The following is a 119069-nucleotide window of genomic DNA, read 5'->3' as shown; positions in this document are numbered from 1 at the left end:
TTAAACAGGTCACCCCAATAAATTCAATAAAAAATATTTTTAAAAAGAAAGAGAAAAAAACTTATTTAAGTTTTGTCTAGAGTTAAGGTTAAGGTTAGTCTTTTTAAGGGTCCCTCCACCACCTCCCCACTTCAGACAACGCAGCCTGTATTGACTATACCAGATATAGAAATGGAATGCTTTTTCCACCCTCTTGAAAGGCAAATTCTTTCAGCTGACTTTTTCCGTTTGGGTCATTTCCTATCATTGGCTTGTCACCTTAGAGCTGACACAATGGTAATATAACCCAGAACAGGTCGGATATACTTCTTCCTTTGCATTTCACATTCAGAATATCTAATATTTTTTCCAGTTACACAACTATCAGAGTCCCAACGTTTGCAAAAGCCCTTTCAGAGACTTGGGGAACACAAATTAGCTAGTCATAAGGGCACTCAAAGATGGACTAAAAATATAATAAAAAATAAAGTATCATCAATACTCAAGTTGAAAGCACATGCTTTCATTTTAGATGGACCTGAATTTGACTCCTAACTATACTTATCATGAGACTTGGGGCAAGTTCATTAACTCTCTGTGCTTCAATGTCTTCACTTACAATGCAAGGATACAAATAGTATCTACCTTATAGGTTCGCTTTGAGGACTAAATGAGGTCATGCATATAGAGTATTTAGCACAGCACTCGACACATAGAAAGCCCTTCAAAAATGCTAGCTAATATTTTCGTTATGACCCTCATGATTGCCACCATTCTGTCACATAAATTACCTGAAGTATGTAGTCATTGAGACAGATTCCATGATTGGCCCACACAATATCCTTTCCAGCATTTTTTAAGGTATACAGTTTCTGGACTCTTTTGTAGCTAGGGTTCTGCACATGACTCAGATTCTGCCAAGCAGATGCACCTGTGCCCCAGAAAGGTAAAAGAGAATCAAATAAAGTGGTAGCTGCATGTGGGTGAGCCTGTCTTTTTGCAAGCATAATGGTGGGGAAGCTTTGATAGAGGTTCCAGTGTCCAGCTGCTAGCATCACAGGTATTTATTGGTGAGCAGCAGCAATGGGGTTTCCATGAGAACAGTCCTGTTTATGGTCAGACATTTCTCCTGGGGTTGTTCTCGCTGTGTGGTATCCCAGCCTGTTCCCCTGGCACTGCTGGAAAACCTCTAAGCTACTGAATACCCTGCTCTAATCCTGCTCTGTTAAAAGTAGCCACAGTGGATCCTGTTACCTGCAACTAAGAACACAGTAATTATCAAAATGATCAATACAGGAACTACCAGAGTAATCTTAATTATTTATATCAAAAGATCTCTTTATTAAGTATATTTAGGCTACTAAGGGATAAAGAACAGTATGTATAAAAATCTAGTCCTTGCCTTCAAAATGCGCTTATCCTAAAAGATACCACATGAAGGGAAACTTTTTTAAGGCTTAATTTTCTTTGGCAGTAGAAAGACTTTTGTAAGAAACTAGCAGGATGAACTAATTAAACACCTTGAAGCTTTACAGAAGAGAATTCTTACTTGCGTCTTTATGGAGGATGACAGGTAAGCCTATCTGGCAGAGAGTTCTCTATAAATTATAATAGGAGAGTTGAAATGAGTGCTGGAAAGCTAGTTAAGGTCTGTAAGTACTTGGCTCAGTACGTTATATATGGTCATTAACGCACTCACTTCTAGGATGGCACCCAGGAGTGCGCTCAATTACAATGATGAGACTGCCTTGAAAGAAGTAATTAACAAGAGCATTGAGATCTATCTCCAGACAGATTTTGAATTAATGAAAAATGATGGTGTGATGGATAGAGGCCTGGGTGCAGTGTGGTTTCTGTTTTACCAGGGTTCTCGCTTGTCTTTGTCCGTGTTGTTCTTTAAATTATAATGTCAGATTCTTTCTCCCTACAAATACTGCTCTATGGCATGTTCTCTGAGCGACTATGGCCCCACTGACAATGTTCTTGTCATTTTAACTTAATACCTGATTTCCCATTTTCTCCCCTAATATCTCCCTGGTAAATGAAAGCATCTCCTCAGAGAATATCAGGGAATTTGCCATACTACTAAACTAATACTCAAAACTGTTAAGTGCTTAAGTTACTTGATTTCTATCTTCCTCAAGAAAAGAACACTATATTATATCTTAGAGTTCTTGAGATCAGAAGTCTGACACCAGTTTCACTAGGATTTAGGCCATTGTCTGCAGGACTGGTCCTTCTGGAGGCTTTGGAGTGGAATCCATTTCCTTGCCTTTTTCAGTTTTCCAGGCCACCTGCACCCCTGGGCTCCTGGCCCCTTCCTCACATCAGCTTCTTGTTCCCATGGTCACAGCTCCTGCTACCGACTCGGACACTCCGCTTCCTTTAATGAGGACCTTTGGGAGTACATTGGCCCACTTGCATAACACAGTATAGTATCTCTACCTCAAAATCTTTAATTTAATCACATCTTCAAAATCCTTTTTGCCTTATAAAGTAACATTCACAGATTCTGGGCATTAGAATATGGACATATGGAGGGGAAGGACTGATTCAGTCTACCACAGGTGGCAAGAAACAGAGTTCTAGTCATGTTTCCTCAGTCAGTGGGGCTTACTATATGGTTACAAGGAGAAGTAAGTAAGAAAATAAGGAATCGGGAAAACCAACTGCTATTTGGGATATAACACAGGTGTCTGCTTATGTTGCTGGCTTCTACGCAGTAGGGGCCTTTTGCTTGAGACTCTGGACGCCACCCTGCATCATAACTGTCTCTCCTTCCTCTTTTTCCTGGCTGGTTACCTCAATATCTATAGCTGTCCCACTGAGTCAGCCAGACACCATCCTGCAGAAGGCACGCCTTTCCTGCCAAGCTCTTGTATCAGAACATCTCACCAGCTGCTCTCTAGCCCACAGAGGACAGCTTTTGAATCAGGTGCCAATCCTTGGTCCAAACCACTTTGGCCTGGGAAGCATGGCCATACGACCCAAAACGTGGCCCTTGAAACACAGGGACCACAGATATTTTTCTCTGAAAGGAGATGAGAGGTGGCAAGAGATTTCAGAAATTGTTAGACTTCTTTGCAAAAAAAAACAATGTCAGTGACCTTGGAGGTTTGGGCAATACATTTTTTGCTTCCTGATTTTAAAGACTGGTATGTTCAAATGAGTTTTGGTTACCATTTACAAAGTATTTGTAAGAAAAAAGTTATAAGTGTCTAAAAATAAATAAAGAATGTTTTGGAAAGTTACAGACTTGTCATGATGGCCTGTAGTCTAATCGTGGATATTAAGGCCAGGAAAGGATATGCAAATCACTAAAGGGAAGTCTTCAAGGTCAAAGGTCTTTATGGTACTTGAAATTACATAAAGCAAAACACTGGAATTCTCAAACCTTGAGCCACTTATGAAAAATAGCCTGTATAGCTTCCGGGACATGGAGTTTAATTCAGCAATTATTTGATAAATGTTTCCCCCCTTCCATAGAGAGATGAGATCTAGAAAAGGAGTCACCTGTAGCACAGCACAGACACAAGCTGACTTCTCTTCAGTGGAAGGCAACAGGCCTGTTACACTATGTATTCCTGGATTATGTCAGATAATCATAGGTTCAGCGACTGGATTAGTCATACCATGAATTTCATTATTACTGGGTAATTGACACAGACCTTTAAAGAGTCCTTTCTTCCTGGAAGGCAGTTTATTGTTGGAATTAAATGGACTGTCACTCTCTGGGGAAAACTGAACCAACGTTTCACTTGGCTCCCCTTGGCCATGAGCAGGAGCTTCCCCGGAGTTAACACCCATCCTCATCAAGCTGTCCAGCTGGAAACCAGCAGGCTGTCCCTAAGGACACTGAGGTTCTCTCTCCAAGTGGGAGCCCAGCAAAAGTAAAGGAGAGAGTATTTAAAACCCAGACTAAGAGAAGTACTTAACTGATTGTGCTGTGTGTTTCCGCATTGAATTCAGCCTTCCTGCAGCTCAGGCATATCTACTCTAGCTTGGACTCTGGAGTCAGAAGGGACCAATCCCAGTGTGGCCACTTGCCAGCAGTGCGACCTTTGGCAGATGGGACAAACAGGGGGTGCCGGTTCCATGGGAATCTTGCGATGATTAAAAGCAGGTGAAACGCATATTGCAGCCTGTGTAGAAGCTCTCAATAAGCCTGTCTACTTCTGTCACTCACTGTCCACTCTCAGCGGGCCAAATCTCCAAGCGCTGTCCAGAGTTGTCACTCCTCAAACCACTAAGCGATCTCTCTCCCTGCTTTGAAACGCAGTTCTAGAATCTGTTGGTGCGTACATGGGCTCTCCAACCTCCTGTAACACTTTCTAACACCTGATCATAAGTCTGGGCTCTTCCTGCAAACATTCTATTTGGCTTCTGACGACTTCTCCTCCCCTAGGTTCTAAGCAACTTTCTATTATTTAAGAGCCTCCTCACTTTCCCTCTATTTTGTCTTCCTTCTATAATCTTGTCCCTCCAAAGACCAAAGCCTAGATGAAGAGGGAATTTCCACCAAGTTTAGAAAATATGAAAAGTAGTGAGGTTGAGGGAAGAAGGAAAGGAAGGAATTGTGCCCCTTCCTTTATTTTTCCCCGACAAACATCCAGCACCTTGTAAATTACTCCCGATTTTATGCAGTTTCGCAAACTTTTTTAAAAACATTGTTTTTCTACTACAGTTGTCCCATTTTTTCCAACCTTTTTTTAACTTCCTTTGAACAACATATCTCCTTCCACACCCCACCCCAATTTTATTTAAAATTTCAAAATAAGTGGAACATGATTAAAAATGTATAAAAACAATGGTCATCTTAGAATATTTTTATTCAAACTACACAATCACTTTCAGACACTTGAAATCTGTACTCTGGCCCTCTCCACTCCCAAGTGATTGATGATATCTACCTGTGTTTAAAGGTCCTCTGCAGAGTGTGCTGTGTTTGTGAGACTCTTGGCCAGAGCTGGCTCTTTGAGCATAAACCCCTAAATCTGGTGTCCATCTCTATCTGATTCTGTTAGTGCTTCACCCAGAATAGTACCTTGTATAAACAAGCACTTCAGTCTGCTTATTAATAAAGATTTACTGGCAAATACTGGGTATGGTAGAGAACAGATTTTTGTGGTCACACTGCACACAGGATAGTTACATGTCCTGGGTCTATGGCAGTCAGGGTGGGACCGTGTGACAGGGTGCTGGCCAGCTGAATGAAGGCAGATGTGATGATGTATGCCACTTAGAAACCTGGCCCCAAAATGACTCACACAATCTTCCATACTCTCTTTTTCCACCAGTTGGGTAGTAGAGTAGAACGATCTAAGGAAGATTTTTTAGGAGGCCCTGGGGTTTATGGAGCTGCAAGATAGAAGGATCCCGGATCCCTGAGTCACCAAGTGGAAGGAATTATCCAGGAGAGCTCCCCAACCCTCTGTGAGGTGAGGGAGAAATGGATCTTTGTTGTGTTAAGCTATGCTAGAGCAGCTAGTGTTAATCAACCTTATAAATGTATTTTAAAAGTTCCTAGAACATAATAAGGGCTTAATAATGGTTAGTTTTTATAATATTACTATTTGTTCAATCAGCTAATATTTATTGAAAATTATACACCCGAGGAGCCTCTGGTCCCTCTCACTGTAGGGCCTTTATTTATGCTCTTTTTCCTGCCTAACCTGCTCCTTCCTCCCTTCTTCATATAGTCAACCACTACTTACCCTTGAGATTATAGTTCAAGTGGGATCTTACTCATGAAAACCTTTCCAAGTACCTTAGATTTGGTCAGTGCCCCCTATTACATGACCTCATTGATCCCTACATTTTTCCTACAGAATACATATTACAATTTGTCATTGCATGACTATTTATGTAATTTTTTTGGTGAATGTCTCTCTTCCCCACTATGGACTAAGTACCAGGAGAGCAGGTATTGTTTGATTCACTGTGGCATTCCCCGTGCCTGGCCTTCCTAGGGCCTTACCCTCCTAGTGCTTGACCCGCAGGATGAGCACAGGGTAAGTCTCACAGGCTGTCTGCTTCTTAGTGGGCTCAAGGATCAGTACTGGATCTGTTTTCATCTTTGCAAGCTTAGAAATGTAAGTTTTCATGGAAGCCCAGCAATTGGGAAATGATTCATAATAACCACATTTGCAGGATATCTTCTTTTCTGGCCTTAAAGTCCCTGGGAAAGTAAACTAGTTAATATTCAGAAGAGAAGCACATTTGAAAGAAAGAAAGAGGGTGGGGCAGGACAGGGGACTCACTGGCTGCTGCAGGCCTCCGCACATGAATCTGGAAGTAGAAGTAGGAGCCCACTGGCAGACTCGTTTGATGAAAAAGGACACCATCTCATCCCTGAAGTCTACCCCCAACATCCTCATTGGACTCTTCACTTCTTTTCTTTTTTTTAAATAAAATGTTTTGAGGTCTTAGAGAAACTTGAAAATGGCCATAATAAGACACCCACATTACAGTTATCCCAGCTCTCAGGGACTCTCGAGGTTAGAAGATACCAGACTTGGCAACACCACCTTGGATTAACCTGCCCTCACAGTGGGTCGCCAAAGTGACAGGGACACTTTGCTGAGATGCTTGCCTGCAGTTTCTAAACGCACTGTCACGGAACCTCTTTCTCAGAATTATGCGTGTCTAACAGTCATGTCTAAATTCAGCCTCTCCACCTGAGAGGGATTCCTGAGTTTTGAGATTGATGACCCCAGTTCTAGAAAAATCTGTGAAAAAAACATAGGGAGAGACCCCATCAAATAAATGCCCTTGGGTGCTTTAGGAACCACCCGAAGTGTTTCCTGCCCTCTGCTCAATGCTTTTTGAAGCCTGACATTAAGACAGACACATATAGATTGTGGCATCAGAGAGTTTTTGTGAGAATCATGACTACTTATTACATATATAACCACAGGTTAATTACTCAACATTTCTGAACCTCAGTTTCCTCATCAGCAAGGTGAGAGGTGATAATAATTCCTGCCTCAGAAAGCTGTGAGCATTGGAGGAATTGTATTTTCAGAGTGCCTAGCATACTGCAGGTATTCACCCAGGAGGTGCCCAATTCCTTGGACTGCTGATTGCTACTGGAATTACTTCCACAAAAGAGGTTCAGTGGCCTGGCCATCAGACTGATTTGTTTGTCAGGTGCTATCTGGTGCCCAAGCATAAGAAGCTGGTTGACCATTTGTAGGACACCGAACAGTTTGGAGACCTGGGACCACTTGCATCCTATGTACTTGAACGCTTGTGTGGCCAACAGCTCAGAAGGGAACTGCACAAATGCACATCACATCCTGCTGAGAACACCACAGCTCTGTGAGAAGGAAGGATTGGGTCTCTACAGCAAGTACCAAAAAGCTCCAGGACCTGTCCCAAGATACTGCAGCCATTCCGTAAGCAGTCACAGGAGTTGCAAAGGATCTGCCCATCTTCGAGGAGTTCCTTGGCCCCTGATACAGCTGCATTGCAGAGCCAGTTCTCCAAATATAGGTTGTTTTCTCATATTTCTGCAAAGTAGGCTTCTTCTGCCTGGATATCCTTCCCATGCAGGCTGCATCATTAAGGGCGGGGACATCTCTGGAGCTGTGCAGAATACAACATGCACAGCCATACACAGCAGCCCTGGGCAGAAGAATGGACTCTAGAGTCTGAGAAATCTGAGTCTAAGTCTCACTTCTGCCATTTATTCCCAGTAGAACTGTGAGCAGATTGACCTTTCTAAATACCACTTTCCTCATTTGTAAAGTTGAAATAATTACAGCAGCTATCTCTTAGTGATGTTGCTAAGAGTCAGATAAAATCATATGTATGTAAAGATTTTAACACAGTGCCTGGCACATAAAAGATGCTTCACAAAACCTATAATAATATTTAATAATAATAATAATTATTATTATTCTCCATGACTAATTTTTACTCTACTTTTAAGATCAGCCCATATGTCTCCTCTCCTGGGAAACTTTTCTTTTCTTATTTTTTTCCATTTTTTTTATTGTTGTTATATTACAGTTGTCCCTTTTCCCCCATTGCTCTCCCCTGCCCCGCCCACCTCCCCCCTCTCCCACAGTCAATCCCCACCCTGTTGTCCACGTCCACAGGTTGGAAAACTTTTCTAATTCCTCCCCAAGCTGGGTCAAATGCTTCTTCTATGTGTTTCCATCTGCCCTTGTGCTGCTGCCTCTAATACTGCTGAGCTTCTTCCCAGAACGGTGGCCTCCTGATGGTGGGGAGTGTGTCTTTCACATTAGGATCACCAGCACCTAGAAGAATGCCTGGCACATGGCAGGTAATCCATGAGTGACTAAATGAATGAATGAATGACTAAATGCTGCCATTGATGGAACCAAGGGAGAACTTGGCTCTTCTGATTTTCTGTTAGAAGCCAGAGAGAGAGGAAACAGGCAGACAAGTGGAGAAGGAAAGCATGGACTGGACACCTGCCAAAGGCAGGTCAGCTCCTTCCTGTGGTCACTTTTTTGGGTAGAAGAAAAACTAAGTGAAACCTTGTACCAAGCTGGGCCTAAGAAGAAAACAAGCCAAGCATTCCACCTAGACAATGGCCCAATTCTCCCTGGCCGGGGAAGGTGGGAGCGTGGGGAACCAGACAAACATCCCTCTCCAACTTCCTTCCGTCTGTGCTCAGCTCCTGCAAAGCACCACAGCCCACACCCCTGTCGTGGCCTTTCCTTCACAGAGGCATCTTCTGATCCGAGACAGCCTCTTAGATCTTTGAAGGCTGACTGGAGCTGCAGGGAGTCTGAATCACTCCTCACCACAATGGTCTTAGAATGACAGAGGGTTCCTGTGTCCAGGCCGTGTTCTAAAGTATGTGTGCTTTCTTTTTTTTTTACGGCACAGTTGGCTTCCACGAAGCCTCTGCCAACCGGGAGCTGAGATTAGCAGTTTGTGTAGATCACATTATTGAACTTCAGAACACCCATGGAAATGTGTAAAAACAAAACACCAGCAGAAGCACAAAACTGAAGGAGGTGCGGCTTCACAGGAGCACGTGTGACAAATCACTTAGCCGTCCAGACGCCTGTAGGCCCAGTGTGAGTCAGCCAAAGGATGTGGGTGCCCAGAAAACCACAGGCAGGCCTGGACCCAGCAGAGCTTCTAGAAAAAGAAAGGTGCCGGCTGACTGTACTCCACGCCAGTCAGACCACCCTGGAAGAGGTTTGGCTCTGTCTGCACGTCCCATCGTCCCATAGTATGAGAGGAAAGGGTGTGTCCTGAGCGAGTTACCAAGATTCAGGTGGAGGTGGGGCAGTAGAGAGGCTCAAAATTGAGTTAAGCTGGACAGGAGGAAGAAATAGTCATCCTCCTGGAGAATAAAAGGTGGAGGTGGAGGTAGGAGGGGTGGGGGGTCTGCTCCTTGTAACTTCTGCTTGGAAGGCCTTCCCCTCCTGTCTGCCTAGTGAACTCCTATTCATCTCTCAGGCCTCAGCTCCTGCCACCTCTTCCAAGAAGTCTTCTCTCATCTCTGTAAGCAGAGCCAGCCATGCCTCCATTGGGACCTCTTCCTCTTGCACGTGGAAGTCAGGTCCCTTTATTACAGCATCTCTCACATGGAGTGGCATTGGCTGAGCGGAGTCTCCATCCTACTTACCTTTGTGACCCTATTGCCTGGCACAGTGATTGTTCCTCAGCTAAAATCTGATTAAGTACTTGGCATGAAAAATGTCGCCAAGCATTCTGACCACGAGGAAGAGAGATTATATTTTTTCTCTGTGGCTCAAAAAGACGGAACTGGAACAGAGGGTGGAAGTTATGAGAAGGTGGATTTCAGCTCAGAATTAGGAAGTGCTTTAAAATAATAATGATAATAGCTTTGTTGAGCCTTTTGGTCATTTGTTGCTGCATAACAAGTTACTCTAAAACTTAGCAGCCAAAAACAGAAATAAGCATGCCTTATCGCAGAGTCTCTGTGGGTGCCGAATTCAGGAGCAGCTTAGAACATTGGTTCTGGCTCGGGATCTCTCATGAGGTTGGAGGCAAGATACCAGCTGGGGCTGCCGTCACCTCAAGCCATACAAGGCGGCTCACTCACATGGCTGCAGGCGGGAGGCCTCTCCAGAGGGAATTTCAGTAACCTCACCAGAGCAAGTGATCCAAGGGGGAGAACAAGGAGGAGGCTGCGGGGTTGTCCATGACCTAGCCTCAGAAGTCACAGCCTGGTACTCCCATAATACTCAGTGTGGGAAGAGAGGACATGTAGACAGGAGTACTAGGTGGTGAGAGCCACTGTGGTCGCCTTGCAAGCTGGCTACCACAGGCAGTGTGGGCAACGTACCGGGAATTGTGAGAAGTGTTTAACACTGGTTCTTTCTTGTAACCCTCACCATCACCTTTAAAGAATGGTGGTATTTTTTAAGACAACTAACCAATGGCAACAATTAAATTAGTCTTTAAGTAATTTTTAAAAAAGAAAAGAATGGTGTTTTTTCATCTCCACTTTATTTTATTTATTTTAAAAACATTTTTGGCTTTCAAATTATTTTGTGTATTTTTTTTTCTAAATCAGCTTACGGTCTCTTGTAATATATTTAAGAAGAGAGACTACAGTGATTATTTTTTTCAATTTTATTTATTTATTTTTAGAGTGAGGGGAAGGGAAGGAGAAAGAGAGGAAGAGAAACCTTTATGTGCACGAGAAATATCAGTTGGTTGCCTGTCGCACACTCCTAACCGGGGACCTGGCCCACAACCCAGGCATGTGCCCTGACTGGGAATCAAACCAGTGACCTTTCAGTTCACAGGCTGGCACTCAATCCACTGAACCACACCAGCCAGGGCCAATTATTTTAACCTTCATCACAAAGACAATACACGCATTAGTATACAGAATATAAATTGTGAAAGCAATTTCCTATGCATTTAAAAATGTACTTAATGGCAGCTGAGAAGTCCACATAAACTCTACAGTTAGATCTGGTGTATTTTCAAATTTCCATTTTATAGAAAAAGAAACTGAAGCACAGAGATGTTAATGAACTTGTCCATAATCACACACCCGGCAAGTCTCTGAGCTTTGGTTTGAACCTAAAAACTCCAACTCATCACACTTCATGCAGACTGCACTGCACTGTGCTGCCTCTTGGGTACACATTAGGCAGGGGTCCTTGGAGGAGTGGTGCTCAGTCCACACTGCCCATAAACACCAGCTGGGCAGCTTTTACAAATTCCTGATGCCTGAGCCTGACCACCAGGGATTCTGACCTAATTGGTCCGGAGTTTGGTTCTATTATGCAGAATCATAGAGAAACGGCCAGCACTGCTTGGAGGTCAGATTGTGCCTTCCCTGAGGTCCTTTCCAAATATGACACATTATCACCTGGGTGAAATGGAACCTATTTTATTACCAAGCATGTTGGGGCTCAGATATAACATGTAGATGAGTTCTCAATTCTTACCTTAGGCCCCATGGAGGTAATGTCTGAGCTCAATCTTGAAAGGCAAGTAGATGTTGAACAGGCTGAGAAGGAAGTGCATTACAGCTAGAAAGAAATAGTCAGGAGACACCTAATGCCAGGGTAAAATTTCAAGAATATAAATTATTAAGGAGGGTCTGCTGCATGGGCAACAGCAGACCCTCCATATCACCCTGCCCAGGCTCTGTAGCTTCATCGCAAGGTGTCGATTCAACGCGGGAGGAGACAGATACCGTGTCACTCCCGAGTCGGACTGCACAGCCATTCTCGGCGGTGCAGATAGACTCTTAAGAAGCTACACCATCGTCTCTCGAGATGGACGGCTGCCGACGACGAAATTATTAAGGAGAGAGTTTTTACAGAAGTCCTTCCTCAGATTCTCTAACTGCCTGCCTAATTTCTCCCTCCCTCATCCATGTCTCAGATTCTAGTCCACTTTGGCCAGAGCACCGTTCCTGATGCAGGTACAGAGAATAAGCAGGAAAAAAAAACCAACAAAACCCTAGGTCACAGAGTTGCTGGCATGATAAGTCCCTGTGGAAGAGGGAGGGAGAGAATTCTTATTAAATTAATTATTGGCTATTGTCCTCTGCTTCTTGATCATGACATTGTCCTGAACTTGAACCATGGGGCCATGCTGTAAATTAGGCATTATAAGCATAGAAGGACTAGTTGGGGCTTCTGTGCAATGTTCCTGTCAATCACACCATGTCTGCCAACCCTGCTTATCAGTCTGAGCTCACAACTGCCAATAGCATTAATCCTGGAGGCAGAATTGTATAATGTTCATTCATCCAGCAAATGCTGACTGGGAGACTGGGCCCAGCACTGATCTAAGCATGAAAGATGCTGTGAACCAAGCAAAGAGCTTGTTTTCGTGGCGCTCTCCAGAGAGAAAAGCAGATAATCTCTAATGGGACAAGAATAAGGTTGATGTCAGAATCCTTAATAGGAAGCAAGAAGACACTAGAGATGTTTTCCCAAGTGTTGAAAGGAAGAAAATTGGGACCCTAGAATTCTTCATCCAGCCAAGCTGTCTGTTAAGTAAGAGAGTTAATTGAAGTTAGTGTCACGTACTCAAGGAGGAGGCCCCAAGGAGGCTTCTCACACCAAAACCTGCTTTGGAGAACATTGTTGGAGGAAGCTCTCCAGCGAGGAGAAAAACAAAGCCAGGGAATGTTTTGAGATATATGGCATGGAAATAAGTTAGTTAAGTTCTTTGCTGTCTAAATAAATAATGACCAAAACCAAAAAATATATATAATAAGCCATAACCCAAACTCCAGACAATAGCAATAACAGAAGGAAAAAGACCAGAACTAGTGAAACACACCTGGTACATGTCTCTTTGGGAGAAAACAAATAGATATTGATAAGCTTAAGAAGTTAAATGGAAGTAAGAATACATCTTAATGTGTGAGGAGTAAACCCCACAAGAATAAAAATAGAATGTACAACTTTTCAAAACAGTGGAAGAACACTATTCCATCCAATGGAAGGTGGAAAAGAGTTAAAAAGAAACAAGATGAAAGTATGAAATAGAAGACATGAAATTATATAGTAGAAATAGTTCTAATATGCTGGTGCTGAGAATTTGTGTAAATAGGTTAAAGCCACCAATAAAAAGATTCTCAAATTGGATTTTTAAAATAATCTAATATTATATTTTCTACAAAGGAGGCATAAAAAGCACACAGATTTGAAAGGTTGAAAGAAACAGAGATGAGCAGGAACACGACCGGTTCCCTCAACCCTGGTAACTAAAAAATACCGTTGCCTGTTTTGAACTTTAAATAAAAGGAAAGAATATAATTGAACTAGAGAAGAGCAGTTCTTGATGATGATGATGATGTCCCATGAATAAGGGTTATGATTAACTCAACTTTCTCCACCTAAGGTCTCCAAAAACTACAAAACAAACTAAAAGAAAACAGACCGCTGGTGAAACTAGCTTACCAACGCTACACATGTCTGAATTCCAGTGGTAGACACAATTTAGGGTCCAACTGCTTCCACCCCTCTGTCCCCACTATCTCCATATAGAACTAAGTCCCTTTGGGGGCTAAAAGTACCCTGAACTGATCATAGACCCCCAGGTTTTATAGTTGGGCTCTTCTTATCTTTGTTTCTTCATCTGCTAAATGGGTTTACTTGTCCTGTCTAACTCACAAGGATTTGAGAAGGAAGGTCAAAATAGTGTAAGGTATGTGAAAACAACTTGCAAAGTATTATTAAAATAAAAGCCGTCATAATTATGAGTTTAAAGGAAAAATATCCAGATGATGCCAGCCTACAATGTTTTTAAAATCTTTAAATTATTTTACTTTTAATGTGTAATATTTAATAAGACATAAGATGTGTTTTGATTTGTGGGAAAAGATGAGCCCCCGAATTGTACTCTTAAGTCCCCTGGTTTGTGTATATTATTTATTTATGTGTTAAACTTCAAATTATGTGTAATAAACTGTCTGTGGTGCAATGCTATTGATTTTTATGCATTAAAAGCTGAATTAAATGTGCATTACTCTGGGGTTGGTCAGCATGAGGGGAGCTTACAAAGTTTTGAGGGAAAATAAGTGAAGACCATTATGGCTCTGTAGACCTCCTCTCCCGCTGAACGCTGTCACCCTGGGGAAGTTTCACTGCATTTCAGTTGCACGTACATCCTTGCCTTAATGCTTCCCGGAATGGTACCTAATGGCAATGTGGCTACATCACTTGCTTTATAAAGCAACAGCTGCCTTCTGCAACCACATCTCGGACATATTCTAGAAAAGTGTGGTTTTTTAAGTATGTTCTGTATGAAATACAAAATTCCTTGGTAAGTCTTGTTTGTTTCATGTTTTTATTAGCTCATTCATTCATTCAACTAATATTTATTGAATATTTACACTGTTCTAGGCATTTTGCCAAGTTGTATTTTTCATCACCAAATTATAATACTTATCTTTGTGACCAGTAACTGGAAGTGAATCACTATCCACATGTTGTCCTTGGGAGAATAAAGAAGCAGAGCTCTGGATTAAATTCCCACCATTAGTACCTTCCACCTGGAAGACCTTGGTTCAGGTTATTTTTCAAATATGATTGAGCTTTTCTTTATGGCTTAGGATATGATCGATATTATAAAGGTAGTATGTGTATCTAAAGAAAATGGTATTTACTGTGTGTAGGATAAGAAGTTTGGTGTGGAGACATTAAATCAATGCAATAAATTATTAGAATTTTTTATATTCTTATAGATTTTCCCTTTACCTTGCAATTAAAAATGTGACCAGACTGCATTTAGGTCTTGTTGAAATTATTTTTACTTGATACTCTGTTTTATTATCAAAGTTTTACTATCTTCAGCTCTTGAATGTTTTCCCTACTGGATTCTTTACTATCCCTATTCCATCAGTTCTGTGCTCTGCATCTGGGATTCCTATTACAGGGCCCTTTCGTCACAATTCCAAAATTCTAAAATCTTTCAAAACCAAAAATTTCCTTATAAGCTGGCAACATTTATTTGGCAGTAAACCCTGACCTGACATGATGTGAGATTATGTATCATGGCTATTATTTCCTTCAATGCTTTACTGCAGAAATGTAATTTTTTTGATCACACAGTGCCAACCTCCACCTTGCTGGGATGTGTGTGTAATATCAGTGTACACACCACATCCTCTCTCTAAAGTCCCCAGATGCTGAATCCTGAGGCACATCTGTCTCTGAGGAATTTCAGTGAGGATGGCTGCCTGGCCTACATGTCTACCCTGGGTCTCCCAAGTGGGTCCTCCACATCACTCTTAGTTTTGTTATTTTCATGCTTATCCTTCAAGTTCTAGATGAATTTCTTAAGCTTTTCTTTTTCACCAAATTAATTTTTAGTAGTTCTGCCTCCACTGTGGTTTTTCTTTTGGCATTTGTAGTTTCCTTCGCCATTAAAATACTTCCTGATCTCAGAGGAATTCTCCCTTATGAATTCTTGCTCTGTATCGGCCAATATTCCCTTCAATTTGGCTGGATAAGAATGGGAAGCAGAAGCTCTGTTTGCCAGAGCCTTTCACATGCAAAAAACAGAAACCCAGCTAGAAATGGCTTGAGGGGAAAAGGACTTTATTGGAAAGGCATTGGGGAGGCTGACTGACTTAAGGGAGTCCTAGGAGCTAAGACATCTCCAGGGGCCTCAGAGAGATGAAGCAGGAGCTTCATGCTGCCAGGCCATATTCTCTCTCTCGCTTTCTCTCTCTCGCTTCCTCTCTCTCTCTCTCTCTCTCTCTCTCTCTCTCTCTCTCTCTCTCTCTCTCTCTCCTCTCCCTTCCTTGGCCTCACTGGCTTCATTTTCTCCTATTGCAGTAAAAATTTTGTCTTCTGGTTAGAAACATGAACACCTTCACACCAAATTCACACCCTTTTAGCTCTGTAACCCAAGAGGTGCTAGAATTTCTCTCTCTGGCTTGAGGGAAACATTTCAAGAATAAACTTTTTGGTCTAGCCTGGGTCTTATTCCCAGACCTATGCCCATATGATGAGGCCAGTTATCAGAAGAAACGAGGGCAAGATGCAGAGCAGATTAAGAAATAACATCCATGAATAACATCATAAATTTTATAAAATGTTCTACAAATTTACTTCAAGTGGAAAATGCTTCCTGATTCTCCAGGGAGTTTCTCTTCTTTGATTTGTGGCATCTTTTCATAGATACAGTGATGGCTCCATGTTTGCTCATTTGGGAGAGAGCCCCACCCTGTGGGTGTCGGGGTGGACTGGGTGGATGTCCGGGTGGATGCCTGGTGCAGCTGTCTGCTCAGAGAGGAAGCCCCGCTGTGCTGGCTTCCTGCCTGCCCTGTCTGCCCTCCTCAGCCTCCACAGCAGGAGAGGAGAAGCATTCTGTCAGAGTTTGCCTAGCACCAATTCCAGGAGCATGTCAATGGGACCCTTCACAGAGTGTCTGTTAGGTTTCTGTTCGCTACACGTAACCAAAATCCCACTCAAACTGGTTTAAAAACAAAGGTTTATTGGATGCCATAACTGGAGAAGTCCGTCACTAGGGCGTGGTTGTACATCATGCAACCAGGGCTCCGGCTTTGGTTCTGGGGATTCCCTGGGCCCGTCCTTCCACAGTTGGACTCATCTTAAGCTAGTGGCAAGATGGCCACCACCGTTCTAGTCACCGCCTGACAACATCAGAGTAAGATAGATGGTCACTTCTGGCAAAAAGATGGAACTTTTTCAGAAGCTACCAGCAAACTTCTCTTTACATCTTAATGGCTCCAGTTGGTTAACAACCCTTTTGTGAACCCATCCCTTGCCCAGGGAATGCTGTGTTTTCATTGACTGGGTTCACAAACCAATCAGCGTTAGGGGGCTAAAAATTCCCTTAAGCCGCGCAAGCCAGTGCCTGGTGCTGGGCATAAGGTCAGTTCTTCTTAATGCACTTGGGCTTGTAAGGGAATATGAAAACCAGGAAAAAATCTGAGCTGTCGCTAGGAAGGAGGAAATAGGTACTGACTGGTTGGAGACCCACAAAAAACACTCATCTGGTTTCCACATCTCATGCAAGTACTTACCATTTTAAACACTTTTGGAAATTTCCCAAGAGAATTGGGGAAGGGATAAATTTAATGCTTATACTCCCTTTGCTATTTTACCCCCAAACCCTTAGAAGCCACCCAATCCCAATTCTTCATCTTACAGATAAGGAGACTGAAGCTCAGAGAGACTACCCAAGGTCACACTGTGACTACAGCTGGCTGTAAAATTATTTAAATCTTCCCAGCAATTTTTCTGAAACCCATCTATGGTGGTTAATTTCATGAGTCAACTTGGCTAGATCAAGTTAGCCAAATATTTGGTCCAGTGTGATTCTAGACCCTTCTTCATAGGTAAATTATAGGTGAAATTAATGTTTAAATCAGTAGAGTAAAGCAGATTACCCTCCATGATATGGTTGGGCCTCATCCAATCAGCTGATGACCTAGAAAAAAGACTGACATCCCCCGAAGAAGAAGGATTTCTTCCAGCAGACGACATCGGGCTCTGCCGCAACTCTTCCCTGAGTCTCCCGCCTGCCGCCTACCCTACAGATTTTGGACTTGCCAGCCTCCACAATCACTCGAGCCAATTCCTTAAAACAAGTCCCCCTCTCTATGTCAACATACAGCCTACTGGTTCTGTTCCTCTGGAGAACCCTGACTGATACAACTGACCTGAACTGCTCTTTAGCCTGACTGTGGACCCAGCCCTCTGAGAGAGTTGTTGTTGGGGCATGTTGTCTTCTCCATCTAGCCCTGCTGCTGCTGGTTCAGACTGCATGTCCGGGGCCTGGGCCATTTTCTGGCTCAATGAACCCTTTCTCTGGGGGTGGGTTGGGGAGGGGCTGTCTAACAATGAGTATGGAATTAGTTTATAGTGTTATAAACTGGAGCGGTGATTCTCAACCTTTGTCATCTCACTGCACACGCAAACTAATTACTAAAATTCTGCAGCACACCAAAAAATATACATTTTTGCTGATCTGACAAAAATACAGGTGTAATTTTGATTCATTCACACCATATGGCTATTGTTGTGTTGACTGTTGTCATTTTTTTATTTGACAGTCTCAGGGAAAAGGGTTCAGTGCCCGTGACTAAGTATCAGGTATTGCACATTTTAAAAATTGTTGCAGCACACGAGTTGAAAATCACTATACTATAGTATTATTTAAAGAATTAGCAAAGTAACTAGTTTTTAGCTGGTGAGAAGTTGATGTTAAGAATAGTGTAGGAAAGAGAGAAGCCAAAGAACTTATATGCATGACCCATGGCCATGAACTAAGGAAGGGATTGCTGCAGGGAAGGGGGGTACTGGGTGGAGGGGAGCAAAGGGGGAAATATCGGGACAACTGTAACAGCATAATAAATAAAATATACTTAAAAAAACAACTTTGTGCAGACAAAATCTTCCTATGGGAGAAGGTAGATCATAAAACTGGTCAATGCAGCACTGCTTTGGCTAAAGGGTTTCAAAGCTCCGGAATCCTATCCTCTTAGCTCTTTCTCAATAAAGCACCCACTGTGACTTCTGCTCTATATCATACAGGAAAGGATTACACTTCCGCTCTCTCGAACAATGAAAGAGAGCCTGGGTGGACTTAATTAACTCAGGGAGGCATCACATGCGCAGTTTCTCATTGACACAGATTCTTTCCTTCGTAAAGAAATGTGCTAAGCCAAAGCCTGTGAAGTATTTACTCATAGCATAGTGATTACCAGAGGGAGGGGATAAATAGCAATGGAAGGGACCTGACTTGGCATGGGGAACACACAACACAATACACAGATGATGTGTTATAGAACGGTACACCCGAGACCTATATAAGGTCATTAACCAATGTCACCCCAATAAATTCAATTTTTTAAAATGCGCTAAGCAAAAAGCCTGTGAAGTGTTTGTACACATACACAAACAATCAATCAGTCAATTTAGCTGCCAAGTTTTAAGAAGACTTTTTATTGTGGAGAAGGCACAACAGAACCACAAAAAGCAAACAAAAAAATTTTAGAGTGGGGAATCTTTTGCTACTCTCTACAAAGGATTTATGAATATCTATCTTAACCATTTTTGATTATTTCATTTGGTCTTTAAGGGCTAGAATTGAGACCTCCGTCATGAAAAATAGATGTTAATATTTTTTGTGGGTAAAACTAGTGTAACTTCCAGCAGAAAGGTCTGGTATATTTAACATAATGTGAGAAACTAAACACTACCTCTCTCCTTGGCCTGTTGTACCAGGTACTGTGCTATGAATTTGTACACACAACCTCATTTATTCTCAAGCAATTCTCTGGGAAGGGATCATTTATTATTCCTGTTTTATAGCTGAGGACACTGAGGCTCAGAGATGTTAAGTAACTTACCTAAGCTCACACAGCTAGTAAGTAGACACTGATTGTATGGTTCCAAAGTTTATGCTCTTACAAATAGGATATCCTACTAACCTAGATAATACTATGCATTTGGACCTTTTAAATGTGGAATAAACTGACTCAATATTTCAGTGATCATTCAGCTTTCCAATCTAGACATGCCTCAAAGGGGAGACCTGGATCTCCTAGCTGAAGAAGCACCAGAGACCCCGGAGACCTCCCTTGGGTCCCAGGTACCTTTGCAGGGATACTAGCAGAGTTAGTTCTTACAAGGAGCAGTCATCTTTCTCCCTTATAGTCAGCTAAAATTTCCTCTGGGATTGCAAACTAATTTTAACAAGCCATAGTCAGGAAGAGGAATTTGCAACTAAAAATAACTTTTGTGAAAATAAATTCTCTGAATCTCTTCTCTGTTACTCTACATATATCATCAGTGACTGAAGATAATTATGGGGTCACGGGATATGAGAGATGAAAATAATTATAACCTTACTCAAATAATCTTAATTTTTATTCTTGGTTATCAAACATTTTAGCTGTGTTATCTGTCCCATTTTTAATAGTGATGATTCTCTGTAGATAATCCAAAGAGCATTCATCCCAATGGAGTTCATTGATGTTTGCATGTCTGTGCTTTATTGGAAGATAATACGTTTTTAGGTGCTGATCCTAAATATGCCACTATGTAACCGAGTGAACTTGGGTAAGTCACATAAACCCATTGGGCCTTACCTTCTTCATCTCTGAAATGAGGGATTTAGATGACACACTTTGCAAACTTCAACTCTAAAATTCTAATTTTGCTAGTTGCTTTGAAGAACCTGGGGGCATGCAATCTCAAGTTCCCCCAGTAGAGGTCAGCAGAAGTCACCAAAAACTCTGAGGTCTCATTAATCCCAGTTATGGTGTAAACAGTTTTAGGGCAGTCCCTATTCTCCATGTTACTTACCCGATTTTTAAGATTGGGCCAGGCATAAAGGCAAGTATTTTCCTTGAAAAATTAAAGCAGAGATACATTGTCTGCATTGGGCCTCTTTGTGAATTGCCTGGTGTACAATAACCAATCGGGAAATGGTTTAATTTGCCTGACAGAAGGCGATACAAAGGGTTAGGTAAGGTTTTATACCTAGAGTCAGTGTAAATGATAAACTTGCTACAGAAAATTCCATTTTATCAAAACTTTCTCTTTATAACAAAGGATTCCTAAACCCTACTTATTAACCTATTTATTTTGAAAAATATCTCAGCAAAACTTTTCTTTTTCTGTTTTTTTCATCTTTATTGAGACATAATTGACATGTAACTGTGTAAATTTAAGATGTAAAACTTAACGATATACCTACATATTGTGAAATTATAACCACAATAAGGTTAATTAATATATCTGTCACCTCACATAGTTAAAATTTGAAAAATTCTTGTCACAAGGGGGTTTGACCAATATTTTTTCTCTCTCTTTTGGTTTTATCAGAAAAAAATTATTTGGGAAACACACCACTACAGAGATAGAAATGTCTAATAAATAGTCAAATGGGATAAGCACTTTTCAGAAACTGGAGGTCGTGCTGTGCTTCTATGATAAGGCGTATATACAGGCAGCAAGGCAACTGCAGGCAGGCGGGGGGCGGGGCGGGGGGCTACAGCAAAGGTCAGAGGGCATGATTGAACAGAACACTCCAGATCAGATAAAGCAAGCACAGCCTGCCAGGGATGAGGATCAAGTAGGGACCAAGCAGAGACGAGCAGAAACAGAATCTGCTACAATCCACCCACATTCCAGAGACCATGGCCAGTCCCCAAGGGACCTCCCAATGACACATGCAGAAAACTATAAAGATTCAAAGCCAGACAGCTGTTTCCTTAGGCTGACCATAGCTCAGAGCTCCCTGGAAAAGGTTTGTTTGCTCAGATGACAAGAAAGTGGAAGGAAGTGTTGATTCTAAGAGAAACTTTCTGCTTCTGTCTGAAGACAACTAATTCTAACTCTGGCAACTGTCTTGCCTAGATCCAACCCGGCTCTTTGCTCCTCTGGCTGTGCTTTTGGTAGCTGTATCAAAGCTCTGGAGTAAGGATGGCAAGCCACTGCCTTGAGGGATGGGGGAAGAAATGACTGTAGTTTGTGATTGCTGGAATATGACATCCACATACCCCAACACTGTACAGAAGATGTGGTTGTCACATGATTTAAGGGGTTTTTATGAAACCAAAAAAAAGACACCTCACACCTAGTAGGATGTGATTATTAAAAAAAAAAAAGAAAATAACAAATGTTGGTGAGGATGTAGAGAAATTGGAAACCTTGTACTCCGTTGGTGGAAATATAAAATGGTATAGCCATTGTGGAAAACAGTATGGAAGCTTACCAAAAAATTAAAATTAGAATTACCATATGATCCAGCAATTTCACTTGTGGGTATTTGCCTAAAAGAATTGAAAGCAAGGTCTTGAGGGGATATTTGCACACCCATGTGCATAGCAGCAGCATCACAAAAGCCAAAAGGTGGAAGCAACCCAAGTCCATCAACAGATGAATGGATAACAAAATATGATACATACTGTACATACCATGGAATGTTATTCAGCCCTAAGAAGGAGGGATATTCCGACACCTGCTACAATGTGGACAAACTTCGAGGACATTATTCTAAGTGAAATAAGCCAGCCACAGAAAGACAACTACTATATGATTCTACTTATACGTGGTACTTAAAAACAGTCAGATTCCTAGAGATAGAAAGTAGAATGGTGATAGCCAGGGGCTGGGAGAAAGGGGAATGTGGAGTTGGTGCTTCATAGGTGCAGATTTCAGTTTTACAAGATGAGTGGGATTGTGGTGATGGGTAGTGGTCATGGTAGCCCAACAGTGTGACTGTGCTTAATGTCGTTGAACTGCACGCTTAACAATGGTTAAGATGGTAAATTTTATGTTTTATATTTTTCTACAATAAAAATACTAGAAAAATAAAATAATCTAGCGTATATTTCATCGGAAAATATCACTTTTTTGGAAAGGTAATAATATTAAATACTGAACACATACACACTGTACTTATAATAACCCTAGTAATAGCTGCCTCTTAGTTAGGGGAAGTGTGTAGGGCACCAAAAGCGCAATAACACTGTACTTCCCATTTTAGACAAGGAGACCGCCTGACTGCAAAGCTGTGCTCCTAAATGCCTCTGGGCCTCTTCTCTTACAACAGTTCCTGCTTTGCTCACCCTATTCCAGGGGCACTGGCAGCCTGGAAGTTCCTCCTGCAGCCTCAGGACCTTTGCAGGCATTTCCCTCCCCACCAGGAATGTGATTCCCCCAGATACCTACATGCCGCCCCTCCCCCTCACTTCCTCAGGTCTCTGACCACCTGTCACTTTATACACACAGGAACTACTGCACCCCCCTCTTTGTTGTTCCTCTTTATGCTTACTGGTTTGCCTGTCTCCCCAGCTAGGACAGAAGTCCCATGAGGTCAGAAGTTTGTTTTTCCCATGGCTGTATCTTCTGCATTAATGAATGAGCGAATGAATGAATGGTTATTGGGAGTAGTGTGACTGGTGGGCAGAGCAGCAATGGTCTAGATGCCAAGATTTCAGGGAAGGCCACTTCCAAGCCCTCGTTCTTCGTACTAGTGACTGAACTGTACAGCAGAGCCCGGTTCTAGAAGCACCTCCCTCCCTCTTCCCCATTCCTCTCTATCAGAAGGTTGACTTACCTCTCCTCCCACCCCAAGCAAGTACCTCCCATTTGGGCCTTTTCTGCTCAGTATCTGGATCAGGAGATACTCAAGGTTAGTCTAACTAGGAATGGCAGTGAGATCCAGGAAAGGGAGCCAGCAATTGGGAGCCAGAAACTGCTAAGATCCTCTGGGGATAGCGGGGAGGTCTGTTTTACCCCTGAAATCTCACAGTGATTTCTTCCCTCTGGCTAGTTTATGGCTGATTCACTTAAGCTGACTTTTCAAGACTGGCTCAGGCCTACACCCCATGCCTTGCTGCCATTCAATTCCAGGTTGGTGTCCCTCTTCGATGGCCCCAGGGTAGTCACAGTCCCCCGCACACTCACCACGGCTTCCCTGTCTGTGCTTACTCCAGACTGGAGGTCTTGCTTTCCTTCCTGGGGCCCCAGGGCTCGTAGAGCCTTGGGCAGATGGCAGGCCCTCAAATAAATGTTTGTTGAAGAAATAAAAGGGGAAACGGGGAGGTGACCAGAGACAAATGCAACTGATTCACATTTTGAGGGCCAGCACTACATAGCATAAATTAGTGCCGTGCTTTTTCTTAATGTCTGTAGCTACAAACACCAGTGCCAGTCCGAGTCCCAGAAGCCACCACGTTTTCTTTTTTTTTTTTAAGATTTTATTTATTTATTCTTAGAAGGGAAGGAAGGGAGACAGGGAGAGAAACACCGATGTGCGAAAGATACATGATCGGCTGCCTCTCACACGCTCCCAACTGGGGACCTGGCCCGCAGCCCAGGCGTGTGCCCTGACTAGGAATCAAACCGGCGACCTTTGGGTTCGCAGGCCAGCGCTCACTCCAGAGCCAGACCAGCCAGGGCACCAGGTTTTATTTAAGATAGTGTCTGACTCAAACAAAGATGCTTTGCCCTGCAAAACCAGTGTTATTACATTAGTAACACTGGTTACTGCCTGCATTAGTCCCTAACCAGCCCGGAGGGTACAGACAGCAGCACCATGGGGTCCTATTTCCTTCCTTCCCTCCAACTTGGCACCTTCTTCTTCCAGCTACCTCCTCCTGGGGGAGGCAGGAAGATAGTTTATAGAGGGAGGGGCGGGGGAAGGATGAACAGTAGGGGAAGAAGCCCTGAGGGTGGGAGAGCACCCCACCTTTCTTCCAGTTCCCTCTGGCCCCCTGGGAAGGACAGGACCCTTGCTGGGATGCTTCGGGAATGGCCAAAAGGCTGAGAAGGTTCAGCTCCCACCACACCCAGAATTTTGATAACGCTGTTGCTGTTTTCCAGATTTTGTGTTCACCTCACCTGTGGAACTGGTCCATTTCATTTCCACTCCACCAAACTGACACGTCTGCAGTGACAGAGTGACCCAGTGACTGTACATACCTTCATGAAGCAGCTCCCTCACTTGTTGGCTTCCACCTGGTTCTGTGGTCTGGTGCCCCTCCTGTACCATAGGCGGCTTTAGCCAGCGCATACACTTTGAGAACCCCTGCCCCAGACTAGAGCCAACTTCCCCAAATTTGCAGGTGTCACCTGAAGGTCCTGATTAGATAGATCTGGGGATGCTCTGAAATCTATTACAGAAGCTCCCCAGGTGATTTATCAAATAGCTAATGAAAACCGAACTCAAGAGCAGCTGACCCCTTCCTATCTGTTCGGCCTAATTTCCTGAGCATGCCTCCTGCGCTTCCTATGGTTAGCTCTGCCCAGAACAACCCTTCCCTCTTCCCCCCTTCCCCATGCTCGGCTGTCTGGGGAACTCTCCATCTGTCATGTTAACCTAAAAATAAAAGGCCAAAGTAAGAGGCAACAGACATTTATTTGAGACCCAAAAGAGTATTCAGGCACAAACGCAAATAGTGTTCTGATTAGAAGGTGAAGGGAAGGTGAATCTGAGAAAGAGAAGGGGAATAATTACACAACAGAAGGAAGGAATTCCTATGGGTGGAACATCTACAAGTACAGATAAACTACCATAGTGATGCTAATTCTAAAGAATGTCTTTAATTTTCAGTCTGGTAGTCATAATCTTTCCCACTATCTGTGCAAACAGTTCTTTAGGACATAGTGTTGCTAGGCGCAGTCCAGAAGTTATTCACTGTGCCCTGTCTTAACATTCTACAGGCTTGAGGGGTAAGATGGACAAGGTAGTTCCTATGGGATGGCAGCTCCAACTCTGTTTTTAAGTGGCTCCATTTATATTATTTTTTTACAATCAAGTCAGCTGAGATTGGGTTTCTAGTCTGGGAAGCCCCTGTCCATCACTCGTACCACTCTGATGGAGTCAGGCGTGTCTTCTGCTCCCACAGTTCTGCCTGTTTCCCTCTTGGAGCCTGTGGCTGAGGCTCTGTCCGTTGAACCCAATTCCCTTCCGAGCCTCTCTTCCTGTGTTGTCTTCCTCCACTGAAAATGCCCACTCACCTCCCTTGCAGCCAGGGGTTACAGGGAGTACTTCTGGATAATGTTGAATAAGCACAAACCCACTGAGGGTTCCTGGAAAGCCTTAGCTTGCTCAATGCTGGGGCTGCCCCTTTTCTCCTTCCTGCCTGGTTAAAAATGGCTGGATCTGCCATCTTGGCACTCAGAGGGACAGGCCAAAGTATAATAGGCACGAGCAGGGCAAGGACAGTGGGCCAGGTGCAGAAGCTCACCAGGGCAGAACACCCCGGGTGCCTAGCAGTGGACAATTGTGGGGTGGGACCTCCCCCCCAGAGTGACCTTTTCTCCCCTAGCATAGAGCTAATCATGTGACTTAGATCCCCCTGACCTTTCATATTGCTGGTCATGAAGTTTGGACTCTCCCCTGACCTTTCCTCCCCTAGTATGTTGCTAGTCATATGGTACAGCCCCTTAGAGGGGGAACCAGGGGGCCGGAGAATAGCCTGATAATGAAACCGGAAATGTCAGCGTTCCTGCTGCCTGTCACTGCCGGAACCAAAAAATAAAGGCAAGGACTGAATGTTTATGAGTGCTTTATTCAGGTGGCCAGTGATCTGAGAAGACAGTGAGTTATGTCCCCTCAAAAACCATCTGAACATCTCATTTCAAGCTGACATTTTTATAGGGAGAAGAAAGGGTAGGTAAGGCGTTTTGAAAAAGCTTAATTAGATAAGAGTTGCTGCAATTTTCCTAATACTTCTTTATTTGTTAATCAATTCTTTATCTGCATCACTGCTATCCCTCCCTGGAACACAATGGCTCAGATACCATCTCTATCACTTGCTGAACCCCTGGGGCACAAAGGCTTAATTGCTTGTCAACCTCCTGGAGTCATGCATTCCAGTCCCTGGAATAACAGCTTTCCACATGCATTAATCACCTAAGCCTATGAACTAAGGTTAAAATCGTTAACTCTTGAGTTCTCCTATAAATAAGACTCCCATACAAGCCCTTCGTGACCACTTCCTCAAGCGTTAAGTCCCCAGGAAAATGAGATTCTGACCCACATCAGATAATCTTAGAAAGAAAACCTTGCGTTTGTTGACCATGACCATGGAGACAGAGTTTGGTCAAATTTAGAGACAGCATCTAGGCCTCAGTTGTGTTTCAGCTCCAGGCCCAGAAAAGCAACAAGGCCAGGCAGGGTGGCATGGCCTCTGCTAACATCAGGACCCCTACCTTAGTGCTGACCAATCAGTGGAGACCACGACCCTGAAAGGACACACCTGGAAAGCTGACGAATATTCTATTGAAATTGTCCCCGGAACCTCCCCTAAAATCCTGCTTTTAAAAGCCAGAGTGCTCATTCTCTCTCTTGAGCACACCTGGAGACTTTCCCCACCACTACCCCCCCACCCCCTTAATTGCTAGGGCCTGCTTTTTCTCTCTGGAGCATGTCCTTGCCTTTCCCCCGTCTTCTTCCCCTAGGTACATTTTCTTTGCCCTTCATACTCCTAAGCTCCAAGGGCCCTTCTTTTGCTGCTGTAACTTGTTTTCTGAGCCCACACAGCCCAGCTGGCTCACTTACTCCACAACCCATTTCTTCTACCTCTGTGACTTTCTAAAGAAACTTTTGCTTGTATTTGAGCCTTGGCTCTGAGTTTTTTCTCAGCCAGAACTCAAGTTCTGAGGTTGCTGAACTGAGGCCTAATCATCAAAAACATTCTGGTGCTGTTTTGTTGCTAAAAAGGACATTGGAGCCCCCATCAAGGCATCCTGGACCAGCAGGGCCACTGACCCACTTTCAGACTGCTTACAGGTGTGGGGTTGGCAGTAAGAACCAACTCTTATTTATGAATAAACTGGTAAAAAAGAAATTCAACTGAGTAAATTTGAACATCTAATTGGCTTTATTAAAGGATTCACGAATCAGGCAGCATCTCATCTAGCAACTAGAAGGGATCTCTGAGGATTTACTACAAAACAGAAGTTTTTTATAGAAAGAAAAGTGGGGCAAGGGACCTATTAACAAACGAAAGGAAGAAATTATTTTTAGACCAGGACATCTTTGAGGGGAAAGGAATGGCAAGGGTCTTTACCATGCAGATTACCTCTCCTTTATTTTATTCTTATTTTTATTTTTATTTTATCCTCACCCCAGGACATGCTTATTGAGTTTAGAGACAAAGGAAGGGGAGAGGGAGAGAAACATCAATAGTTGCCTCTCATATGCACCCCAACCTAGGACTGAACCTAGGCATGTGCTCTGACCTGGAATCAAACCCATGAACTTTTGGCTTACAGGATTACACTCCAACCAACTGAGTCACACTGGTCAGGTACAGATTACCTCTTCTTTCAATAGGAGTTGGAGATGGCCCAGGTGACATTGCATTGGTGTTGACCAGGAAATTCCAGACTAATTGATTAAAATTATATTTCTGGGTTAAACAGCAATTAAGTCAAGTATTAAGTCTAGATTTGGTATTATGGGTTTTAGCACAGGTGATGCCATTTGGGGGCTATTGGTTTTCTCTTTAACAAAACTAATAGTTGGGTTTTTTAAAATTTAATCTTTATTGTATTTTTTCCACTACCATTTAGTCCCCTTACACCCCACTCCCCCCAGCAATCACCACACTGTTGTCCATGTCCGTGAGTTCTTTTTCCTTTTTGCTCAATCCCCCCACCCCCTCACCTCCACCCCACCCCCCACTAGCCGTCATCCTGCTCTCCATCTATGAGTCTGTCCCTATTTTTCTTGTTAGTTCAGTTTGTTCGTTAGATTCCACATATGAGTGAAATCATATGGTATTTGTCTTTCTCTGACTGGCTTACTTCACTTTGCATAATGTTCTTCAGGTCCATTCATACTGTCACAAATGGTAAAATTTTCTTTTTTATGGCCAAATAGAATTCCATTGTGTAAATGTTTCATAGTTGTCTTATCCACCCATCTATCGATGGACACTTGGGCTGCTTCCATATTTTGGTGATTGTAAATAACGCTGCAATGAACATAGGGGTGCTTATGTTCTTTCGAATTAGAGAGAGAGAGAGAGATGTCTTCCACCTACTGGGTCCTACCACTGGCTAGGGAGAGGAGAGCCCCCCGCAGGGATAGGGGGCACAGAAGTCTAGTTAATACATGCAGTTTTACTTTGTGGTGCAGGTATGTGGTGTGTGGGGCGTAACTCCACTGTCCTCACAGCCGCAGAGCAAAAGTTGCCAAATGCAAATCACATGCTAGGTAACATTGCAAACACAGGAAGGGAAATTGAGCAATCTCAAGGAGAAATGAAGTCTAAATATGTTCCAGAAGGAAAGCTCATTTCTCCCTATGTTGGTAGAGAGATAATTTGAGTAGGGAGGAGGAGGAAAAGAGGCCAACTCATATTTAGCATTTACTATCTTTGAATGCCAGGCAGGCACCAGGCTGGCTGACATCATCTTCTTTAGTGTGGGGAGAGGAGCCACCTGGAGCAAAGGGAAGGTACAGTCTTAGTAAGCTGAGAGGTCAAGGAAAGACTCCTTTCCACTTGTCACACTCTCTTGGCCTCTCTTCTCTCAAAAGCTGTTCCTGGGAGGTAGAGGTGGGCAAGTAGGGGCAGGGCTTGCCTGGTTGGATTTTTGGGCCTTTGCTGGAGACTGGAATCACTAGATGATATGGAAATAAGTTCAATATTCATATAGTATGCCTTGTGAATGCTGTAATATTCCTGGGCATTCCCATCTACCTGTGCGTAATATAAGGGAAACTGCTTACCTACACATAAATCATACCAGATATTTTCCCAGTCAAGGATTATTTTTATTGCCTTGGCTGGATAGTTCAGTTGATTAAAGCATTGTCCCAATATTCCAATGTTGGGGGTTCGATCTCTGGTCAGGGCACATGTAAGAATCAACCAATGGCCCTGGCTGGTGTGGCTCAGTGGATTGAGTGCCGACCTGTGAACAAAAGGGTCGCCAGTTTGATTCTGTCAGAGCACATGCCTGGGTTGTTGGCTGGGTCCCCAGTAGGGGATGCACAAGAGGCAACCACACAATGATGTTTCTCTCCCTGTCTTTCTCCCTCCTTTCCCCTCTCTCTCTCTAAAAAAAAAAAAAAAATCAACCAATGCACAAATTAGTGGAGCAACAAATTGATGTTTCTCTCTTTTCTCCCTTCCTCTCTCACTCTACAAACAATAAAATAAATTTTAAAAAAGAATTCTTAATGATTAAAAGATATCTACATGCCAGGTTAAATATTTGTCTAATTAGACAAGAAGCTTAAAAAAACAGGCAGTCCAGATCAGTATTAGATACCAGATAATCCTAATTGGATTACAGCTGCCACATAAATTTATTTGAAGTTAATATTCAAGTGTTAATCCTTCACCTCTGGTTTCCCTAAATCTCCAGGCTCTGCATCGCACCTCCAGGCAGGCTTTTTGTCTGGTGGGCAGCTAGCTTTGACCCCCTTACTGGAGCCCACCCTGGCAGTATCTTGGTTAAAACTGGTGACTGATGGCCTGAATCCTGCCCACAGGTGTGTTTGGTTGAGGCTGATTTATTACAAGAGATGATCTGAACTTACAGAGAGATGACTAAAATGTTAGTAAAGGGATGTTTTTTACTTAAAGGAATTTTTTAAAAAACAAAACAAAAAAAAACACTTTAGGACAAAGAGAACAGGAAAGACGACAATCAGAAGAGAAATTTCAAAATGTTTTTGGGAAGGTAGAGGAGTAAAAACTGGTCTAGCAGGGCAGAAGGGGATATTGGTGAGAATTAGGTGATTTTCCCCTCTGAATCCCTGAGGGGACAAGGCTACAAAGGGAGAGTACAGGGCCGGTATGACTAAGAATGAAAACAGGAGAACTAATGGAAAGTCTGTAAGACCACCCCACCCCCAGAATTTAGACTAAATTAATTATAAGGGCTTCAAAAACAGTAGAGGGCAACGACAGAAGCATAGAACCAAAAACAGGGATTGAATGCTTGACAAATGGTTGGACCCTTGGCTTTCTCTTTCTCCCCAATCTTGTCTGCTTCCAGAAACCCCAGAGCCAGGTGGTTACACATCTCAGGTAGTATATTCGGGATTTTCTGAAAAGAGGGTGTTGAGGAGAGGAAACCCTTAGTGCGTGACATTAGGGAGCTTGGCAAGAAAAGATCAGCTCCTCCTCAGCCAGGCTAAGGAGACACTTTAGGGAACAAGGCTGACCCCACACACAGTCTCCAGGGAGCCCTTTAACACCTCATTCTTGAATATAAGCAGGGGACCGGTGCACACCAGACATTTGTGAGACACCTGCAGCAGAAAGAAGGAAAAAGGCAAACCAAGTGAAAAAGAAAAGGAACTCAGAACACAGAGACAACATGGAAAAGAGGGAAACCATTTTTTAAATTAACTAATAATTCAACTAGATAAAGAAAGATCTTGCATTCATAAAATAAAATTAGGATGCTCAAAAAAGGGTCGCGGGTTCAATTCCCAGTCAGGGCCCATGCCTGGGTTGCGGGCCAGGTCCCCAGTTGGGGGCGTGTGAGAGGCAGCCACACATTGATGTTTCCCTCCTTCTCTTTCTCCCTGTCTTCTCCTCTTTCTAAAATTAAATTTAAAAAATCTTTTTTTTTTTAAGGAGCAATCAGAGAACAAGTTCTTAAAGATTACACCTGTGGTGGAAGAAATAAAACAGTTCAAAGATAATTAGAAATAAAATCCAGAAAACCTTCCAGAAAGCAGAACAAAAAGAAAAAGAGATGAGAAAAAGGAAAGACATTTAAGGGACGAATCCAAGTATCCCAAAGCTCCCTCTGGTCCCTGAAGTGTACCAGGAGAACCCTGGCCATAGCCTTTAGGGAGCAAGGACACATGGACCTTTCTCGTCCTCCTGAAAATGAAACCATTCAAAGCATTGGGAGTGGTGGTCTGTGTACTACAGTGGTAGGGAGAGGAGCTGCAGTGATAGTAGTGGGGGTGGGGGCGGGGGGACTGAGCAAAAAGGAAAAAGGACTCATGGACATGGACAGCAGTGTGGTGATTGCTGGGGCAGGGGGGTACAAGGGGACCAAATGGTAGTGGAAAAAATACAATAAAAATTAAATTAAAAAAAACAAACAAACAACTATTAGTTTTGTTAAAGAGAAAACCATAGGCTCCAAATGGCATCACCTGTGCTAAAACCCATAATACCAAATCCAGATTAAATACTTGACCTAATTGCTGTTGAACTCAGAAATATTTTACTCAGCCAGTCTGGAATTACAGAAATCACACTCTCCGCCTCATTTAAAAAATTATTATTTAAATATTCTCAACTTATCCTTTCATATGGGTATTACATGGAATATTCAAAAGGTTCAAAGTCTCCTTCCCACCCCCACCTCCTAGCCCCTCAGGCCCCTAACTAGATCCTTTTTCCTCAGTTTCCTGTAACATTTCCCTAATTCTCTCTAAATGCCATCAGGCTTGTCTTCAGAATGTGTTCAGGCACCTCGAGTTTTCACAAACATGCCCCTCAAAGTCCTTCCAGCTTTTGCCCACTGACCTGCTCCAAAGCCACCTCCACATTTTTAGATATTTGTTCTAGCAGCAACCCCCACACCCAATATCTGTATTTATCTATTGCTGCCTAACAAATTAACTGAAAAGTTAGCAGCTTAAGGAAATGATCAATATTTATCAGTTCATCCGCTCTCAGTCGGTCAGAAATTTGGGCACATCTTAGCTGGGTGGTTTTTCTCTGGGTCTCTCATGAAGCTGCAGTCAAACGTCACAGGCACCTCAGGAAGCTAGAATCTTGGGGGTCTCGGAGCTTGACAAATATGCCTTCCCCAGAAGTCTCTGTGTGCTTTCTGGAGATATTTTATTCAGAAACAAGCAATTACAAATATATGTATTCTTTGCTACCCTCTTTTAGACAAATGGTAGCCTACTTTACATGGCGTTCTGCACCTTGTTTTTTTCATCTTAATGATCATTCCATCAGTATTTAATGCATGCCTAATTCTTCTTACCATCTTCATAGCATGCCACTGTATGAATGAAGCATAATTAATTTAACCAGTCCACTATTGTAGGGTGTATAAGGTTCTTTGAATCTTTTTAAAGAGTGGAATCAGGTTCACACAATTCTAGCCATGCAACTTTAGGCAAGTTACTTAACCTCTTTGAACTTGAGCTTCATCCCTTGTAAAATAGCAATATAAAAAGTCCTTCTCTCATACCTCACAGTCATTGGGAGGATTAAATGAGGTTAGTATGTAAAGCAACAGCACAAAGTCTTCACCAAACCCCTTGCTCAGTGTCTGTCCCTCTGTCATGACTCCAAGAGCCAGTCCCTTCCCTGAGGAAGCACTTTGCTACTTCCAGACCCGCACACTGTTATCCGGCTTCACCTCCTGGTTCAGCGATGAGAGGCTTCAACCAGGATTCCAGTGTCCTATCCAAGGGAGCCTGTGGAGGGGCTCTCTCTGACTGCTGCTCACACGCTCCCATTGTCACACTCTGCATTAGCCACAGAGCCAGCTGGGCTATTTGCCTTGCCTGACGCCGACCTAATTGGTGAGGACTGCAGAGAAATGCCAGGCCCCAGGGCCTGGTGTATCCCTGGGATGTTCGCATTGAGCATACCCGAGTTTGCTGGCTGGGTGGATTTTTTCAACAGGAAGACAAATGTTGAAAAAAACAGGAGAGAAATCCCTGCCATGGAAACAGGAAGAAGGCTGGCGCTGGCTCTGTTTGGGGGATTTATTTATTTATTTATTTAATACAGCAACAGCTTTATCGACATATTCATATGTCATGAAATTCACCCATTTAAAGTGTACATGTCAATAGTTTTTACTATATGCAAGAATTGTACAACCATCAACATCATCCATTTTGGAACTTTTTTGACACCCCAAAACGAAACACTCTGCCCATTTCCACCCCCTCCCCTTCAGTTCTAGGCAACCACTAATCCACTTTCTGTCTCTATGGATTTGCCTATTCTGAATATTTCATATAAATGGAATGCTATAATATGCAGTTTCATGTGACTGGCTTCTTTTACTTAAGCGTAATATTTTCAAGGTTTATCCACTATAGTATGAATCAGTATTTCATATCTCGTTATTGCCAAATAATGTTCCATTGTATGGTTATGCCACATTTAGTCTATTCATTCAGCAGTCGATGGACATTTGAGCTGTTTTTGCTTTTTGGCTATTATGAGTAATGCTGCTATGAACATTCATGTACAAGTATCTGTGCAGACAGGTGTTGTCCTTTCTGTTAATTCATATGGTAACTCTATGTTTAACCTTTGGAGGAATGCCAGACTGTTTTCCAGAGGGACTACACTATTTTACATTCCCCCCAGCAGTATGTGAGGGCTCCGATTTCTTCACATCCTCACCAACACTTGTTAGCATCCATCTTTTCTACTGCAGCCATTGTAGTGCGTGTGAAGGGGTATCTCATGGGTTTGATTTGCAGCTCCCTGACAACTAATGATACTGAGTATCTTTTCATGTGCTTTTTGGCCATTTGCATATCTCCTTTGGAGATATGTCTATTCAGATCCAACTAGCAACTTTAAAAGAATCAGTTCAATCTCAGGAAAGATATGGCTTATTTCTGTGGTTTCCTTAGATGGAGGAAACAGCTGTTCTACTATCTCAAATCCACAACTCCAGAAAAAGTGAATCTTCAGGCAACAGCAGAGTAGAGGTCAAGGCACATCCTATGGTGTGGTGGACACCATGGCCCCAGATGGTGGTTCATTATTTTATTTCTTCTTATTTTGCTTTAATAAACACTTAATGAGGGTTTCTTTATGTCACACTCATTAAATGTAGAGACACAAAGGTAAGTTGTGGGGGGAGAAACAGACACACAAACAAAAGATCTTCAATACCACGTGAACAGAGATGTGTCCAAAGCATGCTAGGAGTGTGGAGGAAAAAAATCAATCTCTTCTGTCAAGAAGGTGTAATGGTGAGAAAAGAGATTGGAATTATGGGAGTTTCATGAAGGAGATCATATTTAAGCCAGTCTTAAAGAGTGGGTATGAGCTTGTCAGGTAAACAAGGAGAGTAAACGGCACAGGGGTTTAAACAGCATGGCGAGGCCCTCTTGTGCCTTTGTAATGAATGGCTTTGAGTGAATCAGTTGATTCCTGTAGAGCAGTCTGATTCCAACTCACTTCTGGGTTCAGAGCGGGTGTGTTGGGCAGAAGGACAGAGTAGGAAATAGAGTTCACTCCAAAGCAATTGAAGCTGTCTGAAAGTTCAGTCTGATTCCTTAGTTGTCAAGGTTCACACAGCCTGATCCAGCCTATACACCAACTGGCAGAAGATGTATAATTCTATGTCCTGTGGAGGAGTCAGTGAGAGGGACTGGAACTGTGGAGAGGGCTGGGTATGGCACCAAAAAGGGGATTGGTGAGAGTGAGAGGGAGGGGGACCCAGAAGACGCACTGTTTTTGTTCTATGCCTCTGTTTGTCCGTACATCTTACCTAGTGTCTACAAACTTGTAATGAGTAACTCAATGAATGACGTCAAAAACTGAGCTCTTGGTGTAAAACAGGTACTCTTCTTCAGTCCCTAGGTTTCAAAACACATCCTATTGCCCCTTGGACCCTTGCCCTCTGGAAGCTGGTAGGAGACAAGTCACAGTTTTCCTAGAAGTTACAGGAGAGCTGCCAGTTGGTTGTGAATTTAGCCCCAGTTGCCCTGTCTGGGTTTGACCAGGTCCCTCAATTTGTGTTGCAGTGGACAGCATGGTGTGTCACTCAAGAAGCTTCCTGATGCAAGTCATTCTACTCAAATGGCTTAAAACAGTAATAAGAGGTTTATCTCACATAGCAAGAATTCTGGAGGTCAGGCAATTTCAGAGTCGGTCAATGTACTAGCAAAACTGGGTCATCAAGGACTCAGGTTCTTGTCATCTCATCTTCAGTGTGCCAGCATGTCCTCTTAGGCCAGCTCCACTCATGGTCCTAAAATGGCTGCTGCAGCTCCGTGCTTCTCATTGCTCTCATTGCAGTCAGCAATGACCAGAATTAGAAAAGGGCTGTTTCTTGCCATTCACCATTTTTTCAGGAGCAAGAAAGACTTTCCCAAAAGCCCCCAGCAGACTTTTCCCCACATCTAGAATGGCTTCACATCCCCTCGCCTGTCAACCACAGGCAGAGGGACCAGATAATCATGATTGGCTTAGAGTTTAACCAATTAGGATTCAGCCTCCGGTCTGGAGAGGAGGCCAGGATCCCTTGAAGCTATGATCACCTGATGCCCAACTAAAGCCGGGGTCTGTTAGGCAGGCCGATAATTGCTACACACATGGGCATTGCGCATGCTTCACAGGCTGTTGGAGGACAAACTCTCCCACTGGCATTTATATGTGCATAAAGTAAACCTCTTTACTTCTATGAGTTCTACTGAGTTCTTCAACAATCCTTGCTCTTTGCTCAGAATTTTAAGTGCCTTTTCTATTTCTCAAAATGTTTTAGCTCTGATAATCTCACTACTAGGTGCCTGCATGTCTGATTCTGCATGTGTGTTCTGTGGGCTCCCACTGGTGATGTCTAATTTCTTTGTGTTTTATTTCTCAATTTTCTTTTAATTTATCTGTAGACATTCTTTGAGTCCCAGGATAAAAGTGGACTCTTTTGGAAAGAATTTGTGCTGGTTCTGTCAGGCAATGGAGAACGCTCTCTGCCAGGAACCACTGGACATCCTCAGCTCGAGGCTTTGAAATTTAGGCTGCAACCCTGTGTAAGAACCAGCTTGGGTTTAAGATTTCTTGGGGGTGAGCTTAGGGAAAAAAGTCTACACTGTTCTCAGTGGTAAGGTTTATTATACGTCATCTTCCTCGTAGACTGCTGGGAGTGGGGGTGGCATTTTTAATTCAGCTGTACCCTGACGGTGGGGACCTTTGGGACCCCATATTTGTGAGGGGATCTCCAACGAAAATCCTCAGACTCTGCAGGCCCCAGAACTTTGCCACATCATGAAATCAGTCAAGTTCACCACGTCTGGCAGAACCCTCAGGGCAAAAGCTGCCCTCAGTGCCTTTCTCTGCAATTATCTGAAGTCTTTACTTTCTCACCAGCTCATAGATATATTCGAGAAGAAAAATTTTATATTTCATCTGTCATAATTAGCAGTTTTCAGTGGGACAGTTGGTAGGATTACTTAGTCTGTGATGTTACTAGACACAAATGCTGTTTTTCTAATTACATATTCATATTCATTGGTTAACAAAAACTGAAAAAAGGACTTAAAGTGAGGGAGTCCTTTTGAAATCTGTTTTTTCTTTTCTGTTAATACATTTTTTAACAGAAAATTGGTCCACATGATACAACATCCCAATAATACCATAGGACATTTAGTTAGTCTAATGGTACATTCAGTTAAGACATTTAAAGTCTCCTTCCCACACCTCACCCCCAGCAGCTCGCCCCATTTCCCTCCTCTTCCAGAAATGTTCTCTCCACATATAAACATTACATGTTTTCCCCTATTCCATCCACTTTTTAAATTCTAACAATATATCTTGGAAATTGTTCCAAACTAGTAAACAAAAAACTTTATCATCCTTTTGTATGTGCCCTGACTGGGATTCGAACCTGCAGCTTTTTGATGTACAGGACAATACTCCAGCCAACCAAGCCAGCTGGCCAGTGTTCTAATTCTTATTATCATAGAGTTTGTTTGTTTTCAAATTAGGAATGACTGTCAGAACGGGTTTAAATACTGGCATCTTTCTATTGATTTTGCTTGGAATGCCCTGTAGATATATATATAGAGAGAGAGCCCCCTGACCAATTCAGGAGTTTAATTATATCCTTGATTATTAGGTCTGTTTTAATGTTATTGTGTTGTCCTCAGCAACATCTTTCACTCTTAATTTTTATCTTCCCTCTCTGTTTTCTACATTTACCATACCTTCTCTCATTACTTTGAACTTTTATCCTTTTTCTCTACATTTTAGGAAGACTTTTGGCCTCTGTTTTATGGATTCAGTTTTCTATGTTGTTGAAGTCTAGAGACTTTACTGCTTCTCTGTATTTTCAAATTCTATTGTTTTAGTATACAGGATGGGACAAAAGTAGGTTTACAGTTGTTTGTATGGAAAATAATATAATGATTAATTATAATAAAACAAGAATAAAATGTGTTTTGTGTACTCACAACTGTAAACCTACTTTTGCCCCACCCTGTGTTTATATTATTTTATTTTCCAGTTCCTGTTTTGAAAAATATTGTACCAGCCTCGACCTCTCACTTAGTCATCTTTTCATGTCAGTCTACTGTTGGAGAACATTTTTCAGCTACTGTTTTACAGAGTCCATGTTTTCATTTTGTTAGGGTCACAGTGAAATTTATCATCTAAACTTTACTCCCAGTTCCTGCTGTAATTCTGATGTCAGCTGGAATCAACCCTGAGATCCAGATGACCTGGGGCCACCTACCACTGTAGATCCTGGGGGTGGGCAGTCCAATTACTCACACAAGATTTCTACAGATTCCTTGTGGTCACTATTTGCTCCAGTTTCCTGTTCCTGTGTCAGGCTTGTTCTCTTCTCTACTCAGAGCCTACGTTTTCCTCGAGGCTGTTGAACTTCTAGCTCTTCTTCTCCACATACTCTCCCCACATCGTGGCCCCTTTGATCTGCTCCAACCCCTCCCAATTCTGGCTTCTTTATTTTTTAATCTCTTGATCTTTTTGCTTACCAGAGCATCTTGGCTATGCCTAGAAGGCTTTATCTTCAAAGCAAGTCATGCCCTGCAAGATATGTTCTTTAAATTTTATTTATTTATTTTTTAGAGAGAGAGAGAGGAAGGGAGAGAGCTTTGTTGTTCCACTTATTTATGCATTCACTGGTTGATTCTTGTATGTGCCTTGACTGAATCAAACTGGCAACCATGTATCGGGATGACACTAACCAACTGAGCTACCCACCAGAGCAAGATATGTTCTTAAACAAAGACATCTTAATCAATTATGTATTCAGCTCATAAATAATACTTTTTTCTGCCCAGTACATTATATTTCACCTTATTTAACAGTGTGGTTTTTTTCTTGAGTCCTATATTCTCTTCCCTTTATTATACATAATCTTTTCATGGTTCCCGTATTGGCTGGTTTCCTGCCTTTCCACCTTTGAAAATTGAGCAATTTATCTAAATGCCCTATAAGACCCTGAAACAGGGTAAATGATTCTCTTGGGATCCCATTAAGGTTCCTCCTCCACCACCCCTCCCACATGATGCTCTTCTTTAATTTTAACTCTATGATCCTCAACTAAGCAAAGAAGGAAGGCCTCCAGGGCTAGAAGCTGATGGCAGAGACTGAGTCTAGGTATATGATGATGCACCTCGTCAACCTTCTCCGCGGGCCATATGATTAGTCTGGGGGCCCCAGGTCCCAGGTGTAGCCTAGCCTATTGTGCCCACCAACTCAGGAAGCAGCTTCCTCTTCTCAAACTGGTAGACACTTGTAACTCTGGGTCTCCCGCACAACTGCTTTTTAAAGGAGTGATTGACTCAGGGCCTATTTTTATTTTTCATTCCTGTTCTTCCTCATTAGGAGATATTACTGGCATCCAGATTCCTGTGATTATTCTAGGATTCTGCCTCCTGGGGGAAAGGAGGGTCAGGTCAGGATGCCCTAAATTCTTCCTTCAATACAAGATTATCTACTATAGTCCAGTAGAAATTCCTCACATTTCTAAAATGTAGATGATATCCTTTTCTACTTGTAGCATTAATGCTCTTTCACTGTTTTATTCCTTTCAGGAACTGGGGGTGCCAAGTAGAATGGAATTAGGTTTTAGCACTCAAAGTCACCATCTTATCCAAAAGTACTAATAAACTCTTACTTTTTTTCTTTTCTAATTTATGGCAAGTTTTTTAGGTTTAAATCAGATATTCCTAAGATTTTTTCAGTTTTGAATATGTCAGGAGAAAAAGGCTTATTAAAAAACATATATGTATATAATCATAATTTAACTGCACACAGAGAGACAGAGTAGCATTGCGTCTATTTTTGTTAAGATAATCTTTGGATTTCTTTACTCCGGTTAGAAATAAATCAACTTAGAGAAATTTGAACACTTCCCAAACATAACATTCAGCTGAAAATTCCTTTTACGATAATTTTCTCAGGAAGCCTTTCCATTTCCTAGCACATCTCTTAAAGGTCAAAAGAACAGGGAATGTTTTTAAAGGTATCTAGTTTGCTTTTGTTCTCACCAGCCCTCAGATCCCCTGGGAATGTCAGACTCTAATAAGCAAAATAATCTAAGGAGTGGAAGAAACAGCAGGCATCTCTTAGATAGGATGCACCACAGTCAGAACATTGACCTTGGGTCAGCTCTGCACCTAGTTGCTGTTTTCAAATTGGAAAAGTTCCATCTGTTTGGGACTCAAAAATCAAGGGAGAAAAAAACCTCCTGGTGAACCCAAATTAAGTGGCACTGGTAGAAAGATATAGATGAGAAGAGGGTCTGTTCGGTAAGCAAGGTACCACAAATAAGGCAAAGTCCACAATGGAGTGGCCCATGTAATGAAGTCTCAAGAGGAGTTTCAGAATTCTGCACTGCCACAGACATCAGAGTGTTGGGAGTTCACTGAAAGAAGCTTTCTTAGTATTTCCCTGGAAGGTCCTTGCCAAGAGTGTCACCTGACTTTACATGCCTCAATTCCTTGATTGGTCCCACCTGTCTGACAATATTATCTACAGCACACTTTTTCTTACTTTCTTACATGAGTTTGCTAAGCTAAACTTACTTAGAATTTTGAGCTGTGGTCATTTCTGCTCAATTTGGACAATTGAGGGTACAAGAGGTGTGGAGGTGTGTATGTGTGGGTCAGACAACAAAAGGTCCAAGCTACCTCCAGCAAGAAGGGAAGTGTGTCACTCTGTGGTTAATGGCATGCTGGCCTAAATAGGTCCAATAAAAAGTCCCTGGAGGTCTTTGTGCTTCCCCCAACCCGTTGAATAAACAATAATACTTTGTTTTGCCAGTTTAGAACATTATTAATAATTAAATAGCATCATCTTTGGAACTTACCAATTTGGCCATATAAAACTATAGCTTTACATGTATTTTTAAATATTGTCACCTTGAAGATATTTTTGTCAAGGTAGGAGGATGGAACAGCCTGTGGACCTCCACCTGGTCTTTCGTCCCAGGGCCAGCAAATGTTAGGGATGGTCTTAATAGGAGCTTCCCAGAGTGTGGTCCAGTCAGCCTTGCTCTTGGGAAGAAGCTCTTCTGGAATTCTAAAAAATAAAATCTCCATTGCCTTGCACATAAAGGACAGTTTATTTCAAGTCTCTTGCCATCAGGTTCTAGCTTTTGCACAATCTGTGTGTACAGCTTGACATTCTCCTACTGTGCCAGGGCTAGGGCCTGAAAAACAACAAATTACTTAAGAACAAAACTCAGGCACAACTTCCAGCCAAGATGGAGGCCTAGACTGACACGCTTTGTCTCCCTCCACAACTAAGAAGGAATACAACTACCACAAAACCAGAAATAACCAGAAGTACCAGAAAATAAAGCTACATGGAAGTTCAACATATGACGTTATAAAGAAGCGGTGCTCATCCAGATGGGTAGGAGGGTTGAAGCGGGGGCGGAGAGGTTAAGCTGTGCTGGCAGCAGCGGCTGCGGTGACGGCGGCGGGATGGTGGTAAGCAGACACCCGTATTTAAGGGGATGCAAGAAGCACCTGCAGAGAACCCCTGGCTTCAGACCAAACCCATCAGCTTGCAATTCCAACGCCAGGGAAGACAGATCCCCATTGCCTCTGACTGTGAGGGCCAGAGGGCGTGGGGACAGAGGAGGAGGCTCCCAGTCTCTCAGCGGAGAGTGAACGGCAGGAATCCATCTTGGACCCCCGCCCCCACACAAAGCACCACAGCATGGTGAGAAGGGTTGCCCAGTTGTGATGGGTGCACAGGGCACCCCCACCCCCATAGCATAAGAGGTGTGACAGTCCCGCCCAGGAAGCAAAGGTAAACACAAAACTGTCAGAATGGCACAGATCATGATAGAGATCCCAATCATACAGCTGACCAGAGAGCAAATATCTAATCTAACGGCTCAGCAGATAGGAAATCTTTCTGAGGCTCAGTTCAGAGCTTTGGTTATATGAATGCTTACAGACCTAACAACAGATCTTAAACAAGACAGGGAAGGAATGAAGGCTAGCCCTGCTGAAATGAATGAAAACACATACAAAACTAGTGGTGAGGAAAAGAAAACCATGGATCAAATCAACAAATCAGAACATAGGGAAGGAACAAACAGTCAACCAGTGCAGAACAAGGAAATGAAAAGTGAGGAAAATGAGGAGAGGCTCAGAAACCTATGGGAGAGCTATAAGCGGGCCAACATCCAAATCATAAAGCTGCCAGAAGGTGAAGAAAAAGAACCAGAAATTGAAAAATTATATGAAAAAATAACGAAGCAGAACTTCTCTTACTTGGGGAAGGAAACAGATTTATAGGTCCAGGAAGCACAGAGAGTTCCAAAAATACTGGACTCAGGGAGAACCACACCAAGACACATTATAATCAAAATGTCAAAAATTAAGGATAAAGAGAGAATCTTAAAAGTAGCAAGAGAGAAGAAGAGAATTACATACAAAAGGGTCCCAATAAGACTACCAGCTGATTTCTCAAAAGAAACTCTGCAGGCAAGAGGGACTGGCAAGAAATATTCAAAATAATGAAAAGCAAAAACCTACAACCACGATTACTCTAGCCAGTGAAGCTGTCATTCAGAATAGAAGGGCAGAGAAAGTGCTTCCAGGACAAAGTAAAATTGAAGGAGTTCATCATATCCAAACCACTGTTATAGGAAATGTTAAAGGGACTTGTTTAGGAGAAAGAGGATCAAAACTGTGAACATTAAAATGAAAACTGTATCACAACAACCAACAACAGAAGCTAGGGAATTGAAACAAAGGCAAACTAAGTAGGCAACAAGAGTGGGAAAAGAATTATAGGTATGGGGAACATATTGGGGGGAAGTCAGGAGGGAGGGGGAAGGATAAAAGGGAGGGAGGTGGGAGATGGTACAGGAATTAAGAAGCATAATAGGAGGGAGTGGAGTAGATAGGAAGATGTTGAGAAGAACTATATGCACAACCAATGGGCATGGACTAAGAGGGCAGGGGACAACTGGAGGGAAGGGGGTCACTGGATGGAGGGGAACAAAGGGAAAAGAAATTGGGACAACTGTGACAGCATAATCAATAAAGCATATTAAAAAAATAAAAATAAATTACCAAAATTGGCAAATTTTTATGCAGCCATTTTAATATTGAAGATGGAAGAAATACACAAGATTTTCATATTATTTCCAGAAAGGTGAAAGTGAACTTAAACACAAAAAAGTATTTGTGCAGTATATGGAGAAGGTGCTGTGACTGATTGAATGTGTCAAAAGTGGCTTGTGAAGTTTCTTGGTATTATGGACATTCTGGCCAAATAATTATTTGCTGTGAGGCTGTCTTATGCATTAGAAGATGTTTAGCAGCACCTCTGGCCTCTACGCACTAGAAACCAATAGCAGGAGATAGACGGCATACTCCAAATATCCAAATCAATAAAGTTATTTGTGAAAATGAAAAAAAAAAAAAAAACCCTCAGAACTAAAGAGCTAGAAACAGACTGAGTCCAAGTGAGGTCTTTGATGCAGAAGCATTGGCACAACCTGGAAGCTTGTTAGAAATGCAAAGTATAAGGTCTCACTGCAGCCAGATGGAATAAGTATATGCATTTTAAGAAAAGTGCAAAGATGTCTATAACTCTGGACTGAAGCGATTAAAGGGATAAAGGTGAGAATGAGAGGGAGAATGGCAACTCAGGGTTAGCTAGATGCCTTGGGAGGGACACCCACAAAAGTGCCGAGTCCTGGGTTTTATTGCTAGCAAGGAGACTTAGGAAGCAACATAGGAACCCAACAGTTAAGACTAGGCCACTGGGTCCTGGAATGGAAAAGATGTACTAAAAGATATTTTAGGGTGTCTGTCTATCTACTCCCTCTTCTAGGGAACTCCTGTGCCTAGAGCCAGCCACCCCTGAATGATCACGTCAAGTACTATGTGACCCTGAGCCCCTGGCCACAACCCAGATAATCAAAGACAGACCTCAGGCCCAAAGGCACCTAATTCTTGGCCTAATCAGTGACCTCTGATCTGGCTGGAAAATATGAGCTGGGTCATTAGATTCCTCTTTGGGTCTTTTAGAATGGTGGGTGGAGGTGGTAGAGGTTGAGGTCCTGGGAAGTTATAAAGAGTTAAGATTGGTTAGACCTAATGGGTCAAGTACATGCCTAAGATATGAGGCAATGGAGACAAAGAGTAAGCAGAGGAAGGCACCCAGAAGAGAGTGAGAGAGGAATGGAGTAGATAACACACACAAGGGGGTGGGGCTGAGAAAGAGACTAGAGAGGGCCTCAGTCTCTACTATTCTTCGAACCCACGTTTAATGTTTTCTGGGTATGAGCCTTTGATTCTAGCAACCAACAGACCCTTGACTAGAAGAGTAAGTAAATTAATTCCCAATAATCTAATCCTGAATAATCAAAGAATACTAATTTATAATCCTTCTATTAATATTGACTCAAATTGGGAAGGGTGGGAAGAGTGAATTTTAGTGGGGAGAATTGAGGACTGACATCTTGCTGTTTGGGCACTCAGTTTAGTATTATAATAGCATGTCTTATTTCGTATTATTTGATTTGTCTGTTTTCTCAAATTGAACAAAAATGTTCAAAAGTCCAACAGAAAGCTAAGATTAGGAGTATTACTGGTTAAGTATTTATTTCAAGTTTAGATTATCCAAATTAAGTTTGCTAATAGGTTTTTTGTTTTTTCTCTAGATGTTTTTATTTGAAACAAATAGGTGCACCAAGCAAGCGCTTATTCTTTCCCACTCCAGATTAAAAGAGCACAATAGGGGCAAACATCGTTTGGCAGGGCAGCTCCAATATGTGAACATCCTTCCACTTACTGTGGTTTGGGTAACTTTACCCATAAGCAGTCATTCTTACACGAAGTATTACCCCCAGAGTGCTAACATCAAACAAAAAGAAGTGGTCTTAATTTCATGTGTGGGGCAGTATGTTCTATAAATGCCAAAAAGTAGGAGAAGCACAAACACAACCCACTCTTAAAAAAACTAAAAAGTTCAAAGTAGAATTTTCCATCCCTCCCCCTTCTCCTGTAATAAAAAGTAGTGCTGGGGTATGATACCAAGATTTGGTTTTTATCTGGGCCATTTACAAAGCGTTCCCCCATATGACTAGATCATTAGGGTTTTGGATAACAGTCCATTCACTGTGAAGAGGTGCACCTACTTCTTCCTCCTCTTCTTGCCTTCATGCTCATGTTCCTTGGGGCGGCTGCTATCTGAGGGTCTTTTAGAGCCACCATGCTGCTTGGCTTCTTTCAAGAACTTGTCCAAACCAAAAGGATCCTCCTCAAACTGAACTGGTCCTTCTCGACCTCTTTGCCTACTACAGTCTGAACCAGAAAACTCCTTATCGGGAACAAATCTGTTGGCCTTTATTCTGGCTTCTAGATCATCACCATACATGTCCTTATCCAGATTTTTACTGGGCCTGTAAATATTCTGGGCCATATCTTTACCACCTCTCCAAGCTTGATCATAAACATTGTAAATTTCATCTTCTCCACCTGCAAAACCACTGTCCATACCCTTGGATTGGTTGAACAGCCTTTGGTCATACTGAACTTCATTGGAAGTCGGAGAATTGGGCACACCAAGCGCTATGACCTCACTGATATCTCGGTTTTCATTTCTCTGCAGTTTAGACATCTTGTCAGGAGCTGCCCTGGAAAGATTCTGGTTATGCTGTCTCTCTTTCCGCTGTCATGTCTAATTTCATTCCTCTCACGTGCCTCCCCATCCTCTTTTTCCACATGGGTTTTGATTCCAGCCTCTTCTCTCTCTGGCTTTCTGGGCCATTTCTCTAAGTTTCTCTTCATGCTTCTCTTTTTCTTTTTGAGCCATCTTTCTCTCTACTTGAGCACGCATTTCCACAGCTTCACGAGCCTTCCGATCAGCAATGTAGAGGGCTACAGCCAGTTTGGCAAAATTTTCATTGATGTGCACTGTCTGCAGTCCTCTTCCATCAGCGGCCAGACATTTGTCTAATGGAATTGTATAACCCTTTGCATTCTTCCAGTTTGAAATACACGGAGGAATCTTCCACTCTTGTTGTTCCTTCACAGTCATCTTGCGGCTAGGAGAATGCATGACAGGTGCAGGAGGAGAATGTGGTCCTCAGGGAATTTTCTTATTAATCTTGAACCTTGGAGGCTCCATTGGATCTTTCTGCATTTCCACCATTCGAATAACCCTGTGTTTTGCTCCAGAGTTAAAAGCCACTCCTTGCTGAGATGGTGTGTATGTGATATACTGAGCAGGAGCCAGTTTATCAGCTGCTTGAACTGGCATGGCCATAGCAACCTTCTGTGACACGGATTTTTCTAAGGCTACCCTTGTCTTTTCTGTGATCTCTTTAATAGATTCTTCATCAGGTCTTTGCAGGTCTGGATCATCTGCATTCATGACTTCCTTGGGAACCAGGTCAGTGCACTTGCTATAAATGACCTTGTCTTTTGACTGTCCCTGTTGAGCAATTGCATCATATTTAATTTTTCCTTCAGCATCCACCTGAATGGCCAGTGCATTTTACATTTTTTTCTTTCGTCCCATATCCAGTGGATACTGGGCCACATGGATCTCTGGAAAAGCACCTCCATCTCCAAAATCCTCTAATAACTGAGGTATCCAGACTTTTCGGTACCCATATGGGGAAGGTTCTCTTCGGGAGGAGACCAGTGAGGTCCGTCATGATCTCTGAAATCTTGCCTTTTCTTCAGCCTCAAGCTGGTCTTGAGATAGCTGAGTAGGTGCAGGTAAAAAGCTGGTGAGCGCCATCTTCTCCCACTTGCTTTCAGCGTGGGTGGGTCTTTCTGGGACAAGTCAGGAAAAGGAAGGAGCGCGCCATACGCAGTTGCGTCAGGGCCTGTTGGGATTTGTAGTTCTTTGAATACGACCACAGTTCAGTTCCCTCTAACCAGAATAAGCTTGGATGAGCAATTCCGATCAGAAAAGCAAATGCATCCCTCCTCCACTGTAAAATGACAGGGCGTTAACCAAGCAGAGCGGCCTTTTAAGCTGCTTTATTCTATTTCCTACTCAGTCTTACTTCCCTTTTAGGGGTCCCAAATATAAGAGCCTTCCTGAGACAGCAACATTGAACAAAAGGTTGAAGAGTTTTAAAACAACAGAAAATTGTGTGACTAGTGGAGAGTTCCTAGATACTGAAAACATTCACATTCAAATTTTTCTTTAAATTTACCACCAGACTCCACCCCCCAAACATTCTCCTGGGGAGGTATTGTGTGATCCTTAGTAAGTTACCTTCAGAACTATGAACCTGAGAAAACATACCAGCTAAAAAGAGCCTCCAGTGGCTAACTGCTCAAATTGAACAAACAGCCGTTCCTACACTGGGTCCTCTAAGAAAACTGAACTTCAGTGAGATACCTGCTCTGAATTGCCTGCCTGCACTGTTTCTGCTGACTTGCTAATAGGGTCTTAATATTTTAAATTTGGATGCTTAATTAGGGAGACTTAAAATAATACAGCAAAAGCTGTCTTGGTTTGAACCTAACTGTGTCCATCACAGGGCTATGTAGACATGTCTTGCGGCCATGAGGGCTTTTGTGGTACAGTAGGGACTCCAAAGGAGTCAGACCTTGAAATTGTTTATGTGATTTGTTGAAGCAGGAGCATGATCATACAAGAGAACAGGGTCTTGGGAGAGGAGTGTTTATCTGAGCGCTAGGGAGAAAGGGGCTTCCAAAGTTGCTAAAAGAGTGTTATCCCTAAAAAATCTAAAACATCAGGGCACAGAGACATGGTTTTGATGCCCAGGTGACATCAAAATGTGACAAGAATGGAGGATGGCTTCCCCTCTTCAGCAGTGGACTTCTGGGCACTGAGCGCATCAGCATGACTCAGCATCCAAAGCCTCGTGGGCTGTCTACATTTTGTGTCAACCTGGCTTTCTAGCCTCTTGTGTTGTGTGACCTTGCTTTGTTCATAGCCTACACATGTAAACTCTGACAACACCTGTTTTTAATTTTTTCAGCTCCTGATATCATGCAGAGCCCAATCTTGGCTTGTCGTCTGATCTCCCACAGGACTTTACTACTGTGATCTCTTATCAAGTCTCCTGGCTTCCACTGTTGCCCTACACTCTGTTTTCAGCATAAGAGCTTGTGGGAACTTTAAAAATGGAAACCTCCTCTTTATATTCCAACGTCTTCCCATCATCCAAAGCACAAACCAAACCCCGCATCCCTCGTCTACAAACCCCATGTGTTCTGGCCCTTGCTGATCTCTCTCCCGTCTGGTTTCGCTCTACTTTCTGTTCTCACTTCATTCACATGGATTCTCTATCTTTCTCAATCAACTCAAGCTCCTTCCCAGCTTTGAGCCTTTGTGAAAACTGGTCTGACTGCCTGGGCTCCTTCTTATGTCAACTCAAATGCTACCTGTATTGCTAAGCCTTTCCTGATCTCTCTGTTTAAAGTGTTCTGCTCTTTGCTGAAGCCACTATCATATGACTGTGTTTTATTTTTTCATCGAATGTATTTCTATATAGAATTTCCATGTTTCCGTTTCTTGTTTGTTTAGTTATTGGCTATCTCCCTCCAATACAATGGAAGTTTCACTGCGCCAAAGACCTCATCTGCCTACTTCACTGCTGTATTGCTAGCACCTCGAACAGTTTTGGAGACACAGTAGGTGCTCAATAAATACGCATCAAAAGCAGGAAAAAGTGAACTGCCTCCCATGTCTGATCTCCCACTGGCTGCTTAGACGGCATGCCTGCATTTGCTTCCCTGGCTATGGAGGCTCTGCTCTTCACTTACACCTGTTTCTGGCAAGTCTGATAAACTACTCAGAACAAGCCTCATCCTCAGAATTTCCTCTAGCTCTGAAAGAGGAAAGCTAGTGGATGGCTGACTTTATGCATTTAGACTTCAGTGATTGAAACTATCGATTCCCATTCCACGTCCACTTGACTCTGCAGAGCACTTCCTGTGAGCACTTTGCTCTGCCTACTGCTCTCTGCACATTGGCTTTATTCTCCAACAGCACAGACCTGCTTACTGGAAGCACCTGGACCTCACATCCAGGGGGCCATCACCAGAAAGATGCTGATTCTCCTTCCTAAGGCCCCATTTGAAAACTCCTGGGGAAAGACTCACCTGGCTTGTGTCAGGCGTTCACCCGGCACCAGCCAGCTGTGGCAGGTGGACTGAGTCCCACAACTCAGGCATGCACACTGGGGCCCCTCCCGAGTCCCAGGGCTATTCCTGCAGAAGGGAGGGTTATTGTGAGCTGGGAATCTTCCCCAATCTGTCTTCTACAGTAGCTTCCAGCCTTAGGTGATGGGACTCAGGGTGGATATCTGACTCAGACTGAACCAGTAAGAATTCTTCTCTCAAAATTTTAAATAGTGAATGAATGCAGAGCAAATCAACTCTGTTGAAGCATAATTTACATACAATAAAGCACACCCATCTTAGGTTCAATGAATTTTGACAAACATATGCACCCATGAAATTACCACCATAATTAAGGTATAGAATATTTTAATTACCCCCAAAGGTTCCCTTTGCAGTACTAAACTCCTTCCCCACATACCCAGGCAATCATGCATCTAGTTCCTGCCACCATAGATGAATTGGGCCTTTCCTAGAATTTTGTTTACATGGAATCAGACAACATGTATTCCTGTGTCTGGCTTCTATCAGTTGGCACAATGTCTGTGAAATTTATGCATGTTGTTGCATCTACCAATAATTTGTAGAACATCTAGTTTGGGTCATGAAGTAACAGCCAATCAATAGAGGAGAATGAGCCAATAAGCCAAGGGAAGTAGAGATGGAAGGCCACAGAGTCTAGGAGGGATAGAGTGACCTCAGAGCCTGGTTCTAAAACAAAAGCTTTAAAAACAATCACCACTATCCAGACTTGTACAGTACCATCCCATTTATCAAAACAAAGGGAGAAAAACAAGCCCTTGTATGAATATATTAGTCTAGACAAAGGCTGGAAAGATACACACCAACAGGTTAATGGTGGTTATCTCTGGGTGGTGGGATAATGGATGTTTAAAAATATTATTTTTGCTTATCTAAATTTTTAATTTTCTATCATCCACAAGGGTTATTTTTACTTTAAGAAGAAAAGTATTTTTATTTTCAAATGTGCCGCTTTTAAAATCAGACTGGGAAACTTCTCAAATGCTGGACATTTTTAAATGATGTGAAATGCTCCTAGTTATATTTCAAGGCTCTTATGTGGCAGTTACTGTTCTGCTGCAGTTGTTAAAAATGCAAACTTGTGAAATGGGCTCATTTCTGAGTGATGACTCACCAAGCCCAGTTATGTTGAAGGCTGTCTTAAGTTCTCACAAATTCTAACTGTTCTATTCGTGGGCTGAAACCTTGATTCAACTGTCCTCCTCATACTTGAGCCTGCAATCAAGTGAAAAAGATTGTACTTCCCATCATCCTCAAAATGTAAGTGAGAAGAATGTGGGAATGAGATTGGTGAGGTTGTAAAAAAAACAGATTCCTGAGCTGCACCCCAGATAAACTGGCCCAGAGTCTCTGGGGGGTGGAGTTCAGAATATGACCTTTAAACAACCCAGCGAGGTGATTCTGGTACACACTAATCTTTGAGAGTCAGTGTGTTTGTTTGTGACCAAATAAGGCCCAGTTCCTGCCCTGAATAGGCCTCGTAGGACCCCCACCTCTAATCAGCTCATCTCCACCTCTGCTCTCAGGACGTCACAATGGTAGGAAGAGAACATACTGATATTTAATCAGTATTAGTCCTGTTTTGTTTCAGATAACGGTGTATCCTTTGCTTTTGCATGTTTAGCTTTGTCTCTCTGGGAATCTGAGCACTGCCCTTGAATCTTGGGCCTTCATGGTGTCCTTGATGTCTGGGGACTCCTTAATGTCTATTCTGTTTTGTCTTGCTCAGGGGTGCTATTGTTTTTGCATTGCGTGTCTCCTGGCTGACTCTGCTAATTTGATGACTGCTCTCCAGACTGAACCTTCTGTGTTTATAATCCCCCTCTCACCCACCCATCTGCCCCTACTCAGTCTTTGTTCTGTGCTGGTGACTGGGTTTATTTCTAGATGCAAGTCCCACTCTGCTGACTGGGTCCTAAAAAATGAGAGGAATGAGACTGGCTGTAATGACTTAGGTTTCACATGGACTTACTTCTCCAAGTGGAGGAATCATTCCTTCAACAGTGAAGGTTAAACCCACTGAGTGATTAAGTCTCAATGAAGTTGTCTCGAGTTAGTCTTACAAAAGGATTTTCTGGGTGCTGCTTTATCTGGACTTACCTTGTCCTCATTTCTTTTTGAAGTTTTGACTATTACATTCATTGACTTTATCCTTTAGAATAGAAATAATTAGCAGAAAATCAATGGTTTATTACTATAACATCTATATCACATTTAACATCCAAACTGTATTTGGTATTTTTTACCAAAGAATAAATTTTTTTTAAAAAGTCAATTCAATCAAAACTTACTATTTCAGAATTAATAACTTCTTTGACATGACAGTAACACTTAATATGGTTAAAATTCAAATGCAGAAATTTGGTTGGTCAGAAAGCTTAATTACATTTTCAGCTTCCTCAAATAGAATTTCCAAGGGCAAAATTTAGTTTGTTTTTTTATTCCCATAGAAATATAGGACACTAGAATTACCAATACTAGAGAGTTGTTAGAAAATTCAAAGCCAAAAGGAACAGCAGATTGTATTTTTCAAAGATGGCTACACGGGAGGACAGAGGTATAAAGGGACTAAATGGTAATCGAAAAAAAATACAATAAAGATTTTTTTTAAGTTAAAAAAAAAAGATGGCTACATGATATCTGCCAAACTCACATGCTCTTCTGTAATGTGACTATGCCCCTGCCTGTGCAGGAGGTACTGTCAAAATCCCCTCCCCTTAAATCTGGGCTGCCTTCATGACGTCTTGAACAATAGAATTTGCAGAAGTGAAGTTCTGGGACTTTCAAGGACAGGTCATAGGAAGCTTTGCACTTTTACCTGGGCTTCTTAAAATGCTCGCTCTGGGGGAAGTCAGCCACCAAGTAAGAAATGTGACTGCCCTGAGACAGCCATGTTGTGAGGAAGCACAAGCTAGGCATGGAGAGAAATGTTGATGTTGCCCAGCCCCTAGCTGTTTCAGCCATCCCAGCCCAGGTACTAGACCTGTGAGTCAAGTAACCATCTTGACCATGAGCTAACAAGGAATCTAGACATCTTTTAGACAGTTTCTTCCTAGTTAGAGATTTGTGTCAAAGTGTTACAGAGTGGGGGGTGTCCAAAAATCCCCAGAGCCTGCAGGTTGGGGGATGGGGAAAAGGAAACAGCTTTTTTTTTTTTTCTTTGTAATAATGTTTATTCAGATCTTCTGTCAATTCTTTAATTGTCTTGTTTATTTATTTATTTTTTGGTATTGAGTAGTATAAGTTCTTTTTTTTTTTAATTTTTTTTATTTTGGTTTTTCAATTACAGTTGTCCCCTTTTCCCCTAATTTCTCTCCCCCACCCAGGAAACAGCTTTTAAGATGCCTTCACATGCCTGTGGCTAGTGGCTAGTGTCTTTGTTACATAAATGGCTTTGATACTTCCAAGGCCCCAGGAAGATGGGAGGGGTTTTGGACAATGGAATGGTACAGAAAGCACACAGAGCCTGTATGAGGTTCTGTGAATGGTCAGAACTGGTTACCGCGCCCACTGTGTCAGAGGATCAGAGGATGCAGTCAGGGGTTTAAAAATAGGCGGCAGACATTTTAGCAAGGTTCTCCATGAAGTTTGCAAGGAGGGCAGAGGAGTTCTCCCTGCAGTTTTGAGAGGAAGAAAGGAGATAACACGATTTGCAAGAAGGGCAGAGGAGAACTCCATGCGGCTTTAAAAGGGCAAAGGGAGAACCATGCGTGATCCAGTGCAACATGGCACGTGTTTTCCTGGACTATTATACAGAGGCCGATAACATCGTACCCCAGATCCTGAAGGAGACAGCTGACAGATAAGGGATGGGGAACTTCTGGGCATGGTTTTGGCTTCTAGCTTTCTGGGGAGCAAGGGAAGTGCTGGGTCCTGTGGGAGAACAGGGCTCTGAGCTGAAGTGCTCACTGCCCTCCCCAGGTAGGAATATTGTAAATAAAGATCTGTCTTCCTCAACACTAGTTGTTGGGTTTTACACCAAGGCGCCACGTGAAAGAACCCCCTTTCACTCTGTAGCAAAAGGACACCATCATTGACAATTACAGCCTCTGAGAGAACCCCGAGTCTCAGTTCATGGCAAATTTTTTTCACTTTAAGTGTTTTGGTATGTGTTTCCTGCCCTTCAAGGGCCTCTATGCTGAGGGACTCCTGGATGGCTTGACAGCAGGTGTTCCTATACATCTACTGCTGGTTGTCATGGAGTTCCAGATGTGGATGAACATAATGGACTGGAAACTGCCAGCCAGCTTTCTATAACAAGGATCCACCTTTGTCTTGACCTTTCTAGAGTTCTTTCCTGCCTTACCATCAGCCATTTGAATTCTGCTAAAGCTCAAACCACAAAGTAGAGAAGAAGCTAAACAAACACCCAGAAGAGAGCCTGCTGGACAGAAAGATTCTTGATAGTCTAGTTAAGATTATGGGGAAGATGTCCCACAAAATGCAGCTGAGCTGGGGCAACCTCCTGTGGGACAGTTTTTAGAAGTATTTCTTTTAGCCCTATCTGCCTTTAACTCTTAGGCTATACCTTGCGAATTCACTAGGGCCATGAATGAATAAAAGGATAATTATTTCCTCATTCAGAAATAACTAAGAGGGATCTGATATTTCTATTCCCACTTGTCTAACAGACAACTTTGCAAAGTAATAGCCTCTTCCTGGTTAAACTGCTGTTGGTTCAGGGAGAGGTGATGTGTGACTCCTGTTAGTAGCTTCGTTCTTTTTTATTTCTTTAATTACATCCTTTAGTAACTTTTTAAGGCGGTAGGCGGGAGTAAGAAATGAGCCCAGGGTTACTTTTTGTCTCTATGTGGAATGTTGTTGAAAAGACCATACACACCATTTTAAGGCCATGCCAGGACAGCAGAGAACGTACAAGATTTTCCTAAGCTTCGTTCTTAGCTCCTAACAGTGTCTTCTGGGAAGATGGTGTCAACAGAGGCCATCTCTAGCCAGCAGTTTCTTGGCTTGGCAACTCAGCTGCTTGGAAAATTATGCAATAATGAAGAGAGAAAGGGTTTTTCTATTACAATTACCTAAAACCAAATAATTTACTTAAAATTGACATCCAAGTGTGCTCACCTATGGGTCTACTCCTCTGAAACTTTTGTTCATCACAACAGGAGGACACTAGTGAGTGAGAACAATTGTGTTGCTACCTTGGTTTTCCAAGTCTCCACCAACAAAGCACCAGTGTAAATATTTAAACATAATCACAGGCTCTCCTTCAGAAGCACAGCTTGCACTTGAAAAGAAAAGCCAGCTTAGTAAATCTAAAGCTTCAGAGCAAAGAAAGATGTTGTTTATGTCATGGTGAAACATAGCAGTCATAATGTCCTGCTTATGTTACAGAAACAGGGGAGTCCAAAAATCCCCAGAGTTTGCTGCTGGGGGATGGGGAGAAGTAAGCAGCTTTTCAAATGCTTCCACATGCCTGAGGCTGGTGGCTACTGTCTTTCTTATGCAAATGGCTTTAATGCATCCAAAGCCTCAGGCAGATGGGAGGAGTCTTGAACCAGGGGACGGTACGGAAAGCACACAGAGCCTACGTAAGGTTCTGTGAATGGTCAGAACTGTTTGCAACGCCCACTGCGTCAGATGACGCAGTCAGGGATATATAAGCAGCTGCGGACATTTTAGCTCAGACTCTCTCTCTGGCAGTCTCGGGCTCTCACTCAGAGACCCTCTGAGACTCTCTCAAGCTCTCGTTCGGGCTCTGGCTCTCACTGGCGCTCGGACACTCTGGCTCTCTGACTCGGGTTCTCACTCGCGCTCTGGCTCTGACTTGGACTCTCTCTGGCTCTCGCTCGTGCTCTCACTCTGACACTCTGGCTCTCGCTCTGGCGCTCTGACTCAGACTCTCTCTGGCTCTCACTCTGGGACTCTCGCTCTCTGGCTCGCACTCTCGCTCTGGCGCTCTGACTCGGGCTCTCACTCGCGCTCGCGCTCTCAGGCTCTCGCTCTCTCGCTCTCCCGTGTGCTCCCTCCACGTGGCTTGGTGAAGGGGCCTTCTCCATGTGGCTTGGAGAAGGGGTCTCCGGGCTGCTTTAAGAGGCTCTCGCCATGCGGTTTTGAGGAGGAGAGGAGATCTGCGCGGTTTGCAGGAAGAAGGCAGTTTGCAAGGAGGCTGAGAATCCAGGCGATCCTGCATTGAGAGCTGGAGGGCACCACAGCACAGAAAGGACCTCCCCAATCAGGATTGAATGATTGGCAGCTGCTGGTAAAGCTGAAGTGTGTTTGGAAAGTAGGGAAACAGTTTCTCTGACTTTCCGAAAACTAGCCTGGTTTGGAAGGGGGGGAGGCAAGGATATGTGTTTGTGGGTGTTTTAAAGAGCATAAGACTTAACAACGGAAATCCGCAAATAACTAAATCTATATAACTGTTAAATAAACAATTCGTTTTCTTTTCACCAAACTCTGGTATTGAGAGTTATAATTTTGGCGGCGGGCAATCGGGCCCCTAACTAAAGAGCCCGTGGGTTTGTTTTCAATTGGAGCAGCCCAGGGGTTCTGTAACACTTATGCAGAAGCAACCACAAATTAGCAAGAAAGCAATCTGCTGATTCATCATATCTTGGGTAAGAATTTTAAAGAGAACTGGTTTTAGTGAACACAAAAAACAATTGGAGAAACATAATGGAGAAAGTGTTTGCTATTGTGGCCATGGAAGAATTTGTAGGTTTTCTCTGAGTGATTGCCTGTTCTTCCTCTGCTCACCCCCGATGAAATGAGACTATCATTTGGCTCTTCTTGTCTAAAGAAAGCAGGGCAGGCCAGCTAGCCTAGGAGATCAGCTCTGGGTGTTAATACCAAAGGTGATCTTGATATCTTCCTACTGAAATCGTTCCTGAACTTTTCTGACCTTTGAGAGCTTAGCTGTCATTGAGACATGCTAAACTTCTGTAGAATATTTTAAAGATTATATATCAACATTTGGGGATACTCAGAAATTTCATTGGTAATGTTTTCTAGTTCACAGTGAAATTACAGCTATCTTTGCTATTTCATCATAAAACAAACCTGCCTATTAAATTTGGCCCTTTTATTCATATGCATTCTTATAGGCACTGCAAATTGAAAAATATCATTAAAACACTTCTCATTTCCAACTGCTTTTGACATAAATAAGGGTAAATGTAATGCCTTTGGAAGGTAAGCTTGTTAAATCTCAAAGTCTAGTAAAAGTCTTTGCAGTTAATACTCCTCATACTCCAAAGTGTACAGTATATGGATAAATGAAGACATTGGTTCTTATGGAAGATCTTGCTGAATCTAGAAAACCTGTACAGTAAAGAAATGGGGGAGGGAATCCCCACCACCAGTCCCTAACCAAACACCGGCGAATCCCTTATGGTATTCACTGTAAAAAGTAGAGACAATCTCAAAGATGTGGGGTCTGCAGATACAGGAGGTCTCACAGAATAAATGAAGCAATATCTATAAGATGGGAAGATGAACTCACTGGGAGCCCGAGCCACGCAGCAGAGCGCTGCCAGAACACCGCCCCCCCCAAACAGCCAGAAGGCAAGAAAAATGGGGCATATCTTAGAATCCAGAGAAAAGGGTCTGTGAAAGGAGTTTGATACTTCCTCTTTTTCAATAGCAGAAATATTTTAAACTATTTTTAAAACTTCTTGTCATCTAAACATCCTATCTCCATCTTCATGACACAATTATTGTAATTCTTTATTATCCAATTTTTATACTAAGTAGTGACCTGGGAGAGTACCACTTTATAAGTTAGATTGATTGCCTTTATACAGTTTATGGCTTTGGTTGCTTTTTGTGTTTGATATGAACCACTTTTGCTAAGTTCATTTTTTTAAGACAGTTTATTTCTGAAGGGTTTTCCTTCAGTGGAGATTTTAATGACTGTCACATGGAGAAGGCTGGGGAGAAACAGATGCAATGCTTTAAAAAAATAATTCAGGTCTATTGCTTACATAACATGTCATACAGTGAAAAAAATGAATAAATTTCACTTATGAATAGCTTAGGAGTAAAAAAGGAGACCTACACTTAATTTTTAATAAAAATTAAGGTATAGCATTTTTTTATATAGTACCTTTCTCTGAAAAAAAAAAAGTTACACTAAGTGGAAACAGTCTGCTCATCTAAAACATTAAATTATTTAGCTCCATCAAGCACTGTTTTTAATAGTCAAATTTTAATATGTGTCCAGCTTCACCTACTGTCTACTGAACAGTATGCATTGTTTTTGCTTATTAAATAATATAAACAGCAATTTTTAGATTTCACTGTGAGAGAGAAATAATGAGAGAGAAACTTAAGCATATCTACTTAAAAATTTTTTTTACTTAAATGCCAAGAGGTAAAATAAATGCAGACTGCTACATAGACGATTTATTTGGAAGCTTTTGGTTTGTTCACTTTTAAATAAGATGCTGACGGAAATAAAAGGGCTCTGAATTAGAAGCCTATCCCTGCTACATTTTACTGGTAATACAATTTCAGAAACGTTAGCTTATTCAGCACCTACCTTTCTTTATAAAGAAAAAGGAGCTGGGCAAACATCCCTGATGATGAACTTTTCGGTAGTTTCTGGAGATTAGATACAACTATTGTTATTTTTTTCTCTTACAAACAATTTTTCCCACATGGTCCCAGGAATGTGAGATGACTTTCCTATCTCTCTCTTTCTTTCTCTCTCTCTCTTCCCCTCCCTCTCTCATAAGATTTTACTTGAGCCAAACTGATGACATGTCAAGAAGCAAGATCTCAAATGCTCCCCTTTTCCATTATTCTCTTGGTAAAAAGCCATGCTGGACATTTGAATCCTGAACTCGTCGGCAGCCGTCCGTCTCGAGAGACGATGGTGTAGCTTCTTAAGAGTCTATCTGCACCGCCGAGAATGGCTGTGCAGTCCAACTCGGAAGTGACACGGTATCTGTCTCCTCCCGTGTTGAATCGACATCTTATGATGACGCTGGAGTGTCCTCTCCAGTGAAGCTGAAGCTACAGAGCCTGGGCAGGGTGATATGGAGGGTCTGCTGTTGCCCATGCAGCAGATCCCCCCCTCTCTTCGCAGCTGAAGGGTCCAAGGGAAAGACGGAGTCAATACAGCTTGGCTTCAGGTGCGCCGCAGGAGTTGCCGGTGTTGACTACAACGTCAAACCGCCTTAGGGACTCCGGCTCCGGATTTTCTGTCGGGGTTTACTCCCTTAGCCTTTCCCCTGAAGAGGTATGCCACAAGGCAGCGGAGGTTTTTTGGAGTCAGAGTTTTCCTTCTCTGATGTGCCCTGACTGGAAGATCGAACCAGCGACACTTAGCTCGCAGGCCGACGCTCAATCCACTGAGCCAAACCAGCCAGGGCGAATCCTGAACTATTTATTTATAATAATAATAAATACATATGGGTGCCAAACTGAAAAGGGGTGTACTGGGGTGGCTTTGTGACACACCAGCTTGGCCAGGCTTAACTACATTTTCCAGTATTCCCTCTCCGTATGTTTCTGGCTAGGCTGGACTACCAGAGACATTCTTACAGGTTGGATCTTGGAAGTCAAAAAGCAGTTGTTCTGTGGTTCACATTATTGCTTACCCTGCTGCCATGGGACAGCGGCTGGGCCTACAAGTGCACCACTTTCCCCTGAATCCTCCTCCAGCTCTTGCAACTCCTGGGCTAGAAAAATGATAAAAGGGGACAACTTCTCGGGCAGGGTACCTTACACCATCAAGTCAGAGGCAGTGAGAACTGACATGGTTTCACTCTGTGCACGTGGGTTCTAACTCATGCTTGGAGTTTCCAGCTGATGCTTGCTTCTCCCTACTTTACATCTATCTTCCCTTCTAGGATGCTTTCTCTGAAGTCTTCAAGCTCCAGGATTAGGTGTGAAGACAACAGCTTTACAGTGACTTCTTAAACAGTTCCCACAGTTGTGTAAGGCTAGGTATGGTATACAGTATATATGATACACATACACATACACACAGTTCCTAGTGGGTTCTGCTTCTGTAATTGAATCCTGACTGACTATATTGATTTTATAGTTGGGTAAATATAGTATCTTCTTTGGGCTTGCATTTATAAAACTATCATTCAGAATGATACATTGTAGGTTGGTTGTGTTAATTCTGTACTTTGAAGACTAAGTCAAACTCAATATCTGAATTTGGAAGAACAGTAATCTTGACCAGATCAATAGCTTGTCCACATCTTTAAGCTTTTCACAATTGCCTAACTTATGAAATTGCTATGTGACAAAGTAAAAAAAGATAATACATGCATCCTTCTTAGAAATATGGAGGTAAGTGTCAGGAGAGATCAATTTAACCAGTTGAGTAGTTGCCTCTCAGTGGCAGGAAATAAAGATGAAATGGGGGTTGAGGGCATCAGGAGACTTTGCTTTTGGTGTAAGTCTTTTTTTAAAGCGTTACTTGAATTCCTAAATTGGTTGCATGGAATATTTTAATAAAAATAAACATTGGTTACAAGAAAGTTTTAATAAAAAGCAAGCCCATGCCACCTATTTGTAATAGGGCAGGTGATAAGCAAGAAATTGGAAAAATTATCCTTTGAGTTAGACAATAGAATTTCGTTCTGGAGATTACACTACAGGTTGACAGGAAGGTCAAGTTTGGGGAAGAATATGAAACAGTAAGATTTAAAGGGATAAGAGAATGAGCTCTTCCTTCTTTAAGAGTCATTTGCTACAAAAAGAAAACCTTGGCAACATATTCTCAGGCTTCTCTTTCCTCCCCACCTCTCTGGCTTCTTTTATCTATAGCTAGTGTACTAAATGAATCCAAACCTAAGAAGTTATTGAAACAAGGTAACACAGTGAAGCAGCTCCTTTCAGAGCTAAGTTTCACAGACTTGAGGAGTCTTGAATTCTCTTCTGGTATTGTAAAGGCCTTAAACAATAATTTTCACTGAAGAAAAAACCGACTCATCACATGGCTTGATCACATTTTAGCCTCTTTCGTTTCCTTTTCATGACTCAAGCGTTTGGATTTCAATTCCTTGCCAATGCGTCTACATCCCCAATTTGACCTTCCTCTCAGCATTAATATTTTTCACCCAAGTTCATATACAGAAAATGTTTGAGAATATCAAGACTACTTTAATTCAAGGCAATGGTGAGAAAAGCTAGGTAGTTAATTCTTCAGCAGCACCCCTCACACCCAAAGTAGATGGATGGAAAGTTTTTAAAAAGAGAAAAACGATAAGGTGGGGAGGAAAACAACAAAAAAGACGTAAGGGTGAGTTCTGGGGAAGTGGTTCTACACTGGCAGAAGAAAAACAAATTGTATTTCAGCAGCTTTACTAATCCTATATTTACTATCAATAAAACAGGTACTATCTTACTAATTCACTGATATTCATTTTAGAACTGCCTGCTTTTCCATAATATGCAGCTTATTCTTCAAATCATTTGGTAATTCCAGCCACATTAACTTCTAAGGAGTCCAGTGCAGCCCGAAATCTAAATGAAAAGTATTCTAATGCCTTCATACCTATTTTTTCCTTCTAGAGATATAAAGCCTGTCATACTTCCTCTTTTACTCACCAAGCATTTCTATGACTGCAGTGGAAGGCTGTGTACCCTGAGTCATCTGAATTGTCAGGAAGAGAGACCAAGTTCCAGACTTCAAGTTCTGGACTTTTTCCGCTGAACTCTACCACCTCTTCTCTCTAGACCCAGTGATGTACTTTCCAGATTGTGGTGCCTCCTGACTGATGATTGTTCTTCCTGTTTCCTAATTCACCAAGGAATCTCTCTTGGAGGGCTTTCCCTAGGTTGGGTTCGATAGGTTCATCAATCCCTTTGGGTACAATTCCTCAACAAATTCCTCAACGAGTTACAAATTCATTTAACACTTTCTTCCTGGCTTCTCATCAAAGGGTTGCTACCTTGGCTTCATGATCATGTTTGCAGGTTCTTCTAGAATAGCAGTTCTCCACCTGTGGGTCGCGACCCCTTTGGGGGTGGAACAAACCTTTCACAGGGTCGCCTAAGACCATCGGAAAACACTTATATAATTACATATTGTTTTTGCAATTAATCACTATTCTTTAGTTATGGTTGGGGGTGTGAGAAATGCTCACTATAAAAACCGGGACACAGGACTAGGGCAGCAAAGTGAGGCGTTTATTCACGCGTCTGCAGAGTCGGGCGCACCCTCAGCCAGGAGAATGTGCGCGCCAAGTAGACAAAGGAAACTGGTTTTATACTAATGCTATTAGCTCCCCTCCCTAACGCAGTTAGCTCCCCCTTCCTTCTCCTTCTCCCCTGTTTCTCCATTACTGGTTAATCCGGGTTCACAATCTAACATGATTAACTACTTAACTCAGGATGTGATTCGTCGTCGGCAGCCATCCGTCTCGAGAGACGATGGTGTAGCTTCTTAAGAGTCTATCTGCACCGCCGAGAATGGCTGTGCAGTCCGACTCGGGAGTGACACGGTATCTGTCTCCTCCCGTGTTGAATCGACATCTTGCGATGACGCTGGAGTGTCCTCTCCAGAGAAGCTGAAGCTACAGAGCCTGGACAGGGTGATATGGAGGGTCTGCTGTTGCCCATGCAGCAGACCCCCCTCTCTTCGCAGCTGAAGGATCCAAGGGAAAGACGGAGTCAATACAGCTTGGCTTCAGGTGCGCCGCAGGAGTTGCCGGTGTTGACTGCAACGTCAAACCGCCTTAGGGACTCCGGCTCCGGATTTTCTGTTGGGGTTTACTCCCTTAGCCTTTCCCCTGAAGAGGTATGCCGCAAGGCAGCGGAGGTTTTTTGGAGTCAGAGTTTTCCTTCTCTGATGTGCCCTGACTGGAAGATCGAACCAGCGACACTTAGCTTGCAGGCCGACGCTCAATCCACTGAGCCAAACCAGCCAGGGTTCAGGATGTGATTAACTAAGAGTAATCTAGTTATAGGTCTATCTCCAACTTATTTGCAAAGTTATCTAGCTACATCTTCCCATTTCTCTGTTTGGTAACAATATTCCTCCTTTTGATCCCAGAGATATGTGTGAGGAGCTGCAGAATGTCATTTCCTCCCCCCTTTTCCATGATTCATCTGTTAATTATCTCCTACTGGTTTGAGAGTCACTGGCTTGCTTCTTTATCCCTAACAGGAGTCACCACAACATGAGGAACTGTATTAAAGGGTTGTGGCATTAGGAAGGTTGAGAACCACTGTTCTAGAACCTTGGACCTGAAGACAAGCTCATTTATGGGACTGTGTATTCTCTTAATGCCTTCTCACCTACCTTGCAGTTTAATTCCCTCCTAGAGGTATTTGTTTAAAATCCCCTTGGTTTGAAATCACTTTTTCCAAGACAGCAAGTCAAGAGGTTGGCACACAATGAAAGGTTTCGACGGTTGTCTTTGTTGCTGACTCAAGGATACCACCTCGCCTTGCCCTGTGAATATGAAACCGGAAGAGCAGGTGCTCGTGCTGCCTCTCATCTCCCAGACCCAATAAGCAGACAGGGATTGAATCTTTATGGGCGCTTCATTCAGATGGTTGGCGATCTGAGACGACAGTGGGTTTGTACCCTAATAGAGTGTCTTAAATTCCAGTATAAAATGGGCCCTTTTATAAGGAGAAGAGTAGGTAAGGGGGTTGGAATTTAGGGGAAAAGGACAATTGGATAAAAGCTGCAGTGTCCTTTCATCTGAGTCCTGGGTGGTGATCCCTGGGCTGTGGTCTTGGTGTCCTGGGCAGCGCTCACCCTGGAGTACCCCATCAACTCTGAAATAATTTCTTTGTACTTTCAAATTACATGTCAATAAAGCTGGGATCTCTCCAATGGCAGAATAACTACTGGTTTTAAAATATTACAAGACATTGATATGAGAACAAGTCCTGATGGGAGACTCAAACATGAATATTTTAGTTTCAGGTAACAGCTAATGTGTTCAGCAATCGATGTGTGTAAAAAGCTATTGTTTCAGGAATGAAGGTCTGACCCACCTTGACCCCAGGAGACCATCAGCAGGTCCACCTTTGTGCCTCAGGAGGACTGCAGACAATCAGGACGGTATCTGAGCCATTGGACTCCAGGGTGACCACCGCCCAGGACACAGATAAAGAATGCTGCAGCTTTTATCTAATGATCCCATTAACCTTTTATCTGAATTCCAACCCCCTTACCTACTCTTCTCCTTATAAAAGGGCCCATTTATACTGGAATTTAAGATGGTCTGTGAGGGTACAAACCCACTGTCTTCTCAGATCTCCGACCATCTGAATAAAGTGCCCAGAAATATTCAATCACTGTCTCTGTTTATTGGGTCTGGTAGGTGACAGGCAGCACTGACACCAGCCTTACCGGTTTCAGTCCTAGCTTTTTGAAAGTGTGTGTGTGTGTGTGTGTGTGTGTGTGTTTGGACTAGGGTATGTTGAAGGTGAAATGAGTGCTGGACAGATTATCCAAAATCAATGATTGCATCAGACAAGCCATTAAGAAATAAGAGGATATGTTACTTGCTGGCTCCTCATGTGATGTGGGTCCATTAACCCTTTGAGTGCCAACATCGCTGTGAGCGATGCTGACAAATTTTCCCAAAAGTGCCAGGGTCACTCACAGTTACACTTTTTTTGGTGGCTATAAATGTAAATAACCAGGGAACAATTCATATTTTGTTTTGTTCTCTTTTTTGTACCTCAGGTTATATATTGATATAATTTTTTCTCATGTTGATCCAAATATCGAATTATGCATGATATTCAAAGGGTTAATTTTGCACTATAGTTCAGTAAACTAAATGAAAGACAGAAGCCTTGTTTCCACATTCGGAAGTATTCCCCAGATGTTCTACAAAACTTTTGCATTAAAATATACGATTCAGTGGGTCACGCAGACAGCAGTGTCATGGCATTAGCAACATGAGAACAGTGGGCAGGGGCATCTATGGAGGTTGCATAAGGCCATGGCCATGAACAACATACTGAAATGTGAGAAGATGACCATGTTCTCCAGAGCATCAGGCTGCCAGAGGGGCTATTGTTCAACACGAGCAAAATGGAGCAATGAGGCTCGGTTTTCTACCTGGTTAAAGGGCACTGTGCTCAGCTCAAGGGATGTGAAAAGGCCCTGTGCTATACGCAAGGTCTGCTGCTGGCAGAGCAGCCAGGCTAGGGAGCTGAAGGGAGGAGAAAAGTGTCTCTGTTCTTCCTTTGTCATCTCCTGTCCCCTCACTCCTCACCCTCCCTTTCTCTATCCCCACCCCCATCCCAAGTCCCCCTGAATTCGTGGTTATTAAGATCCCTCCCCTCCTCTTGTGTTTTGACTCTTTCAGGCTCTTTTTAATGAGCTTCCTTCAAGCAGTTCGCCCTCAGAATCCCCTGCCCTGACCACCAAAAGCCTTACTAATAAGATTTAGGAGATAGCCAAGTCAAATGAATTATCAATTATCTCTCAGCATGGATTATTTCTATATATGAAAAAAAATTAGTCTAGTTCATATTGATTCTTAACAGCATTAATTTTGTAACTTCAATTTTTAAAACCAATTACTTAAATGTTGTCACTGCTCTAATAATGTCACAGTATGATGCAATATAAAGTAAGGACCAGATGATACTTATGCAGGTACTTGTACCAGGGATGAATCCACTGGGGCCCTGTGTGAGGCGGTAAGAAACTTAAGGAGACCTCTGAATGGGCAAAAAGGGGCAAAGATTATGACACAAGATCCTTTGATCTTTAGATCAGTACTACATTTCAATTTGGTGGGAAAATCACCCTCACACCCAGGTCTTCAAATTAATAATTTCATGGTGTCAATGATACACTTAAGCTTAAGAAATCAGGGAGAGAAGTTTGAATCCTGGTTCTCCTTCTTCTTACCGTGTGTGATTTTGCAAAAGTGGGGCTACATTTGCTGGGAGAATTAAATGAGCTAACCTGACAAGGGCCAGACAGAGTTTAATGAAGGTTAGCCTTCTCCCCCACCCTCTTTAGCCCTTTGCTTGACAGTTGGAGCAAACCTGGATTGCACAATTCCCTAATTCCCAGATCACATCAAGGAAGGGAGAAAAGTAGTCAAATATATCAGGAATTTAAACTCCTAGTTTATTTCCCTCTGGGCTCAGTCATCTTATCACTGCTGGTATAATTCTTAAAACCTCTCTGGAACTCAGTTCATTCCTCAGTGGCATAAGGCAATAAGAATCTATGCTCTTAAGAAATAGATAAGAGACAATTTACATTTATAAAATACAATGTTACCCAAGGATAAAAATGTGGAGTCAAAACACATTTTCAGTAAATGCCATTATTGGATAGGGCAGTGTTTTCCAAAACGTGGGGTGTGCATTGCTGCAGCATAAAATGGCTTAAAATACACAAAAAGTTATCCCCTTTTCAAGTCTTTGACTACACGAAGACGTAATTCTCATTTTGGGTCTCTGACACATGCTTATTTCTCTCTTTAAAGACAGTAAGCTTCAGGCTCCATGCCTTCAGAAGAGAAATAATTAAGTGGAATTTAGAAATATTTCCCAAGTTTTAATTTTGATGTTTATCTTCTTATGATATCAAACAATATTGATTTTCCATTTATGAAATTGGCAAAAATTTTTCTTCTTAGAATGAATTAAAGTTTTAAATACATTACATATTAAAATTTTTAATTAAAAAATGAGTTAAATAAAAATATTAAGTACGTACTAATACAATGTGGATTCAGGCAAATTGAAAAGACAGTTTGCAAATAACTGAAGTTCAGGAAATAGTGGCCTTGCGGGTGGGGAGTCGGAATACCTGGCTTCTAGTCATGTCTCTGGTAGTAACTTACTGTGTGACTTTGCTGAAGTTACTTGAACCTCTCTAGGTTTCAGCATCTTCATCTGGAAACTAGCAGGGTTTGCTTAGGTGGTCTCCAGGGATCCTTCTGGTTCTAATAGCCTATAATTTGAAGCAGATGATTAGGGCCTTTTCTGTTCCTTTGGCTAAGAATCAATGGCTCTGTCTTTCTACCCTATATTCTCTCCATACCCACCCCCTTCGGGCATTTTGATATTTAATCCGGAAGAAATATGGATCTCCTTTCTATTAATATTTATAAATTTGACTAGCACATACGTTATTCCCAAAATGCAAAATGAGGGAAGGAATCTTTGTAATAGAAAGAATACTGGATTTTGAGGGAAATGACATTCATTTTGGCCCGAGCTTTGCCATTTACTGACAATGTGATCTTAGGTAACCTTAAATTCCCTTTAGTACTAAAATTCTATGAAATGCAAATGAGCCAATAAAAAGGAAATAAATCAGCTGAGAGTTCACCTCTTTTCCTTTCTAATTGAGGTAGTTACCATCACACAGTAATATCAGCTCCAAATTGAAAGGAGCTCTTCATTTAAACCCTCATTTTGATAGCAGCATGGCATTTGGGAAATGGTACGTAATTAATAGATATTTAATGAATAAATGAAGAGTGGCTTCTCATGAACAAGAGGCTGAGAAGAATCACATTTTGTTGGGTAAGAAATTAGTTCACAGGGAGTTAATTGAGCACCTAGTATTTGGCCACTATCTTTGCCAGGCATACTTTTTTATTTTCCGTAAAGAACAACATAAAACCTTTTGCAACAGCATGGATGGGCCTGGAGAGCATTATGCTAAGTGAAATACTCCAGTCAGTGAAAGACAACTACCATATGATGTCACTTATATATGGAATCTAATGAACAAAAACTAATGCACAACACAGAGACAGAGGCATAGATACATGGAACAGACTGATAGCTGTAGGAGTGGGGAGGTGGGGACTGGAAGAAAGAAGATGAAGGGATTAGCCAAAGAACATATATGCAAGACCCATGGACAGGGGCCTGGAGGTGGGAAGAAGCTGGTGGAGGTGGGAAAAGTGGGGACAAGTTGAATAGTGTAAACAATAGAAGTAAAGAAAAAAAGACATGACCTCTGTCTTCCATTAGCTTATGGCCCTTCGGGGGAGATGACACATAAACAAATAACTACATTATACTAAAAGAACCCTGGCTGGTTTGGCTCAGTGGATTGAGCGTCGGCCTGCGAGCTAAGTGTCGCTGGTTCGATCTTCCAGTCAGGGCACATCAGAGAAGGAAAACTCTGATTCCAAAAAACCTCCGCTGCCTTGCGGCATACCTCTTCAGGGGAAAGGCTAAGGGAGTAAACCCCAACAGAAAATCCGGAGCCGGAGTCCCTAAGGCGGTTTGACGTTGCAGTCAACACCGGCAACTCCTGCGGCGCACCTGAAGCCAAGCTGTATTGACTCCGTCTTTCCCTTGGATCCTTCAGCTGTGAAGAGAGGGGGGGTCTGCTGCATGGGCAACAGCAGACCCTCCATATCACCCTGCCCAGGCTCTGTAGCTTCAGCTTCTCTGGAGAGGACACTCCAGCGTCATCGCAAGATGTCGATTCAACACGGGAGGAGACAGATACCGTGTCACTCCCGAGTCGGACTGCACAGCCATTCTCGGCGGTGCAGATAGACTCTTAAGAAGCTACACCATCGTCTCTCAAGACAGACGGCTGCCGACATGTACGACTAAAAGAACCAGAGTGCAATAGGAACAATGCTGAGCTTCCGATGAGCAGAACTGTGCCTCCTTCTAATTCTTCCACTACCTAGCTGTATGAATGTGACAAAGTCACTTGTACAATTGAAGATCAGTTTCATCACCTGTGAAGTAAGTTTACACTGGATGTTCTCCAAGGTTCCTTTCAGCTATGAGTCTGAAAATGATTCTACACCTCTGAGAAATTAGTTTAAATACTTAGTCTTATATATATTGAAGGTAATCTTTTCAGTACACATATTTTTCCATGTAAAGCTAATAATGAAAGTCACTAATAAGTTTTTTATTGGCTTCAATCTACAATTGCCTCAATGTTTGAATTCTCCTCCTATTAGTAAACTTTCTAATTTGATTTCTCTTTATTTTTGTATAGGTAGTTATGTTACAGAGCAAAAGGGGGTTCTTTCACGTGGCGCCTTGGTGTAAAACCCAACAACTATTGTTGAAGAAAACAGGTCTTTATTTACAATATTCCAACCTGGGGAGGACAGTGAGCACTTCAGCTCAGAGCCCTGTTCTCCCATGGTGTTACAGAACCCCTGGGCTGCTCCAGTTGAAAACAAACCCACGGGTTCTTTAGTTAGGGGCCCGATTGCCCGCCGCCAAAATTATAACTCTCAATACCAGAGTTTAGCGAAAAGAAAAAGAATTGTTTATTTAAGTTATATAGATTTAGTTATTTGCGGATTTCTGTTAAGTCTTACGCTCTTTAAAATACCCACAAACACATATCCTTGCCTCCCCCCTACCAAACCGAGCCAGTTTTTAGGAAGGTCAGAAACACAGTTTCCCTACTTTCCAAACACAGTTCAGCTTTACCAGCAGCTGCCAATCATTCAATCCTGATTGGGGAGGTCCTTTCTGTGCTGTGGCGCCCTCCAGCTCTCAATGCAGGACCGCCTGGATTCTCAGCCTCCTTGTAAACTGCCTTCTTCCTGCAAACCGCGTGGATCTCTTCTCCTTCTCAAAACCGCATGGCGAGAGCCTCTTAAAGCAGCCTGGAGACCCCTTCTCCAAGCCACATGGAGAAGGCCCCTTCACCAAGCCATGTGGAGGGAGCACACGAGAGAGCGAGAGCGAGCGCGCGAGTGTGCCAGAGAGAGTCAGAGCGCCAGAGCCAGAGCCAGAGCACGAGCCAGAGAGCGAGAGTCCCAGAGTGAGAGCACAAGCGAGAGCCAGAGAGAGTCTGAGAGGGAGAGTCTGAGCTAAATTGTCTGCAGCTGCTTATATATCCCTGACTGCGTCTGACGCAGTGGGTGTTGCAAACAGTTCTGACCATTCACAGACCCTTACGTAGGCTCTGTGTGCTTTTCATACCGTCCCCTGGTTCAAGACTCCTCCCATCTGCCTGAGGCTTTGGATGCATTAAATCCATTTGCATATAAGAAAGACACTAGCCACCAGCCTCAGTCATGTGGAGGCATTCTAAAAGCTGCTTCCTTCTCCCCATCCCCCAGCTGCAAGCTCTGGGGATTTTTGGACTCCCTTGTTTCTGTAACAATGGGACCCAGCATTTTCCTTGCTCCCCAAGAGGGTAGAAGCCAAAACCACGCCCAGAAGTTCCCCATCCCTTATCTGTCAGCTGTCTCCTTCAGGGTCTGGGGTACGATGTCATCAGCCTCCATATAACAGTCCAGGAAAACATGTGCTTTGCCCTTTCAAAGCTGCACGGAGTTCCTTTCTCCCTTTCAAAGCAGCATTGAGTTCCTTCTCTGCCCTCCTTGCAAACTGCGTGGATCTCCTCTTCTCAAAACCACATGAAGATCTTCCTGCAAGCCACGTGGATGTCCTCTCCTCTTCTCAAAACCGCATGGAGATCTTCTCCTTCCTGCAAACCCTGTGGATCTCTTCTCTCCTTTCAAAAATGGTTGCCGCCTATTTTACATCCCTGACTGCGTCCTCTGATGCAGTGGGCATGGTAACCAGTTCTGACCATTCACAGAACCTTGCACAGGCTCTGTGTGCTTTCTGTACCATTCCATGGTCAAAACCCCTCCCACCTTCCTGGGGCCTTGGAAGAACCAAAGCCATTTGCATGACTGAGACACTAGCTACTAGCCATAGTCATGCAAAGGCATCTTAAAAGCTGTTCCCTTTTCTCCATCCCCCAACTGAAGGCTCTGGGGATTTTTGGACATCCCCACTCTGTAACAATTATAGAAACAGTTGCTTTCTAAATTAACCTCAAATACCCTATTAGTAAGTTAAATGAAAGATACAATTCAATTCCACTCAACACACATCTATTGAACATCAGTTATGCGCAAAGCCCTAAAAATGATTCCAAGATAAAGTAAGGTCATGGCCCTTAGGAACCTACAACTAAATAGAGAAAAGGAAACATTTCCATTATATTGAGGGTATTTACTTCATAGAAAGGAAAAATACAAATTCAGAAAGCAAAACAATAAGCAAGATATAAAAGAAATAATGTGGAGGAGTGTTGGAAATCAGTCAGAAATTCCTCAGCCTAAAAAAACTGACCTATAAACTAGCAAGTAAAGGCATCAACAGGAAGATCTCACATTCAAGCCCATTCTGTACAGAAGGACAAGATGGGCTTAGTGGGAGCCAGAAGTTCGAGAGGGGTGGAGTTAGCCTGTGACCTGTACCCTGGAGTCTCTGGGCCCCCTGGAAAAAGATTCAAATTCCAGCTAATGTGGTTGCCCCTCCCCGTCCCGCTCCCCCTCCCCCACCCCCAAGAAGGTAGAAAGAGCTGATCAAAAAGCCAAGCAGCAGGAAGCAGTTCACAAACAAGAAACAAAATAATAGAGGGGGAGGCCAAGTAAGAGAAATCTCTGCATTTTGTGTAGCACCTGAAGAATAATTTTCTTTCCCCTCATCATCTATATAATGGTCACAGATAAAAAAAAAAATTCAGAAAAATGAAAATTCAAAGCTGTAAAAAATGATTGATAGGAGGAAAATCCCCATTATAGTGTGGAATATTCCATTTTGTACAGATTTCTCCAGAAGGTCAAGGACTGAGCTAAAGGAAACAGCCAGCACGTGACTGCCCTGAGTTTAGGGGTAAGGAGAGGAAGGGGATGGAGCTGGGTTAGCACAACAATAAGCACAGGGAAGCAATCCTACTGTTACAGAGTGAAAGGGGGTTCTTTCACATGGCGCCTTGGTGTAAAACCCAACAACTAGTGTTGAGGAAAACAGGTCTTTATTTACAATATTCCTACCTGGGGAGGGCAGTGAGCACTTCAGCTCAGAGCCCTTTTCTCCCACGGGACCAAGCACTTCCCTTGCTCCCCAAAAGGCTAGAAGCCAAAACCATGCCCAGAAGTTCCCCATCCCTTATCTGTAAGCTGTCTCTTTCAGGATCTGGGGTGCGATATCATCAGCATCCGTATAATAGTCCAGGGAAACATGTGCATGTTGCACTGGATCACCCATTGGTTCTCTCTCTAAAACCACATGGTGCTCTCTTTCTACCTCCTTGCAAACTGCATGGAATTCCCTCTCCAAAAGTGGCTGCCGCCTTATTTTTAAATCCCTGACCCTGGCCTGTGATGCAGTGGGCGTGGTAACCCATTCTGACCATTCACAGAACCTTGCGTAGGCCCTATACGCTCTTTCCTCACCATTCCATGGTCAAAACCCCTCCCATTTCCTTGGGGACTTAGGAGAATCAAACCATTTGCATAACTAAGACACTAGCTACCAGTCATAGATATGCAAAGGCATCTTGAAAGCTGCCCCCTTCCCCCCATCCCTCAACCCACAAGCTCTGGGGGTTTCAGGGGCACCCTGCTCTGTAACACTACAGAGCAATCCTGCAGTGGTCTCCTGCTTACTCTTTGAGATATAATAAATTCCTACGAGCTGTCAGGGGCATTCTGACTCAGACATAGATGCAGAAACATCTAGACTGGCTGCACCATTTTCCATACTTTTGAGCAATTTCAGGTATAGTTGTAAACTAGGATCAAATTATACATCTTTGAAAACCCAGTGCTAACATTCTGCTCATACCACACTCTTAAAACACCCCATAAAATACGTGAAATCAGGAAGAGAAGTGAAAAATAAGAGCATGATATAAGTAGACGTTTCATCCCCAGCGAGACTACCACAGACAAAAGAGGTGGGTACCGGAATTTTTCTCTGGGACCTATTATTTTTCAGCATGTTCCAGAATTATAAAGGTATCTATTACTGTTTATTTTTAATTATTTTCAATATTTTTAAAGAGTATGTATTTATTTGCTTTATAAGAGGAAGGGGAAGGGACGGAGAAAGAGGGAGAGAAATATCGATGTGAGAGAAACATCAATCAGTGTACCTCTCATATGCACCCCAACTGGGGCCAAACCCACTACCCTGGCATGTGCCCTGACTGGGAATTGAACCAGCGATCTTTCGTTTTGCAGGAGAGCACCCAACCAACTGAGCCACACCAGCTGGGGCTCTATTACTGTTTACTTATGAACATGTTTATGTGTCTAAATGATGCCTGTCCTGCTAAATCCTGAGCAAATTCCATACTATTCAATCTAGAATCCCAGACTTAACTCCACAAATCCATGATTAGAAACTCCAGCCTTTGTACCTAAGCCCTGAATAATTTCTGATGAAGTTTTAGGCTTCGCCTAAGACTTAGCCTGGGGGGAAGATGTAGTAACAATAACAATAGCAGAGAGGTCCAAAAAGTAAAAACAAATATCAAACAAGCCACTCTCCTTCCTATTGCTTAAGCCATGCAGGCTTTCCAGGCTGTTCCTAACTTTTGTGTCTGGTCTTGGTGGATACAGAGTGAAAAAAACTATGGCAATCTTTTTCATCTTTGAAATTTAACCACATTAGGGAACAATAAAATATTTGGCATTCTGGAATGTTGTGGCTTTTTTTTTTTTTTTCTTTTCCTGATGGTGGTGCTGGCTTCAAACCCCTGTTGCAAAATTTATTAGTTTAAAAAAAAAAATCTTAGTCATGTTTGGTCATTGTTTTAAGTAAATATTGCTTCCCTTTAGTTATAGGAAGGAGGCGCATTATGCTCTCACCAAGACAAAGATTTAGAAATAAGATCCTGCAGGAATTCCTATTTAGAGATTTGTTTGTAACTTCAGAGACCTGTATTGATGCATATCTTAACAGCAATCCACTTGAATTGCTCTAACCTCTGGTGAATATTGATTCTCCCAAAAAAAGGGTCATGTCTGTGAACTGAATGGATGTCCATATGAGTAATGAAAAGTTAATTATAGGAGAAGTCCACCATTCTGTGCTATTATTATGAATTCTGGGGGAGGAAAGGAAGTTCACTTTCAAATGAAGTTAAGGTTATCTAGAATAATGTGGTGAAAGAGTTTTTTTAAAATCAATATAGGAAAATATTATTTTATAATATTAAAGAAAAAAGGCAAGACAAATTTTTATTATACTATACTCCCAAATGCTAATTATTTACATATACTTGGTTATACTTTCCTTGAACAAAAGATTTTATTTTATTTTAAAGATTTTATTTCTTTTTAGAGAGAAGGGAAGGGAGAGAGAAAGAGAGGGAGAGAAACATCAATGTGTGGTTGCCTCTTGCGCACCCCCAACTAGGAACCTAGCCTGTAACCCAAGCATGTGCTCTGAGTGGGAATTGAACTGGTGACTCTTTGGTTCACGGGCTGGTGCTCTATCCACTGAGCCACACCAGCCAGGACATTTTAATCATTATTACGCTCCTTCTCTTATGCTTAAGTACCTCCCTGCCAGTATAAGAAAATGGTATAGAAAAGAAAAAACAAACACCGTTAAGAGGTATAACTACATGAAATGCCAGACTGTTAATACAACATTTTGTTGAGATGTGAGAAAACAGAATATAAGGGAGGGTGCAAATTTTAAAAAAATTGTATGTCAAGATAGCAAATGTTGGTTCAAAATTTTCAAATAAATATCTACATAAAAATTATGAGTAAATCAGTCTTAGATAACTACACAGCAGCAATGTTTTCTGAATAAGCCGAAAATGAAATTCAAATGAACAACTTTTTTAGTCATAGGGTCAGCTTTGTTTTGAAAATGAATGCTTTTATTTATTATTTTGATTATACCTATATTTAATGCTATTTTTATGGCTCTTTGTCAATTCCTTATTTTTTTATGAGAAGTTGATCTTTCAATTTTATGGTTATCTGTGACTGCTACATATAAAAATAATATCTAACATATAGCTGACACTTAGTGTCTGACATTGTGTCAGACCCTGTTCTAAATGTTTTTTCTATATTAACTCAATCCTTAAAACCAGGAAGTAGGTATTATTACTATTCCTGTTTTATAGATGAGAAGACTGAAGCATAGGTAGCTAAATAATTTGCTCAAGGACACACGGCTAGTAAATTTTAAAAAGACTAGAAAGAAATACACGAAAGTGGTTTTTCTCAAGGTATGGGTTTATAAAGGATTGTAAAGAAAGATGACATGATAACACCTTGAACTAAGGACAGTGGCAGCTCAGCTGGAAAAGAGAGGACAGACTCCAGAACAGTTTAAGTGAAAATATTGGCAGACTTCTGGTCAAGATGGAGGCATAGGTAGACACACTTCGCCTCCTTGTGCAACCACAGAATGAATTACAATTATATCTTCAAAACAAATAACAACCAGAACTGTCAGAAAATCGAGCTATATGGAAGTCTGATAACTGAGGATTTAAAGAAGCCACATTCATCCAGATGGGTAGGAAGGGCAGTGTCACAGAGATGGAACAGAGAGGCAGTGTGGCTCGGACAAGTGGCAGCAGCAGCAGAATGGACAGTTCCACATTCACATGTGGAGGATAAAAATTGGGAGGGATACCCTGGTGTAGGGAACCACTCCTTGTGGTTTCAGGAATTGTAACCCCAGCCGTGAGCCTGACTGCCTCCCCCACCCCCCCTGGCTTGTCTTTAAGTCTCAACAGAAGGCTGTGTGGGAGACATGACTGAAAACCATTCAGAGGGTTTCCATGGGAATTGGATTTAAAGAATGCTTATTATGCTTTAGAACTTGCTCTGCTTTTCTTATCTCTTAGTTAAGTATAAACAATCTCTAGCAAGGAATGTATGAAACCTTGCACCTAATACCAGTGTGGTGTCAAGATGTTTAATAGACCCTGACACAGACTGGTCACTGTGCCCTCTATATTGGTACTTGTAATCTGTTATTGTCAAATGTAATCCAAGTGCCGTGGTCGTGAAACCTCTGCTGAACAAAGTAGTTTCCAACTGAACCAGGGCATTGAGGCAGCTCAGCCTCACCCTGGGAGCGAGCAATCCCAGCCCTGGGCCAGACAGCACAGCCCAGGGTTCCAGCATGAGGAAGATAAACCCCCATTACCCTTGGCTGTGAAAACCAGTGGGGTTTGGGGAGGCAGAAGAAACTGCTGGATTTTTGTAATTTAAAGGGCCTGCATGGTCTTAGAATGTACTCAAACCCTAGGACAGAAGCTGGAAGGGTGCCGGTTGCATATGGGAAGTGGGTGAAGTGACTGGAAGTGGGGTGAGAGCTGGGCAAATTGCCAGAAGCTAGGCAGTGGCATTGTCCCCTATCTGAGCCCCACCACCACAAACAGAGCCACAAAGCAGTGAAGTGGGTGGCCCTGCCCTGGAAATTACCTAACACCCCACCCCACACAATTTACTGGTGTCTTTACTACAAATGCCACCCTACTGAGACAGGGAGTCAAAGCAGCTCTACCTAATACACAGAAACAAACACAGGGAGGCTGCCAAATCAGGGAGGCAAAGAAATATGGACCAAATGAAAGACTAGAACAAGAAATAAACAAAAGAAATAGAAATAAACAAAAGAAAAATAAATCAACAAAACGGAGATAGCCAACCTATCAGATGCAGAGTTCAAAACACTGGTGATAAGAATGCTCAGAGAACTCATTGAATATGGCAAAAAAAAAAAAAAAAAAAAGGAATGAAGGTTACACAAAGTGAAATAAAGTAAAATATACAGGAATCCAACAGTGAAGGGAAGGAAGCTAGGATTCAAATAAACAATTTGGAACAAAAATAAGAAATAACATTCAACCAGAATAGAAAGAATAAATAAGAATGAAAAAAAATATAAATGAGGAGAGGCTTAGGAACCTCTGTGACAACTTTTAACGTACTAACATCCAAAGCATAGGGGTGTCAGAACAGGGAGAGCAAGAAATTGAAAACTTATTTGAAAAAATGAAAGAAAACTTCCCTAACTTGGTGAAGGAAACAGACATGCAAGTCCAGGAAGCACAGATAGTTCCAAAAAAATTGGACCCAAAGAGGACCATACCATGACACATAATTAAAATGCCAAAGGTTAAAGATAAAGAAAGAATCTTAAAAGCAGCAAGAGAAAAGAAGAGACTTACCTACAAAGGAGTTCCATAAACTGTCAACTGATTTATCAAAAGAAACTTTGCAGGCCAGAAGGGACTGGCAAGAAGTACTATTCAAAGTGATGAAAAGCAAGGACCTACAACCCAGATTACTCTATTCAGCAAATCTATCATTTAAAATGGAAGGTCAGAAAAAGTGCTTCCCAGACAAGGTAAAGCTAAAGGAATTCATCATCAGCAATCCATTATTACATGAAATGTTAAAGAGACTTATTTAAGGAAAAGAAGATCAACAGTATGAACATCAGAATAACACAAAACTCACAACTATCAACAATCGAATCTAAAAAACAAAAACTAAGCAAACAACCAGAACAGGAACAGAATCATAGGTATGGAGATCATTTGGAGGGTCATTACTGGGGTGTGGGAAGGAGGATAAAGGGGGAAAGGTACAAGGATTAAGATGCAAAATTGGCAGGTACAAAATAGGGTAAGTTAAGAATAGTATAGGAAAGGGAGAAGCCAGAGAATTTACATGCACAGTCATGGACATGAACTAAGGTGGGGATAGGGGGGATTGCTGGTGGGAAGGGGGTTACCGGGCAGAGGGAAGCAAAGGGGTAAAAATTGGGACAACTGTAACAGCATAATCAATAAAATATACTTAAAAAAAAGAAAATACTGGCAGAGTTTGTGGATTGACTGATTCCATGTGGGGTTGGGAGGGAGGGAGAGGAGGCGAAGAATACTCCCGCCTCTGGCTTGGGGGACTGACTGGGTGGGCGTGATCACTAAAGTAGGGAATATGGAAGACTGGAGTAACTCTTCTAGAGAAGAGTATGTGCCCAGTTTTGACCTGTTGAGCTTTACTGTGAAGTATTTAAATATGTGAATTTTAAGCTCAAAAAAGAAGTGAGATCTTCACACACAGCTTGTACTTAAACCCAAAAGAGAGGTTGCCATAAGCCAGGAAGAGCATGGAAGCAGGAAAAAAGCTGTGGGCCAAGGATTAATCTTTGGAGAATTTCAACTTCATGTGATATGCAAGAGATAGGACAGCTATTCCAATTTAACGTTAAGATTAAAAAAATAAATATGAAATGCAGGACATTTATTTGTTTTTCAAGCTAGGTCTCGTTTATGAGAGAAAAGGTAGCATCGAAGCAGGTAGGACAGGGCATCAGAGGAGTTTGGGTGCAAATCTGGCACTTTGCCACTTAATAGCTCTGACTACTGTTAAGTTACCATCTGTAAAAATGTGAATAATTAATACACTACTTATAGTATTGTGGGTATTAAATGAGTTAATCCACAAAAGCATTTATATGGCACAGTGTCTAGCATGTAGGATGGATTCAATAAATATTCTATATATCACTGAGTACACAAATCATAAAATTATTTTTCATTCCACGTGTTTTGCCAGTTGAGAAAATGATCAGGAAGTCCGCTGGTTAGCAGAAATAACTAGACTACAGTGGCATTTAACAATTGTATGAAAACTCCACCAAAATAATTCGCAGACGTTCAAGAACCAGTATTTTTCCATGAACTTGTATGATATAGTAAAAGTAAACAGAGGTAATAGCAGTTAGTTAAAAGAATTAGAAATGCTGGTTTATGAGCCACAAGACTAAATTAAAATAATTTTTGTTCTACTCTAAATATTTAACAAGTAGCCCCAGTGTCTGGCATAGAGTAAGCAGTTAAATATGTTGACTGAATGCAGCAAAGTGATTAGTTAAAAAAAGGAGGGGAGATAACTTTTTTGTATCTGCTATTAGACATTTCACTATTGAAATTATCACTCATGCAATGAAAAAGAAATAGACACCATACGTGTTGTCATTTGAAATCTCGAGTTTGGCCATGCACTTCTCCCAGCCGTATCACCCGCATTTTTGAAATTCCCAGCCTTAGATGGCCTCCTTTAGTACCAAGTTTCCAGTACTCCCAAGGGCCCATTAAAATGCAGATATGTTCTTCGTAAATGGGAACCAAGCTGGCTTCTGACAGACAAGGCACATTTAGCAGCCCTGCTGTGTAAACAGCTGTCTCCCGGAGGCCCAGACCCCGGGCTCAGGGAAGGGCCGCTTCTGAGCTGACAAGGTGGGGTCAGCCTTGGCCTGAGGCCGGAGCACCGCGGATCACCAGTCTTGCTGCAGCCCCGCTGCAGGGACCAGCCAGGACAAAGGCAGCCCAGGGAGGTCCGGTGGTGCGGCGGGATGCCGTCTTGCCCGGGCTTCCCTGTTTTTCACGACCCGTCAGTCTCGGTCCTTCCTAGAACCCGCTGGCTCTAGTCAGAACCATCGTGGCCTGACGAGTGGGTGCATAGCGCTGTTCATTCTAACCTTATTCTTTTCATCAGTGTAACAAACCTCCAGTTCCCCAGCACATGGGGCTGGGGAGGTGGCCAAATTAGAATAAAAATCTGAAGCGTCTTTTACAGTTCAGCTAGTTTAAATTCCATGCACTCTTTAAGATGTGAGCTAACCTGTATTATACAATTCACGGTTTGCTTTTCAAAGGCACTTCAACTTATGAATACCATGCTAAGGGGCCCCCGCTGGGAAAACCCGACTTAAACGCCCACCCAGTCGGCTCCTACTCAGAGTTCCGGCCTCGGCCAGGCAGGGTCTGCAGCTGCAACTCCGCCCACGCCTCCCCCGCTCTTCCTGCTTGCAGGGAACCGATCCCGTCTGACAACGCACTCGCGCAACCTGCGGGAGGGCGGGGCCCTAGCAGGAGGCCGTCACGTCCCAAGCGTCAGGAGGCGGGGCCAATGGCTGTGATGTCATGAAACCCCGCCCCCACACCCATGATATCACCCGCGCCGCCCGCCATTTTGTCTCCAGTGTCTCGTTTGCTGTCGACAGCGTGGAAGGAAGTGTCTTGGTCTGGAAGCGTGAGGCGGGGACCAGAGTCTATTGTCTGTGTTTGACGCTGTAGTTTGGTCCGAGGCCTTCGGAGCGCTCCTGGGGCAGTCGGCAGCGGCCGCCGCGACCGCCCCCGCCCCTCCCCTGCGTCCCCGGGACCGGGAGGGACCGAGTCCGCGTCACGCCCCTCAGCGCTCGCCGCTCCCTTTTCTGTCGCTGCGTCCGCATCGCGCCCCCGGAATCAGACGGTGCCCCATAGATGGCCAGCTTTCCCCCGAGGGTCAACGAGAAAGAGATCGGTGAGGAACGGGACGGCGGGCGAGGGGTGCTGGTGAGCGCGCGGGGGCTCCGGAGAGGCAGGGACTCCTCGGAGGGGCTCGAAAGGAAACCTTTCGTAATCTGAATTAGGATGAGCCGGAGCCAAGCCCTGGAGCGAACTGGAAGGAAGCGGCCGCGCGGGTGGGGTGGGGGTCGCGAGGTAAATGGGATCATCATTGATGCAGCGCCTACCCTGCGCCTGGCCCGGAGGAGGGGCAGAGAGCAGCTCTAGGATAGAGTAGCGAGGGCCCCACTGACTGCGTGGCCCGGGCCGGGCACAGCCCTGGGGACCCCGCTTTCCTAATGAGAGGTGCGAACGGGATCTTTATCCTAGGGTTCTTCTGGGTTTAGCGGCTGGGGCGTGGAGTGCACTGCGGAGTGCTGGGCAAGGCTCGGGGGCTCTTAAATTGACGATGCGAGATAGGATACTTGTGCGTTCTGGGCTATAATGAAAGGTGGGGTCCTCGTGGATATCCACCCACTTTTTAAGGAGAAATGCGACCAGAGAGGTGCCATCAGCCTGGGGAAAGCAGTGTTTTAAAAAATGGTTTGGCGTGAAGAAAGGGAGTGGTTCAGGTTCAGGACCGGACAACTCAGTATTATCTTTCATCCGCACTGGAGCGGGGAGGAGCAAGCGTCTGGGCGGAGTGACGGAAGGAAAGCCGCCGCACCGGAGAGCGGACTCTGAGAAGGCCGCCGCGGACCCGGTGTGCGTGTGCTGCCTGATTCGGCCACGCTGAAGGCAGGGCAGTCGGCTTCGAACGTTGTGCGCTGAGACCTCAGTGGCTCAGTTAAAAGCACCTCACATCATTTAAGTCCTCTCTTAAAGTAAAATAACTGGAACAGCTTTTGCGGTTGTTGGGAGTACATTGATAGATATACTTAGTCGTCGTCGTCGGCAGCCGTCCGTCTCGAGAGACGATGGTGTAGCTTCTTAAGAGTCTATCTGCACCGCCAAGAATGACTGTGCAGTCCGACTCGGGAGTGACACGGTATCTGTCTCCTCCCGTGTTGAATCGACATCTTGCGATGATGCTGGAGTGTCCTCTCCAGTGGAGCTGAAGCTACAGAGCCTGGGCAGGGTGATATGGAGGGTCTGCTGTTGCCCATGCAGCAGACCCCCCCTCTCTTCGCAGCTGAAGGATCCAAGGGAAAGACGGAGTCAATACAGCTTGGCTTCAGGTGCGCCGCAGGAGTTGCCGGTGTTGACTACAACATCAAACCGCCTTAGGGACTCCGGCTCCGGATTTTCTGTCGGGGTTTACTCCCTTAGCCTTTCCCCTGAAGAGGTATGCCGCAAGGCAGCGGAGGTTTTTTGGAGTCAGAGTTTTCCTTCTCTGATGTGCCCTGACTGGAAGCAATGATTAAGGTACACCTTGAGAAAAGATACCAATTGAATAGATGAAATATTGTCACTGAAGGTTAATCACATTATGACATGATTAAGAAATCTGAGATTTAAAGAAAGCATTAAAGTTCCATCACTATTTGTCATGTGTCCACAAAAAGGAAAAACAGAGTTAAAACTAAACAAGCAGATAAAGGATAAATTTGGGAATACTCAGTGATGTATCAGGAGAAATTAACCCCACCATCTTCTCTTAATATCAGAGTGAAATTGTATCAATGATTATGTGATATAAAAATGCAAGTTTTCTTTGGATCAGTTTACATTTTGGGTCAATAATATATACAACGTGTTCGATGAAATGGAATTCCTTTCATATCCTCCCTGTGATCACGGGCATAGTCCCATAAGAAATAATCCAGAAGAATGGAATTGATCTCTCCACTAGTTTTTTCACCCTTTTTTTCAATAAGTTCCAGAAGACAATCTCGGATCAACTCAACGCACCAAAGTGAGCACCCTCTGATTTCCACCTCTTGCCTGTTCCCATTCGAGAGCATTTGTCCTTTGAGAAGTTTCTCCAGTAGTTCATCAGAGTATCTCAGGGCTCCCAGGTGAACAAGAACCTGAGGTAATCGATAGTCAGCAAACATAGTAATACTGGAGATGTCCTTAAAGCAGCCATCTCCTTCTCCCTCTAACACACTCCACGTATCTGCCACAAGGATTTGGGCCCGTTTGTAAAAAGAAATTCTTTTTCCCTCAAACTCAGTCACATCTCTGTAAGAGGGAAAGCTTTCAACTACCAGATGCAATAACTTCTGTGCACTTTTTTCACTTTTTCGGATACAATTAAGAAAAGAGCCATCAAACTTCTCAAGCAGAATTTTCCCGGTTTCATTGAGAATCCGATGTCTCTCTTCTACCAAAGGCATGGGAACATCCGTGTCAGAACGGAGTATATGCTGAACCTGATCCAGGGTCACTGTGGCATAGTACGAAGCACTAGTTATTGGTATCCCTTCGTCGAGAGCTCTGTTGATCGCTGAGGGAAGGGAGGGAAGGAAGTTTGGCTAGCCTGCCAGTGAAGGCTTCGTTCCCTAGATCCAATATGGACGGTCTCCTAACTCCCAGGGAGTCCGCAAAATTCATTGCGGAAAACAGTCGGGATGTGTTCATTGATGGCGGAGGCGTGCGAAGAGTGGCAGAGCTGCTGCTCACCAAGGTCTCGGGGCCGGAGCTATGCCTGGGGGGCTGGAAGGCCCTCCACGAGCTGAACCCCAGGACTGCTGACGAAGCCGCAGTCAACTGGGTTTTCGTTGCAGACACACTCAACTTCTCCTTCTGGGCGGAGCACGATGAGCACAAATGTCTGGTGGGGTACAGGGGGCGAACGTACAGTGGGTACTGGTCCCTGTGCGCCGCGATCAATAGATATACTTAGTAAAACATGGACTTATCAAGTCATCATGTTATACACCTAAATATATACAATTTTTATTTTAAAAGTGAAAACATTTAGCCTTACCCCCTCAAAAAAAACAGAAAACAAAAACAAAAACCCAACTCTGAACTTTCTGTGTTAATTAAATGAAAATCGAAGGTGGCTATTGTAGAGAGCCTTTGAATTTCCCAACTAAATATGTGCCTTTACTACATACATGAAAGAGGTATTTGTACAGAAAGGGAGAAGCTGAAGCAGCCAAAAAGCCTTCTATCCTGTATGTGGGTAAATCTTTTATATTTAGAGACAGCTTAGAATTTCGGGCTTTAGTTTTCTTTCTTTCTTCCTTTTTTTTTTTTTTTTTTGCTGAAGGGAAGAGCAAAGAGGGTGCAGCTGGGTTTGTGTGTCCAGGAGCTTGGTTTAAAGGATTTTATTTATTAGGAGGAAGGGAGGGAGAGAAAGAGTAATGTGTGAGAGAAACATTGACAGGTTACCTCTGGCATGACCCCAGCAGGGGATCTGCCCCATACCGCAGGCATGTGCCCTGACGCGGAATTGAACCAACGACCTCTTGGTTCACAGGCTGGCGCTCAGTCCACACCAGCCAGGGCTGGACTTTAATTTTCTTAAGGATAAGTTTGAATGACAGGTTAGGAGGGGACTTGCACCCTGATTTTAGTAACTTAAATGGAGAGAAAATAAGATTCATGTCCAGTTTTTATTTTAACTGGACTTTAGGACCATTATGTCCTGTTTGGGACGTAGAACTCAAAGGTTCTTAGTCCAGTGGTTTGGTTTTTTACCCCCCTACCCATAATATCACAGATGAACGATCTGCCTTTCTTGACTCTGTTTTTTTATTTCACCTTGAACCATTTTGAAAACTTTTCAGTCTCTCTTCTGAGGGATAGAGCCTCTTAGCATACCTGTATATGGTAGAATCATTTACGGAGTAGCCTTTTTAATTTTTTTTTTTTTTTTTTTTGCATATTTAGGTCTCATTGTTATTTCCTGAATATAATGTAAAGTTACCATACTAGCTAAGTGGGCCTTTTCTAACCTTTTTTAGGGGAAGTATCATTTGCATACAAGGTTAAACACTAGTATCTCTGTGTAGTTTTGTGTGTGTGTGTGTGTGTGTGTGTGTGTTTAATATATATATATATATATACTTTTTCCCTGCTTTCTTGGATATTAATTATACCTATTTGGGTTCTCTAGTACTACTGAAAGGAGATATGAGATTCCATGAATGATTAAAGAAGTCTATGTGACAGGGAGTTATTGCCCTCTTTCACAAGGCACTATCACAGATTCCACTTTCTGGTTATGAAATTGCAGGGAGGAATGTGAAGAAGGAGCTAAATCTAGTTTGCTTGGTTCAGCGGGACTGAGATGATGTGTCCCTACTGTACATATAGTACTAATAATGTAGAGTTGTATCGTATAGCCGAGCTCCTGTGGCATGCAGCTTTTCCCCTATCCAAGGCCATTAAACTGTACATTTCTTAGGATACCAACATTAAACACTTGGAAGTAGTGTAATAAAGGTTTAACTTATAAAAGTTGTTTTTAAAGCACTCTATTATAAACCTTATGCTAGTTTATAATAATGTACCAGTAAGTATTTAAATGAGTACTTAAATTACTGTAATTTGATTAAACTGAAAAGAGCATTTGATATACCTGTTAACAAGCAAAAATAAATAAATAAATAAGGTAGTTACTAATGCAATACCTGTAACAACATTTATTTGGCAGCTTTTTTTTCTATTTTTTTATTGTGGCCCTGTTTCTTGAATTTATATTTAAGAATAAATTAGATTATTATTTTGTGGTCTTTGTTTTACTTGAGCCAGTTTTTTAGTTAATTTATAACCACCCTTTATATAAGAGGAATTTTGTGATTGTGGCCAAGGTGAAAGAAGGAAAAATGCCCTGCCTTGTTATTTAAAAGATTTTGGATTGTGAAAGAAAATACAGAGTGATACTGAAATATAGACCAAAAAATGAGTTTTCTGTGGGAAAGTTAGTCTTGTTTATATGTTTATTAAAGGAGAGGTGAGTGCTAGTCTAATTTACCAGGTGTTTCTGAAATTGAATACAAGGGCTAGCCCTCTTTTTTGAGATAGAAATTACATAGGTATCCTCATCTAGTTTAATCAGGGGGCTTTTCCTATTTAGTATAATGCCTGCAGACCTGACAGGTGTGGCTCAATAGATTGGGTGTCATCCCACAAACAGAAAAATCACCTTTGAGATTCTGGTCAGTCTGTTAGAGGCAGCCGATTGATGTTTTTTCGACACATCAATGTTTCTCTCCCTTCTTCGCTTTTCTCTAAGGATAAATAAAATCTTTAGGAAAAAAACTCTAGTTAATGCTTGCATTTTTCAGTTGAATTTTAAAAATTTTTCCCTTATTTTTTGAACTTCATTTCTTTCTCCTAAAATTTATGAATTTAAAAGGTAGATGTGGTTAAACAGAAACCTAAGTTAAAAAAAAAAAATAGATTTTGGCAGGGGTTGCAAATTCAGAGGCCAGGCACATAAAGTACCCTAATAAAATGACTATGTAAGACGGTGGGCTTGGAGGAATATAAGGAAACATGGAGCAGCAAGTCCTTTCAAAAATCTTTTCTTTATTTAAAATAAAGCATTTTGCAGGCCTATGAGGGTCACTGGTTTGTAAATTTTGTATTAAGAAAGTCATGTTATTAGTGAAGTTAATGTCACCTTGCACTGGATTGTTACAGGTGAAGTGGAGATAGGTGGGGGGTCCTGCTGCTTAGATTAAGCCACATCTGAAATATTGTATTTAGTTTTGGGTGCCACTTTTAGGAGGGCAATTACTAATGAGTTTATCCAGAAAAATATGCTAAAGGGAAAGATGGGGAATGGATTTGAATCCATGTAATCTAAGGAATGATTGAAAGGACTGTGGAGATTGTAGGCTGGTGAGTAGATTTAGTCAATGATGTCATAACTGTCTTCAACATATGAATGTCATGTAGGAGCAGGATTAGGCTTATTCTCTTAGGTCAGAATCTGGACGGAGTGGTTGGAGTTGCAAGGAGGAAGATTTTGAGTCACCAGAAGGAACATTTCTGATAATCTCAGCTGCACCAAATTAGAATGAGCCTTACTAGCTACTCATTTTATGAATATCATAGAAAAATAGGTCTCAGTTTTGTTTGTTTACTTTTTAAACCATAGCTTATTTGTTAATATATCAAAGAATTGGGCAATGTAATATTTAAATCACTTAAGAATGAGAGCTTATACACGTGCTTTCATATTAATTCAATAAATATTTACTGAGCACCTGTCATGACAGGTGCTACACTAGCTGTGATGGAGCACACATTGAGACTGGGAGTGTCACTGAACGAGCATATTTTGGGGTTTATATATCTGCCCCAACAACAGGAGTAAAAGTGGTTCTTATTTGAACTGCAGTATGTACATAGAATATATTGACGTTTAGTTGTTGGAATGTTTAAGCCAAATATATAAAAATGCACCCCAGTGATGACCAGACAACTGACCACAAAATAGATAACAGGGAAACTAAACTTGACAATAATTTACAACTAAGAAGGAAGAATAGCAAAATTTGAAAGTAAGACCAACTCAAGACAGCATTGGTGATACACTGATAAAGAAGATCTTTTCCCAAAATTGAGGAAATTCCAGCTGAGTTTGCATGCACATATATGCAGTAGGAACTTGATGATGCTTGTTAAATGCAGAATAAAAATCTCTATGCTCTGTTAATATGCCAGTTTTTATTATGAATGCTAAATTTAAGTACTCCTAATTAAATGAAAAATGTATGGGATTGTCTGTTTTTGCCCTTCAAAAACCAAAATAATCATTTCCATTTTGGGGTCAGTTTGTAGCCCATTAGAAAGATGCTTGAGGACCACTGTTGAAGAATCATGAGTGGTGCGCACTTAAAGCACTGATTGAGAGGTTGGACTGAATAATCTTTTTAAAGTCCCTTTTAGTTCTGAGGGTTTTGTGATTTTTGTGACCTGGGCCTGAAAAAGATAATACATTCACGTTTGGCCTTGGCTGGCGTATCTTTGTGGATTGAGTGCCGACCTGTGAACCAAAATGTTGCTGGTTCAATTCCCAGTAGGCACATGCCTGGGTTGTGGTCCAGGTTCCCCAGTTGGGGGTGCACAAGACGCATCCACACATTGATGTTTCTCTCCCTCTCTTTCTCCCTCCCTTCTCTCTCTAAAAATAAAATTTAAAAAAATTAAAATTAAAAAAAAAGAATATTCATGTTTGAATAGTCCATTTTATGGTCCTTTTCTTTGAGTAATATTTTATAGTGGTTTATGGTTTTTGAAAGTTACAGATATTTTGGAAGAAACTTCTTACAAAGCATCTTTAGTCTCTTGCATTTTAAGTGTTAGTAATTTGATGAAAACATAAGGCAATGCAAAAATCAGGACTTCAGTAATTGCTAGCCTTGATTGATCATTACAGTATTATTACTTGATCGGCTTTTTTTTTTTTTAATTGAAACTTCTTAAAAAGCTTTCTTTGAAAATCTTTAGGAAGCTCACTTCACCCAGACTTGAAGATGTTATCATTAAGGGGTCTTCACACCATAACTGTCACCTCAAAGGGTGGAAAGCAGAACTCATTATGTTGATAATCTAGAAAAGGGAAAAAATGCCCAATGGAGTTGAGTGAGTCCCAAAGCAACATGGAGGCAGTCTTAAACTTATTGTTGGTTATATATAATGTGCTGTGTTTTTCTTTTTCTCTTTTTAGTGAGATCACGTACTATAGGTGAACTTTTAGCTCTAGCAGCTCCTTTTGACAAGAAATGTGGCCGTGAAAATTGGACTGTTGCTTTTGCTCCAGATGCTTCCTACTTTGCTTGGTCCCAAGGACACTGCACAGTGAGGCTTATTCCGTGGTCCCAGTGCCTGAAGAACTTGTAAGACACTTTTCTTTCTTGTATTATGTATCTGTTTGTAGAATTTCCTGTTTTCTCTGTGTGGAGTAATAAAAAGATTTTGATATTCAAGTTTTTCTTTTTTGCGGACTGTTGTAAATATGTTTTATCATAAGCTGAATATTGGATAATTTGTGGAAAGAATTATTATGTACTATAGAACAATTTCTCAGATCCTTTGTATTTTTAGTAAACGTTCCTGTGTATTAAAAGGGAGATTAATTGTGCCTTGGTGTAGTGTATGTATTATGTGTGCCAGGTCACGTGACCTTTGTTATGTGATGCTTTTTGATTTCACAACATTTTATTAGATAACAGAGGTGCATAGATTATGTAAGTACTTTTTATGTACTTAGCCTCTGCTTGGATTTAATTGAGTGTGGATATTTGTTGAAGGTTTTTCTGAAATGTATCATATACGAAATTTAATCTTTCCCTGTTTTGTGTCTATTTACTTTTTGTTTTTTTGCCCTTTTTTAAATTGTTGTTATTTTACAGTCATCCTTTTCCCCGCCCCCCGCCCCCTCCGCCCCCCCCGTTAATCATGGTTATATTTATTAATGTCCTTGTTACATATTACTTTAGGTGTAGAAACTATGGGAAACTACTGATTTATTACTTTTTTTTTTTTTTAAGGAAATTTTCTGGTGTTAGTGTCACAGTATCTTCTCAAGTTTTTTGGTTTTTTTCCCCCTTGTTTATACTTGCTTTAGGTTAATTGCAGGACTCTTAATTGATATAGTGGTTTTGAAGAAAGTTTTGAAACAAAGTACAAGTTACTTTGTTGTTGAGTTTCCTCTCTTTTTCAGCCCTCTGAGAATTGATTTGGTCCTGCCCTCGTAGCTAACAGCAACTTTTCCCCTTCCCACTTATAGGATTCTATTGTTAAGTAGTATCACGATAATAATATTGAGGTTTTAACAAACATCATTCATATCCACAGGAGTCCAGAGTAAATAATAACTAGATTTTGATCTGATCCTTTCCCCCCCCCAGTCTCTTGCATGGCACCAAGAATATCGCTAATTCAAGCAGTTTGAGATTGTCAAGACAAAATAGTGATGGTGGTCAGAAAAATAAGCCTTGTGAACATATTATAGACTGTGGTGATATAGTCTGGAGTCTTGCTTTTGGATCTTCAGTTCCAGAAAAACAGAGTCGTTGTGTGAATATAGAATGGCATCGATTCAAATTTGGACAAGATCAGCTACTCCTTGCCACAGGGTTAAACAATGGGCGTATCAAAATATGGGATGTATATACAGGTATGGAGTCATAATTTCAAAAACAAACTTGATTATTTTATGATGTGCAGGACATTGTTCATAGGCATTGGAATATATGATTTGAGGATTTTCACTTACTGAAAAATAAGAATTGGTGCAATATGTCTTTATAATTGGCTTGAATAGCATCTTCAGCTTGGTTTTAATTTAGGATAATAGAGTTCACACTGCTTGATCACTCTTTAGAGGATATTACAGCATATTACAACACAGAGGGCATGTCTGAGGAATGTTTTATTAACTAATACTTTAGTTAGACTCAAATAGCAGTTGTTTTCTTACATAGTTTTCAGTGATTGATAGTGTACAGGTTTTGAGGCAAACCTGATTTTTAACAATTATGTAACCCTTTGTAAGATTTTAATGACATTTTATTTAAAGTTGAACTAGATAGGATTAGAAATTATATTCTTTAGGCAATTAAAAGTAAATTTGTTATTCACTACCTAAAACAGTTTCTAGCTGATAGTATGCACTCAAAAATTTGAAAGATTTTAAATGAGCATTTAAAATTGTACATTAGAATACAGCAAGTGATGTGAGCTTTGAGGGGTGATAAGTAATAAAATTTGGATTCTCAAAAAAATTTAAGCACATAAATTTTTGTAGAAAACAACAATTTATGAATAACATTTTTTCAATGAGATTATGTTTGAAAATTTACGTTTTTGTGGGATAACATGCATCTTTTGGGGAGTTTGACAGTCCATTAGTAATCCAAGGCCAAGGAAAATTTTGATTTGTATGTTAAAATCATATTATGCAAAGATTTAGAAATGATAATAATGCAGGTTTTCTTGATACTAAGTTAACTGGATCCAGGAGTTTGTGTATATTTCAGGAATTCCCTTTTAATTTTTCTAATAAATAGAGGCTTTGCTATGCTGGAAATAATTTATTTTAGAACAGTGTAAATAGTGAATCTTTAAAGGTAATAAATAGTAAAAGAACTAATAAGTCATTTTATACTTGCTGAGCTAGAGGTGCCCGAGTATTTTTTCAATGGTGAGGAACACTACTTTATAAAACAGAAGCTGATAAGAAAGAATTTTAACATTCTCTTATTTTCCCCTTCCATTTCATTTAGGAAAACTCCTCCTTAACTTGGTAGATCATACTGAAGTGGTCAGAGATTTAACTTTTGCTCCAGATGGGAGCTTGATCTTAGTGTCAGCTTCAAGAGACAAAACTCTGAGAGTGTGGGACCTGAAAGATGATGGTATGTTTTTTTTTCCAGGTTGTGAAAAAGAATTAATTTTTTGATATTACAACTGAGAGGTATTGGGTTCATCTGGGGCATTTGACTTTAAAAGTGGCTCTAGTCCTTTGGTCCCTTTCTTTGTATAGATCAAACGAACAGAATAGGAGTCAGCAGTTACTCTTAAGTAAACAATCTGATATTATTCAGAAACTAACCACATACATCTGTATCAACTGAGGACAAAATCTAGATCAGTTTTAGGGTTTTATATGAACTGGTCTGTTAGTTTTTTCTTTATCTTAAGTAGGGTTATTAACTTCCTTCATTTGCTTAGTAAAAATTTAAGTTGACCTTGAGTAAAAAAGATATAACTTAGTGTTCTAATAAAATTTAGATTAAAACATGACTTGTACACTAGAATTTATAACATGTAAACACTAATAAGCATATTACATTGGATAGGTTAAGTAAGAAATTATCTTAAGTAAAAGATTTGCCCTTCAATATAATAAAAGGTATGTCAGTGTCAAGTACTCTAGATTTTTCTGAAACCTTGATAATTGTGATGCTTACTAATAAGGTTTTGGAGAATCTGCCTTGTTTGAGAGGACCATAGAGAGTATTTCTTCCCTCTTCTTAGCCTGTAATGAAAGAGTTTACAGTTTTAATTAAAAGGTTGTATTTAAATAAGATCTGCTAGCCCTGGCTGGTGTGGCTTAGTGGACAGAGCGCCGGCCTTTGAACCAAAGGGTCTCAGGTTCAAGTCCCAGTCTGGGCACATGCCTGGGTTGCGGGCCAGGTCCCCAGTAGGAGGTGTGCGATAGGCAACTAACTGATCAGTATTTCTCTCGAACATCAGTGTTTCTCTCCCTCTTTCTCCCTTCCCCTCTCTCTAAAAATAAATAAATAAATTTTTAAAAATAAATAAGATCTGCTAATTCTCTTAACAGCCTCAAGATGGAAGTTGACAGGCTTGCTTAGGTAGCTTAGTCTGAATGTAGTAGAAAGCAAGCCCTCAGATTAGGAGACTTGTTCCAGCTGATGGGTAGGAGCCATTGCCCAATAAAATAATAACATTACTATTACCATGAGGTGCCTCCTCTGCATTTTATCAGTTCTCTGACTGCTCAGCTGTTGAAGGGTTAATGGATCCCAACAGTTCAAACAGTTCCATAATTAAATTTTTATATTCTTTTGCATATCAAATAGTACTTGCCTTCTCAAAATATTTTTCAATCGTGTGCATATGTTTTAAGAATGGAGACTCAGTAAAATGTAAACTCTAAGAGAGTAAAGACTTCGTCTTATTCACAGTTGTGTCTTCACTGCCTGGCATGTCGTAGGTATTCAGTATATATTTGTGAAACTAAGATAAAAAAATATACTTAGCCGTAATTTTGTCCTTCAGGTGTAAGGTACAGGAGATTTGGAGTAGAATGTAGGTTATCAGAAAGAAGGGTAAAAAGGCATTTTGAATGTGTTTTTATTAAGTCTCAACCTTGCTGTGTTTCAGTTCTTTCATTTATGGAGTAAAGGGATTAGACCAAGAGAAGTCTTATCTTCTATAAATGGTCAGCGGACTTTTTCTTAAAGGGCCAGATGTCAAATATGTTAGGCTTGTGGACTGTGCTCTAACTCTGCCATAGTTGCTCTATTCTGCCACTGGAGTACAACACAAACAAATATGGCATAATTTAATTCCAATAAAACTTCAGTTACAAAAATGAGTAGTGTGTACATTGGCAAACCCCTTAGATAAATCACACTACTGTAGAAGTTTGTGATTCTATGATTCTGCCATTTTTGAATGATAGTCATTTGAAGTGGATTCTAGGGTTAACGCGGGTATTTCCTCTTGTTCAGGAAACATGATGAAAGTATTGAGGGGCCATCAGAACTGGGTGTACAGCTGTGCATTCTCACCTGACTCTTCCATGCTGTGCTCAGTGGGAGCCGGTAAAGCAGTATGTATCAAAGTTCCTATACATTTATTGTGAACTGGATTATAATAATTGTGCATAATCATTTTAAATCTAAGTAACATATTAAGTCTGTGCTCGGTGTCATGAATATCTTAAATTTTTATTTTGTGATGGGGAGAGTTTGCATGAGGGAAATTAAATATAGTTATTGATTGTGAAGTGAGAAATTGGATTGCTTTTAGTTAGAAGTACTATTCATAAACTAAGGGGTTTGTCAAATTTATTTTGTCTTAAGATCTAGGAAAGTTTATGTGCTGTAGAAGAGGTAGAGTACAAGTGTTGACATTCCCTTGCTAATAATTTTCTTCTCTGTTGTTCTATTTTTTTTGTCCAGTTTGCTGTTTTAAAAAGTTTGAGTCCCAGCTGGTCCTGGACATTTAACTGAAAAAAAAGTAACTTAAAAATTTAATAAAAATGAAAATAGGACTCATGTATGTCTTAGAGTGAATTATAGAAGAAATTTGATATGGTCTGTCTTATGCTAACTTGCATAGCACACCTATAGGCAGATTAAGTATAAAGTGACTCTTAGGAGGGTTTATGCCTTTTGATGAACTCTAGCTGTCTACCAGCTTCTGAGTTATCGTAAAAAGATCTTTCAGCTTTAGATATTTATGACAAGGGTTGAAGTCCAAATACGTGTGATGATCACAATACACTTTGAAATAATGGGGGGGTGGGAGGCTGATTAAAATGCATTTTATTTAGCCAAGAAGTATGTTAAAATGATAGTTGCAAATGTTGGAAGTTTAGAAAAAATAGTTCTTTAAAAATCATAAGAAGGACAAAGCTAGATGTTGACATTGCTATTTTAGGCTGTGTGTTTTCCATATGCTTCTTGCTTTCCCTGTCACAGGTGGTGGCAGCAATATTGGTGTGATTGAGGTTATGCTGGCACCACTCGCACACAGGCGCACAATGGTGTTAGCTGGGCAGAAAGAGTGGCATCTCTGGCTACCGGGCTGGGGGCGACCTTTACCATAGGATGAAGTAACCTTGCATTCGGCTGCAAGGTGTACTGTACGTAACACAGGTGCTGGTCGATGTCCACTTTCTGCTTTTCTTTCTTTCTTTTTTTCTTTTTAAAAATAATTTCCCCCAGTGAAACCCACTGACTCCTCCAAGTAAATTGATCTTCCAGTTTGATGGAATTGGGAGTCTGATATGGGAAACCAATTTAATGTAATGTAATTGGCTTTCAGGTGGTTTCTCTGTACTGTTTTTTGGAATTCTTTGAGATGGTAGAGATACCTTACGTCTGATACTATTTAAAACTTGTGGGTTTTTTTCTTTGGAAGTAATATATTGTGTCTGTGCAGAAAAAAATGTAGCAAAGGATTGCTTTATCCCAAGAGGAGGAGAGATTGTTTTATGGGGGTTGTTAAACCTCCATTTAGTACAACAGACTGCAGTAAACATTAGAATTCTATTTAGAGCTATTCTGCACAGTCATAACTACTGATTTTAGAATCTAAATCTGTATGTGAACTTGTATTAAAATTAAAGTAACTTAAATGTTTTATACTTAAAATAACTAACAATTGTGTGGTCAGTTTGGGAGAAATAAGATTAGTAAATCTTGATTCACAGAAATGTTAATTGTATTATTTTTGTAAATTAGCATTTTCATTTTGTAATGTGGTTTAACGTCCTTGTTTGCCAAAGAAATTTCATTTGGCTGTGAAAATTCTCTTTGCTTGCAGTATCTGTTTCTCTTCCTAGGCTCACGTTGGTGATCCAAGCCTTTTGTAAACAAGTGATTATCTCAAAGGGAGATGCCAATGGAGTAACAATTTGTTAACCTTATATTTTCTGTCTGTATATATATTTTAAATTTGGTAGTTTCTGGAAGAAAAAGAAGAGGGTTTGTAGTACTTAACCCTATTTATTTCTGTATATTTTAGTTAATTAGTTTTTGAAATAAATGGATTTCAGTATAACTTTGTGGTTACTGCCTTTTATGTTTAGGCTTATTTTAAAATTAACATTTAACAGAAACATTTAAAATAGAATTTGCATGTCTACTTTAATTAACTTAAAGACTGAGTTTTTAATCTATGACACTGAGCATATTCTTTTAATTATCCATAATTTATAATGTTTAATCTGAGTTAAATTTAGCAGTTTTAGTTTAAGATGTGCCATTTTGGCCTCTGTGTGTCTGAATGAAGCTATAATATTTTCCTTTTTATTGCAGGTTTTCCTTTGGAATATGGATAAATATACCATGATACGGAAACTAGAAGGACATCACCATGATGTTGTAGCTTGTGACTTTTCTCCTGACGGAGCATTACTGGCTACTGCATCTTACGATACTCGAGTATATATCTGGGATCCACATACCGGAGACATTCTGATGGAATTTGGGTGGGTACAGCTTGAATTATTTTAGTCTGTAATTCATCTCTGGTTTTCAGTATATATATAACTTTTAAGAAATTGCATGAATGATTACAATCACTGACACGTGAAACGTAAAATCACAAGTCTATCGAAATTTAAAATTTTGTTATGATTCAAGTCCTTGGATAATACAAAGCTTTAAATATAAATTCTAAAAATAAAAACTTGGCTGGCTTAATACAGATCTTGTTATTTAGCAGGACCCGACTCTGTAGAAGTGGTAATTACGTATAAAATTTCATGTTGGAAAAATAGTTTAATGTTGAACTTAATCTTAGTGCCTTAAACCACAATCTTAAAAGGAGATTAGTAATTCTTTTCAGGTCCCTTTATTTAATTTGGATATATCGGCTCTTTTCAAGTCTTAGTTGTGTTCTTTAAACGACTTTAAACATTACTCAAAGACAGTTGTATTTTGCACCTGGTTATTTTGTTTCGTGAAGCAACTCTCATTTCCACTGAAAACATGTATTTTGACTTCAGACACATGTTTCCCCCGCCTACTCCGATATTTGCTGGAGGAGCAAATGACAGATGGGTACGATCTGTGTCTTTTAGTCACGATGGACTACATATTGCAAGCCTTGCTGATGATAAGTAAGTGTGTGAATTACAGCTTGACCTATTTATTATTGTCTTTTAAAGATTTCTTTTCATCTTTCTACTTAATAAGAACATTCTTAAGCCTAAAGAAAGAAAAGAAAGCTTTCCTGCTGTTTGGGTTTTAGTGTCTCCTTCTCTAGACAAGGTCTTGAAAGATGTTAATACGTCTTAAAGAATGTTGACCTGGCCCTGGTCAGGGAGTTCAGTTTGTTGGAGCATCATCCCATGCACCCAAAGGTTGCGGGTTCAATTCCCAGTCAGAGCACATACTTAGGTTGCCAGTTCAATCCCCAGTTGGGGCATATACAGGAGGCAACCAATCAGTGTTTGTCTTTCACATCAATGTTTCTTTCCTTCCCGCTTCCCCCCTTCTCTCTCTCCCCCTACCCCTTGCTCTAAAGTCAATAAAGCTCTGGTGAGGATTTTTTTAAAAAAATGTTTGACCTGAGTAATATGCATATAAACTAAAGATAATGCATGCCTTTCTCTGTGCTCCTTATTAGCTAGTTCAAGCAAACTGGGTAGATTTTTAATTAGCTTTTAGCCTTGCTCACAGTTTTCTTTATTTGCCAGTAATCATTGCTTTCCTATTTACTTAGATAAATTCTGAATGGCAAGTTCTCTGTCATTCCTAGACATACTCCACCTAGGTGAAAAGGCTCTATAAATGTCTTGGAATGAGACTGGGTTTTAAGTGTAAGAAAAAGGAGAAAGCTTTTGGCTGTGAGCATTATGGATCTGAACTAGGAAGAGAAGACAGACAGACATTATAGTCTCTTTTAAGTGTGGGTTGATCCAATTTACCAATATATAGACTATAAAATACTCTATAAAGCAAGTTACAGATTGTTTGCTGCAGTAATGTATGTGTGAGAGTACTATGTTGTGACTCAGAACATAGTGGCATTTCTTTCTCAAATACAGAAGTTGCTTTTACCTTAAATTTCCTACTAGATACTTACTGGACAACTTACTTCCTTTTCAGAATGGTGAGGTTCTGGAGAATTGATGAGGATTATCCAGTACAAGTTGCACCTTTGAGCAATGGGCTTTGCTGTGCCTTTTCTACTGATGGCAGTGTTTTAGCTGCTGGGTAAGTCCATTTCTCTATTGTTTGCTTGTTTGTTTTTAAGAGACAATTTCAGGTGGTTTTTAGTCAAAGTGGCTGGCCATTATTGTAAGTTTTCTATAATGGCTCTTTATAATAATATTGCTTTGTCATAAAGGAGATCATGATGATTGGTGACTCCAATACACAGCTTTGGATGATAGTTGTCTGAGCTGTAGGGTGTTGAAATGCATGTACTTGGATGACTGAGCTTGTGATTTTTCTGTTTCTGTTTAGGACACACGATGGAAGTGTGTATTTTTGGGCCACTCCAAGGCAAATCCCTAGTCTTCAGCATTTATGTCGTATGTCAATCCGGAGAGTGATGCCCACCCAACAAGTCCAGGAGCTGCCGATTCCTTCCAAAGTGTTGGAGTTTCTCTCCTATCGTATTTAGAGGACTCTGCCTCCCCTACCAGTAGGGACTGGCAGCACACTTTACACAAACCTCAAGCTTTACTGACTTCAAGTATCTGATTTTCAAGGTTTAGAAAATTTATTTAATTTGATATGTTCTTGTACTGGATTTTGATCCATTTTTAAAATATTATTTATAGACTATAGGAGAAATATTTCTGAACATAGAACATGCAGCTTTTCTCTAAAATTTAACTGTGAAACATACATACATGTACATATTTAGATATAAGCTGCTATGTGTTGAATGGACTCTTCTGCTTTTCTCATCTTTAGTTCTGACATGTATATATTGCTTTAGTAAAGCCACACTATGTATGTTTGCTGTAAAGTGAAAGGAATTTTTTTTTATTCTGGGACACAGTTTAGATGGTAAATATTGACCTAAGAAAGCTCATTTGCCTCATAAAATGTGTATTTGGTGGGAGGAATCAGAAAACAGACTTGCAAGTAATACAGAGTTTTTGTATAGGGGAAGGATTTTGTTTTCCTTACAATGGCATCTGAGAGCTAAGAGTGAATGTGACATTATTCAATTAAAAACAACCAGGATAGAACTAGGATAGAACTAGAAAAAGGGTGTCTCACCCCACCCCCCAAACTACTGCCCCAGACTTTAATTTTGGAAAGCAGCTTGTTACTTTAACCCCTGTGGTATAAAGTATTATAAATTTCAGCCAATTTGAAAACCCAGCTACTGTATTATTTTATTGATAAATATTTTGTTGTTTGTATTAAGGGACAGTTATTTTAAGACCATGGTTTTTTGTTTGTTTGTTTTTCACATATCCTATGTTTCTGCGGGGGATAATATTGGTGACCTACCAAAGAGAAGCAATCCAGTATACCTGCTTTTGCCTTCTGTTATTTATCTCACCTGCAGATATTAAGAATGTATGTATTATGTAAAATGCTTGATTATATATTTTTGTTGAGTTTTTTTTTTAATTAAAGACATAAAAAATCACCATCTTCTGCAAATTCTTAAATATATTGGAAAGTTTAATGCTTTTTGTCTGTCACCATTGTAAGATTGATGGCGCACCACAAGCAAGAAAGGTAGTGAAGAAGTAGCACAAGTGCAGGGCTATAGTTAATGCTTCATGAATTTAACTTTTACATTGGTTTCTTTTAGGAGAACTGTTGCAGTAATGCTTATTTTAGAACTCTAGAACAAAGGAAAATAAATACTCAGCAAAAGAAAAAACAGGGCTTTTTAGGGTTCAGGTTTATAGTAAACCTACCTGATTAAAATAGCCATAAGAAAAATCTAGTGATGTGTGGGCCCTTTGAGGAGGCAAAAAAAGAAAAAGCAGCCCTGGCTGATGTGGCTCAGTAAATTGAGTGCTGGCTTGTGAACCAAAGGGTCTCTGGTTCGATTCCCAGTCAGGGCACATGCCTGGGTTGCGGGCCAGGTCCCCAGTTGGGGGTGCATGAGAGGCAGCCACACATTGATGTTTCTCTCCTTCTCTTTCTCCCTTCCTTCCCTTCTCTCTAAAAATAAATAAATAAAATCTTTTAAAAAATAAAGAAAAACCTTTTCTTAGCTATGTGTGCTCTTGAACACTTGATTGTTTCCACTAAGACATTATTTGGCAATTCTTACAGTTGGCTCTGTTGAGGTTGTATGTGGGTATAGGTTATAAATTTTAAAGCCAACAGAAAATTTGCTGAAGTTAACTTGAGAATCACCATTAATTTATTTACTTATTTAAGATTTGATTGATTTATTTTTAAAGAGAGGAGAAGGGAGGGAGGAAGAGGGGAAGAGAAACATCTATTGAACCGTGACCGGGTACTGATTCTCGTGCCCTGGGGAATCAGCTGGAGACCTTTTGCTTTGTAGAACAACACTCCAACCAACTGAGCCACACTGGTCAGGGCCCACCTATATTTTACAAAAAGAAGCATAAAAGCCTCTTTAAACTTGTGATTTTTTTTTTTTTTTTTTGCATTTTATTTTGTAATATATCTTTTATAATTTTAAAGTAAGATATTTATTTTCACACCATTACATTATTTATTCTCCAACCAATTTATTTGACCAAGTAAAAATAGCACTATTGGATGCATCATTAAAAAGGCTAGAATTTCTTGCTTGCTTTTCCCATGAAAACCATAGTGCAAGATGAAAGGAAGACTGCAGAATATGAGTCAAGTACAAGAAACATACTTATATTTTCCATTTGTTGGGAAGAAGGTAATGACAGGATGGTAATACTTTAATGTATCCAGTGAGGTATTAGACTGAGTGAATTGGAAAGAGTTTGGATTCTTAACATGGGTCAGATTCTAGCTGCATGATTGAAAAATAATACTGTTGCTTTCTCTCTTCTAGTCTTTGCCACAAGCATGTTATTTGTTCAGATTTGATTTCCTAGTTTAGTAACCCATAGGGGTGTGTGCAAATACAGGAAAATGCCTCTCCTGGTCAGCAGCCAAGCTATCTTTTCACAATTTCAAATGATTTAAAGTGATCTCAAATGACTAAGTCCTGTAACTTGATACTAGGTTGGCAAATGTTAAATTTATGAGCCCTGAAATTCCTTGCCTACTTGAGATCTAGACAAAGTTGGATTCAACTGGTTTGCACTGCCCTCGTGGCTGCAAGACCAAAAAAGGCTGGACTACGCTGGAGCAGGCTTATGGGCCGAGGCAGAGGCTGAGGGATGCAGAGAACCTGGCGGTCCACCAGCCAGCACAAGGATAAGAAAGTGCAAAGTGTGTGCAAAGTATGAGAAGTGAAACATTGTCTCACAAACCGGAAAACATTGAGACAGTGAATCCAACTTCCAGATTAACATTTTGTCCAAGTAATTCTGATCAGGTCCTGACCTGCGACAGTGCATTTCAATTACAGAATTTATAGGTTAAAAGATAAATATAGAATTATAGATGGTCTTACTCTTATATGTCACAAAATATAGCTAAAGCATCAATTGATGTATACTGGTCGTTTTTTAAATCCTTTCTCCTTAGAAGTAAGGTTTTGGTAGCATACAAGTGCCACCTGGAGAAAAGGTCATCGTAACCTTGGTTCATGTTTATGGTAAAATGTGTGGGAGGAATGAAGATTAACGGGCAATCTTAGCCTGCCCTTTGCTCTGTAGAGCTTGCTTTTACATGCAAAACATTGGGTCTGAATTGGTTATAAAGTGACAGTGACCTGTTTTATTACAGGTGGTTGGGTAGCTTTGTGTGGTTGTGACTTGGTATTTATATAGTTGAAGAAAAAAGCTTGAATGACACTGGGATTGGGAAGGAAAAACAATTCAATTTCATTTAAATTAACTCCCAGCATTATTTTCCCTATTAGAGACTAACAAATATGATTATCTTTGTGATTTCTCTTTTATTTTTTTACTTTATTTTTTAAAATCCTTATTCAAAGATATGTGTATTAATTTTAGAGAGAGAGGCAGGGGGAGAGAAAGAAACATCAATTGGTAGCCTCCCATACGCGCCCCTACTGGGGAATCAGACTCTCTTGTTACGGATGTGCCCTGACTGGGGGGTCGAACTCGCAGCCTTTTCTTGTATAGGATGATGTTCCATCCGACTGAGCAACCTAGCCAGGGCTCTTTTAGAGGTAATGATAGAAATCCAGGAACTTTTTGCACCTGTGAAAGAAAACCCCAGACTTTAAGGGAAAACTAGAATACAGAGACGATGGTGATAGGTCTTTTGTTTTAAATCAGTCTGAAACAGTAATGGCTCTTTTTAAAAATTATTCTCCAAAAAATTGTGTGAAATAGAAAGTATCTAATGTTAGATTAGGAAATGAGATGAAATGATTTGCAGCGAGGACAGATGAAATGGCAACTCTAGTAAGTTGTTTTATGTATATTAATGAAATGTTCTCAGAAACAAAAGCATGATGTATATTAAGATACCTGAGAAGGAGGCTAAAATGGGAACCATAAAGACATATTTGCACTAAGTGAGCCAAATGTTTGGCTCTAAATTAAGGCAAAATGGGAAGCCCATTCAGTAAGTTATGTGACTCACAGTGCCTGTGTCATAGCAGTTGTGAGGAAAATAACAGTTAAAGTTTACTATAGGACCAGCAGGAGTCCTTCCTGAAAATTTTTAAAATAGATGGAACCTCTCCCAGATCATACAGATAGCCAATTAAAAAAAAAAGATTTGATTTACTTTTAGAGACGGGAAAGGAGGGAGAAAGAGGGAGAGAAACATCAAAAGGCTGCCTCTTGTACTCCCCTGACAGATGATGCCCAGCCAACTGAGCCACACCAGAGGGCACCACTTTTTTGTATTCATCAACGACTCCCTACCTCCAGGCCCCCTAGGATGATTTGGTAGGAGTTACACAAGTTTCCAGTTCTCTCTAGGATGAAGAGAAGCAGCAAACACTCCTGTGGGCCAGCTATGTTGCAAGGGTCTGCAGCCCCAAAGTCAAAGGTTGTCCCTATCCCCTATTTTGTAACACAAGCCTACTTCACTTGTTTTACTCCATTCCCTGGCATTCCAAAATCGTGTAGATAATTTGAGTTTATGACCTAGCTGGCCTTTCTGGTGGTAACAGATACACTGCCTCAGCCTAAAGTGGTCTTACCCCTTTCTTAAATTCCTTCGGCCTTAGTTCATTTCCATGCCACTTGGCCTTTAAATATGCTCTGTTGCTAGTTACTTTTCTTAGGGATTGAGGCTCACTTGGAAGGCAAACTTGTCACACCTGGGTGGGAGGGTGGGGGTTGGTTCTCTCAGCCTTCTCTCTCGGAGCTCAGCTGGCGTTTGGGTCACAGTGACTGGTTGTCCGAGCCATGGTCAGCAGACAAGGTAGTAACCCTGGGTTGGTTGAGTTTGGATGAGAGGCCAGTGCCAGCCCGTCCAGCTTGTGCTGGGCAGAGCAGGCTGCTCTCTCAGACAACAGCTGGCAAAGACCCAGCCTTCTAGGCTTGGCCCCATCTGGCCTCGGATCAGGAGGATGTTCTATAGCAGGTTGGCCCAGTTTCTCATCACAGGGCCTGCTGCCCTGAGGACTTTGCAGAAGTTGTTGGCTGAGGCTAGAGTCCCAAGAAAGACTTCGGGTGATTGCTGGCTTGGCTGCTTAACAGCTTGTAACTTTGGGAGATTTGCTATAATAAATGCTGTAATGTAATAGTGCCTCCCCTACATAAACAGTGTTTATTTAGCTTTTAATATCATATCTGCACAAGCATTCCGCATTTGTTACTACTATTGTTACAGAAACAGGAGAGTCCAAAAATCCCCGGAGTTTGTGGCTGGGGGATGGGGAGAAGGAAACAGCTTTCAGAATGCCTCCACATGCCTGAGGCTGATGGCCGGTGTCTTTCATTATGTAAATTGCTTTAATAAGCCTCAGGTGGATGGGAGGAGTCTTGAGCCAGGTGATGGTATGGAAAGCACACGGAGCCTACGTGGGGTTCTGTGAATGGTCAGAACTATTGGCAACACCCACTGCGTCAGAGGACACAGGGATATATAGGCAGCTGCAAACACTTTGGGGGGGGGCGAGCACGCTCTGGGGCTGTCTGCGTCGCTGGCAGGTGTTCGCAGGGGTGCTCTGGAGAAGGGGAGGAGATCCACGCAGTTTACAGAAAGAAGACAGTTGCAAGGAGGCTGAGAATCCAGGCGGTCCTGCATTGAGAGCTGGAGGGCACCACAGCACAGAAAGGACCACGCCAATCAGATTGAGTGATTGGCAGCTACTGGTAAAGCTGAACTGTGTTTGGGAAGTAGGGAAATGGTGTTTCTGACCCCCCTAAAACTGGTTAGGTTTGGTAGGGGGGAGGCAAGGATATGTGTAACTGTTAAATAAACAATTTTTCTTTTCACTCAAATATAATATTCAGAGTTGTAATTTTGGCGGCGGGCACTCGGACCCCTAACTAAAGAGCCCGTGGGTTTGTTTTCAATTGGAGCAGCCCAGGGGTTCTGTAACACCACCATTTGTTGAGCACAGGCTGTGTGCTCATTACTATTCCTGGTGCTTCCCAGCAACTCTATGAAGTATTATTATCCCCATTTTATAACTGTTGGAGGTTCAGAGAGACCAGCTCACACCCCTAGGTCATAGAGCTAAGAAATGACATAAAGGATGTAATCTGTTTCTCTCCATATGGCCGTGGATAAGCACTATAATTTAGGAAAGGCACTCAGTCAACATCAGACTCCTAAATTAGTCCCTGCCTGCGTCTTTGCCAATCCCCCAGGGTCATGTATGACGTCAGTCTTAACCTTCCACAACACACTCCACCTTTCACTGAATGGGGCGGGGATAATGCCAAATGTAACTTGGCAATCAAAACCCACAGAGACAAGAAAATGACTATTGAGCTCTGCCCTTTGCCCACTGCCTGGGAAAATTACATTAGACATTGGTTAGATTTTCTTCCACACTGCTCTCCTTGGGAACTTATCTCAAATTATTATTTTTTAAGTATATTTTATTGATTATATTGTTACAATAGTTCCAATTTTTTCCCTTTGCTCCCCTCTGCCCAGCACCCCCCCTTCCCCCTCAAATTATTTTTAATGCCCATTTGAACAATCTAACTGCAGGAAGCAGCAAAACTGTCACTGGAGGCGAGAAAGTCAGGTGACCTTGCAGCCACTGGCTTTAAAGATCAACACTAGTTCAGGTTCCAAGCTGCCATATCCAGGGGATGCCTGAGCCCCTTGCACCCGTGTGGACAAGTTAAACTTGTCTGGAGCTGACCCAGCAGGAGTAGCAGCCACCAGGGTGGCACTGGGCCAGAGTCCTGGAGGGCAGACTGGATTGGGTGGAAGAGTTGGTTTGGTTTTCCAGGTCAACTGAGGCATGGAAAGAGCAGGGACAGTTCCTGGCCAGGAAGGGCCGAAGTCAGGAATAAAGGGTAAGATCATTCTTACCATTTTCATGAATTAAAACTTACACTTTTCCTATACATTTGAACATCTCTGAACTTGGGATTTATTTATGTATTTTAGAATTGATGGTGTCTTTTAAGTCCTCTTATGTGGCTCACATTATACAGATTATAATCAGCGGCATCTAGGATTTGATGAAATACAAAGTCAATAAAATTTATATATAATTAATAGGTCAGTGGGATGTTATAGATAATGTCAGAAGACACCAGAAACAGGTAGTGTGAGGTAAGATGAGGCAAACAAAGGGTTATAACACCTGTGAGCTCTTCCTGAAAAATGGCTTGATGATGAAATCCTGCCAACATACATCTATTAAAACAATAGCTAATACTTATGAACATTTACTATGACGTAGGCACTGTTCTACATGCTTAACCTGTATAATTTAATCCTCACAACAGCCCTCATGAAACATCTTTATCCCATTTTACAAATGAGGAAACTGAGGCATAGAGCAGTTAACTAACTTGCCAAAAAACCACTTGCTAATGTGAAGTCAGGACTCAAATCCAGGTTTTCTGACTCCAGGTCCTGGAATAAAGATTGTAAAACACTCAGTGTGTGACTGAGCACAAAGTTCAACTTGGAGCTTCCTGGCAGGCAGAGCAAAATAGGATCTAAAAGTAAATACATTCTCAAAAAATATAAATCTCCACATGTATTTTCTAAAGTTTGTATTTATTGATTTAAGAGAGGAAGGGGGAGAAAGTAAGAGAGGGAGAGACAGAGATTTCTTGTTCCACTTAAACATTCATTTGTTGATTCTTTTATGTGCCCTGACCGAGGACTGAGCCCACGACCTTGTCTTATCAGGATGACACTCTAACCAACTGAGCTACCCAGCCAGGGCTTCCGTATATAGTTTTAAAGTAATGTTTTTCATGACTTCATTGTTTTTTAAGATAAATGTTCACGACTTTGTAATGTCAGGCTATATGGAAAAGTACAAAGATGACAAAAACACACACGCACTAGTCCTCCCAGAAACAGCATGGAAGATCCCATCCCTGGTATCTCACTTTGCAAATGAGAGAGAGAGAAGGAGGGGTGGGGACAGGTAAGGAGGAAGAGAGAGTACTCATCTGTAGCTTTTCTGTGCGAAGTGTGTCAGTCACTTTTGCCTGTTTTCTAGACACTGAAATAGAAGCCACTGATGCATTCTCAGAGGAGGGCAAGACAGAGTCTGATTATACATACCTATGAGGCCATCAGTTTCAGAATCAAGGAATACTTGGTTTAAAATCTTGCTGTAATTACTTTGTAGCTGCATGACCTTGGGCAAGTCCTTTAACTTCCGAAGCTCCTTCTTACCTGTGAAATAGGCATTATCACAGGTTATCAGATTTAAATGAAATCAAGCCCTGAAAGTACTTAGCATAGGGCCTAACCTAAGGTAGGGAACTGTTATTATATCTTAAAGATCACACCTCCAGCCCTGGCTCAGTAGTTCAGTTGGTTAGAGTCCTCCTGATACCCCCAAGATTGTGGGTTTGATCCCGTGGTCAGGGCATATACAAGAATCAACCAATGAATACATAAATAAGTGGAACAACGAATCAATGTTCCTCTCCTCTTTCTCTAAAAAAAAATCACATCTCCACTGTCTTGGGTGTTTTATGATTACCCCTTCCCCATACAAATGTGAGGCAAGTCAGAGTATTTTTTAGTGTATTAAGCAGTTATTTTGTTAAAGTTTATTTTCTCCCTGAAATAAAACAGCCACACTCCACTCTGGGCCTCATGTGAGCAGTCAGATGACCAGGGAGGGATGGGAGGAGAGATGCATAAGTGGATGGAAACCAGCTTGGCTTCCTGTCCCCCAGACACAAGCCCTGGAAGCCAGGGAGGAGCCTCCTTCTGCTGGAGGGGCAGGCAGGGCGCCCGAGGGCCAAGGCGGGAGGCTGCTGCTTCAAGCCCAGGTTTGTGCTGGAACAAGTACTAGAGCCAACCCCTCCCCCACCCCGCCCCCAGAGGAGGGCCGTGTGCAGAGACTGTCCAGGGGACACGTTTAGCTGCTCCTCAGGCACCTGCCAGGGCACAGAACCACCCCTTGGGCCAGATTCTGTCCTCTGCCCAGGCAGTGGCTGCCCTTCCCTGGCTTCCTCCGCACCCTGTGCCTCCTGCGGGCCAGGCTCTCACGGTCATGCACGTGCGCCCTCCTGCTCTTTTTCCTTCATTCGTGTGTTTGTCCGTGCCCCCAACAGCACTTGAGGACTTGCTATACGCCAGACTCTGCTGGGGGCTGGAAGACATAGTTACTGCTCTCAAGAAGTCCCTTCTCCTTCTAGGGGGCAAGTGAAAACAGACCTGCAAGCCACTAAACAGCGAAGGAAAAACAACCTCATCATTGCTACCATGAGCCACAGGCAGGATTACTGCCTCGCTGTTATTTGCTGGGCTTATTACAATGAGCGGCTGAGTTGGGTGACAGCAGCGTCTGCAGCCAAACTGCCAGGGCCGGCACCCCAGCTCTCTACTTCCTAGCTGTGGGAACTCAGGCAGGGACTGAGCTTCTCTGTGCCTGTTTCCTTGGCTGTAAAATGAGGATAATAATTAGCATCCTTATAGGATTGTTATAAGGGTTAAAGGACTTAATAGTTACAAGACTGGAATAGGGCCTGGCATATAGCACAATGTAAGTTAAGTCGTTTTTCTTTACTACACGGCAAGTTCTTGGTTAACACTTGGTATAGCACTGGGGTTCAATGCCCACCCCATGCCAAGCTCACAGGAGTTGGACCGCATGGCCCTCACCAGGGAATGGGGGGGCAACAAGGGGCTCCAGAGATGCGCTAAGGCCAGTGTTGACCATGAGCTACTTGTTGGAATTTCTGAAAACCTACCTGCCAAGTCCCTTTCCTGGAGACCTGAGTCTGGACCACAACCCATGTCACACTGAAAACCACTGATCTGATTCAAACTCCTTAATTTTACTGAAGTCAATCCGTGTGATCAAGAACAGGTGAACTTCATAGCAGAGCCTGGGCTGGGAGACTAAGGTGCCGTTTCTTTTCACTCCTATGGTTGGAAACACTGCCCCAGCAGTTCCCACAGCAAATGGGACCCTCAAAAGAAGGGCGCCGTTGCGGGGAGAACAGTAGACACCAGGGAGGATGCTGGGAAACTCCACGTGGGGTGGTGGTGCTACCCTTCCTTCTTGGCCTCCCTACTTGATGGGCTCACTACTTGGGTGCTCTTACAGTTCAAAGCACACTCTGTAGCCAGCCCTCTTCTGCAGTCTGTGCTCATTCCTTAGGTAGCACCATGCCTGCCCTTGGGCAGGGCAAGGCCTCCTGGCCAGTAGATTGTTTGTCTCTTGATCCGATAGTTCTGATTCAGAAAGAGTGAGCAGCACTGCTCAGGCACAGGAAGGAAGGCAGGCTCTAGGTGCAATGCTAACTTTGGAGGATGCGTAGTCTGTCAGGCGGGGGGGGGGGGGGGGGGGGCGTAAAGGCGCAGAGGTGTGAAGAATCTCCTAGGCATTTTAGGGGATCTTAGAGGATCCGAAGCAGTAAAAGCTCAGCAGGGCAGTTACAGGGTGAGTTTTCCGTGTCTTGCTATGTGACAGCTAAGAAAGAATGTTCCAGAGAGGGCGAAGCAAAGGCAGGGAGAATGGACGGAGACTATGACATCATTAATATTTTTCCCACTTTGCTACATATTATTATTTACAATCACCACATGACATTTCAGAATGTTTTGGTTTATTCAGTGCTAATTATAATAGTTAATATGTACACTGTCTTACACTTCATGAATATTTTACCTTCTTTAAGTCATAATAATCCCATGACATTGGTCTTACTCTAAATCATCACCTTCATTTTACAGAAGAGAGAACTGAGGCACAGAGAGGTGACAGACCTTTCTCCAGGTCACACAGCCTAGGTAGGGGCAGAGCTGAGACTTGAATCAGGCAGGCTGGCTCCCGGAGCTGTCCCTCCAATGATCACACTGCGTCTCTCGGTCCTGCTGCCTCCCAAGTGTTTACTGAGGGCCCACTATGTGCCACAGCCCATGCTAGGCTTCATGCGTAGGAAAAAGTCCCTGTATCAAAGGAGCTATCAGCCTAATGAACAAGTTCCCTCTGGTGAGCCATTTAGGGTTTTCTCTCTTTCCTACTATAAAACTAGCTCCCCAAGGAACAAAGCTTTTGTAATCCCAAAGATGGATTAGTGGGTCAAAAGTTATACTTTGCCACTTTTATGCATGTTGCCAGATTGCTTTTCAAAAGTGTAGAGTCCATTTAAATCATAAGCAGCACTATTCGTGGTGTGTGACCATATCACCACAACCTCACCAGTAATGGGGTGTTATCTTGGCCAAAAAAGGTTTGGTACCCAGCTTGTTCAACAGGCAGCTTTTTCCTCGTTGGGATTCGTATCCTCAACCCAGTCCATGAATGAAGGGAAGAGCTCTTGAAAGGTAAATGAAATATTAGGTCACAGAGAGGACAGAGGATTCATGCAGGCCTGGGAAGTGGGCCAGAGTCATGGGGGGTTGCATTTAGGTTGGGAAGGTTACTATCTTTTCTTTGGCTAAACTAAAAATGCTTCCTGAGAAGGTGGGATTTCAAGAACCACAGGTATAGGCAGAAAACATACAGCCTCAAGTTAAACTGGTAAAAATGTGCAAGTGAAAAAGAAGGTGAACTGGGCATATGTCACATTCCCCCTGAATACGTCACAGACAATCAATAATCCACACCATCATTTAATGTCACCTCTCTCCCTCCTCCTACCTACCTTTCCTCTTGTATGTATTTCATTATGCTGTAATTGCTTCCTTATCTGTCTTGGTAGCCAGGTTGTGAGGCTAGACCTAAGGTAGTGACATTTTTCTGTCTAATTTCCCAGGGTAGACAGTAACACAGAGTGCATGGCTCAGTGGACCACAGAAGCTCTCTGAGAATTCTCATTGACCCAGCCTGAGCATCTCCCACGAATATACAACACTGGCTACTGATGCTTGGGTTGCAGAGGAATTCTGTGGAAGAAGAATCAAATGAACTCATTTTTGGCAGGGGGTGGGGTTGGGCAGGAGGGAGACAAAGCTCTTTAAAGCCATGATGGGATACGACAGAGGTCCAAGTTAGGAGCATCTGTGCACACTGTACTGAGGGGGAGAGGATTAGGGTGCATGTCCTATTTCTCTTACCCCCAGTGCCTGGCTTGGGGCTGAGCGTACACAGGTTTCGTGAAAGCCTACTGCTTGGCTGGCCCATACCACTCATGCGATGCTGCCCCCTGGAGGACCCCAGATCCTGCATCAAACAATAAACAGTTGCAGGCCTGGTTTTGTAGCTCAGTTGGTCAGAGCGTCGTCCTGATACGCCAAAGTTGTGGGTTCAATCCCTAGTCAGAGCACATACAAGAAGCAACCAAGGAATGCATAAATAAGTGGAACACCAAATCAATGTTTCTCTCTCTCTATCTCTCAAAATCAATAAATAAAAAGTAAACAAACAATAAGCAGTCACACTCCAAGCAGAGCTAGGCCCCGCTCCCGGGCAGTGGAGATGACCTAATTTGCATTTGGAGACAAACCATTCCTCCACTTTGTCACTGCCTTAAAAGGAGGGAAAAGAGGGCTTGTTACCAAAGCTAGTGGGCTGAGCTGCTAAGCTGCAAGAGGGAGACCCTGCAAGTCCATGGCTGAATGGGTGGTTTGCTATGTGGGACAGTTGTCGGTTCTGATAACCTGAGGGTAATGGAGGTATTTGATAGCATATAAGGAGGTGGTGGCGTGTGTGTGTCAGGGGTGCCAGAAGGACCCCAGAGACTGCACAGAGGCAGGAGCTTCAGACTGGGCTACATCCTTGCTGGGAGGTGAGGGGCAGGCCAGGGAGCAGGGAGCAGGTGGCCAGGAGGGATCATCGGAGACCGACGTTTGGAACTGCTCTGTGTGATGGCTCGATGCAGCCTGTCCTGCGCCTGCCAGCCCCTGCAATGACAAGCCTTAAAAGAGATGAACACGTGCGTTATAGAAATGTTCGCTTGAATCCTACATGACCCTATTAACCAATGTCACCCAATAAATTTAATTTCAAAAGTGAGAGAGAAATGAGACGAACAGATGCATTTCCTTTGCTCTCACAATCTCACTTGCAGAAAGTTATCCCTAGAGATGGGCCACAGCGCATCAAGGACATGTACCTATAAAGGTAAAACCAGGAAACTTCCTCAATGTCCGTCAGAGAGGGCCAGGTTAACCATATGATGGGACTTTAGGAGCCTTTATAAGAAAAATAAAACTGTCAGGAAAGAACAGAGCAAGTTCTAGAATGGTATGCTCAAAGGTATAGAGAGAGTTGAAAGAGCTGGGAAAGATTTACACCAAGCTGTTACCAGTGAGAAGTGAGGGTGTGAGTTGGGGCGGGGAGAATTGCACTTCTATCTGGATTCTATTCCTGGCTGGTTTGGCTCAGTGGATTGAGCGTCGGCCTGCGAGCTAAGTGTCGCTGGTTCGATCTTCCAGTCAGGGCACATCAGAGAAGGAAAACTCTGACTCCAAAAAACCTCCGCTGCCTTGCGGCATACCTCTTCAGGGGAAAGGCTAAGGGAGTAAACCCCGACAGAAAATCTGGAGCCGGAGTCCCTAAGGCGGTTTGACGTAGTCAACACCGGCAACTCCTGCGGTGCACCTGAAGCCAAGCTGTATTGACTCCGTCTTTCCCTTGGACCCTTCAGCTGCGAAGAGAGGGAGGGTCTGCTGCATGGGCAACAGCAGACCCTCCATATCACCCTGCCTAGGCTCTGTAGCTTCAGCTTCACTGGAGAGGACACTCCAGCGTCATTGCAAGATGTCGATTCAACATGGGAGGAGACAGATACCGTGTCACTCCCGAGTCGGACTGCACAGCCATTCTCGGCGGTGCAGATAGACTCTTAAGAAGCTACACCATCGTCTCTCGAGACGGACGGCTGCCGATCTGGATTCTATTTTATACACTGCTGTATTGTTTGGGCACTCTACAGCAAACATTTAAATTTAAAAAAATAATGCTGAAGACAAACTGACACCTTCAACTCTGTGAACAAGTCGATCAGCAAAGGCACAATGCACCTGCTTTCCCGTTCATTCAGGCCACATCCTCTCAAGTGTGGAGTGTGAGGAGGCCCGGGAGTTAGTTCCCTCTGCCTCTCTGCTGTGTTTCCTGAAAAGTCATTTAGCCCTTGGAGCCTCGGTGTGCCCCCCTGTAAGGCAGGTGGGACATATCTGATGCTCAGGAGTTACTATGAAGTGGGGTGGGGGGTGGGTGGATAAGATGGCACTGTGTTAGCAAAACTCAGCCTTAGAGAGGCCCTGCAGCAGCCCAACCCACAGCCACCATCATGTGGGTTCAGTGTCAGACCCAACTTCAAGAGGTGGGGGGGAGGGGGAGAGGAAGGAACCAGAGAAGGGGAAGAAACTAACTAGCTTCTTCTGGACTCAGTCCCTCCTCCATCTGACTCTTGCTGACCTTCCTCCTGGCCAAGGTCTGTATCCACTTGGGCTGCAGCTTCCTTCCCTGACAGCTGCCCCTCCTTCTCTGGAAAGGCCCTTCTTTCCTGGGTCTCCCGGCCCTCTCCAGCCGCCCCCCGTCCAGCTTCCTAGGGTATGGACTTGTACAGGCTGCTTCTAGCTTCATTGAGGTCCAACAGCTCACACCGTTGGGCCAGGTGACAAAAGTGCCCTTTAATTAGCAAAGAAGTGAGGATTTGGGAGAGAAAAAGAAAATAGTTCTCAGACATCCCAGGGCAGAGTCAGAAGCAGAGAGAAGACGGGGTAGGCTTGGGAGGCAGGCAGCCATTGCCAGCTGGGACACAAACGCCAGCCCTAGGCCAAAATGAGCAGGAAATGACTGGGGTGGAGGGGATGGGTAGCAGTCAGAATTTGGACCACCTGGCAGAACCAATCAGAGAAGAGGGGCAGGGTTAGATCCCAAGGAATCCAATGCCAGGATGAGGCATTCCAATTTAAGCAGCTGAACTTGAAATGAGAGGGAGACTAGTGATTTGGGCACCTGCCCAGTCAAGCCCAGCCTCTCCCTGAGATTACACATTCTGAACTCATGTGGTTCTGTAGGGGCACCAAATATTCCCTGTAAAAAGTTTCAATATGTAAGTATGTAAGGGCTTTAAATGTTCTTTGTAAGAAGTAGCAAGGACTTGCTAAAAGGCCTTGGAAAAAGGAATGTAAGAAGGTGTGTTATAGCAATTAGTGATTTACAAGCTAAAAAGACTTCAGCCTCTATCACCTCCCATTTGCTTGCTTGTGTCTGGTTTATAACATTTGTGAAGGTTGTGCTTTGCAGAATGTCTAGCCCTTTGAAAATAAATTGCCTCACAGGGAGTTCGTCCCTGGCTGAAGAGCTATGCTGCCATCGAAGATAACCTTTAGCCTTGCGAATTTCTGTTCCTGTTACTGCCAAGACATTCCTGCAGTCCTGCCCAGCCCCCTCTTCCTAAGGCTGTTTCCCACCAAAGAAGAAACAAAGAGACTGCACCAGTATAAAAGCCCAGCGTTTAGACTCCATTGTAGGTTGGAGCATGTTAGAGACCTGCTCAGGGTCTGCCCAACTCCTGGCCAATATTAAAAATCCTTTGCTTAACTTTATACACCGCTTCAGAGTGTTCAATCTCGCCTATGTAGCCGTAACAGTTCTAGCTTTATTTTATTTTATTGAGTTTATTGGGGATGACATTGGTTAATGAAGTTATATAGGTTTCAGCTATACAATTACACAGTATATCATCTCTATATTGTATTGTATGTTCACCAACCCATGTGGCTGGGGCTTTAGAAACTGCCTGCCAAAGTGCCTTCTGACCTGCCTGGCACTTAGTAGGAACTCCTCAGATATTTGTCACATGAATGGGCCAGCTGCCCTTCCCACTAACCTCCTGCCATTGGCCGTTGCTGCTAAACAGCAGACTAGGCCACTGGCCTGACCCAGTTTCCCTGCACCGCCAGCCGGCCAAGCCCAGGAAGCAGCGGATGCCCCGGAGCACGAGTCCACGGTGATTCAGAGGCACCGGCCCTGCGTCCCCGTTTCCCCGCCTCTCTGCCGGCGCTTCGGATCGCCACCGTTTCTGACATTTGCCTGGGCTGTGACTCATCTCCCTGAGAGGGGGAGAAGAAAGGGGCCTTGTGGTCTCCCCGCGCTGGCATCACCGCCCTACCCGAGACTGGCGTGTCCCCTGGGCAGCACCGCCCCCCGGTGGCCGCAGCGCCCTGGCTCAGGAGGCGGCCCACCTCGGAGCAAGCTGGCTGTGGGATTGGAAGGTCAGCTTCCCCCGGGCTCATTATCCACACTGGTAAACAGGAAAATGCTTTGAAACTAGATAGGGGTGATGATTGCACAACATTGTGAATATACTAAATTTTAATGAACTGTTCGCTTTACCTAGCTTCAAAGCATTTTCATCACCCCCGAAGGAGACCCTGTACCCTTTGGATAGTCACTCTTCATACATTATGGTGCCCTTTGTGTCTGGCTTCTTAGCATATTTTTGAAATTGATCCATGTTGTAGCATGTATCAATACATCATTCTTTTATATGGTCAAATAATATTCTATGGTATGTATATACCACATTTTTGTTTATGTATTCATTCATTGATGGACCCTTGGCTTGCTTCCACCTTCTGGCTATTGCAAATAGAGCTGCTATGAACATTCATAGAAACTAGAATTTTTATGAATAATTGAGTAATAATCTGACAAAGCAAGTTTTCTAATATGTGAGATTTTTAATATGAAAATTTCATGGTGTTATAAAATCAAATCATATTTTGAAGAGTACTTAATGAAATCAATTTTATTGATGTCCAGGAATGTCTGGGGGAAAAAACAAAACAAAACCACCCTGGCTGGTGTGGCTCAGTGGATGGAGTGCCACCCGCGAACCAAAGGGTTGCCGGTTTGATTCCCAGTCAGGGCACATGCCTGGGTTGCGGGCCAGGACCCCGGTTGGGGGTGCGTGAGAGGCAACCACACATTTATGTTTCTCTCTGCCTCTTTCTCCCTCCCTTCCCCTCTCTATAAAAATAAATAAATAAAGTCTTAAAAAAAAAAAAAAACACCTGGCAGAGAGAAGAGAAGAAGATGAGCATTTGTTGAGCACCCATGTGTCAGGCCTAATTCTCTGTAGCGGTTGCTGTTCTGTCTGTTCTCCTGGGCCACCTGGAGTCACCTGTCAGTACCCTATGAAGGTAGCTTCTTGCATTTCTGCCTCAGGATAGTCCCCGAGTGAGGAACCCACGCAGGGACAGCTCATAAGTGCCAAGGAATTTCTAGCAGCCCAAGTGTGACCCTCTACCCATGAGGAGCCTCCTGACCCCATAGCCTCTCAGCATCCCTGGTGCGAGTGAGCCCCAGTTGCCCACAGTGGTAACTTGCTTATTAACCCTGTCTTATGTCTCCCCTCCCTCACCATTTGTTGGATTTCTCACTTTTCCCCTTGCTATTTCTTTTTTCTTGAGCAAATTACTTAAGCTCTGTGCCTTAGGGACCTTGTTTATAACAAAGGGATAGTCACAGAACCTGCTGCAGTGAGGACAAAATGAGCTAATACATGTGACGTTCTTAGAACAGGGCGTGGTACATCCCATGTGCTCGAAAATGTCAATTGCAATTACATAAATAGAATGAGTGTGGACTGTGGGAAATAAAAGACACCTGGCTTCTGTTTCCTCGTCTGAAAGGTAGATTAAAATGTCTCTTTTGGAAGGTGCTGGTGAAGAGTAACTGGAATGGCAGAAGCCACATAAACAATACAGCACAGAGCCTGGCCCAAGGTCAGGACCAGCGCTGGGCACACCAGCTGTGTTCTCCTCACTAAGTGGCTGTGCCATCTAGACAGGCAAGACCGTTTCAAAGTCCCCGGTCACTTCCTCTCTCTCTGGAGAGTGGTGTGATGGCAGGCAGGCCATGTCCCTTAGGCCTTAGTTTCCACAGCTCTGAGAAGAAGTGGTTAAATTTAGGTTTCTAAATGCCTGACAGGCTCTAAAGATCTAGGAAGAGTCACACATATGCAATGTACACACATATTCACGCATACATATGTACACACACACACACAACGCAGAGAGGAAGCATCTGGTATGGGCTGGGCCACGTTGAGTCTCCTCCAGGAGCTTCATGCCACAGGCCCTGTTGGCCTCACAAACCACCAGAGGGAATAATGTGTCTGGAAAACATTCCCAAGCTTTTTCATGTGTGAAGCAGTTCTCTTCTTCGGCCCCTCCTCTTCTTTTGTCACTTTGCAAGTATCTGTGGCTGTCTTGCCAAGAGCTGGGGTGGGGGCCCCCCTCTCCCTGTTGAGGCCTGGATTGGGGGATAGGGAGAGCCTCAAAAGATCAGCTTGCCCCATCCTTTTCCCAGCTCCCAGAAGAATCTAACCCACAGAAAGAAGGAAACAGCCCCATGATGTTTTACAGGGGTCAGAAAATGTGGCTCCACCCTCCAGAGGAAGCCAAAGTTGGGAGGTAACCGCAGAACAGACGGGTCTGGGGAGCAGGCAGCATTAAGTACAGAGGCTCAAAGCCAGCTGGAGGAGGGCAGAGAGGGCAGGTGCGGCTCCTCCGGCTCCAGGCCTCAGATCCACTGGTGGGGGTCTCTTCTCAGTGTCCAGACATTCAGGGGGAGAGCAATAGAACTTTGTTCTGTAAAACTGTGCCTCGTTTCTGGCTCTGAGTCCCTTTCCACCAGGCTGTTTGGGAAAAATATGTAACTTCTTCCAGGAGTCAGCCACAGTTCTGAGGTCTTACTGCAAAGCCCCGCGGTAGGAGGATGGCATTTTGATCTTCAGGAAACAATCCCTAAGTCACTGCTGAGGCTGCCCACGCACGGTCTGCAGGACCCCTTTGGGTCCGATGGTTCCCTGTGAGTTCATCACGGCCCGGTCCCAGCTTAGATACATCCCCAAACCATTTGCCCCAGGCTCCCACTGCCTCCCTGAGTGCTGCTCTAGGGACCCTTCTCCTGTCCCCACTGCTTCTGGTCAAGGTGTCTTGGACACTTACATGAATCCTCTTCCCCCCTTTTATCACCTTTAGAAACCAACTCAGTTCTCCTAAGAGCTTAGACTCTTACATTTTTTTTAGGTTCCTTCTGCTTCTCTTCCTCTCCCTCTCCACTTTGCTAAAACCCTCAAAACTGCTCAGACGGGGGGAAGGAAATGGAAAAATACAGGGAGAAAAATGAACATTGATGAGTGTCTCAAGATCATGTCTAGCCACAGACGTTGTCCCATTTAATCTCACCACAGTCCTCTGACGTTACCCTCATTTTATAGATGAGGAAACTAAAGCCCAATAAGGTCACATATTGATAAGTGTCCCTTCCACATACACACCCAAAAACGTTTTGTAACACAGGTGTGCGCTAGGTCAGGGAACTAGATCCCAAAGTTTTTGTTGTTGTTACAGAGATGAACTCTTCATTCACATAGAACCTTCCTCGGAAAACCTGAAAGTGTGTTCCTGCTCTGCTGGGAGGTTACTGGGCTGGGGGCCCAGAGTGTAGCCCCTCACCCCTAGGTATGCACCAGGGCCACGTCTGTGATGTCCTAGGCCCCGGGAACATGTTTGGAGACCTCTGCACAGTATGGGTTCCAGGCTGGCTGGCTCTACAGCCAACCCTTGAGACCTGGATTATGACACTTCTTGGTCACTGGCCCAGTGGCTTTCCTTGGAAGACACTGGCTTCATGGCACACGTGATCAAAACTTCCTGTTTGGTTCTTTCCTTGAGGCTGCAGGGCGCCACGTCAGGGCCGAGCCCTGGCTTCTGAGAGGGATTGGAGGCCTGCCGACCCCCTGCTGCCCAATCTCTTCAATGCACCCAGCACAGTCAGCCAGGGCTGCAGGGGGCCAATTGCTTTAAATAAATGCTAATCCTACTCAGAGCTAGTTGACAAGGCCTTTGGGAAGGTCCAGAAAAAAGAGGGTTATGATTTGTCTCCTGAGACTGTTTTTTTTTTCTTTTTGGCAAATCTCTTCATAGAGAATGCTGCTCTCTCATCCCTTCTTATTCATACAATTATTGTTTCAAGAGACACTAATAGCCCTCGTGCTTCTGTGGCTGGTTACTGCATCCATGCACTCACTGGATAAACACTGAGTGAGCACCTACAGAGCGCCAGGTACGGCGCTAAGCCCCAGGGTGCAGAGACAGGAAGACGGGTCTCCTTCACAGTCCACGGCCCACAGTTCATGCCTCTGTGCTTTCCTAGCCCTGGGGAAATGAAGCGGACATTTGCTGGCTCTTGGCCACTCGGCATTCATTTCCCCTAACAGCTCTAGGGTTTCCTTTCCCATGACCTGCCCCCAACAAGCGCAGCCTTGCTGAGACAATGACTCAGGGACTCTTGTAGAAGTTAAAAGGGTGTCTGGGGGTTTTGTCAGCCCCAGTTCCCCCTCTCTCTGCGCCAGTGAGACCAAAGCCTGGACAGGCAACCTAAGTGCTTCCAGTCAGAGCCTGTCCAGGGACTTGGAAACAAGGTGGGGAGAGGCAGTTGGCTTGTTCACCCCAGCAGCATAACCTGGCTGCCAAGGAAGGTCTTTTCTGCTCCCTGTACTTCTTCCAAGCCGAGTTCTCCAGCCTTCTTGTGGATTCTGGGCATCTCCTAGGTTTTCTTTAAGACAGCCAGCATCGGTTTCGGTTGCTTGCACTTGGAGAACACGAGCTGGTATATCAGGTTCCAGCTGTTATTTCAGTTGCTTTCAACCTGCTTAAAACATACGCTGTGAGCACCTGTTCTGGGCCAGGTGTTGGGGATACATTGACCTAGAGGAAGATCGACAAGCGAAGGGGAGGAAGGGGCCAGTTCTGCCTGAGGGCAGGAGGAGGCCGGAAAGCTGCACGGAGCAGGTCAAACAAACTGAATTCTTGCTCTGGTCATTGCCTCCCACCCCCACCACCTCAGCATTCTTAGCACAGCAGCTGGAGAGATCTTTTACAAATCAGATCAAGTCACTATTGGGTTCAAAATCCTCCAATGGCTTCCTGTCTCATTCAGAGTGAAAACCAAAGTCCTACGATGGTCTCCAGGCCCCCTATGACCCAGCACAGGAACTGTCGCCCAGCCCCTGTGCAGCTGCGTGGAGTCCAGGGCTAACCTCTCTCCAATCATACAACATTGCTGGTGGTACGTGTGCCTTCCCGCCTCACTTGCCTAAAAGGAAGTGCTGGATTTGAATTCCTTCACTTTTCCTTTTTATCTTTGATCAGAAGGGCCACAGTCAGAGCAGGCCGGGAGCCCCAAGGTGAAGGTGGCTCCTGAGTGACCACGTGGAGCAGAGCTGCCTCATTTCTAAATGCTGAGCTGCGCCTCCCAGGTTGTAGAAGCAAGCGGCCCCGTTCTGCGGAGCTCTTACATTCCTCTCTGTCAGACTTGGTGATCAGCAAGCTTTCCTCTCCGCATCTCCTCTTCTGAGTGGCAGCTTTTAGTTTGCTGTAGGCTAGGAAACCAGATAATCAAGTTTCTTAGAATAGTAACTAGAGTAAAAGTAGGCGTGTTCGGAAGGAGGCCTGAGAAACTCTCCTGGGAAAACAGCGTGTGTGGTTCAGAGCATAAGCTCTCAGGCTCCTACAGTCTCTCAAAGTCCGTCGTTACCTTTTCTTATCTTCTCTTTTCTACACATTAGAGGGTTGCTGTAAAGTAACCTCTCTATTGAAAAAAGAAAAAAGAAAATGTGTCCTTCTCTCTCCTTCATGACAGGGAAATTGTGGCCTATGACAGTGCATATCAAAATCCAACTGTTTTTGGTTGGACTTCCGTGCAGCTCGGTTGTCTGGAACTCCTGGTTGTCTCCAGTTTTGAGGTAGTTGTATTCCTTCTTAGCGGTGGCGGGAGACTAAAGAAGGTGTGAGGAGAGAGATCGCAAAATGTTAACAGGTGTTGAAGCGAGGTGGAGGATAAGCAGATTTTCATTTTACTATTCTTTCTGCTTTCCACTCTACTTTTTCTATTAAAAATGAGGGGGAGAGGTTGTAAAACCAGATCTAGAAGACTCAGACTACTGAGTGTGTGTCAGTGGGAGGTAGGTGATGATGTAAGATCAGGTTTTCTCCTGTGCAGAGGGTGATAGAAACTCATCTCCTTCGGAGATGGGGTGAGGGTGGGGCGATATTTGAGAGGATTTAATGAGCAGAGTAGAGGTGAGCAACTGTCACAGGCTCTTGAGGAGGCTGACATTCTTCCTACTTGACTGGGTTGAAACTCCCAAGTAAGTGGGTTGAAGGGATCATAAAACCTCAAGTAATGGGTGAGCTCCAAGGACAGGAAATTTGTCTCAATTCCTAAGGGTTGAGTTCAGGGAGACTGCAAGTGGCTGAGAAGAGCCCCTGGGAAGGGAGCACTGGTCATAGCAAAATGGAAATAGGGGCAAAAATAAATAAATAAATAAATAAATAAATAAATAAACAAACAAACAAATAAATAAATAAATAAACTTTTTTTCTATGGAAATGAACACATTTTCCTTTAATTCGTGTATAAAAGTAAAGGACTGAAGGACCAAGAATAGTCTAAACACTGTTAAAGAATTAAGAGGGAGGGAGGTTGTCCTGCCATGTATAAAGATTTATTATTAGCAAGGCTCCCAAAGAGATCATGGAAATGAATAGAGGCCTCAGAGGCGGATCACACAGATGGGACCTGGACTGCAACAACGTGCTGTTCTACAACTCAGTGGGAAAAGAAGAGATCGTCAGATCACAATACCAAACAGCTGGCTAACAGGCAAAATATAAAATTAGATCTCTTCCTCACACCATACTCAAAGATAGATCCCAGATATATTTTTTAAACTAAGTATAACAAATCAAATTTTAAAACTTAAAAAAAAAATCTACAAGAGAATATGTGTAATTTACCACAAGGAAAAAGGAAAAACCCAACTTGAACTTATATGAGGTTACTTACCATTTTAAATGTATCTCACTTAATGTAGCTGTTCATGTATTTTGCTGAAGAAATATCACTTTTTGATTTGGGAGTGCTACCTTAAACCCCACTGGGGGTTTAGATATTATGGGGTATATTTGTCATAATACATTTAAACATTTTTATTTTTTAAATTGTCATACAGTAAAATTGATTCTTCTTTCCTTTTTGTATAGTTCTAAGAATTTTAACACATATATTTGCATAACTACCACCACAATCAAGATACAGAACCACCCCAAACACTCCCTTGTTCTCTCCCTTTATAATCACACTCTCCCTGCCCCACACCCTATCACCCTTCCACAGGAGCCACTGATTTGTTTTCTATCTACCATAGTTTTGTCTTTCCAAGGAGAAATGGAATCATTCAGCATACTACATTTTTAAGACCAGAACCATTATAAAATTCGAAATAATACAGCCCCAAGTGTTTCAGAGAAACTTTGGAGAGGAATTTGGCAACATCTAGTAAAAGTCAAGCTCTGCATATGCTAAGATCCCATGGCTATATGACAAAAAAGCCCCCCCACATGTTCACACAAAGGACACACAGAAGATTCTCCACTGCACAGCTGTGCATAATAACAAAAATGGAAACAACAGTCTATAAGTAAGACGATGGGTGAGACACGCTGCATCTCCCTTCACAACTGAGTAGGAA

General features: G+C 42.5%; 1 protein-coding gene, 1 long non-coding RNA gene and 2 pseudogenes across 3 annotated transcripts; 1 reads left to right on the top strand and 3 right to left on the bottom strand.

Moving 5' to 3' along the window:
* Nucleotides 1-16398: 16398 nt before the first annotated feature.
* Nucleotides 16399-78312, bottom strand: LOC149997994 (uncharacterized). Of its 2 annotated transcripts, none has more exons than XR_016514290.1 (3): nt 78204-78312; nt 65520-65629; nt 16399-16573 (listed from the first exon to the last, which is right to left on the bottom strand). It is a non-coding gene; the product is annotated as an uncharacterized LOC149997994 (long non-coding RNA). The 2 variants fall into 2 exon arrangements; XR_016514289.1 differs by having other exon boundaries at nt 78219-78312.
* LOC149997995 (SNW domain-containing protein 1 pseudogene) lies at nt 44716-46365 on the bottom strand (annotated as a pseudogene).
* Nucleotides 78313-78474: 162 nt separating the features above from the next.
* WSB1 (WD repeat and SOCS box containing 1) lies at nt 78475-96541 on the top strand. Its single transcript, XM_090291442.1, has 9 exons — nt 78475-78785; nt 86385-86553; nt 87568-87836; nt 88945-89076; nt 90922-91022; nt 93238-93410; nt 93930-94043; nt 95035-95142; nt 95395-96541. Exons 1-9 carry the CDS (start codon nt 78746-78748, stop codon nt 95552-95554), a joined length of 1266 nt encoding a protein of 421 aa, XP_090147568.1. The 5' UTR covers nt 78475-78745; the 3' UTR covers nt 95555-96541.
* LOC149997993 (queuosine 5'-phosphate N-glycosylase/hydrolase pseudogene) lies at nt 80262-81204 on the bottom strand (annotated as a pseudogene).
* Nucleotides 96542-119069: the final 22528 nt, after the last annotated feature.

This window comes from Furipterus horrens, unplaced genomic scaffold, assembly GCF_987537825.1.
Source record: "Furipterus horrens unplaced genomic scaffold, mFurHor1.1.pri manual_scaffold_11, whole genome shotgun sequence".
NCBI classification, from domain to species: Eukaryota; Metazoa; Chordata; class Mammalia; order Chiroptera; family Furipteridae; genus Furipterus; species Furipterus horrens.
The sequence above is the reverse complement of the archived record's forward strand: the minus strand, read 5'-3'. Positions and strand labels throughout refer to the sequence as shown.

Bases quoted from the DNA above. Each gene is read 5' to 3' on its own strand.
- WSB1 (XM_090291442.1), top strand. From the start codon at position 78,746: ATGGCCAGCTTTCCCCCGAGGGTCAACGAGAAAGAGATCG. The intron at 78,786-86,384 runs GTGAGGAACGGG...TTCTCTTTTTAG, and splicing joins GGTCAACGAGAAAGAGATCG to TGAGATCACGTACTATAGGT. The intron at 93,411-93,929 runs GTGGGTACAGCT...TTTTGACTTCAG, and splicing joins GACATTCTGATGGAATTTGG to ACACATGTTTCCCCCGCCTA.